The sequence below is a fragment of the Cryptomeria japonica genome, chromosome 4 (assembly GCF_030272615.1).
Source record: "Cryptomeria japonica chromosome 4, Sugi_1.0, whole genome shotgun sequence".
Classification (NCBI taxonomy): Eukaryota; Viridiplantae; Streptophyta; class Pinopsida; order Cupressales; family Cupressaceae; genus Cryptomeria; species Cryptomeria japonica.
In genome coordinates this window covers 263,278,258-263,422,436 of record NC_081408.1, presented here as the reverse complement: position 1 = coordinate 263,422,436, position 144,179 = coordinate 263,278,258, and the positions used below count along the sequence as shown (strand labels likewise).

General features: G+C 36.2%; 1 protein-coding gene across 2 annotated transcripts; it reads left to right on the top strand.

Moving 5' to 3' along the window:
- Positions 1–29,924: 29,924 nt before the first annotated feature.
- LOC131065577 (ATP-dependent zinc metalloprotease FTSH 5, mitochondrial) lies at positions 29,925–95,748 on the top strand. 2 transcript variants are annotated; one of them, XM_058000137.2, is made up of 8 exons: positions 29,925–30,180; positions 30,313–30,383; positions 54,291–54,387; positions 91,917–92,183; positions 92,673–92,909; positions 93,039–93,163; positions 93,618–94,094; positions 94,384–95,748. In XM_058000137.2, the coding sequence occupies exons 2-8, from the start codon at positions 30,357–30,359 to the stop codon at positions 95,293–95,295; spliced, it is 2,142 nt and encodes a 713-aa protein (XP_057856120.1). In that variant the 5' UTR covers positions 29,925–30,180; positions 30,313–30,356; the 3' UTR covers positions 95,296–95,748. The 2 variants fall into 2 exon arrangements, with proteins under 2 accessions (XP_057856120.1, XP_057856121.1); XM_058000138.2 differs by having other exon boundaries at positions 29,964–30,196.
- Positions 95,749–144,179: the final 48,431 nt, after the last annotated feature.

Genomic DNA, 144,179 nt, shown 5'->3' with positions numbered 1-144,179 from the left:
TATCATATTTAGTTGGTTAATGTTTATTTAATTTTATTCATGTGAATTTGGTTTAAAAAATCATGATGATGTATTTATGTTATGTTTGATGCAAATGAACTTAGTGAGTTAGAAAACCATGAACGATCTGTACCTAGATGAGGTAGACAAACCGCAATCAAACTTATTAGAAAACTGGACTAATTGTTGTGTGAAAACAATAGGAAAGAAGATTGTCTTTTCCAATCTATGCCTATGCATGTTTAATTTTTTGTATTCGCATTTGCTTAAGAAATGGCAAGTCTTTGATTTTGTTTTATTGGATAATGTCATATGATTGATTTGGGTACCTGCTTATGTCCTTGATCTCGAGTATTTACTGTTTTCATGTGATGGTTTGTATCCGGCCATGCCCTTTATGCGGGTGTTGAATGTTGGTTTGTGGTTGACAATAGCTGGTCAGGTCTCTAGTTAGAGTATCGTTAGTTAGTGCACCTTGTATGAAGTCTTGTTTGACCAAGTGGGTATTCCTATCGTTTTGAACTTTGTTTGCTAGACCTTGTGTATTCCTTGGTTTAGGAGTTTGTTTGAGTATAGCCTAGTGTCATTTGGGAAAGTGGGTTTCGATTGGGGGTCGCGCCCAAAGTGGTTGTTGGGTAACCCATCGAAAGCGTGTCTAAATAAGTGATAACCTAATAGCATATTAGAGAGTTATTTAATGAATGACTAAGGAAGATAATTGTGCCTCACGTATGAGATGATTGCTAGTACAGACTCGACATGCAGTGAGAAGGCCTGAAATGGTAAACCATCAACCTTGTCTTCACGAAATATTGTGTTGGGTCCACATGAGGCTTGGATGGGCCAGAGGTTCGGAATAGGTTGCTAGGGTAACCCAGTGGATGGGGCTGAAACCTATGAAGACCTGCCATGGTAACCATAACAGGTTATGTGATGACACTTGTCCCTTATGTTTGCTAGTGCGTTGTTGTGTTGTCTTGATAAGAGCATTGTTGTGGAGTCATCCTATTGCTTATGCCCTTGTGAGAACCTGATATTCATGTTACACCATGGGTTGCGAAGATTTAGTTTCATGAATGCTCCAGTTGATCTATGTATTTGCTTCTTATTATGTTCAGTTGGATCCTTTCCTATTGAGGGATCATTCATGTATTTATTGGACCAATGTGGTCGTATGTATTATTGGTTATGCTCGCCTTGATGGCAGGATTGTAAATGATGTAACCTTATGTATTCTTCTCTATTATTTAATTATCAAAGGGGTCTTGCAGTTGAGCCGAGTAGACCTGGAGATGTAGCCAACTAGGGGTGAACTTCGATATCATTTCGGTGTTATGTGATTCTTTTGTTTTTATGTTTCCTTTTTAGTTTAGCATGTATGGATGACATTATGTTAAAAAGTATAATGTGGATTAGATGAAGTTAATCTTAAATGCATGTATGTAGTCATCTTATTAAATGCAGTAATTTGCATCATGAAAGATTGTAGATTAGAATAATGGAATATATTCAGTTATTGATAGCGCAATTAAGTATGCATGAAAAGAACTCATTAGTTTATGATGAAATTAAAGTACGTTATGAAATTAGATGCATGACTTATGTTTTAATGAAAAGTTTGAATATAATGTATGGTTAAATTTTATTGGATGAACTTAATCATGTTATCTATACTTTTAACCTCAATGGATGAACCTTATCATGTTATCTATATTTTGAATTTACCAAAAAAATTATCCTTGTTTAAGTATTATAATGTCATTAAGTTAATCAGCTTAATTGAAATAATTAGCGTGAGTCGAGTTAAATGTGGAATTAAGTAATCACATTAGGAAACTCTTTAGGGGTTATTTGAATCTTCTGATGTATATTTTGAACTTATGATATCTCATTGTATCATTGTGTTGTGTTTAATTTCAAAAAAAATAAAAAAATTGCACTCTATTATTGTGTTTTAGCCTTATCCCTTCGGGGTTTCCTGGCAGGGCATTACATTTGGTATCAGAGCCCATGTTAAAAACACTAGGATCTCTAGTGTCGCTTGTGCCCTTAGTTGGTGTGAGGTGTATCCACCTTATGTTGTTTGCTTGTCCTCCTTTTGTATGTGTGTGATTGAGGCATAAGATCTTGAAGATCTTAAGGACTCATGTTCTGTTTGAGCAAACATTAATTGTGTGTAACGTGTGGGTTCACACCTTGTTTTCACCTTCTTGATGTTGGTGCTTTTGAGTGATTATATGTGCTTTGTTTGCTTATTGATATCTTGGTCTATGATTATTCTTATTTTGAAAGAGATTCGTATGTACCTTCCTTATTGATTGTTGTGCTCTTTAGACTAATCCATTGGGTTGACGGTGCTTGTCTTGAATCTAAAAGTATGAAATGTGCTTGTATTAAATTATGATCTAGCTTAGTGTTGTCCGCTTGAAGGACTTGTATGGTAGATATTGAATGCTTATTTTGTAGCAAATTGAATGATTATCACCTGGTGCAGGAGCACCCTTCAAAGGGATCCCACCATTTTCTTTTGACTGTGTTCTTGCTTCTTAATGAAGCCATTGTATATAAAATAAGAGCCATGTGCTCATTGGTCCTAGTTAGGGTCCTAGTTGAGGTCCTAGGGTCGTGAGTCAAAGTTGAGTTTTTCTTGGAAATAGAGGCTATGTGTGCCTTTGAGGTGTTTAGGGGTCCTTCATAGCATGGTGGTGTCCTTAGGTTAGCCCAATGTGGGCCTAGGAGTCAAGAAAAGCAACATTGAGAAAGTTGCTCAAAAGTTGCAAAAGTTGCATGACAACTTTTAAAAGTTGTCAAGCAACTTTTCCACCATGAGGTCAAAATCTTTAATGTACCATGGAAAACCCTAATATGGGCACACAAACCAAGGAAAGGGTAGTATAAGTAGTTGCAAACCCTAAGTTAATGGGTTGGATGTCAGTTATTGTACGGCCCAAGCAAAGTGACTTGACTGTGACTGCAACTTTGTTGCCAGTCGGCACAAATGGAGTAAAGAAAGATCATTAATGGATTGATTTGTGAGAAAAATTGTGTGGAGTGTCTTCTATGGTGTAAATACTTTCATTTTGAGCATATAGATTAGGTTTTTGTTTGGCAAGTGTGGTGTATTTGTAAATCTTTTGTAAATTGCTTCTCACTGTCCAGTTTTGGACTGGTTTGAATAAATGGGTTCGTAACTCCATTCCCCATTGTGGAATCACCATGAAACCATGGGGAATGAGAGTACAGACCTTGTACTATAATTCAATGCAAGAAGGGCCCTTGAAAATGCAAGGAGGCCATTTAAAGACCCACTCCTAGGCGAGACTAGACAATGCCCAACTAGGAAGGGTTAAGTTGCAGAGGTCTTGGAGAGCAAGGAAGGTCAGAGGAGGAGGCACCCTTTGGAGGAGTTGTAGAGGGGTGAGTGAAGCACCATTGGTGTGAAGGAGGATCTTCCACCAATCCAGACAAGGTGGCAAGAGCACCAAACCTACACTATGACCCTAGCAGGCCTAAAAACCCTTAAAAACCTTAAAATCCACCTAGGGCAGTGTACAGACACTTGGAGGCCTAAAACATGAAAAATCCTTGAGTCCTTGCCAAATGAATAGTAGGTATTTTAGGAAGTTTCACAAGCAAGTGCATCATTTATAAGAGGGAGCCCTAAAGGACCGGGTAGGAGGCCTAATTGGTCAAAATCCTTGTAGCCCTATTTAGTAGGAAAAACACAAAATAGTGAAATCGGTAAGGGGTTGAAAGCTTGAAACCTCTTGGGGGCACATGAATGGGTGGAAAAACTATGTATTAGACCTTACCTATCCTTGCTAAGACCTAGGAAGGTGTGGAGCAAGCCAAACCCTTATTAGCCTAAGTAAGGGTTCTTGAATCTCGTGAGTAGGTGAGACCTTAGGAGTAGTTTTTTCAACTTGTTGGTGGGTGGATTGGGCAAGGTCATGAGATCCCACAAGTAGGGGAAGTCCTAGAGACCCTAGGGTGTGGTTAGGACACCTAGTGATCCAAGGAAAGGATCCAAGAGCATAGACTAGGCTAGTCTATCGCAAACCCATCCCATCATATTGGTATTAGAGCAAGTTAAAGATTTGGTGGACTGTGTATGTCTCTGTACTCTGGTGAATCAGTAGGGGAAAGCACAATGGTCACTAATGCAAAGCTGGCTAGGGAGGTAGAAGAGCAGAAGGAGAAGAATAGACTCCTTGAAGAAGCTATGAGCGAGATAAGGGACAAACTGCAGGAAGTGGTGGATCAGAGGACACAAGGACCTTGGGGTGAAGACACCAAGGATAAAGGCAAGAAAACTATAGACATAGATGACATTATACCTGAACCAGATCCCTTGTTCAATGAAGAACCATTTGTAAAGGCTATTAAGGCTTTGAACACCAAAGCTTTTGAAGGATTGCCACATTTCAATGGAAGGATGGACATTGACACTTTCATGGAATGGATTGAGGGCATGGAAAACCACTTTGAGTGTGAGGGAGTGACAGAGGCTCAAAAGGTTAAGGTTGCCAAATCAAGACTAAGCGGAGCAACTTTGACATGGTGGAAGTACTTGCAAGAAGAGAGAGTTAGCATGGGAAAACTACCTATTGCCAATTGGAAGGCCATGGTGAGTAAGATCAAAGAGAACTACTTACCAGAAGATTATGAAGTCCAACTTCATAAGAAGAGACAGGGATTGAGGCAAAAAGACCTTGATGTGACCTCCTACACCAAAGAATTTCAAAAGCTTTGTCTTAGATCCAAAGTTCAAGAAGATGAATCTATTAAGGTGGCTAGGTATCTAAGCAGCCTAAAGTGGAACATTCAAGAGGAGATAAGCCTATGGACTCCTACTACTGTTCAAAAATGTCATCAGCTTGCTATCAAGGTAGAAGAGAGGAACAAAAGGAAAGGAGACTCTAATAATAGGGGTAGAGGCAGAGGTAAAGAACAAGTGAATCACCAAGGTGGTTACCAAAGCAAGGCAAATGAGAAAAGGAACCAAGGAGAAGACAAGTTGACTGAATATGGCAATGAAACCAATCTTAGAGGGGGCTATTCTAAATGAAGAGGTGCACAAGGTGGTCCAAGTAGGGGTAGAGGTACCGACAGGGGTAACTCCTACTTTGCAACTATGAAATGTTACAACTGTGGACAACTAGGACACCCGACCTATAGATGCCATGATAAGCCTATGTCATCAAACAGTGGAAAGAGGGTTGCTTATGCACATGAAGACTCATCAAGCAGCAAGACACCTGAGGTGGACCATATTGAATCAAAGATTGGAGAAAATCTGATGTTCAATAGGGTCTTGATAAGACAGCTAGTCAAGAGTGAGCCTAAGCATAGGAGAGCATTGTTTAGGGTGAGATGCAAGATCCTTGGTAAAGTTTGCAAGGTGATAGTTGACTCAGGGTCGACTGATAACACAATATCAGAGGAGGCAACCAAGAAGTTGAAACTCACAAGGATACCCCACACTAACCCATATAAGGTGACATGGTTGAATCATGAGCAGAGTGTGCTTGTCAATGAACAGACTTGGGTAGAGTTTTCTATTGGAGGATACAAGGATAAGATCCTTTGTGATGTGTTACCCATGGAAGCCTGTCACTTATTGCTAGGTAGACCCTGGCAATTTGATAGGAAGGTGATCTATGATGGAGAGGAGAACTCCATTTCCTTCAAGAAGGATAGCAAGACCTTTAAGATTCAATCTTTGACAGAGAATGAAGAGGGAACTTCAAGAACACCTAGTGTCTTATTGGCTACTGGTAAAGAGTTCTTACACTTGCTACATGAGGAAATGGTGAAGTGTGCCATCTTTGTGAAGCCAAAGGAGGAAGAAGACAAGTTGCAGGCAGAGGTACCCAAGGAGGTGAAGCAAATGTTGCAAGAGTATAAGGACATAGTGAGTGATGGAGCACTTGCAACACTCCCACCAAGAAGGTCTATAAGCCATCAAATAGACTTTGTTCCTAGAGCATCCCTACCTAACAAAGTTGCATATAAGCTCACACCTGACCAAAACAAGGAGGTAGCAAGGCAAGTGCAGGAGTTATTGGAACAAGGACTGATTAAGAAGAGCATCAACCCATGTGCAGTCCCGGTAGTGCTAGCATCAAAGAAGGGAGGAAAGTGGAGACTTTGCACTGACTCAAGGGCAATCAATAGGATCACCATAAGGTAAAGGTTTCCTATTCCTAGAATAGAGGATTTGATGGACTGTTTAGGAGGTGCTATGTATTTTACCAAGTTGGACCTTAAAAGTGGTTATCACCATATTAGAATTAAGGAGGGAGATGAGTGGAAGACTGCTTTCAAGACCACAGAAGGATTGTATGAATGGATTGTGATGCCATTTGGACTCACCAATGCCCCAGGCACCTTCATGAGGTTGATGAATGAAGTTTTAAAAGACTTCATAGGCAGGTTTGTGGTGGTGTACCTAGATGACATTCTCATCTATAACAGAACCAAAGAGGAGCACCTTGAGCATTTGAGGTTAGTCTTAGAGAGGTTGCATGAGGAGAAGTTATCCATCAACCTAGAGAAGTGTGACTTCATGAAGCAAGAGCTGGTCTACTTAGGATTTGTGGTGTCTAAGGGAACCTTGAAGATGGATCCAAGCAAAGTGGAGGCAATCTTGAATTGGCCTGCACCTAGAACAGGGACTGAAGTTTGGAGTTTCCATGGTTTAGCCCAATTTTATAGGAAGTTTGTGAGGAACTTTAGTGGCATATGTGCACCAGTCCTTGACACCATAAAAGGAGGCCTTAAAATTAAGTTTAAATGGACTGAGCAAGCTAACAAAGCATTTCAACTATTGAAGCAAGAAGTAGCCACAAAACCTATCCTACTCCTACCTACTTTTGACAAGCTATTCACATTGGAGTGTGATGCAAGTGGAATTGCAGTAGGGGGTGTATTGAGTCAAGAGGGAAGACCTATGGCATTTTTCAGTGAGAAGCTCAATGAAGCAAAGAAGAAGTACTCAACCTATGACATAGAGTTGTATGCATTAGTGCAGTCTCTTAAAAAATGGAGGCATTACCTACTCCCAAAGGAATTTGTGGTGTTCACAGACAACCAAGCTTTGAGTTACATTAACACTCAAGAGAAGCTTAGCAATAGACATCTGAAATGGATGGAATACCTCCAATCCTTCACCTTCACCATCAAGCATAAGAAGGGGCAACTCAATAAGGTGGCAGATGCTTTAAGTAGGAATTTGTTGACAGTTCAAGAACTACAGTTGCAGAGCATAGGAATAGAAGGTTTCAAGGACCTCTATGAAGGAGATGAAGACTTCTCATCAGCTTACAAGGTTTGCAAGGAGTTTGAGAACCATTTTCATGGTGAGTATGCATATTACACTCTCCAAAATGGTCTCTTGTTCAAAATTAATCAGTTGTGTGTGCCTAGAGGATCCATGAGGGAAAACCTCATCCAAGAGAAACATAATGGTAGTTTAAGTGGACACTTTGGAGTCAACAAAACCTTGGATCTAGTACAGAGGTACTACTATTGGCCCAAGTTGCCAAGAGATGTGAAGATGTATGTGGAGTAATGTGGTGTATGTCAAAGAGTAAAAGGAGGATCAAGCAATGCTGATCTCTATCAACCATTGCCGGTCCCAAATAGGCCTTGGGAATGTATAAGCATGGACTTTGTAGTAGGACTCCCCAAGACAAAGACAGGTATGGGCAACATCTATGTGGTAGTAGATAGATTTTCCAAGATGAGCCATTTCATTCCATGTAGAACTACACATGATGCTAGCTATGTTGCACATCTCTTCTTTAAGGAGGTTGTTAGGATTCATGGACTCCCTTTAAGCATTGTTTCAGATAGGGACAACAAGTTCATGGGCTATTTTTGGCAAACTCTATGGAGGAGACTTGGAACTAATCTCTCATTTAGCTCATCTTACCATCCACAAACTGATAGTCAAACTGAAGTCATCAATAGGGTGTTAGGCAGCTTGTTGAGGTGTCTAACTAAGGAATATGGACAGACATGGGACCTAATCATTCCTCAACCAGAGTATGCATATAATGACAGTGTAAATAGGACCACTGGTAGAAGTCCTTTTGAGGTTGTCTATGGTAGACATCCAAGAGGAGTGTGCGAACTCAGGGAACTTGGTTCCATGGAGATGAAGAGTGGGCAAGCAGAGGACTTCACTCAAACCATCAAGGAAGTCCAAGAGTAGGTTAAGAAAGCCATCCTTGAATCCACTCAAAAATTGAAGACCAAAATGGATGAGAAAAGGAGAGAGGTTCAGTTCCAAGTGGGTGACTTTGTGATGGTCCATTTGAGCAAAGCTATAATGCAAAGTGGCAAGCCTAATAAACTGCAAATGAAGAGGGTAGGACCTTGTAGAATTCTGGCAAAATATGGTGAGAACGCCTATAAGGTTGAACTTCCTTCAGACTTAGCCATTTCACCAGTCTTCAATGTTGCTGATCTGATCATGTACAAGGGTGAGATAGAAGGGTAGACTAAGAACCAAGCCAAGGTACTACAAGACTTGGATGTGAATGCCTTACCTCAAGTAAAGCAGCCTATAGCAGAGGAGATTTTGGAGTCAAGGGTGAAGAAGTCTACTAGACATCAGGTCTACATGGAGCACTTGGTGAAATGGGCAGGCCAACCTGTATCTGAAGCTACTTGGGTGGAGGAGAGCAAGTTCAAGAAGCTTGGCATTGATCTGGCTCTTCTCACTCCCCTAATTCCTTAGCTTGTTGCAGAGGGGGAGTATGGTGCAGGAGCACCCTTCAAAGGGCTCCCACCATTTGCTTTTGATTGTGTTCTTGCTTTTTAATGAAGCCATTGTATATAAAATAAGAGCCATGTGCTCATTGGTCCTAGTTAGGGTCCTAGTTGAGGTCCTAGGGTCGTGAGTCAAAGTTGAGTTTTTCTTGGAAATAGAGGCTATGTGTGCCTTTGAGGTGTTTAGGGGTCCTTCATAGCATGGTGGTGTCCTTAGGTTAGCCCAATGTGGGCCTAGGAGTCAAGAAAAGCAACATTGAGAAAGTTGCTCAAAAGTTGCAAAAGTTGCATGACAACTTTTAAAAGTTGTCAAGCAACTTTTCCACCATGAGGTCAAAATCTTTAATGTAGCATGGACAACCCTAATATGGGCACACAAACCATGGAAAGGGTAGTATAAGTAGTTTCAAACCCTAAGTTAATGGGTTGGATGTCAGTTATTATACGGCCCAAGCAAAGTGACTTGACTGTGACTGCAACTTTGTTGCCAGTTGGCACAAATGGAGTAAAGAAAGATCATTAATGGATTGATTTGCGAGAAAAACTATGTGGAGTGTCTTCAATGGTGTAAATAATTTCATTTTGAGCATATAGATTATGATTTTGTTTGGCAAGTGTGGTGTGTTTGTAAATCTTTTGTAAATTGCTTCTCACTGTCCAGTTTTGGATTGGTTTGAATAAATGGGTTCATAAATCCATTCCCCATTGTGGAATCACCATGAAACCATGGGGAATGAGAGTACAGACCTTGTACTATAATTCAATGCAAGAAGGGCCCTTGAAAATGCAAGGAGGCCATTTAAAGACCCACTCCTAGGCGAGACTGGACAATGCCCGACTAGGAAGGGTTAAGTTGCAGAGGTCTTGGAGAGAAAAGAAGGTCAGAGGAGGAGGCACCCTTTGGAGGGGTTGTAGAGGGGTGAGTGAAGCACCATTGTTGTGAAGGAGGATCTTCCACCAATCCAGACAAGGTGGCAAGAGCACCAAACCTACACTGTGACCCTGGCAGGCCTAAAAACCCTCCTAAAAACCCTTAAAAACCTTAAAATCCACCTAGGGCAGTGTACAGACACTTGGAGGCCTAAAACATGAAAAATCCTTGAGTCCTTGCCAAATGAATAGCAGGTCTTTTAGGAAGTTTCACAAGCAAGTGCATCGTTTATAAGAGGGAGCCCTAAAGGACGGGGTAGGAGGCCTAATTGGTCAAAATCCTTGTAGCCCTATTTAGTAGGAAAAACACAAAATAGTGAAATTGGTAAGGGGTTGAAAGCTTGAAACCTCTTGGGGGCACATTAATGGGTGGAAAAACTATGTATTAGACCTGGCCTATCCTTGCTAAGACCTAGGAAGGTGTGGAGCAAGCCAAACCCTTATTAGCCTAAGTAAGGGTTCTTGAATCTCATGAGTAGGTGAGACCTTAGGAGTAGTTTTTTCAACTTGTTGGTGGGTGGATTGGGCAAGGTCACGAGATCCCACAAGTAGGGGAAGTCCTAGAGACCCTAGGGTGTGGTTAGGACACCTGGTGATCCAAGGAAAGGATCCAAGAGCATAGACTAGGCTAGTCTATCCCAAACCCCATCCCATCATCACCCTTCCTCCTCTCTCTCTCTAGAACTTAAAATGTTTGTTATACATGTATTTATCTCTTATGTGAGTTATCTTCCTGCGAGAGAAAGGTTGTGACTTCTTGAACCCTTGTGTGAGCCTTATGATGCTTCTATGTTTTTAGATAATAAAAGGGCTATGTGTTTGAAAGTTCATTTTGAGTATTGGGAGAAAATTGCATGTTTACATTAAAGAATTATGCATGTGTATTGTAGGAGTAACATAATTAAATTCTATCTTAAGTAATGTGCATTAATGTGTGAACAATTGTTAAATGAAACTGCCCAGTGTGTAAAAGATGTATAAAAAAGGGAACATGTTATAGTGGCTAAGAGAGTGTGTTAATGTGTCCCATGAAATATTGTTTTATGTGTATCATTAAACCAATTTGATTGATGACCTATTTTAACAATGCTACATTGAACTTGCTTTTGGATACATATAAATGACTTAGTTTGACTAGAGAGTGCAAAATGAAAAGCTTGTTTGATGTGCATGTATTAATATATATTATTTAGTTGATAGTTCCTCGTTACCTTCTTGTCGTACCTTAGATTTTCAAAGAGAGGTTGCAGATTATGGTATGTTCTGTATTGAATTAAAAGTAGTGAGTGTTCGCAAGAGGTCTTGTATTATCGAAAGGATTGTCTGTCTTGATCTCTGATTGTTTGGAAAACTAGAACATTGTGTTGCAACCATAATAATTGGAAATGACATGATAGGCCTATTGGCATTCTTCTAAAAATGGTATTGAACTGAAAACTGTACAATTAAGATGATAGGCTTATAGTGTGAAATTTTATAGTGTTGTTTGACCTTGTTAATCTTGTGCTTACGTAATAAATGGTTTGACTATCAAACTCTCTTTCCCTTCTCTTTACCTAGATTTTAAGATTATTCGAAATGCTACTAAAGGATGCATTGATTTAAATAGAATGTTTATAAAACATGTGAAATTGTATTTTTGCATTTTGGCTTCATATTGAAAAATGAAATTCTTACGCTTTGAAAAGATAATTGCATAGTTAGTAATGTGGTTATGAATGCTTAGTGGAATTAGAGAAAGATATAGGAATGATGTTATTTCCTTATGTAATTTTGAATTGTTAAGAATTTTAGTACTTGTATCTAGAATAAACTTTATTCAGTTATTCATGTGGAAAACATAATTAAAACCTTCCTTGAGTAGATGATAGCGTACTGAAAAGTACTCCCCGTAAATGTAACTAAACTAGTACTAGTGCTTTCTTTGTGTATTGTAAGAAACTCGTGCTTGCTATATGTGCCCATGGAATGGTGAAGTAATCAACCATGGAGGATATGTTGCTTATGAGTATGGGAAACCATATTGTTTATGTGATGTTGCTTATTTGTTACCCTATTGAGTACCAAACCTTGGGTTGTTGGTAATTCAGTATGTTAAGGGGTAGTATTGGAAGTCAACATTCCTTGAATAGTATGGATTAGCGTATGAGTAATGTCGGCGTGAAGCGACTTTAGCTTCTCTATTTCAAAGAAAAATATAGTTATACAATGAAACTGTATTAAAGGTGTACTCAATACTTTCCCTTTTGATGAATCTATTTATAAGGTTTATGTGTGCCAACTTTTCCCTCCTTTATCTGAGCATTTTGATGGTAGTTCTTGAGCATAGTGTTGGTGTATCTAGGAGGATCTTTTGCCTTGTCTTCATGAAAGGTAGGTTTTGACCACATGAGCTACCAGTTGGTAGGTGTTGGTAGACATGTGGGTGGACCTTATCCATGTATACCTCTGGCTTATGGCGAGTATCCTAAGAGATACGTCGCTATGCGAGACGTGACCTACGTGTGCCTTTTTTCGTGAGGTACACTACCATGCAGGATAAGTCCATTGCGTGCCTTCTCCGCTTGGAGTATTGCCATGTCCTGTGATGATGTGATGCGGGGTGATGTCGAGGTGCACACTGCCATGCCATGTGGATGTGTGACTAGGTCGCACCACATGAAGAGCTACTGCAATAGCTAGATGATTGTTCATTCCTTCCTCGTTGGTGGCTAGATGTTAGTCACACAGTGATGTTATGTGTAGTTGTGATATTCTTATTTATTTCTTTGTGGATCAACAATTTATTCTATTTTGACTTTGAAGGTTTAGCCACGATCTTGAGATCTTTTGCTTACTTGATTTAGTGTTGCAAATTCTGGATTATTTTCTTGCCTTGCTGTTGGAATTTATGATTTATTATCCCTATTATTATGTACTTTAGTGGCTATATTCACATCTTCATGGGGATACCCACCTACCTTAAGAACAAACAAGCATTTTCTATATCCATCCACCAAGCCTAACTTGCTAATGATTGGGTTCTATCGATCGCCCTACCACATATAGTGGCATAGTTCTTAGTAGATCTCATTCATCTCTAATGATTGACATGTGGCCCTTTCTATCATTGCAACTTTCCCCTATCATAAGCAGCTTCACTCCAAGGACGTATGACACGGTCTTGGTTGAGTGTGTACAAGGAAGTAGACATAGGGAACCTTGAGGATGGGGGTATGTGAGGTTGTGATGCAGCTAGGATCCAATACCTACCTATGTGTGGTGACTATCTCTTGGAGGCTAACCACCTTACTCAACAAGGGATGTTCACGAAGGTCTTGTATGGAAGGTAGCACCGCTATGGTGTTCCCTAGCACCATCAAGCCCTTGAGTGAGATGTTGGATATTCTGATCATATTATTGTTCTGATCTTAGGCACAAAGATGCTGATCGTGCATGTTATCTTTGACCGAGCATTAGACATGCTCACATGTGGCCTTTTGAGTTGTGCATTCTAGTTATGTGGATGGTTATTATGTGTAATCATGGAGTAAATTGTGTTAACTTGTCACTATGTTATGGGACATAGTCATTGGAAAGGATTTTATATGCCTGGCAAGTGTAAACAATTGTGTACTATATGTTACTCTTATTTATTGAAAGTTAACCTGGTCGTAGAATTTGAATTTCGAAGCTAGTTCTATGCAATCAAACTTTATGATGAGGATGGATTGGTAAAAAAGATTGATCATGATGGCATGTTTTCTGGTCATATTTGGTAGATGAGTATGGTAATTGTTGTTTACCTCTTTTAATGCTTTAATTTGGTGTAATGAAAGGAAGAAAATTATTGCTTCTTTGCTATGATTGTAGATAATTTCCTAGAATATCATAAGAAATGTATGGACTAAGATGTATCTTACCGATGTATAATGCCATTCATAGAGGATTTAGCAGTAATGTTTCATTTATTGGTGAAAAAATTCCTATGTGCAATTTGATATTTGTTAAATGAGTTTCAGGGCTGATGCGTGTGACATTTTTTTCCTCTAGCCTTGCGACTTCCAAGAGTAAGTCGGAACCTAGGGGGAGAATGTAGTACCCCTGTCCTAATCAGTTTATAATCTCGGTTTGACCTTGGTTAGTTTATCATGTTATAATGTTATAGTCAGATGTTTTGATTTTTGTGCGTACCTATTAATGTGGTTTCACACCAATTCATATGCAAGTTTATTAGTTCTCCTATTTCGTGTTATTAATCTCGGGCTAACACTTTCATTATGTGTGTGTGTGTGTAAGACTCTTGGTTGCAAGAGATTTTAGGTACAGTACCGCATGGGTTCAACGTTCATCTCCACCTGGATTTGCAGGTTTGAGTGTACCTCTTTGGTCAGGTGGTCGTAAGACGCTCGTTTGACCATAATAGTGCTCAAGTGAGCGTCGTCAGTCATCCGACAGTATCCCCTTTGGTTGGGTATGCAGGTCGTCTATCTGTTTAACTTTCTTGGGTTGTGTGTTTTATGTGTGGTTAAATTGAGTACTTAATCCTTAGTATTTAATTTGATTAAATGTGTGTTTACGCATTGTAATTAAGGGACTAAATTAAATAGGTTCCCTTTTTTGCGATTAATCGTTAATTAGAATTGCTCAATGCAAGTTGGTAGCAAGTTCAATTAAATGGTTAGTTTTAAATGATAAATATTTTTCAGTTATGCTTTTTGAAAGGAAAGATTAAATTTATTTGAAATAGAATTAATTTAATCTCTTTGGCATTTTGGAATAGAAAGGTTAATTTCAATTATTTGGGAAAATCAATTTTAATTAGAAAAAGCAAGTTTTATTGATTTGTTGAAAATAATGGTTTTTGAATTTTATTTAAAAGAAAGTATTTTAAATTCAAAAATAAGAATTTTGGGATTGTATTTTAAATAAAATTATTTTAAATTCAAAAAATGGGATTTTTGGTCAAAACTTTTCCCATTTAACCTAGGTTTAAAAATATTTTTCGGGAGGATTTTTGGAGAGCAATTTTTATGGAAAAATTTGGGAAAGAATTTGGGGGCATTTTGTGGAAGGAGTTTGCGAATTTTGCAGGTGGAGCTCATCTTCAATACCTCCAGGATAGCATTCAAGGTTGGCATTTTGGTCAACCCTTTGTTTTTGTTGAAGTTTGTCTGAATCTAAGGAGCTTCTTGTGTGTGTGTGTGGCTGCCTTTTTCTTTCAGAAAACTCTTTCATTTTGGTTATGAAGTGAGAAATTAATTTAACTTTGAACCCTTTGTTCATGGATGCAAATCCATTTCTTCATTTTGGAAAAGAAATTGTGTTTTAAAATTAGGCTGAATCCATTCTCTATTTTGTCTCAGAAAATTTCTGAGTTTATTTTATTGGGGGGTTTTGGTAAAGATTATAAAAAAAAAATGCATTTATATGTGTTAATCTCTTTTTTATTTTCTGGAAAAATGTCCGAGAGGTTGTTCCCAGAATTTTTTTTTCTGAGTATTGGTTTCTTGTTTAAAATTTTAATCTGGGTCTATGAATACCCAGAGATTGGGAAATGTTTGTTTTAATTCATTTTTAAAAAAAAGAGAAAAAATTTACATATGTCTGGGTTTGAGAATGCCCAGAGACTGGGGTTATGTATTTGTTAGATTTTATAAAATAAAAATTAAAAAAAATATATATATATATATAAAAAGAGTGTAACCCCCTCCCCCCCCACGTGGTCGGAAAACCCCACCACGTGGGGTGGTAGTAGGGCTACCAAAGGTAGCGGCTGCTACCAAAGGTAGCAACGCTACCCAAGGTAGCGAACTGCTACCAAGGGTAGCGACCTGCTACCAATTGGTAGCAGCGTTACCGATGGTAGCGTCTGCTGCCAATGCCCTTGGGAAAAGGGGAGGGGGCCCACGTGGGTACCCCAGTATCATTGTTTTTTTTTTGTTTTTTTTGTTAAAAAAATATAATAATAATATTTTTTTATTTTTTTTTATTTTGTTAAGGTAAGTGCTATCATTAATGGGGATAGCTCCATATATTGCTTAAAACTATGAAAAATTACATATAGTTTAGACAAGAGAAACCTTGTCGACCATACACTCCCTACATTTTCCCATGCTAATAGACCATAATTACATATATCATCCAACACTACCCCAAAATTACAATTGCCCCCCAATGGCTTGATAGATCCCAACAACGAATTCACCAATGTTGATTGCATTGCGGGTGGAGTTCTCCGGGAGCCACCAATCATCAGACTCGGTCACTCTTCGAAAAGGTTCCATGTTTCCATTGAATACTGCACATCTAAATACCTCCCATGCATTCTCTTTGAATGTCTTCAATCTCTCACGTTCCTCCTTCCAGACTTCCCTACGGGCCATCTCTCAAATGGTGTCACTGTCGACAGATTCATCATCCCCTGCAGAATCCTCACTATCCTCACCATCCACACTAACTTCTTCTTCGTGGTCATCCTCAGTATCAGAGGGTAGGTAATTGTCAAACTAGAAGTACACTTTCAGTATGCTCACTTTGTGTAAGAACCCAACTTGGCTCTCCTCTGCTGACTGTTTCTTTTGAATGCAGTAGATTTGAATTCGTTTTGGTTTTTGAATGTTTATGGATTTTTTGTGTTTTTTTTGGTAATAATGAGCAATGATACAATACTGAAATAAAATCCTATGCTTAAAATAATACTGAAACAATAATATTACTGCTGGAATTAATTTACGAGACTATCAAGGGAATGTTGTTCTGTTTTATGGCCAATATGCCTGGAAAACAAATTCATTACAATGTAAGATAAAAAACCTGATTTTTGCTGTCCCAGTAGTTGAAAAATCTGCAAATTGCAAATTTTAATTTTTTTGAAAAAATTACTGTTCACGCGGTACTGTAGCAGTCCGTACAGTAGCACTATTCACGCGGTACTGTTCACGCGACACTGTAGCAGTCCGTACGGCGGTACTGTAGCAATCTGTACCGTACTTGTTAATCACCAAAATTTCCTCAATAAATCTGCAATAATTTCTCGTGAATTTATTCTTCAATTCTGTGCAATTAGATGCAAATAAGACATCTGAATGAAGTCTTCCTGAAACCAAATATCACTGAATATTTCATCAGCTCAGATGGTGAACATTGAAGCAACTACGTCCTCCAATGGTGGCTGAAAACCCTAGTCTCCAGAGCAAAACCCTTTCAATTTCACAATGTCAAAATAAAATAGCCATCCTCTTCTTTCCAAACTCAACGCTATATATCCTTTTTTTTGCAATTCGTACCCTAATCCTCTTAATTACAATTTTGCTTGTAATTTCATTTAATTTCACTTTGGGTGTCAAAACGATTTTAATCATTAAATGGGCATTTAATTTTAATATTTCAATAGTCTGGCTTAGATAATTTAATTAAAAACATGGCCCTGTCTAATGATGAGTTGACCCTCAAGTTAAGTGATTATAATATAAAGTCACTTTATAACTTTATTATTAAATCACTTAATAATAAATGCTAAGTCATTCAAACTTGTCTAACTCCACGAATATTTTGAATTTAGCTATGCCGTCTGAAACTAGAGCTCACTAGTTGACCACCCATATGACCATGATGTCTGCTAAAAATAGTTGGGGTCCATCTCCAACTGCTAAAAATAGCCTGGCCAAGCCAAACTCAAAGCAAAACTCATCATAAACAAACTCTGGCAACCTAGAAGTGTACTCTGCTCTGTCACCAGGAGATCTCCACGCCAAGGTGACCCTCTATCCAATCCTACTAGCCTACGAGGGTCTTTGATAGGCTAATCACAAGCTAGAGTGATGTACACTAGAAGTACACTTTCAGTATGCTCACTTTGACAGCCTCCTCCATACTTAAGATGGCGTTGGCAATGTTGTCCGTGATGAATGGTTTTATAAATCCTGCAAGCAATTCAACCACACGCTCCCTAGAGTCAATGATATCCACCAAAGGCAGGAGAACAACTTCCAGCACCAAAGCATCACACCAGTGCCTTTTAAAATTTAGAGTGATGCCCACGAGCCCTCGAACAGAGTCATACACATAGTCTTCTATGAGGAACGGGTTTCTCAATTGCATATTCAATGTGTTTTCACAGGTCATGCAACTAACCATTCCAAAATATGCCATTGCTCAAATTTGTCTCTGCAAAGCTCCCAAAATGACACTCGCTCTTTCATAGCTTGCCATCGTCAGGAGGATCGACATATAAGGCCATGATTTGAGATATCAATCAATTATGTCCTGTCCATATCCTATTAGGATCACCCATTCTGCATTATACCATTACTGATGTGGTGGCTAATTCTAGGCGTCATGATGGATTGTTTAGGGGTCATGTGATCCTACCGCCAAAGAGCCTATTTTTCTGCTCGAATTTTTGGTCTCGTACTTCACCAATTTTTATCAAGGTGCCACCACAATGTCCCGACAGGCCGGTAGGGTCAAAAAGTCATAGGCATGCTACCTGATCCCTTGTCATGGATATCTTTGGTAGTCCTTCAAGCATTTTCCTTTGATATCCTCTACAGTAGATGCCTGGCAAAAGTAAACAGGGTCATCATTTCCTCCAACTCTGAGGTTCGCAAGGTAATCAGCCACCTGATTCCCTTCTCTATAGACATGCCCAATCTCGTAGCTCTCAATTATTCTTAGATGCTCTTTTATCATGGGAACCCATTTATTAAACTTCCAGTTATGAAAACTTGACTGACTGATCCCATCTATTATAATCTGTGAGTCGCCCTCAATTATGATTCGAGAGAGTCCCTGTCTAATACAAATACGGAGTCCTGCCTCTAGTGCACGAATCTCTGCTTCATTATTCGTGGTGACTCCAATGCCCCCAAACAACCCATGAAGGATATTGCCCTGCTCATCACGGATTATGGCTCCTATACCTGATTCCCCCAGATTCCCCTTACTGGCACTATTGAAGTTCAATTTTGTCCAACCCCTTGGAGGGGCCTTCCATTTGATAGTATTTCCATCAAGATGCTTTGATGGGGGGACATATATTGGTGGTTCTTTAAAGGCACGTCTCTTCTCCATTTGTGCATCCCAATTAGTGTATATTTTAGGACTGCTTATTATTTTCTTTCCATTTATTACTTCTTCTATTGCATTTTTTATTTTTTCCAGAAGCATGACTTGTGACAACGATGCCTCCTTGAAAATTCTCCTATTCCTTTCTTTCCAGATATGCCATACTACTAAGGAAGGTCCAATTAGCCATAATAATAATATTAATTATTATTTAAAATAATTTATTATTATTATTAATTATTACTTAATATATATTTTATTAATTGAGATTTATATATATATATATATATTAATTAATATTTGATTTGTAATTTTATTATTAATTATTAATTATATATTTTATTAATCGTGGATTAATAAGTATATATTAATTAATTAATATTTAATTTTGGGTTTTTTTTAATATGTATGCAAGGAAATAATTTGTTAATTTGGGAAATGGATTATCTATATTTGGTTTCTTTAAATATATATTTCCTTGATCTAAAAAGTGTAACTTGGTTCTGGAAAAGATGAATTTGGAGAAATTGTTTTCGAACTAGTATGAGAATGATGTTTTATTTGAAGAATAAATGTCATATTTAGTTGGTTAATGTTTATTTAATTTTATTCATGTGAATTTGGTTTAAAAACTCATGATGATGTATTTATGTTATGTTTGATGCAAATGAACTTAATGAGTTAGAAAACCATGAACGATTTGTACCTAGATGAGGTAGACAAACTACAATCAAACTTATTAGAAAACTGGACTAATTGTTGTGTGAAAATAATAGGAAAGAAGATTGTCTTTTCCAATCTATGCCTATGCATGTTTAATTTTTTGTATTCGCATTTGCTTGAGAAATGGCAAGTCTTTGATTTTGTTTTATTGGATAATGTCGTATGATTGATTTGGGTACCTGCTTATGTCTTTGATCTCGAGTATTTACTGTTTTCATGTGATGGTTTATATCTGGTCATGCCCTTTATGCGGGTGTTGAATGTTGGTTTGTGGTTGACCATAGCTGATCAGGTCTCTAGTTAGAGTACAGTCAGTCAGTGCACCTCATATGAAGTCCTGTTTGACCAAGTGGGTATTCCTATCATTTTGAACTTCTTTTCTTAGACCTTGTGTATTCCTTGGTTTAGGAGTTCGTTTGAGTATAGCCTAGTGTCATTTGGGAAAATGGCTTTTGATTGGGGGTTGCGCCCAAAGTGGTTGATGGGTAACCCATCGAAAGTGTGTCTAAATAAGTGATAACCTAATAGCATATTAGAGAGTTAGTTAATGAATGACTAAGGAAGATAATTGTGCTAGTACAGACTCGACATGTGTGTGTGTGTGTGTGTGTGTTTATATATATATAACACATTTAGTCATTGCTTGTATTAGGCCTATTTATCAACAAATGAATATTCTTAAAATTTCCTAATTCTCAATATCTTAAATTATCGATTTCTAATATTATACATCAAAAATGCCATTCTTGATAGTATTATACAACAATATTTTAAAATTTATATTTTCATGTAAATTAAACAACTTAAAACAACATATAATTAATCACACGCATCTAAAACAATTCTATTTAGATGATACTAGGATAAAATTACTACTATCTTACATTTCTAAACTAGGTAAAATAAAATTGATAAACTAGGCAATAATAAAGCTCAAATAATTTTTATTATCATCAATGTTATCATTATTTAAAATGCATGAATTATGTTAGTAAGATTATTTTAATTCTCAATTATAGCTACTTTAAATATTCTCTTTCCCGTATACTCTAACTAAAAATCATACTTTGGGTGGGAAAATCAAAGTGATGAAAATGATCAAAGCTAAATAGCACGAAAAAATCAAATCAAATATATTTGGTTATTTGAAATTGAGACCATGAAAACAATTATTATTATTATTTTAACATAAAATGCTAGAGCCTATAATATGTATTAATATTTAAATAAAAATAAGAGATACAATAATATTAGACAAAATTTCATAGGATGGGAGAAAATTCCCCTGTCAAATAAAAATAAGACCTGAGAAAAATTCCACATAAGGAATTTGTACAATATTGAAGCAAACCCCAGGGAAGAGTAACAATACTTACAACAAAATATAGATAGATAGCAGAGAGGAAGCTATAATATCATAATGTCACAGAGGAGTATATGCCCTGCAAAAACCCCTCACAACAACATCAGATTATCTAGATGAAAAACTTCAGCAACTCGACAAAACACAAACCAGGCTATAATAGAGAAGTTGACCGTCTAAAATTCTGAAAGGAAGTCGATTGAAATCGACAAAAGGATGGACCAAGAGAACCAAAAATTGAATGTATGGAGCATGAATGTCACATAACTCCTAAAAGATTCTAGCCAAGGAGATCAAAAGAGATAAAAAACTGGAGGAAGACAACCCAAAAACCAATTAACCACTAGTGGAACTGCCATCTGAAGAAGCGAGATCATTAGGAACGGGAAATGAAGAGGGGAAACCATGGGGATCCATGACAACATTCTGAAACAATTCCCAAATTTTAGTCACTTTAATCCCAGCTAAAGAATACAATGGTTCTGGAATGGTGGCATGATAATAATGTAGCCAAGAGAAGAAAGGAACAAGAGATGGGAACATAAAACCATTCTAAATAGAGGTGAAAAGGGACAATGACACAAATTCAATGAGCACTTCGTCTCTATTGATGAAGCCCCTAATCCATTGAAATCCCATGTACAGATTATAACTGAAAAGCTTAGCAATTAACTCATCCCATGAATATAAAGAAGGATGAATGAACATACCAACCAAGACTTTGGTGAAATCGACGGAGCCAGTCAAGTCCATTATGGCTGTAGCAAACCATGAAGTAGCATCAATAGGTAGAAGGTTTGGATTTGCCAGAAGCCAATTTGGGCTGAGCAGAGATGACAAAACAAACTAAATAATTGCACAAGGGACAACAAATGCAGATGATAGGGAAAAAATGGGAACATTCCCTTGAAACCTCATGTCCAAATAGTTACCCCTAAGGCAAATTCTGAAGGCCATGTTTGGAAAAAAGGAGAGACACCATCTGAAAAATACTCCCAAGAAGAGGCCATGTAAACAAAATGGAGCACGTGCAAAATGAGATACAAAATCGGAAAGCACATGTCAATATGACATGAAGAGAGCTAAGCATGAGTGAGTTGCGCAAGTTTCAAATAGATTAAATTCGCCCACCCTGAGCCTTGTCCGAAAAAACCTGAGGAAGAGGAATAAAATACTTGGCATGAGCAGTATTGAAGTTGGCAATGAAGGATGAATTACAAGATTTCCAACTATCCTAGAGTGAAGGATTGGAACCTTAAGAAGGACAAAATCCAATCTTACCATATGCAACCCGATTGAGGAGACACACATGGAGTCCATAAGGTGTCAAGATGAGAGAACATAGTAGAATATTTTGAAATGAATGTGCTCCTCATAATGAGTGATGACAAAATCCAACATCATCTCAAAATTCCAGCAAGTACATGAGATGATGAGATTATTAAATAAATAATCAAAAAAAGGACAACCGCCGACATCACCATGCAATCCCAACTCATGAAGGAAATTATTTGCAAAACAACAACATGATTAGTGAAAAAAGTATATCAAGGTGTCTGATCCACCTCAACTATCTTATTGATCTCAACATGATGAAATAGGTCCTCATGAAAAATTATTATCTCCCCTTCTAGGATGACACATCCCAGATTGGCAAGGAAATCAACAACCAGATTGGCTTCTCTGTAGCAATGCATAATCTAATAATTTTGAATCTGAAGGAGAGAAAACCTAATTTCCTGAATAATATATTTAATTCTCTAATTAAGAGCATGAAAACCATTGAGCGCAAGGTTAATATTCATTGGGTCACCTTCGATTACCAAATTTTGAATGTGTTCCTTAACTATAAGTCTCAAACCAAATAAAAGATAGGGCTTCAACAATATTGTTTGATCCATCCTAAATTCTTGTCCAACCTGTAGTAATAAGACTACTAGTGTGGTCTTTAAGGATGCAACCAATACCCAACCTCCTCAGATTTCCTTTGGAAGCACCATGACAACAATTATTAATTAAATAAAATAAAAAATAAAAAATAAGTGAGAACCAAATCTGAGAAAAGAATCAAACAAAAGAAATCATTTGTAATATGTGAGATGTCTATTGGCAGTGGTCACAATGCTCCAACCATGAGTGAAGAGGTCATTTATAAGTACTTACATGTTCATACTATCTTGAATACCATTAAAGTTTAGTTTAAAGACAAAGAGTTTGAAGAGATTCTTACTAAATTATAACTAATGTATTTAATAAAATCCTTTGTTATAAATAAGAATGTGTAATTGCATCATACTTTAAAAAATAATAATGTTATCTCTATATATCAAACTAAAAAAACAAATTATTCATTTACAAATGAAATTTTTTTATCAATTGATATCAAGTAGCTTAAGACATCACATTTTAGACTATCGACAATAAAAACAAGGTACTAAAAGTCTTCTCTACATAGACAAATAAAAATATTATGTCAATTTAAAAAAAAAATGAATCGCAAATATTGACATATTTAAAGAAATCATTATAAGATAACTCACAATTACTTAACAAATTGACTTTAGTATTGTGGTTCCTTGCTCTCTACTATCATACTTTGAATTGTATATTTTTTGGTTGGTAATAATGTGATTTTTATTAATATATTAGAAATATACAAAGTACATATCCACTTCGCCACCATTAAATCAAAATTTAAAACATTGTCTTAAACATTGTTCTACCTCATTTACCAACTGATGCCCTGCAAAATGGACAAGGTTAGTCTAAGAGAAACAACACAAAACACACAAGAAACCGTTAGTGTTATTTAATCAAAAACTAATCTAAACAGGCATATCAAGAGAGACACTAAAATCATGCTAATATCTCTAATTAATGAAACAAAGATAATGAGGCATCTCCAAATGCCTCTTAGCATGCTCTTAGCTCCTTCTCCCTTGTTCCTCTCCTCTCCAAGTTCCAAAATAGTGTAGCTCTCAGCAGCTTTTTGCACTATGGATGCTTATGGAGGATTGAGATTGAAATGTTGCTCTAAATGTAAATAAAGAAGCAAATATTAAGCTATTGATACTAAAATGATTGATTTTATCCAAAATGACAATATATGAGTTAATTATGCTAAAATGCTCTCTTAAAATGCCTATAGCTTAAATGCATACAAGTTTTCAGGATCTGGATTATGAAGAAATGGGCTCTATTTATAGGAAAAATGGAGCAATGGATGGTTGAGATTGAGCAATCTCAACAAGGGTCAGGATTGAATGATTTCAAATCCATGTGAGGGCTTTCAACCCAATCCCAGGATGACAAGTGTCAATGTGAGATAGGTTGAAAGGGGAGGGAATAAGCATTAAATGCTTGATATGACCTTGGGAGCTAAAGTCAAGGTTGGTTGAATGAATAAACTATTTATTCAAAGAATAAAGTTTTTATCCAATGGATAAACTCTTGTGCAAATGTGAAATGGATAAATATGGTCAAAACAATAAATGTTTGTGGGGACAAGTTTTGAAATAACCATAAATGGTTATGTAAGAGCCATAAATGGTCATGTAAGAGCCACAAATGGTTTTTGAAGACTTTGGGGGTTAATTTGTTGAACACACAAAGCATTAAATGCTTTTCAAAGACTTTGGAGTCTTTGAGAAGTGACTCTATTTTGCTTAGGAATGTGACAATAATTAGGGGATGGATTAGGCTAATTAGGAAGGGGTTAGAAGAATCTAGAAGGGGATTAGATTTTGCAAGTGGATTTGGTGGGTGAGGGAAAATAGGATTTTATTAAAATAAAAATTCATTTATTTCAATAAATGTGTGCAAGTTGCATTTGTAGGAAAATGCAAGTGGGGGGGGATAATGATTTAAATAAATGTTTTATTTAATTTATTTAAAAGAGGAATAAGGGGATTTAATTAAATAAATAGATTTTATTTATTTAATTGATTGGAATTTGATTTAATGAATGAATTAAAATAAATTGAATAATTTATTTAATTAATAGAAGAATGTTTGGGGATGAATTAATTAAATATTAATTTAATTAACTAGCGGCTAGTGGATTTTTAATCAAATAAATAGCGAATATTTATTTAATTAAGCTGGACAGATTTGTGTGACTACACCAACCATTGCTAAAACTACTATATTCACCCAAATCTGCCCTTCCATTCCATACGTTCATCCCTCAAAATAAACTATAACTATATAATCATCGATAGTTTTAACCAAATTTTTTTTCCACCATCTACCCCTATTTTGAAAGTTTTGAAACATAAACCTATACACTTTTTCAAAGAACTACACAACTTTCACTAAAAATCTCCAAAAAACTACTATTTTTTCCCCCCGACTTTCAGCGGTCCATTGACCAAATAATCCTTGATCTCAAGCCCTATCTCAGTCTCCTTTACGACCTTTACATTCTTCTTCCTTTCATGCACTTGTGCTTGTTGTCATAGATGAATAACTTTAGAGAGTCCCACCTGATGTAAGCTTTGAGCATGCACTCGTCTTTGTTCATCCCCTTCGACCATCATATTAAAGGCAACAATTATTGTGGTGTCTCCTTTGACGACCCTTGCTCCACCTATGCGGGAAAAAACCTAGTACATGAAATGGCTTGACCAAGCACTAATTGTATCTCGTAGAGCCAGTCTTCATCCACACACCCTTTCACCACACACTCCACTTCTTCCTTCTTCCCTGTTGGTGCTTCCAACTGATTACTCCAAAGTTCCTTTATGAGAGACCAATATCAATCTCCAAGGCCTTGGATAAGTGGACCAACTGACAAAGTGATGACCAGGGACAAGGGACTGATCACACTCTCTACACTTTAGGCCATGTAAAACCAAGCCGGGTATCCCTTATAGTAGCATTATTGATAACTTCAGGTTTATGTGATGCCACAACACATATGTTCTCGTAGGATGTGACCTTCATCCTTATGCAATTCTGATCACAATGAGAACTAACTATCCCATGTACCTGAAAGTAGAAAATGAATTAAAAAAAATGGTTATTGTATTGTTTGATAAAACTTTCTCCTTGCCATAATTAGCAACACAATATTGTGTTTAGTGCCTTGTCCATTGGGCTAGATGCTATATGAAACATTATTACAATACAAAACATGCATATTTTGCACTATCCTTTGCTTGGTACGATTGATACCTTATATCACTCATAGCATGAAATGAATTTCATAACTACAACTCAGTACTTTCTCTCTACATGGAACCCCTTTGAATAAAGATTAGCAAATTTCACCCTCTACTTTAGAAGAAGCTGAAATTTATTCAAACTGAACAACACAGTGAAGACATATGAACCAAAAAACCCTTGATTTTATTGCTTCATGTAAGATTCTAGATAACAAGTAAAGAGAATTAACTTAGAAATCATTAGATTGGATTTCAAGATGTTTTATATCTACAAAATACGTGCACATTATCCTCTGCAAAATTCACTATATGTAGGACATATAGCTGAATCACAACATTGCATTGCAAAACTTATGAACAATGTTGCATACTATTCACCCTTGGTGAAAGATAAACATGCAGGCTTCTTTGAGAACTAAATGTATTATTTATTTTGTTTTGAGGATGAAGAAGCTTCAGAATAAGGCCTTGATTATCCTCTTATAGAAAATGAGGATGCAACAAACTTCTGACCTTTTACAATATCAAAATTTAGGTAACTAACTGACAAAAAAAGACAAACAACTTTTTGGGCTTCCTGACATAGATAAACATTCCTCTTTGTTTCTCTATAGGTGGTAGATATTGGAGATAGTTTGGAATCCTATTTTGCTTGCTCAAGCTCCCTTATCAGATTGAAAAATATGATAATCCTGCAGACATCTTGAATAAAAGGAAGCCCTAAATTTGGTTATTTGTTGATGCTTGGCTCTTTTAGATTGCTGAAAATTTGATTTACAAAATATACCTCTTTTGTAGTTGATAGGTGTCTCCTCTCAAAATCTGATCTACAAAATATTTGATTTCAGTTACATTTTATTACCCTGCTAGTTACGACAGAGGAATATATGATTTTACTATATCCTGACATACTGTTTATGTTGCAACAAATCACTATGTCATTTCTTAATTCCCTAAATTTGATTTCCCTGCACATTCTGAAACCCTATCACTGCGTTAGTTGATCCCCGAGCCTTCTCTTTTCCTGTTGCCTTGCGAGTCTTTCCTTGTGCTCCTTTATGGCCTGCAGAGCGGTGGGGAATACCAACATCCCTTTGTTCCATCTTACCCTGCAGTCGTTTCTTGTGTATGTCAAAGAGCATGCGTGATGGCGGGAGATAACTGTTGTATTTCATATTTGAACTTTGGGGCCCATGTGCCACACAAGCTCCAACATAGACCAACCAACGACTTTCAACTCAACATGTCAACATGGGTCAGCTATGGTCCCCACTTCATCTCATGGTCTATCAACAAGAGCTAGGAATTCGACAATTCCCTTAGAATCATCTAGTTGAACTTTGATGTTACATCGAACTCCCTTGCTTATCGCCAAGACCACCTGAAGCTACACCGAAAACAACTCATTGGTAGGAAATGTGACTTCAGTTATCTACTTGGAAAGCCTTATCAAAATATGAATTCACACCGAAACAAGTTGTTGCTAAGATTTAGAAATGTCTCATCGACATTGCAGTGTTGCATAATTAACTTGGTTGCTCATCTTCATTTAGTAGCGTAGTTGTGCGAAGATCACAACCATTGATCTTATGTAAAGTGATTGCACAATAGTGCATACGGGAGGCAAGTGCATTCAGCCCACCTTGTCCATGTATCCGCAAGTACCCATTAGGTGACCGTTCATTGGTCCACCTAGGCCATGACTTGTTCAAGTGGGCCCCTTCTTTCTCCTGTTCGACATTCATTGCTTTTAGTGTGACATCATCCTTCGTCAAGACTCAGTTCACCCCTAGCAGACCTTTAGTGTCTCACCAGAGTTCATGTTTTAGTGAGATATGGGAGATGTCACATCGATAATCCCTTTTTCGACATAACTTTGGCTTTTGGCAAGACCTCTTGTGGCCATGGCAAATTTTCAATGTCTTACCGATATTTGCATTTCGGTGAGACATGGAAGGTGTCTCTTTGATAAACTATTTTTCACCGTGACATGACCTTTCAGTAGGACATGATTTTCATTCCGTCGACTTTTATGGTTATGCCAATACGATTTTTCCTTCATGCAAAGAGTTCATTTTTAGTGTAACCATATGGAGTCTTGGCGAAATCCTGCTAGGATACAAGATTTCATTTTGTTTTTCAAACAATTCGAACATGGTCTAGGGAGAAACTCAGAGGATTCGTCATGATTTTTGTTTATTTGGTCCAGATTATCTTAGGCTAGGAAACACATTGAATTATAATACTCTCACAAGGTAGAGGTAGTCAAGGGGTAATAATCATTTTTCATGAGAAAGGGCATAAAATCATTAGCCAAATTTTGGAGGTCCCAACATTGCCCACCTCAGTCCCCAAGCCACCAACATTGATACTATGTCAATGTTAGTCTCGTACCTATGCTTTGTTGTCAAGAACTCCTCGCCAAAGGGTACTTCCAATATCTGCAAGAAAATTTTCCTCTTCAAACTTAAACAATCCCTTCAACCTCTTCTCAGAAATCCATCCCATGAAGGGTATCTATTGTCTCAGGGTGATGAGAGAGAAAGTAGCCTCCATTATTTGGGAAACCCACCACCCGTTGTTTCAACTACTCTCCACATAGTAATCTTTGCGAGATTTAAAACTCCCCAAGCCAACCCCCGTCACATTCGATGGCCACCTTGCCAAATTACAAATATTCCCCGAAGATTGCATCGTACTTTTACATGCTTAATCCAAGATTGATATCCTTGAAATGCTCTATCATACTCCTTCCCTTCATCATTTAAGGAAAGCGCCCAACTCGACAACTTGTCTACCAGCTCATCACCTGAGCATACCACATGAATAACTTCATAATCCTCAAAGGTTTCTAAAATGGATTTGGCTACATATATGAATTTATTTAATTTCCAAGCATGAGTCTCCCCTTTATTAATTGCATTGATAATTATTTGTGAATCACCTTCAAGGTGAATGTTTTGCAAACCCAAACTTTTTGCCATTTTTAGAGCCTCAATCATGCCTTATGCCTCAGCTTCATTATTTGTGCCCTCCGCTAACTTAGTCACACGAATCACAACTATATTTCCTTCCCAGTCCTAAACCACAAACCCAACACCTAAAGGATCAGGGTTACCCTTTGGAAGCCCCATCAAAGTTGATTTTGTACCACCTTGCCTTCGACTTAGACCATTCCACTTTTAAAGATTTGTTCGAAATTTAGATTAACTTGACAAGGCCCATTAATATGCCATCATACTTTGAATTGTTAATCACAACGTTAGAATAAAATATGCGTTTCTATTAAAATGTTTCAATCTTTATTATACCTAATATTTACAAATTGAAATCAATACTTTGCTTTTGTTACTCAATCTTAAAATATTATTCCTACTTTTCCAAACAACACATCACACAGCAAGCCATTGATATATTAAAAAAAATTTATATTTTTTTATTATTGCAAACTTTATAAATGTCTGTATGTGCATCCATAATTCTCAACATTTTAAAATTGATATATTATATATAAGACTTTTAAAGATCTCGTTGATGCACAAATATCCCTTAAGTAAATAAAATAAAGTATCTATCAATCTCATAAAATAAATAAAATTATTTAATATGTACAATTTATTTATGTTTTTGATTAAGGCAAAAACAAGTTTCGAAGGATCCAAAACCCTTTACAATTTATTTATGTTAAGTATCTTTCTACTCCTTAATTGTTAAGAAACCCTGATTTATTCACCAATACTATTAATATTCCTAATTATAAGAAACATATTGAAATTCAATTATCTTAATCAATAATTCTATACTAAAAAGACAAATATTTACTCCACTTAACATTTATTTTATTTAATTATTTCACCCACCTAAACTCAAAACTAAATTAAAAAATAAAATTAAAAATGGATGTACAAATTCCACCAGTACAACCAAAGATTATCCAGATTACTGCTATACGAAGTTTCCCAAATGACCCTACCGGAGAATTCCAACAAAGCAGTCTACATAACCCTTCTCCAAGTTCCATTTTTGACTATCCAAATTAACAACCCCGACAAGAAGCCCGATATACTTCAAAAAGTAATCCTTCATTAATTCCACGCACAATTTACTGCCATGGCCATGGATTCTAAGTTTTGATAAGTCGGAGAAAGCTGATTTGTTCAGAAAGTTGTCCTGGTCTCTTTCTTCTGACGTGTATTATTTACAGCCAACTTTTAGTCTCTACTGTTTTTATTTGTTTTTATACAATGTCTTTCTTTCAAATTCCCCGCCCTAAAATATTTGTACGTGTTTGTCAAATTTTGACAGATTTGTGAATCTTCAGTTGGGAAATTTTGAGGGGATTAATAGGAATGGCTTGGAGACATATCCTAACGCAGGTAATACCTAAATCTTTATTTGTTTTCTCAGCGAATCTATGTAATCAATCAGATCAATACTGCAGCCAAAATTAATTATTTTCAGACTAAAACAGGTACAAGAATTAAGTATTCTACTTATTCTGGATCATTAAACGCATATACATAACATTTTGTTCTCATGTTTTGAGAAATTTACTGTCATTAGTTTGATCCGTGTGGAGCCAGAAATGCCGAAACTAGGGTTTCCGCGTTTTTTGTGTTGCTATGGAATTGTCCAACCTGGGTGATGTATCACCGGGCTCGAAGTTTTGGTATTTTTCAAAATAATTTTTTCACACCGGGTTTGTCTATTAGGTGTTAAGATTAAAGATTAAGGTAGGGAAAAACCTCCTGCCGGGTACACAAAGGAGACTCTTGGGGTTATACTGTTCACAGAGCTGGGATGATTTCTCCAGCAGTGTGGTTTGATGGCCGGGTCATTGTGTTTGCCTGCGTTGACAGGTGCACATCTCCTGTTGGAGAACTTTGCGACAGCCACAGTAGCAACATTTGTAGGTTATAAGTACGGTACTATCTGTCATTTTTGCTGAACAATAGAGATCTTAATAACATAAATTTAAATTCAGAACGGATACAGTAATCATGAAAAATTGCTTATTCTAAACAACAAGTGCTTTGGGATTTTAATTATATACAACACATTATATTTCTTTCCTAAATGCCAGGACTAATGACATTTATTTGGCATTTTTATTAAGATAAACGTATTTTACACATGGTAAATTTCTTCATATTCATCATTTTAACTTTGGTTACATACAAGCTCGATATTGAGCTTGGATGCTGTGATAAGCACGAATTATTGCTATTTGAGCCCTGAGACTTCCAAACCAGTTTTACCTGCAAAATTATAAATATAAATACGAAGGAAATGACAACTAGCTGTGAAAGAGGGATTAATGTCTACTTGGGAGGGATGCTATTCAATTTCTGTTTAACAGTAGATTTGTGTCAAAAACGTGTATCAGATCTGAGTTATTAAAAGAATATCCAGACCTGTTCTAATAATAACACATTATTTTGATGATGATAAGACATAGCAATGACTGGGGGACAACTGATGCTGAGCATCATTTCTTCCAAATAAATGGTTGCCATCTTCAACACTAGTAGCTTCCTTTGATTGGTTAAAGCACACAAGCTATGGAAATGCGAAGAAAAATGCTAGAGTGAAGCCCAATAAAATGGTACGCTCTTTGCCTTCTTGGCCCTTCGAATGATGCACAATGCTTAATCCAAACTAGATATCTAAATTAACATAAATTATTGCCATGCCAACGTTTAGGGTTTAGGAGCAATATTTTGGTGTGAAACACACTTGCAAGTAATCGAAGTGAATGTAATCAAGCACATATAAATTGAAAATATAAGGAGTGGGATGGAAGGTGAAATGTTGATTTGTTTATGTGTATGTGTTATCATTGCAATAATTAGGAATGACAATTAAATGTCAAGGGGCAAGAAATTCTAAGTAGGAATATTGGAAAAAATGAAAATAATTGGAGCAAAGCCCAAAAAGGATCGAATACAAAGTTGTTTACGAGGCTCAATGGGTTAATCCAGGCAAAATCCCCATGAGCAAGGTAAAACTGGTTGCCTAACCTTGTGTGTTCTTTAAGAATAGCTTTGGTGACACTTCCTTAGGGATTTTTGGTTGTGTCACCAAGTTTTAGTTTATTGGTCAAAGCTGCATCTAACTTTCTAGGAAATTCATAGATGGCACAAAGGCCAAGTCTTAGGCCTTTATTCTTGGACTTTAGGTTGGCTTTCTTTTCTGGGATAAATCAGATTTGCATAAAGGGGACTCGATGATGACTATAAATGCCATCGCCAAGAGGCAATCCTTGAATTGGAAAAACCTCCTGCTAGGTACACAAAGGAGACTTTTGGGATTATACTGTTCACAGGGCTGGGATGATTTCTCCAGCAATGTGGTATGATGACCGGGTCATTGGGTTTGCCTGCAGGGACAGGTGCACATCTCCTGTCGGAGAACTTTGCGACAGACAAGGTAGCAACATTTTTAGGTTGTAAGTATGGTAGTATCTGTCGTTTTTCGCTGGGCAGTAGCAATCTGAATAAAATAAATTTAAATTTAGAATGGATATAGTAATCATAAAAAAATGCATATTCTAAACAGCAAGTGCTTTGAAACTTTAATTACATACAATACATTATATTTCTTTCCTAAATGCCAGGACTAATTATTAGAATATTTAATTATATTTTAGTCACCTATATTTAGTTCCTTGTTTAATGGTCATTTAGCTTTTTAGTTAATTAGCTTTTAAGCTTTATTTAGCATTTAGCTTTTTCTTTTTAGTTAGTTAGCTTTTAAGCTTTATTTAACATTTAGCTTTTTCTTTTTAGTTAATTAGCTTTTAAGCTTAATTTAGCTTTTAGCTCTTTAATCTTTTACTTTAATGTTATGTTCTAATTATAGAACATCGTCTTGTAACCTCTATATATATGTGTGTATATCGTTCAATGTAATCATCCGATTATTGAATCATTCATTCAATTTATTTTTCACTAATGACATTTTGGCATTTTTATCCAGTAAGATAAAAGTACCATATACATATGGTAAATTTCTTCAAATTCATCATATTAACTTTGGTCAGATACAAGCTTGATATTGAGCTCGGTTGCTTTAGTAAGCATGAATTATTGGTATATGAGCCCTGAGACTTCCATACCAGATTTACCTATAAAAATGTAAATAGAAATATGAAGGAAATGGCAACTAGCTGTGAAAGAGGGATGAATATCTACTTGGCAGGGATGCTATTCAATTTCTGTTTAACGGTAGATTTCTGTCAAAATGTGTACTAGTTTTGAGTTATTAGAAGAATATCCAAATCTGTGCTAATAATAACTTATTATTTTGATGATGAGAAGACATAGTGATGATTGGGGGACAACTGATGCCGAGCATCATATCTTCCAAATAAATGGTTACCATCTTCAACACTAGTAGCTTCCTTTGATTGCTTAAAGCACACAAGCTATGGAAATGCTAAAGTGAAACCCAATAAAATGGTACGCTGATTGCTTTCTTGGCCCCTGGAATGATGCGCAATGCTCAAATTAGGTATCTAAACTAACATAAATTATTGCCATGCCAGCGTTTAGGGTTTAGGAGCAATTGCTTGGTGTGAAACACACTTGCAAGTAATCTGAGTGAATGTAATCAAGCACATATGAATTAAAAATTTAAGGAGTAGTATTGAAGGTCAAATGCTGATTTGTGTAATGTCCCCACTTTGAAATATAATTTAATAAATAAATAATAATAATAAAATTTAAAATGCAGAAGAATAATAAATAAAAATTTAATTAAACTATAAAGGAATATAATTACATATGATTAAAATTTGATTAAAGTTAATGAATGGTCAAAAGGCATGAAATGATAAGTTGCGACTCCCCCAAATATGAGGTATAAAAGGGAGAAGAGAACTCATTTGAAGGGGGATAATTTGGGAATAAGAAGTGCAGATCTGATTGTGAAAGGTTGTGTCCCTGTCAAAGGTCAGAAATAATGAAGAGTTGCACTCTTTCAAAGGGTGCTAATGGTGAAAGGGTGTGTCTCTTGCCAAAGGGCATACATGATGAAGAGGTGTGACCTCTCCCTCACATTGAGAGATATAAAGGAAAGGAATCAAAGCATCCAATGACATCACCATTGATCAGATCAGATCAGAACTTTTGTTAAGTTACAGGCAGTAACATCTTGTTCTTGGTGGTATGCTTAATATATGAAGCCTTATAATGTCCTTATGCAGAATTTAGTAGTAATATTTATATAGACTGCAATATGTATGATAGTAATAGGAAAATCAGTTATATATATTGCTTATGTCTAATTTCATTTATGTATGAATATATATGTTGGAATCCAATAACACTGAGAGGGGGGGGTGAATCAGTGTTATAACGGAATGATCAATTTTAGCCTTATTAAAACATGCATACACCAACCGATATATCGGTACATACATAATTGAAAGAAGTAAAGCAACCAATAAGCCAATCACATAAATGAGAACCATAACACACAAAATTATACGTGGAAAACCTCAAAGAGGAAAAACCACGGTGGGATTTGTGACCCACAATATCAATCCACTGGCCATATGAAGAGATATTACAAAATATAAGGGGCCTGCACTTGCAGGAAGGCTTACAGCCTAGAGCACACTGCTCAATCACAAAAGGAGCCTCACTGACTACATATAAATCCAGACTTCAATCCGGAGAAGTGAGTGAACTGCTAGAATAGCATCTTCTATGCCATAATACAGTTCCAGTTAAGCTCTGTCTGTTTCGGTCTGAAACCCTAAACCCTTTACCGGAATAACCCTTACATAAATATCCTCACATACATGATCTCTCAAATATATTTCGTATCATATCACATCCACATATTCCATAATCTCCTATATCAAAAATGATCTAATCCAACTGACCTATATACCTGTTGTGACCATTTCACACATCGCCCCATTGCAAATGGGGACCCCTGCTTTTTGCTTTCTAGGGTTTGTTCTTTAGGTTTTTTAGGGTTTTGTCAGTTAGCCTTTGCATTTTGAGTGTCGCCAAGGGGATCACATGGATAGCAAGTCCGGCTTGAGTAATGTCCTGATCCTGAAATTTGGCTAAGTCTGAAAGTCCTGATCCTGAAAATTGGTTAAGTCTGAAAGTCTTGATCCTGAAAATTGGCTAAGTCTGGAATGTCCTGATCCTGAAATTTGACTAAGTCTGGAAACTGAAAACCTCCAAAAACTAGATTTTGCAATATAACTCTTGGAGGTCTGAAACCACTCTCAAACATCCTGAAAGTATATATGGAATATAACTTAAAGTATTCTTATACTTAAATGTTATATTCCATAAAATTATCTTGACAGAGAGTTCAAAAGGTCAAATTTCGCTCCTGACCCTTCCTGAAGGTCCAAAGCGAATTTTGCTCTTGACCCTCTCAGGAGGTCCAAAGCGAATCTCGCTCCCGACCCTTCCAGAAGGTCCAAGGCGAAAATTAACCTAGGACTCATTCCTGGCCTTATTTGACCAAATTTTGATTTGCAAAGCATTTTGTTTGGACTTTGGAATTGATTGAACACCTTGAAGAAAATGATGAATTTTGGCCAAGATTGGGAATTTCGCTCCTGACCCTTGCTGAGGGTCCAGAGCGAAATTCATTGTAGATTTCGTTTGCCAACTCGCTTGAATTTGAAACCTTGTTCCTGGCCTTGAAAATGATCTTACCTTGCCCTGTGAAGTGATTTGAAACTAAAAGATTGAGCAATTTAGCCTAGATTGTAAATTTCGCTCCTGACCCTTGCTGAAGGTCCAGGGCGAAAATGTGGTTCAAGTGTATTTCTCGCTAATTTTGGCTAACTTGTTTTGTGTAGGGTTTCCCGGAGAGAAGATTGGACGTTACTGGATGCGTTTGAAAGTTTGAAAGTTTGAAAATTGTTGAATTTTGGGCAACAAAGATAATTTCGCCCCTGACCCTTACTGAAGGCCCAGGGCGAAATTCTCCATGAAGGTCATTTTTAGCATTGTTGTGGTCAAGATGAGGTATTAAAGGCAAGAAGAGCGGTGGAATGAGCATGATGAAGCCCCAAACCCGTTTGAAGACCAAAGGATGAAGGAGTTTTGCCTAGAGAAGGCAAATTCGCTCCTGACCCTCTCTGAGGGCCCAGGGCAAATTTCTTGTGGACACACTATTTTATCCTTTTTTGGACATGAGAATTTATTTATAGCATGAAACAAGATAACATCTTCCTTAGCCAAGGAATTTCGAGATGAAAAGTGAAGCAATTTGATCATGATGGCAAAAAGCGCTCCTGACCCTCACTGAAGGTCCGGAGCTTGATTTTCAAATTTGCACTGTTCTTGCAGGATCAAAGTGATTTTATGATTGGAAGAGATCAAGGAAAGCATGTTCTATCCATTGAATATAATTTGAGTGGCCAACAAAGGAGGAAATCAACCCAAAAAACAAAAAGCGCTCCTGACCCTCTCTAAGGGTCCAGGGCAAAAAAGGAATAAATACACTTTCCTCCTAAATATCAAATGAAATCAAACTCAAAATTCCAGTTAAAAATGCCATTTAAATGTCTAGATGAGGTTTTGGGCGGAAAAAAGGAGGTATGCAAGGTCTAGATTGAAAAATCGCTCCTGGCCTTCACCAAGGGTCCAGGGCGAAATTGATGATATCCTTCATTTTTTGCATTAATTGAATGTTGACATTCCTTAAAATTCACCAAAATTTGCTAACTTTGGGGCATTTGAAAAAATTAAATTAAATTGGCATTAAATAAAGACATTTTGGCATTTAATAAATTGATTTTAGGCCTTAAAAAATCGAACTTTTATTGTGAAGGCATTTAAAATTAATTTTTATTAAATTAAAATTAAATGTGGAGCGCACAAGGCCTTATTTTCACTTATTTTGCCAAGTCGGCCCCCCTTTTTTTTGGAAATTTATTTATTTTTTAACCTCTTTTTGCCAAGTCGGCCTAGAGGAAGCAAAGGGGTGAGCGCTCTATATATTGGAGGTGTTTTTTCACAATTCAAATCATTCAATCATCCTTTCAAGTGCGAATTTGGAGAGCTAATTGAAGGTGCGAAATCTAGCTGGAGTGGAGCGAATTTCTACTAAGTGTGGAGACTAAGGAGGGCGAAATTCATCTTGAAGGCTATTGGAGAGGCGAATTTCTTGCTAGATTGGAGGATAATTTCCAGATGTTTTGAAGGTATTTGAAGGCGAATTTCCAGATTTTTGAAGAGGCTAGTGGAGTTTATTCTTTTCCAAGCTAGAGGAGGCGTAATTCATCCAAGGGAGGACTATAATCTAAGCTTGTCCATCAAAATCCAGTTTTCTTTCATCTTTTGCCAAGGTTTTGTAGTTAAGCAATCAAAGAGGAGGTATGAAGAATCATTTTTGAAGTTCTTATTCAAGACTTATTGTGATCCCATTGCAATTTTGTAAAATCTAAGTCTTGAAGATCCAAATTCCATTCATAATTAATTTGAAAATGTATAGTTCTGGATTTATCATGACTTTTTTCAAATTAATATCTTAAGTTTTACCTTTGAAAGGTCTTAAATTTTATGCTTTGAGGTTTGATGCTCAAAAGACTAACTTTAATATTTTGTGTAGGCATCAAATGGAGATCCCTAGTTGGAAAATCAAGCTAGATCAAGGGCGACCTCTTCCAGTCAAGCATCAACAAGGACGACCTTCTTCGGTCAAGCATCATTAGGAATAACTTCTTCCAATCCAGCATTCCAAGGCGAGGTACATCATCATCCTGCACATCAAGGACACAAGAAGTCAGAGCAAAGGGTTCGTTGAAGAAGCAGATAGTTTCAGAAGAGTTAATTAAAGCGAGCTTCTCAGCAACATCAAGTTGAATATCTACCAAGTTGCAAGTGTCGGACGAGGTGGCATCCCAGTCATCACTTCTCCAGTCGGATTGGTCCACCTCAGCATGTTCAGATTCAATGTACCTAACTCATGGGAGGTGGCACAAACTTCGATGTACCTACCCCAGCTATCCATTGGTTGAATTTTCCAGAGAAGACATGTGTCCAATTAATACAATTATTTCATTGGTCGAGCATTAAATGTTATGTAATGGTTGTAACAAACCCTAATTAGGGTTTTCATTATTGAATCTTGGCCATTGATCTCAAATTCATCTTAGCCATCGAATTGTATTGTGGGCACTATATAAGCCCCGACTCTTCATTTGTAAAGGCAGTTGGAAGCAGTTAATAGAATAGAGTTAGCGAATAGAGAGTAGTTAGAAGGTGATTAGCAGTTGATAGAATAGCAATTAGAGTAGAGTACAGAGAGAAGGCAAAGATTGTTGCCAAGATGTTGTTGTAAGAGACTTGTAAAACTTCATTGAAGAAATGGTGAAATTTATGGGTCGATTCGACAATTTGCATGGTCTCTATACTTCTCATACTTGATTTCATGTTATTAGATGAGTGGAAGAAATGTGCTTGATTGATGGTGAAATTCGCATATCCATACTACTAGCAGTTTGTTGATTGCAGACTTGCCTTGTGTAGTCAACTGGAATCATTCAGTTTAAGCTTAACTTCAATTGTCGCTTCTTCATTGATATGCATCAGCTTGATGGTGTCTATGCCTGCAATGATGATTTGAACATCATAAAGCTTTCCTTCGAAGATCGCACTAACCTTGTGGAGATGGTCCTGGGATGTCAAAACAAGACTTAGTTAGAATTTCATCAAAGCTCAATCATTGCTCCTACATTCCTTAGTATTAGGATTAGATTCTTTCCTCACCCTCATCTTTTTTCCTTTTTTTCAAATCTAAGGCAGTAAAATCCTGTGTTCCAGCAATATTCAAAGCAAATCAGAAGTTCAGTCATCAAGTGTAAGTCCCCTTGTGATTCCAGCAAATCACATCATACCACAGAGAGCTTATCCACACGTAGAGATCCTACATACAAAGAACCTTGAAGTCATCCCGATTGATCCTTTTCGCGACATCTTCAGCATTCGGAGACTTTATTCAAGAGAGGATAAGGTACCTTTAGGTATTTTATTCTGTGTTCGCATGTGCATAAAAAACACGTCAACAATACCCTATACAGTTTATCATTCCTTATGTCGGCATACAAAGATAATTACAATATCAATATACATGTCGGCTTACAAAGATAATTACAATATCAATATACATGTCGGCTAGATAACATAAATATCAATATCAATTGCCGATGTCGGATCCAGGAGATGTCGGCCTTCAATACCGATAACTATATTTTAAACCATGTTGGCCTGCATTGCCGGTAACCAAAGAAATCCTTCTATCCTGCCGATGTCGGTGCCGGTGCGGGTGAAGTGCCTGCTGGTGAAGTGCCTACCGATGAAGTGCCTGCTGGTACACAATTGAACCAAAACATGAAGCCGGAACAAGATACCATGTTGCCATCCATGACAACATAGTGAAACCAACCAATTGAGTGTCAATTGCCAACAATCTCCTATCAAAATCAATTGCCGATGTTGGATCCAAGAGATGTTAACCTCCAATTCCGATAACCATATCCTGAACCATGTCGGCCTGCATTGCCGGTAACCAAAGAAATCCTTCTATCCTGTCAGTGCTGGTGAAGTGCCTGTTGGTACACAACTGAACCAAAACATGAAGCCGGAACAAGATACCATGTTGCCATCAATGACAACATAGTGAAACCGACCAATTGAGTGTCAATTGCCAACAATCTCCCCCTTTGGCATTGATGGCAACACTCGTGTGAAAAATGGTCAAGGTTTCATCTGCCGGTTTCATCCTGCCTGCTCCCCTTGAGCTGAATATTCATCAATGATCATAATCAAAAGTACTCTATACTCCCCCTAATGTATACAACTCCTATTCTTTTTCACATCTATATCACTCCCCCTTTGACATCAATGCCATCAAAAATTCAAAAAGAATGTCAAAGATCCAAAACTGTACAATGAGTATCCCGAAAATATCTTATCGGAGCTTAACAAATTTGAAAATTTTCGGATATGCCTTCTCCAATAGCTCAAGATAAGTATCCCAACCAGTTTTGAAAGTGTTGGAAAGAGATACAAGTCCATTTAGCATATGAGCAAATGACTCTTTCTCACTTAACTCTGCCGGTGTGGGCTTTCCAACCATATCCATACACTCCTTATGTACACTGAGTGAATCCAACCGGGGATTCACCAAGCCTCTAAGACCTTTGGCTCTTCTTATGATTTTGTCTTTTTCTTTCTCAAGAACAAAGATTTGGGCTTTCAAAACCAAAATTTGACCATCAATGGATGTAGTCAATGAATTTAATCCATCAAAAGAATTGGCTATACCTGCAATTTTCACCTGAAATTCCTTAATCTTCTTATCCACATTAACTGTAAGTACATTTGTGTTGCAACATACCTTGTAAATATTTGTACACTGCTTCAAAGAATAATCTATTAATTTCAACTTTTCATCAATCTTCTTCCTCTCAGACTCAATTACTTGATCAAATGTAGCTCTTTTAGCCTGTGTGAACCTTTCCAGTGCTTGCCGGTTTGAAATCTGCTGCAAGGATTGAAAATCCTTCGAAATGTGCTCAGTAATTGTCTTCAGCTTGCCGGATGGGCTCACTTCTCTGTCAATCTTGCAATCCGGGACTAGTCTATGCAAAACAGTGATAGACTAATCAATAATCCCTTTATCCGTAGATCCCTCCTTCATCAATTTCTATGCAGCCATCATCATGAGTTCAATAAGACTCATCTCGGTTATGTTTTTCTTTACAACCTGCGAGGTGTCAATTGACAACAATGATGGACCTACTACCGGTTCCCTGCCAGATTCCCCTTTCTTCTCCTCTGATGATTTATCCTTAATAGCTTCCTCACTTGCACCGGTGGCTTCACCACTTGCTGCAGTCTTTGTAACTGCCAGTTCCTCTATAGGAACTGTAACCTCAACCTGTACATTTGTATCCGGAGGACTGTTATCCTCAATATTAGTATCCTGTACATCATCAACATTTTCACTCTCTGTATTTGCCGGTATCTCAACATTTGACTGTACATTTGTATCTACCGGGGGCTTGATTTCCACTATCTTAATGTTTTTCAAAATTGAGTGTGAAGTACCCATAATACCCTTTCCTTTCCCTTCAACCAGGATGTCTGCAGTGTCTGTTTTTGATTCCGGTGAAGTAAAGAAACCTATGTTCTCTTCAAAGAACTTAGCCCATGCCTTTTGGGTCTCCTTTATTATCTCATTTACCCTTCCTAGCATAAGACTGGTTATTCTATGTTTACTGTTAAAGACCTTTCTATTTGCAACCTCAAGTGTCTTATCCATTTCTTCTGGAGTAATAGAAACACAAACAGATAACAACTCTTGAATTTTAATGTGTTTGTCTTCTTGTATTGCCGATAGCCTCCTAGCATCTAACATATCATACAATTTTGTCGGTATTTGGTTTTCAATTTCTATCAAGGCTTTCTTATAAATATCCAAATATAACAAAACTGCTTCCTCTACCTCTCTTTGTTCAACATTATCTAAACGATCACAGTAAAATTGTACATTCTTTAACATGCCATCCTTAGTTATTTCATCAACTAATTCTGCACAAGTTTTTGGTGGAATGATAGTTACATTACCAGATTGAATTGCTTGATCAATGTCATTCTTCTTCTTCCTTCTTGCAGTACCGGATGGAGCTGAAGGTGCTACCTTTGGTGCTTGCTTCTGTGCTGGTAACTTGAATGTGACTCTCCTAACCGGTTGCCTTTTAGCTTCTACCTTGGTTTCCTCTGTTTTCTTCCTTATAACCCTCTTGAAAGCCAAGGGTGTGTCATTCTCAAATTCAGACTCTGCTGTAACAGGCTCAATGTGTACTTCTGGTTCCTTCCTCTTCCTGCCTTTCTCCGGGATAGCATCAATCAATGCTTTAATGTCCTGTGAAACCTTCTCAACAATCTTGCTTGCTTTTCCTTTCTGCTTCTCTCTCTTCTTCCGGTTGAACTCTATTTCAACCTCTTATGTCTTTTGCTTTGCAGTACCACAGGGCTTCTCGACCTCATCAACAGGTGCATCAATTAAAATTTTTGCATAAGCATCAAGGATCTGTGCATCAACTTCATAGCCCATTTCCTCAATCCAAATCTTTCGGGGCTTGACCGCTTCCATAAGTGTTTCATCTTTCTTCACCATGAAGCATATGTCAGTTGAGTATTTTTCAACAATATGCTTAGGAACCCTTTCCCTAGATTTCATAGACTTCTGGAATCCCTTAAAATATCCCCATACCTTATCATCTCTCTGACTGCCTAATGTAGCAATTGACTGTTTCAATTGTCTCCCTACCGAGATATCAAATGCCCATTGTCTTTTCCCAAAACCGGGGGTGTCATTCATGAAAAATAGCATTAAGCAGACAATTAAGTTGCCATACCGGAAAATTCCTTTCTTTTCACCTTTAATCTTTCCTAGGTTTATTAACAGTTCATCCAACATCCAGCCACATAGATCTAATTTCTCATTTTCTCTCATCATTTTGTAAGTTGCGAAAATGCAAGAGCTAGAAATAGAATTCAATCAGTTCGATTGAGTTACCTTATAACCGATGATCATGCTACCGAATCTGATGTCTGTGTCGGTGATAGTGCTAATTCTCATAGATCTCCTGTTTGATGTTGTGCCGGTGATTTTATTGACATAATCATTAGAAACCTTCTTGTCTAGACGTTGCCCAACCTGTGGTAAACCAGTGATTGCCCTGATGGCTTCCTTGGTGATCTTGTAAGGTCTATCCAACCAGATAAACTCTCCATGTACTCTGCTTAAAACATACCTAATGATTTCATCTTCGAATTCCGGAATGTCCAGAATGCCGGTAAACCCTAAGTCTTCAATGTGCTTGTATGCAGGTTTGATCTTTCTAGAATCTCCCATAAGCTCTCTCATGTACATGCTCTTTATATCAAATGTCCCCAAATCCTCAATGTGACAATGTATGTATGCCCTAACATCTTCGACATAAACAACTCCTTCCGGAACACGGGGAAATGCTCCAACCGAATCATCCAAGGTAGCCACATGCGGATATCACTTGAAATTTGGCTTGGGACGATCTTTGACCTCTACCACAGTCGGATTTGCAACAAAGATAGGAATAGATGATGATCCCGCTTCCATGATTAAAGAAAAATACTTGGTAATCGCTTCTGGTGAAACTCTAACAAACTCTTTCAGTCGTCAGTAAAATCGCTCAAGAAGATATCTGATTGCTTTGAAATGCCTTTGATCGCTCTTAGCCGCTCTTAATCACACTGAATCACTCTGAATGCAAGGTAATAAAAAATGAAGTGAATTCGACCTTTTATCCTCCAAGAAAAACCGTAATCTTTCATTGACATCAATGACTGCTGGTGAAAGATATTGGATCTCGAACAAAACATCTCCATGCCAGATAAGCATCTCCAATGTTTGGAACATCTTCCAGAACCTCTTCCCGGAGCATATGCAGCATCTTCATGAATTTTGCCTACCCCTAAGGCATCTGCCTCAGTTACTGGTTGAGCTTCCTGTCGGTGCAGGAGCAACCTCCTTTGCTAGATAAGTGACCGGTGCATTCCCATCTGCTGATTGTTCTTTAGTCTTCCTGACCCATCTCTGGATATGATCTTGCTGGATTTCATTGACCTTCTCTTTCCCTTTCTCATTTGATCCTCCATTACCAACCGGTGGAGTTCTGCTTCTACAAAATTTAGCAATATGTCCAACCTCATTACATGCATAACATGTAACATTGTTCCTTTGAATTGCTTTGCTAAAACCAGTATAATTGCTTGACCTGCACTTGTTAGCCATATGTCTAAATTTTTCACATGCATAGCATTTAACATTCATTCTGCAATCTTTTGTCTTATGACCATACTTATTACATTTAGAACGTTGACCGGGAGCAGAATCAGGGTTCTAATTTGCTCTGTTTCTACATTGCCTAGCCATGTGACCAAATTTATTGCAAACAAAACATCTACCATTAAATTTATAAGCATTAAATTGCCTTACCGGTGCCTTATGGTTTGATCTTCATTGGTAGTACCGAAACTCTGTCCTTGCTCAAATCCAAGTCCACTGGAATCTCCAATCTGCCTTTGTCTCTTTAATAACTCATCTAGTTGTGCTGAACTAATCTTGAATTTTTCTTTATACTCACTAGCAATAGTTAGATCATCTCTCAGAATTATCATTTGTCTCTCAAGCTCTTGTTCATTACTCTGGGATTGCACTAAATCAGTTCTCAACATATCATTCTCATGAACCAACCTACCACATTCTTCAAATTTGTTCTTCAGGGATACAACAAGATTTTCTTCCTTTTTCTTCCGGTTTTCAATCTTCTTAGACATCCTCATGGTTATAGCTTGCATTTCATTTCTCATGACCATGATCTCCTGACTTAGTTTCTGACATTGTTCCTTAAGTGCATCTTTCTCTTCATCATCCTGATTTTGCAAAAGTACCTTCCTTCTAGCCTGAACAGATGATAGCCTCTCCTGTAGGACAAGAATGAATTCCTTAGCAAAATTAAATTCATCTTGTAGCTTTAAGTTCTTCAACCTTTCAGCATCATAATCTTCAAGTGCCATCTCAAGTTGCTTCTCCAAACCCATATCCATGGATTCCGGATTCAGGATCCTCCTCAAGCTGTTAAACTAACTCTGAGGCACAAGGCTCTGATATCAATTGTTGGAATCCCATAACACTGAGAGGAGGGGGGGGGGGGTGAATCAGTGTTATATCGGAATGATCAATTTTAGCTTTATTAAAACATGCATACACCAACCGGTATACCGGTACGTACATAATTGAAAGAAGTAAAGCAACCAATAAGCCAATCACATAAATGAGAACCATAACACAGAGAATTATACATGGAAAACCTCAAAGAGGAAAAACCACGGTGGGATTTGTGACCCACAATATCAATCCACTGGCCATATGAAGAGATATTACAAAATATAAGGGGCTTGCACTTGCAGGAAGGTTTATAGCCTAGAGCACACTGCTCAATCACAAAAGGAGCCTCATTGACTACATATAAATCCAGACTTCAATCCGGAGAAGTGAGTGAACTGGTAGAATAACATCTTCTATGCCAGAATACAGTTCCGGTTAAGCTCTGTCTGTTCCGGTCTGAAACCCTAAACCCTTTACCGTAATAACCCTTACATAGATATCCTCACATGCATGATCTCTCAGATATATTTCGCATCATATCACATCCACATATTCCATAATCTCCTATATCAAAAATGATCTAATCCAACTGACCTATATACCCAATACAATTTATCATGCCTTATGTCGGCTTACAAAGGTAATTACAATATCAATATACATGTCGGCTAGATAACATAAATATCAAAATCAATTGCCTATGCTGGATCCAAGAGATGTCGGCCTCCAATACCGATAACCATATTCTAAACCATGTCGGTTTGCATTGCCGGTAACCAAAGAAATCCTTCTATCTTGCCGGTGCCGGTGAAGTGCCTGCTGGTACACAACTGAACCAAAACATGAAGCCGAAACAAGATACCATTTTGCCATCATTGACAACATAGTGAAACCAACCAATTGAGTGTCAATTGCCAACAATATATATGTTCATAGTACACTAAGATATCAATATATTCACAGTCTAAGTACACTAAGATGCGTGGTGTTGTTAGGGAAAGGCGGAGTAAATCTATCTCTAGAGCCCCGAGGGTGAATGGACTAATGTTCCCGAAGTTTGGGCTTCATAACAGAGGTGGTGTCATCGTGCTAGTCAAGTAAATCCCCATCAAGGGCTGGGAATTAGAAGGAAGTAAGGCTTAGGCCTGAGGGTGGCAAATATCAGATGTACTATTAGTTTAGGTAATTAATATAAAGGTTAAGAAATGAGTAGTGATGCATATTATTTCCTTGGGAATTGACAGCCTCCTAGTAGGGGACATTACAATTTGTTTACGTGTATGTGTTATCATTGCAACAATTAGGAATGACAATTTAATGTCAAGGGGCAAAAAATTGTAAGTAGGTTTATTGGAAAAAATAAAAATAATTGGAACAAAGTCAAAAAAAGATCAAATACAAAGTTGTTTACGAGGCTCAATGGGTTAATCTAGGCAAAATCCCCATGAGCAAGGTAAAATTGGTTACTTAACCTTGTGGGTTCTTTAAGAATAGCTTTGGTGACACTTCTTGGGGCAACTTAGGGATTTTTGGATGTGTCATCAAGGAAAGTTTTGGTTTATTGGTCAAAGCTGCATCTAACTTTCTAAGAAACTCATATATGGCACAAAGGCCAAGGCCAAGTCTTATACCTTTATTCTTGGGCTTTAGGTTGTCTTTCTTTTCTGGGATAAATCAGATTTGCATATAAGGTGACTCGATGATAATTATAAATGCCATTACCGAGAGGCAATCCTTGAATTGGAAAATAGACACAACATTTTGAGGCAAGCTTAGGGTGTTATTGATTCTTTTGATATCCTTTTGTTTAAAGCTACCACAAAGAGGCTGATTACATAGTCGAATTTTTGGAAAATTTTGACATCGATTCAAATAGGATTGATCATAGATGGGGTCATGGAGCACTGACATGGGCTTTGAAGAGTTTGGAGATTGAGATCCTTTTGGGAAACCAATCTAACTTTCCCTCAGTCCTTCCTTTTTAACCCTCTTTCGAGTGATATAAAGTAATGAGCTCCTACACCTTCCAATAATTTTGGGGCATATCTTCTTTGGGGGTGATTGAACAACTCTTACATGTTTTCTTAAGAAGGCATGCTGCTTCGTCATATTCCCTTTTTGTAATGTCTTATGTTATGGACCAAAATGCACTATTTTGTGTATTTGTTCTTCATTTTCATCACCCATGCATTTGCCTAAGGTCTGTGAAGTTTCTAACTATGGAAGCGTCTCCAATTCTCTAAGTTTGTGCGAGTCATCAAAGTTGCGGTGTTTCCCTTCCAACATACCTTTTCCTCCATTGGGATATTGGACTCCTCTTGCTCACTCTCGCTTTCACTTCTTATCTTATCGAGACTTTAAAGTTTCTCATATTGTCAGACCATTCCTCCAAACTTTACGCCCTCACAAGCCTTTTTCAAAGAGTCAAACTTTCTCTCACTAGCATGCCTCCCTTGTAAACCCCAATCATCGACTTATGGTACGATTCATGGAGTACCCTCAACACTCAAACTTTGACATTCTTGCCTCTTTTCACTCTTCACCTCACCTACCTCCTTCCATACCCGAATTACCATTAATGCTTAGTTGGATGACTTACCTTTTAGAAGATTCTATGGGCCAAAGGGGATCATTTAATGATGAGGATGTGAATCCATCTGGGTCTCTAGTGTGGTAAATGCAAATGCGACCAAGGTTGCCATTAATGTGGTGATAAGGGTTTCAAACCCTTTGGGACTTTTGCCATTATTGCAAAGTACATTGTAGGTTACTAAAGACATTTCCCATCCTTCATGTGTACACTCTTTGGCACGTGGCATGATTTCAAGTACAAGTCGAAGGAAAACATTTCTCATTGGATTTGGGTGTTCTCTATTACATACTAGTCACGAGATCTAGTATTTGATGTGGTCCTCAACATTCTTATTGGGGTTTTTAAGAAATGCAGAGATTTCATGGAGGACTATGGAAAAATATCAGAAGTCTAAATTGAAGTTGCTTTCATCCTATTAGCCCCCCCACCCATCCCGAGAAATTAGGAGAGAGAGATTTTAAGTCATTATCTATCCTTGAGCGCCTATCAACCTCTTGCATCCAACCAACCCGCACCTCATCTAATCTAAACCTAAAAGTGGATCTGGTTTACCTTGTTGACCGGGCCTAGCTAAATTAGTTCTATCATGGATGTCTGTTGATTGGGGGGAAATTGCTCGATGCCCCTACTCCTATATGAAATTGGATACTCAATACGTAATATGAAGTGAACCCTACTCCCATTTGAACCAACCAATCTCATTTAAGTGCAGTATCTCATAGATGTCTTGACCACTCCATCAGGGAACAATGATTCAAGGTGTTCATAGGGAATTATGGTTCCAGAGATAGTTGGGAGATCGAACCCTAGTGTTTGAGCACATAGGTCCAAGGATGGAAACCCTTGGATCCACAAGAGGCTAAAGGACAAAAACCTAGAGGATCTCATGCTTTAAAGGACAAAAACCTTGTTGCTCGAAGGAGCAATCCTACTAAGAGGTTGTGTTCAGTTTTGGCTAGTATTAGTGATATTGAGTTGGCATGACAATTAGAATTGTCGTGGGTATAAGTCTTGCCTATTTTGTTTGTCAGAGCTGTTGTAGTAGCACATTGTAAGGAATCTTAGACACATTTATTATAACTCTAGTGGCATGGGATTTATGTTGTTTGTTGTTTGTTGGTTTGAGTACAGTCATCATTGTTGTTGTAGTTGGTGACGTGCATTATTCTTATAATGTATTAACAGACCCATTTATTGTAAGAAGTTCTTTGCATCTTATTGTATATCTTTACGAGTTCAATTCGTAGTTTGGGTGATCTAACTAGTGCATAAAATTTGTTTTGAAAATCTTGGCTATCGCATTAGGGTAAAATATTAAACCAACTACCAATCTTAATGGTGAACTCTTCCCATGGGATTAGGGCAAATAGTTAAACTGCAGTTCAATATTGAGCTGAGAAGGTTTTGTGTAAATATTAATGTGTTTTAGGGTTTGATAAGGTCTGGTTACATATTTTTGAGTTGTTAATGTTGCTGATAAGCATTGATGCATATTTAGGGTTTATATGGTGGCGAATTAAATTTGTTTAATATTTACCTTAAATATTAAGATTGTTGTGTAAACATTAATGTATTAGAGCAGCTGATTTAAATAGTATTTTGAAGAAGGGTCTTAAAGTAATTCCATTAATATTTAATTAGGGACTTTATATTCTCCCTTTGTAGAAATGCTATGTAAGAGTGCTTGTTGGATTTCCTTTCCCCTTTCTTCGTCTTTTTCACCCTTTTTGCTATGGGAATGATCAATAGTTCTTTGGCAACTCGGTTCATTTGGAGCAGAGTTTCTTCCTTATATTAAATAAATGTGAGATGGCATTTAGGGTACCCTTAATTGAATTTAATTGGTTAAAGTGTTAATCATCCATGGTGGAGCAGTTGAGGTGGCAATAAAAGACATTTTGGGTAGAGATTATTTAGAAATGGCTGCTCATAGCACGGTGAATTCCAAAATAACATATGCATTTTTGTCCAATCTCCTCTCTCTGGTCACAAATAAGATGTCTAAGAAAGCTGGCAGCAAGTTTTGTGAGTTTAGAGTTTTGGGTTGGTTAAGACAAAATATTGGATATGTATTCAGTGCTTCCAATGGAAGAAAGCCCCTCTTACAATGAAGATATTCTTGGCCCTAATCCCTTGCAATGTCTATGGGAGTTGGAGAAGTGTTTTCTAGTCCCAATGGATTGTTTTGAAAAGTTTTAGATCCTTTTAATTTTCTTAGGGCAAGGGCCATTTCACTAATGGTTGGAGTGGCTGAGCTATTTCCTCCAGCTGAGGTTGATGGTGAAGCTGGTAGCAACCAAATTAGTGTTTTCTCACTATAGGGATTTGGGGTGGTCATATTGGACAAATAGTTCCTTTTATGCTTTTAGTATTTTCTCCCTGTTTTTTTCTAATATCAGGTGTAATGTCCCCTTCTGGGATATACCTGATTTTGCCCAAAATAACAATTCCAACAAATGCAATTTATTTACAAATAGAATTCTATAGTAAAATTACATATTTGTAATGCCAATTTTTTAAATTTTTTTTAATTTAGGTCTTATAAACAATTTAACTAACATCAAAGCATTAATATCAAGAGTTTATTATCGTATGCATATAATCTTTATTAATTAACATCAAAGCATCAATATCAAGAATTTATGATCGTATACATATAATCTTTATTAAAATCAAAGTATCCTAAAATCATTGATATCTGTTTCATAGCTTATTCCCATAGCCAACCATATTAGTAATCCAATGGAAAAGCTTGATAGGACACCGGGAGACTGTCTTCCTCAATCAAGTCCAAGGGAACGGATTGAATCTCTAATCCATTTGGTCCCTTGGCCCACAAGTATGGCAGGACCTCCAGTCCATCCATTTCAGGGTGGTGTACTTGATGAGGGAAGACCGGTATTGCTGCATGTTCTTATTTGTAAAACATTTCCCATTGATTTAAAAAATGGTTGCTGATGGAAATTAGGTAAATAATTACTTATCCTATATTTCTTGATGGATTGGCTATTTAATCATATAAGTAAGACTTAAAAGCTTCCTATCAGATTTATGTGAAATAAATAAATAAGCACAATAATACTTGCATACTAATTATTTCCCTTAATATTATAGACTGCTGTTCTTAGTTTCTAACTCAGTTTTTTTTTTTGAATTATTCTCCAATTCAAACTTCATTGATATTTATTCTTATTTCTACTAAATTCATTCATTCGTTGATTCCTGAATTCTTTTTTTTTTCTATTTCATTTTCCAATGTTTCCTCGCCTCCACCAAATGAGGCTTCCTTCCTTCCTTCAAAGGTGGGAAGGGTCACAACATTTGAAAATATACAACCATTCTGATCGCTGCCCTTCATTTGTAAAATATGCCTTTTCATGATCTCTCCCTTTTGGAGAATAATTTAATGAATTCCTTAACTTGCAGCCCTAGGTCTGCCTTAATTTATTAGCTTCTTTTTGCCCTGGTGGGCCCTAATTATTACTTATTTTGCCCCCTCGGTTTAGTTATTAATGTTGCGATCCTGTTCTGTCTTTCCTCCTTGCCCTCAGCCACAGATAAGGTAGCGACCCAAGACCCCTTTCTGCTGCAATTTCAAATCTTTCTTTTCTGCTGCTACTTCTTAGTGATGTTTTGAGTCGGGGCATGACATCAGGGTTTTGTTAGTTTGTTGGGTTTAGCAAATTCCCCTTCCATCTTACATGGGTGAATGATATTTAGTTTGTCTAAGTCCAGTGAAGCATTGGCAAGAGGATTTTTGTAAATCAATGATGTGTTATTTTTCCTTGAAAGTTAATGTAAATGCAGAGAGGCCCACTTCTGTTGCTTACTTATCAAAAAGAAAAAATCAAATGCCAAAGAAATTCCATTTTGTAGAACTCAGAAAAGCTAAAGAATGAAAATTGACAAAATTGGATTAATGTAGAAGATTTTATAAGCTATAAGAGCCACTCTGAGAAACTAATCTTTTGAAGGTTCCTATAAACATTTCACTTTGTGAAACTTATAAAATGGCCAAGGGATACTAAGTGCTCATTCATTTAGTTATATTGTTTACAAACATTGTCTTGGTATCGACGGGAATCACACTCTTTTGCATTTATTCCTAAATAATTAGCTTTTTTGTGTTTTGCATGTGCTTGGCCTCATCCAGCTAGCACCCACTCTCATTCTTGAACATCTATTAGACTATTTTTAACTCTAATGAGGAGGGTGAAACAATTTATTTAAGTGGCTTTTCTTCTTTATTCTCGTAACTGTTCGTTTATTTTCTCCTTTGAGTTTGGTGTCAATGGTTTGATGAGGTGATACCATTTGATATCAGAGCCTCAGTACTTGATCATGTCCATTTTGTTTTTCATTGGCAAAGGATTTGCTGATATCTGTTTTTAGTGTATACCCATCTTGATTACCATCACTATTGAGATCAAACTTCTTCCTATAAGTCTTCTTCCTGAAGATGCAGGTGCTCTATTCAAATATCTTGCTTGTGTTATCATTCCTCCTCTGGTTCTTCATTCGTAAGGCTTTTTATCAGATTGTTGCACATTCTCTACCCAAAAAATTGGCCTCCAAATTGATGTTTGGTCTTGTCAGTGGCTAAGATGATTGCTGTTCAAGAAGTTACTGTGCTGAAGTTGTTTTTGAGGAAATACCTTGCTCAAAGGGGCTCACATGATCTCGATTTCATTCACATGTCCTCTTATGAATGATCAACTCCTAGCATGGTGACAGTCTCACTTCAACATCTAATTGTAGCAAACCAGCCCATTATTGACTTTTGGCATGCCATCAAAGAAATTACCAGGAATCACTTTTTTACCTCTTTTGGTATAGAGTGGAGTGAGTGGCATGTTGCCTCCATCTTTGTTAGTCATATGGACATTTTATATAAAATTACATTGACGCAATCAATTCCCTTTCCATCAAGTTAGAGGCACAAGGTGTTAAGACATTCTTTGAGTCATGTTTGGCTTAGGATTGTTAAGACATTCTTGAAGGGTTGGAGCTTTTAACTGTAACCATATCTTATCGGAGTACTTTTAAAGTTGGAAGCCAAACAGCATAAGGCACTTCTGAACCTCAACCAATCATTTTTTATTTCTGACAAAAGACCTTATCTTTTGTGCTTTCCAACTAATCTTACCCTGCTAGGTCATACTTAAAAGAATGGAAATAAATTCACCAATCTGCTTCACTAAAGGTTCAGTTCCATTTTGTATCTGGAAGAAGGTTTTGTGCTTATCTCAAGTACACCGGACATTGTAATGACAAATGTTGTGTTCTCAAATTAAATAAGGCAAGCATCCTTCTTGCAGGACAAACGTAACAGCCTGAACATTCAGACTATCGCATAGTTCAATTCCAAGGATTCTAATCATCAAATTATTATTATGGCAGTCGACTCTTCCAACAACAAATTGGATGCTTTGTTCTCTCATAATTGTCAAATCAAGAATATATTGGTAGAGTTTGTCCCTAAAAATTGGTATCCAGAAGAACCCGGTTTCATAGAATGTAGTGGACCTATTTCAATTTCCAAATACAAAGTATTCACACTGAATTATGTTGGGATAGGTTGAGGGACTATGCACCTTTGTGTCTATCAAGTTTTCTATCTTATTTACCATTTGTCCTTTTTAGAAGACTGTTGATTGTGGCGTCACACCACTTGATTGCTGCAGTCTTATACTTTGAGAAACTTTTCAATACAATTGCGATGCTGCATTTGATATCTTTCACAATACCTACTGATAAAAGTGTTGGTCCCTTGCTATCTGTTAGGCAAATAATTTTTAAATAAAGCATGAAAAATGTAGTAATTATCATCAAAATTGCAGCATTGTGCAAGTCAGAAATCTGATAAATTTTGGATCTGAGAAGCAGTTTCATGTTTTAATAATCACCTGTAAGCCAACAATTAATTAGGTTTGTTTTTGCATAAGTTTCATCATCTCTTTGTGCCATTTGAGAGGCCAAAGCAGATAATGGTGCCAATCTCACACCCAAAGCAAAGAAGTCTATTGTTGATGAACATTCTGATCTTTTTGAGTAGCTGAAAAGAGTGTCCTTTTTTGAGGTCCACTTGATATTCCATTGAGCTTTGGCTAAGATCTTAGTTTCTTGATTGACTATTTTATCTCCCTAGACCTATTGAGATTGCTGAGATAGAGTGTCAAACCAAGCTGTTTTTTTTGGATGAGGTCAAGATAATGAATGGTTATTGGTCACAGATTATCATGCTTTCACTTAATGCCTGTGAAGAAATATGACCCATTTCTTTGAATTGATTCTTCTTAACCAGCTCAGGGTGCTTAGCACTTTAGTAAGACAAATATTTTGATTGCTGTTCATTGTTTTAGGATGTCTCACAGAATTCGCCTAAGGTCAATGTAAGAATTTGAAATGTGGTAAATTCCATCAGAGAATGAATAATTGTTTAAAATTGCCATTAAATGCATGTGGGCAAATTTGGGCAAATTTAATTCTAAAAACCGTAAATAATCAGTAATAACATCAAATAAAATCATTGTAATTTTCTATCCTTCTTTTTTTTGTTTCTTTCTGTTCAGTGCAAGTGGTTTGCCATATACTGTGAGCTATTTAACAAGTTTATATGTGATTTGAAACTATCACAGAACCTCATTGAGGCCTTTGTAGGGACACATATTTGAGGTGCTTTGTTTGCAGGGTCACACAGATTTAATAAAGGTTTTGCAGATGAATAATCATGTACCTCCTTGTCCCTTAATTATGTCAAAGCAGTGCCTACACCATTTACAGTTTTGCTTAGACATAAACCACATCATCAACCTCTCCCCTTAACTCCCCTACCTTAAGATATCCATAACGTGATTATAAAAATAATTATATATACCCTTTTTTTAATGCTTGAAGCTTGTCTCCTCATGCTTAAAATAATGATATATGATTTTAGATATGCTTAATTGCATTCTAATAATATTGTTACTCCTGCAACTTTATTCAGGTTGGATCAGTTGTCAGACATTCAAGGCAATCATCATCATTTCCACTTTTGGGTCACAGGCTTCAGCATGTTCTGTATAATCTCCAGAGGGATTCAGGTTTGTATTTAGAATTTGCTTTTGAAGTATCCTCTGTCTGATTTACCTTATTTGACCATGGAAGGTCATCTTGAGTTTTGTTAACTTATGATGTAGAGAATGATAGTGTCTTAATATTACTTTTTACTTTTGTTAAAACAACATAGCTGACAGTTGTACTTACAACTTTCTTTCTTTCATATTGTGGACCCTGATTCCTTTCAGTAACTGTGGCTTAGAGCGAAGCTTCTATTATATGTACCATAGTAGCTATGTTTGTAAAAAAATGAAATTTGAGAGGCGCAAAAAGCTGTTAAACACATTAAAGAAAACAATTCTGGGAAAAAAATTTGGAAAAAGGATATAGCATCCTTATAAAGCAAACACCTCAAAGTGTGTAGAATTGCATATAGAAATTTCGATTTAGAGCCAAGGTTATGAGAGTGGGTAAATGTTTGATTCTGCCCAAAAAAGGAGGGTTGTTTTACCAAGTGAACATTAAAAAATCATGGTTTTATTTCAATTTGGAGGTGCTTGTTGCTTTGATATTTACTGAAGTACCAAAATGCAGAAACTTCAAAACAGTGTTGGTAACATTTTATCTAATTGCTGAAATTTGAGAACATTGATACACAAACAACTAAGTTGCAACGAAATTGAGAAGATTTGATTTGTAAGTATCTACAGATTTGGTATCTTAATCTAGTAAATTTTCATTTCAACCTAGGAAGTGAAATTTGGACACACTAATGTTTAAGTTTCATGGATCTCTGCTTCTCTTCTTTTTATGATCACTTTTTTACAATATGGACTTAAGATACCAGTTTCACATACTTTTCCTATGTTTGTTTAATCCAAAACATTTTTTCAATTTCTTTTGTGCATTGAGGACTAATCTTGAGCTCTACAGTTGTCAGGCTGCTTTTATTTTAATTTTTTTACATGCATGTCATTATGGAGATAAAGTATTGTCAGATTATCCTCAGTTCCTGTTTATTTTCTTTCTAGAATACTAGAATATGTTACTAGTGAACTAAGGTTATAAGGTTGTAACTGCTTAAAAGCTTACCTAGTCTCAGTGTAATGATAACTTGTTTTGGCCAATGTGAATTTCAATTTTTCAATAACCAGCTAGTGATTTTCATTTGGATCCAAAATGTTCTTAGTTGTGAGAGTTTCAAGCAATAATTGCAGCATATATTTTAATCGAACTTTTCAGATGCATTTTAATGGCAATGGCAATATCTCCATATTTTTCTTTTGAGAATTCTATATAACATAGAAAGGCCACACACTATCTCTGAATTATTGGCTATGGTCTAGTGAATGGACTGTATTTGTTTCACATTGGAATTGTGCTTATGTTTGACTGTAAAATGCTTTCACATACCTCCTGATGGCTGTGACTTTCTAAATTGTTCATACCCATCCCAAATAGTAAAATATGCACATCCTATGCAATGCCCTAATCTTGAAATAATTGCTAGATCTGACCGAGATGGGAAGAATCTACAAATCAACCTTGAAACCTTGGAAATTTGAGCTGGAAATGTAACTGTCTGTTGTACGTACATATCTGCTTTTAAAGCTGTTTTTCCCCACAAACTTTATTTGTCATAGATTTATAAATTTTGGTTGGGGTGAGTAAGAGACCCATTTATACTATAGAAAATAGAAACCCTTAAAAACAATTTTAAAGTAGTCTTAAATAGAGAAAATAATCCTATTTTTTTTGGGTTTACAGGTGACATACAAATACCCTAAAATTGACATAACAAATGCATATTCATTACTTAGGAGAGACGGGGATGCCACTCTAAGCACTGTGCAGTGAACATTTAATTCATTAAATATAAAACAACATTTGTCTTCCCCTTGAACATGGGATTATTCTTTTTAATGATATTTAAAATATCATGTGAAGATATGAAATGACAGTTCTTAGCTCACTCAATATTATTTGGAATATTCATTATAACTAACCTTTTGGGAAGCTCTTGTTATTCTCTTTTTGATGGCACCAATCCCATTTAGTTGTAGCAGTTTTGGGATAGATTTAATCCACAAGAACTTCTATTTTTCTTATTTGACTATGGCAGTTTGAGAAAGCTGTTCTATCTGTCATCATTCTTGCAGTTATGCTCAAAATTTCCAGCAAGAACTGCATTTCAGAAACCTTTTATATTCTCTTTGGAATTGGAATGGTGCTAGTCTGGCTTGATTTTGGCACATACCTCTTCTGTAAGAGAATTAGAATTCTTGTCAACTATCAAAAGTTTACAAGGTCTATACTCCAGTGCAACATATCTTTTAATATTGCTCAAACTTGCTATTATAATGAATCGTCATAAAGCTCATGAATTTCTCTTTTTAATGGTGTATAGATGACTTGATTATGTTACTTTTGTCAGGAGATAATCCATGAATATAGATTTTTAGACATTTTCTTCCAAAACATAGATCAACAATCTGATGTATTTCTATCTAGGGTTGTCGGATGGATTTTCCTGTTGTTGTTTCTAGATCTTCTGTTCAAAAAATGTCCTAGAATGTGGCCTCTTTTATTATAATACTCCATGCAACCCATTCATTATACTCACTTGTGAGATGTTGTCTAAAATACTCTATCTACATTTTTTAGCATTATGGCTGTTCTATGCAAGATCATCATAGGACATCTTTGTTCTTAGATTTCCTTGCATTGTACTTACTGAGCCATTCAATTCTTTACAAATGTCTCAGATTAAATGTTAAGGACTTATACAACAACCCATCACTTAGATCAGTTCACTTAAGACCTTCTAACTGTGTTCGAACTAGACTAGCTGAGGAAAATTTCAAGCCCTATTTCTCACAAGCCTTCACTTTTCCTTATCCTTGTGAATCTTTGATACTATGTTACTGAAGAGTAAAATATCAGTTTTGGGAGTAATTTTCTAGCTTTCTTTTCTGTTCATGTGTATTTTCTTCTTTTTTTTTGTTTATTTGTAAGGTCATATTAGTTGAGATAAAGCCGGTTGTGAGGTCATACTAGTTGAAATAGAGCCGCAGGACAGTTGCTGTACAATTATTAGTCATATCCTTGTGTCCATTTGCAGATTCTGTGACTTATACTGCAAGGTTTGGGTTTACTGTTTGTACTGGTCCATTTTGTTACTTGAGCCCTTATTTTCTTCCCTCATCAATCAGTTTACTGTGGGTGTCACTAATTCAGCAACCTCTCTAGCAAGCACCTTCAGTCTTGCTACCTAATCATGGGCTTTTGGATGGGTTTCACTCAGTTTGCTACTGTTGTTTGGTATTAATTTGTGCCTGAGTATATTTTGCAGTTTTTGACAAAAGATTCATTTTCATGCGGTTTATTTCCTTTGGTTCTCTTTTTCATTGTATTCATGCATTTCCATTGCCAGTTGCCCTTGATGTTACTCTGATCTAGAGGTATCAATTTGGTTGAAACAAGTAAAACTACTCACTCAAGATCCTGAGGTTGTTGCTTATTCGATCCTTAGGTGTGCTGGAGGATTTCTACAACATGTGAAATTTAGAGTGTTCTTTCAGATTATAGCATATTATAGAATATGAGCTGCAGATAATTCCTTGTACAATATCTATTGGGAGTGCTCAGATAAAGTGCAAAATTAATCACTTTCTCGAAAAAGACAAGACAAGATACAACTCTACTTTCCTTTGTGGCTATCTTGCGCTTGTAGTGATGAAGAACATAGTGAGTGGCATTTAGTCACTAATTATTGTCTACAACAAAATTAATGTGAAGAACTGCTACCTCTTTCTCAAGATTGACAATCTCGTGGACCAGTTCTAGTGCTATATGAACTCAAATGTCTTTATTAAATGTTTGAATGTTGTTGAAATTAGTGATGTGTTGTTGTATAAGCAAGGGCACTGAACTTTGAGTAGCTACTAGCTCTCACAAACTTGTGCTGTAAGGAGTATTACTCCCCTTGTGCTGGACATTTAGCTGAACAAAAGATTTTGTACGATTTTCAGAATTGCTTTTATTTGCCTGATATGTAGAAGTAGGTTGAGCATTACATTTGCCAGTGGCAGTGCTTTCTTTGTTTCAGTTAAAGCCTTCCAATCAATTTTTTTGATGTTATCAGCTATTAAGCCTATTATCAGTAACTTCACAATCTTGGGAATCCATTTGGATTTCATTGGTGGTCTGTCAATATTCTTTTTCAATATGATTTCAAATTTATGGCATATGCCTGTTTAGTGGTCTACAGCACAGTTTCCTTGTCTTTAAACATTGAATTTATGCTGCTCCTACCTATCATTGTGGATTGTGATTCATGTTTCTTGAGCCACTTCTGGTGCTCATTTTTGGAGATGGTTGGCTGTCAATTACACTTCTCAACTTTATTTCATCTGCAGACTGATGGCCAGAGGTTGAAATTGCCTCCTAGCCCGTGCTCTGCTCCCCTGTCAAACATAGATTAAGTTGCAGATAATTACCTATGTATCATTATTTCCAGCTGCAATTGGTGTACCTGTATCTCAACAAGCTATATTCTTTTTAAGTTTAATATGACAGCAGAAGAAAGCTTCCTGGTTTGTGTAGAATTCAGGAAAACTTCACACCAAATTCAAGACATTATCCAACAGACTCCACTTGGTGATGACTTTTGGCTTCACTTCGATAAACAGTGGGTTCATAACAAACAACATAACAAGTTAAAGTGAATTAGATATGGGCTTAGATCTTACAGCCCATTTTGGCATGCATAATGCTATCTGTGGTAGCGTAATTCTTACATGGCAACAGCGCAGAAAACTGAAAGTGTAAGTGGAGTTCAATTACACAGATTTAAAATAGGAGAAACATGGAAAATTAGAAGAAACTAAAATACACGTAAAAACATGGGAAAAACTTCAATTAGAAGATTAATAAAGATTCAATGTTTTCCTAGGCTTCGTTTAAAATTTTAAATCCTAAGAGGCTTGAAGACCACAATTCACACTTATTTTAGGAACTTCTGTTTCCTCAAAGAGGAAATTTGGTGCCAAATTTGGAAAAAATGGCCCAAGGAAGCTCCAAAACCTCTGAAAATAACATCAAGGAAGCTGAACAGAAAGGAATCTGCTAGTTGTTGAGAGACTCTTAATTTTTAAATGCCATAGAAATTATGCAGCGACTCTGAATATTAAACAAAATGTTTGTTCCAAAGAAGTCGAGTTGACTGCTAACCTATGTGGAAAATTGCCAAGCTTTTGCATGTCTAAGGCATCATTAAATGGAACTAAGAATACTCCTATGTCAGAGCTGCTGAAAGCACATTAAAATTTGTTTCCTGCCAATCCTTACTGTGCTGAAGTAGCATCCTTGCTAAAGGCCATGGAAAATGGTTAGGTTCAGGAAAAAACTGCACGCTTATAGATTATTGAAATACCTATCATTTTTTTAGAGAACTGTGTTAAAACATTTTTTTTCAAAATTTTATGGTGTTTTGGTAGGTTGATCTGGTGGTTTGACCTGTTTTTGACTGGCATTGTCTGGTTTCTTGAACAAACTTGGCAGACGGGTTTGAACTGACAAGGCAAAGGGGGTGGTTACTGGGTATCCTTGGTTAACTGTGGGATTTCCTGAATACTGCTAATATGATATTATCAACATGAGGCAGCTTAAGCTGTACAAACTATTTCACTTGGAGGAAGCATTCATCAACTGTTTTAAGGCTACTAGCTTGACCTTTAACTACCACTGGCCAAGGATTCTTTGCTCAGTTGGACTCACAGCACTTGAAAGGAGTATTAGCTGCAAAGGCACTCTACTGGGACAGGCCAAGTGGTTTCTGAGTCAAAAATTTAGATGAAGTTTCCTAAGCTATTTAGAAGTCAAGGGAAGCTTGGTCTAATTGGAAGGAAATGATGTGATTTGCTCCTTGTAGTGATCTGTCATCTTGTAAATGTTAAAGTTCAGCACATGATATGCAGATTCAGATTGTGCACTCTAGGGTTGGACATAAATCTTCTCACCTAAAGTTAAATCGAACCTGCAATTCAGAGTGCTATAACCTGCATACAAAAACTTTTAAAAGTACAAGAAAACAACAAATAAAAAAACTGAAATCAGAATAACACTTGTTGTCTCAATATTTTATTATTTTGAATTTTGTTCTGTAGTTCTGATTAGAAAATAGTGAGTGTCCAAGGTCTTAAATGGATTTCCAACTTGGGTGATCCAAAAGCAAATCAAATGTCTTATTCTTAGCCGATGTCTTCATCCCAAAGAAATCCTAAAAATAAGTTTGTAGTGCTCCTAAAAACAAAAGCAGAAAACTAAAAATAAATGATTGCTGTCCAAAAAATAATTCTATTATTCTGAAAATTCTCAACAGCTCTTCTTTGCAGTTGTTTATGACAAAACATAGTGATGCCAAGGGTTAATAAATAATTCCCAAACTAGGCACACAAAGTTTGCCTTTGGACCTAAAACTATCCAACCACCCAAGAATAAAAAATAGAGAAGAAAAACAGCTTAAAATAGGTATTGTAGCCCTAAAAATACAAAAACTGTGCTCAAGATACCCTAACTTCAGTACCTAAAGATAAATTGACCCTGCACTTATATTTAAGACAAAAACAAAGACTATCAATAGGTATATCTGCGCTTAGAAAAGCTCTAAACTGCGCACCTAGAAAAGCATGCAAAAATAGTGTCTCAATTCTAAATTTTCTAATTGCTATGTTTATGTCGATAACAATTGCTGAGCAACCATTAGAAATTCTAACACTCCCTCTTCATACAGAAGGTATTTTCTATTAACCCCTACTTTGATCTCAGTAGTTCAGAAAACCTCGACAAAATCGACTTCCTCCTGCTCATAAATTTGTCTTGGTTCTCCTCAATACTTTTATCAATTTCATGCATGGAATCAATCAATGATTCTATAGTAGGTTTAGAAACTGTTTCCACGAAGATAGGACACTTATCTATCATGGCAACTTGCCATACTTGCTTGACTGGATCAAGAAGTAGCTTGTAAAGGCTACCATCTCAAGTGCTTGTATATCTGTCATGCAAGAAATTGAAATAAGACTCTTCGTCAAACAAGGAATATATAAGACATCCTCTGGCTTAATAACATCACTTGAAGGCATGTTGAAACAGATAGAATCAGTCCCAATAACAGGATATGTGGCATCATAACCAAATTTACTTTTATACCAACCTTATATTCGTGAAGTCTATTGGAAGCCTTTTTATTGAAGGTCATGTGTATTCATGCCCCTCTGTCCACATACCACCCTACACCAGAAATAGTTCTAGTGGATAGGCAGTTCAAGATGGAGAAAGTTGGCTCAAGTCTAATTGCTAATTCATCTGCATCAGCTGATGTTTTTGCACTCCCTGCAAACTCCTGTTGTTGCTGCTTGGCTTTCTTCTTCTCAAGACTTTGAGATGCATAGTGGCCCATCTTGTGGTGCTTGAAACGCTTCATGTTTTTTTCTTGTGTCGAAACAATTTAATTCTTCCTCCTTGCCCTTCTGCCCATCCTAGATCGCTAGGTTTTGACTCTCTTCTGCTCTAGATGAAATAGTCTCTACTCTGGGCTCATGTATGAAATTATCCTAAAGCTTCTCAAAATTCTGAACAAATGGTTTCACAAAGACCAAATATCTACTTCTTCCAGCAACATTTGCAACTTACACTTCCAAGGTGTAAAATTTGAAGCTCCCTCTAGGCTGTCACACTCTTGGAGACTGAGAGTAGTCATGTTTGCAGTTACTGGAATGTGCTGAAATTGAACAAATTAGTTGGAATTATATTGGATCAGCAGCCTATTGCAATTGCATATCAACACTCCAATCGCTGGAGCAAATAGTGAATTCGACACTACAACATCTCACAGGTCCAGATCTCTTCAATTACTGAAGATTTGGGCACCATGTCCATTGAAATAAATCAGCCACCTATCTCAGGTTAAAATCAACCTGTCAAACATTGGAAGATCCTAGGCATCACACCCAATAACCTATAACAGGTCCTTTTGCCTCTCACAGATATGGATAAATTTCAACCATACCTGCTAAAACCCTCTGACAACTCCCTCTCATAGGCATCAGCTGTTTCAATCATATAAACCTTGGAAGATTTTAGATTCTCTGCTCCAATACCATGTTAAAATTTAGCACATGGAATGTAGATTTTGCATTGCAGGGCTTGACTTAAATTGTTTTACTTAACTTGACCAAATCTGCACTTTGGAATACTATACCCTGCACTCAAATTTTTGGAAGTATAGGAAGATAACGGATAAAAAAAATTGAAATCAGAATAACACAGACTGTCTGAATCTTTTACTATTCTAAATGTTGGTCTGCAGTTCTGATTACAAAATAGTGAGTGCCTAGGGTCTTAAATAGACCTCCAACTTGGGAATCCAAAAGTGAAACAAAAAAATGACTTATTAGCTTCATTCTAAAGAAATCCTAAAGTCTGCAATATGCCTAGGGAAAAAAAGTAGAAATATATGTTTGCTGTCCATGTGGCAGAAAACTAAAAATATATCACTGCTGTCCAAAAGAAAAAATCTATCCATAATCTCAGCAGCACTTCTTTGTACTTTTGTATTACAAAAATTAGTGATGCCAAGGGCTAATAAATATTTAATGAATTAGGCACACAAATATGCTTGTTTTTAGATTTTTAATCGCCAGAATATGACCTAAAAATATTCAGCTGCTCCAGAATAAAATAGAAGAATGAATACAACATAAAATAGGCACTATAGCCCTAAAAATCAGTGTTCCATGGGGACCCCCCCCACCTACACCCCGCTTGAAAAAACCCGCTTCCCCTGTAGGGGGACGTTTCTAAGACTTGGGGACTTGGGGGAAACGTCCTCCCACCGCACCACCTCTGCCAGGGAGGCCACCAGGTTGCATGCTATATGGCACGTGCCATTACATACTGATGGCAACCTTTCACTTCGTGAAAACTAGTTGGCCTTTCATGGGGCACTCCCAGAGATGCTATATTGCAGATTTTGCCTTGAATATTTCGATTCACCTCTATTTTTATATCAACACTACCCCCCACACCACCGTTTTGTTGTCGTCCTCTCACTGTCTCCAAATTTAGGTCCCTGGTCCCCCGGTCTTCGAAGCCTGTCCCCACGCCCCCCTATCAGGAAACTCCATGGAACTATGCTAAAAATGGATCAGAAAACTGCATCCAAAAATGCTCTAGCTCCAGGACCCTTTGTTACTGGATTTGTGGGGTTGGGTCGGGAATTGGGTTCTACCTTGGGTTCACCCTAGGTTCGAACCCGACTGCCTAGGCTGAACCTGGGTGAACCTAGGCATTTCTAGCATTGTCCTCAAAGTTGGTCCTTAACATTTGCTTATTCACATTATCTGGAAATGCATTATTTATAATGCCAGACTTCATTTGCAGCCCTTTATTTGGAAAACAATAATATATTTTGGATGTCATAGTCTTGTGATCTTGTAAGTAGGTTGGCTTTGCTGTAGAAACTGTCATATTTTGGATCACTTTTTTTAATAAACTGAGGGGCATGTTAACTCTATATTGATGTCTTAAAGCTTGAGCATGGTTCCATTTTGAACCTACTTGAGAGCTGAACTTGGTAATTACTTATACATTTGAACACAAGCTAAGTAGATGTGATCTGTATTCCTGTGTAATTTGTTGTCTCTATTGATTTGAAGATATTTTTTAAGTTTTTTTTCTGCATCATATTTTTCACTTTTATGCAATTTTCTATAGTACTCTTTTGTAACTTCAGAAATGAAATCTTCTTTCTTTGCTTGAAGCTTCTATTTAATATCAAAATGCTCTGAAACGATCCATTCCACTGTATTGAAGATTGCAGTTATCTGATGAATAACTTTCTAACTTGCATTTTTCTTTATTCTCTATATACTGACATTCCCAAAATCACCCTGTTGTACTATGCATATATTCCATATGCCAGTTGAAAACAATTTTGCCCATTTCTTCAAAGCTATATTCTATAATTTTGATGTTTGACTTTGAACATATATATATTATATATGATATATGTATATATAATATGTATTTATATATATTTATATTTAGCTTCTATTTAATATCAAAATGCTCTGAAATGATCCAGTCCACTGTATTGAAGAATGCAGTTATCTGATGAATAGCTTTTTAACTTGCATTTTTCTTTATTCTCTACATACCGATATTCCCAAAATCACCCTCTTGTACTATGCATATATTCCATATGCCAGTTGAAAACAATTTTGCCCATTTCTTTAAAGCTATATTTTATAATTTTGATGTTTGAACATATATATATGATATATGTATATATAATATGTATTTATAGTTAGCTTTTATTTAATATCAAAATGCTCTAAAATGATCCTTTCCACTGTATTGAAGAATGCAGTTATCTGATGAATAGCTTTCTAACTTGCATTTTTCTTTGTTCTCTATATACTGACATTCCCAAAATCACCCTGTTGTACTATGCATATATTCCATATGCCAATTAAAAATGATTTTGTGCATTTCTTCAAAGTTATATTTAATAATTTTGATGTTTGATTATATATATACATATATGTGTGGGCGTACCCATACCCTTACCCAAGGGAATTTTATTTTGTCGCCGTACCCGCATACCTGATCCCTTATCCTGTATCTGCACCTGTACCCAAATCTTCTGTGCGTGCCCAAAACTGCCAAGTGACAATTGGAAATTCTAACAGTAAATATATATTCATGTATACTCGGCTTAGTTCGCTTGAGCTCTTCTACCTGCAAGTAAAGTATGATAACTGAGGGCCTTTGAATTCTCTGTTCTCGTAAACTTTGTATGTGCCATACTCTATTTAAATCAGTTCTCATGCTCATCCATCTAAATCTATTTAACCAGGTTAATTAAGGAGGCATGGTATCTGTTCTGGTGGCATAATTCCCATCTTTCTCTATTGTTTGTGCCCGTTCCTTGTATTTTCCTGTGTTTTCTTGGGTTATATGCCCCATCAAAATAGATGATATCAGGATCAATAAGCAGTCAAGCTGAATGCTGAAAAGGGCTTTGCCCTTGATTATACTTGTGCCAGTCTTGAACTAATTTTAAGTATCAAAATAGATGATATCAGGATCAATAAGCAGTCATTAAAGACCCAGTCAAGCTGAATGCTGAAGAGGGATTTGCCCTTGATTATACTTGTGCCAGTCTTGAACTAATTTTATGTTAAATAGATCATTTTAAAGTTAACAATGACAGAAGTATACCCTATGAATCAATCTCATTTGAATGCTAAAGTATTGGAAGCTTATGCTTAAATGTATAATCCTATAAACATTTCATGATTGCTTTTGACTCAAAATCTCCTTTTCTTTGTGTTAAACATGGTCACCTTAAGATGCATGTTTCGTAAAGTTGAATTTAAATTTTAATGCTTTATTGTGTGTGCTATGATATAGTTCCGTTCCTACTGAAAATATTTCAGGATTACTTCTGATTGAAACTCATTTCTTAGCGTTGTTAAAATATACAATTTTGTAAGGTTGAAATTGTAATATTTATGCTTTATCATGAATCTTATGTTACTGTTCTGTTTCTCTGAAAACATTGTGTTGCTGCAAAATCACTGTATTTTACCTGGTTTGGTTAGCGGTTAAACCTCTCTTCTCGGTTGTCTGTCTTGAATTCTTGGCAGTGTTTGGGATGCTGCTTTTTTGTAGTTAGTATTATATCCTGGTTCTATGCATTCAGTATACCATGTAGCTAATCTTGATGCAAATAACCATCACTCTCTTTCTTTGCTAGTGACATGGTGCTTCTATTTGCAAATCTAAGCTCTGGCACATAGCTGATTGATACGATTGTTTAGTTGTAATGTCCTGTTTGGAAAATTTATATATATATATCAAACCCCAAGCACACAATTATGAAAATTCCTACTCAATTTATAAATAAACAATTAATATTTATTACTTTTTGATAAAATGGATTCAGAAATTTCCATTGATATGTTTGATATTTTTTACATATTATATTTAGAGTTCTGCTCAGAGAATTCAGACTTATCTTCAGCAGTGGCTAATAAGTTAACTTTAAAGTTCTTTGAAAGGTATCCAAAACTGTACCTAGTTATTGACAGCAATTCAAACTGTTTAATACATGGAACTTCCATGCAATCTTTGGGTGAGATTGCCCCAGATCTGAATCAGAGGTTTTCAGCCTCTAATTCAATAATAGAATTCAGAGGGATTCCATATTCTAATTCAGATCTTAAGAAGTTTTGTCCTTAGGTCAGATTGAACCGCAGTTCCATGCTCCAAGGGAGTAATAATCAATTAATAAAAGGTGTAATTTCCTTCTTTCTTTTTTTCCTCTCCTTGCTTGGTCTTCCTTTTATACCTTTTTCCTTTAACGGACATAACTTTTTAAATGCCCCTTGACCTTTATTAAAATTTGAACTTTAATTTAAATTTTATTTTATATTTAATATATGCTTCTTAAAAATAATTACAGGGACTTTTAGGAGGGGGCATTACGTTGGCATCCTTGTACCTATTTTTCAACGTCAAGAGGTTTGGTTAGCAGGATATATTCCTAGGCAGTCTTGGTGCAGAATGACAAACCCACTCTGCTATGCTTGTAAATAATTTTGAGGAGAGACAAAGAAGCTGCAAAAATTTAAACACAATAATACGTGCTTCATACTTTTCAATCAAATACATCACACTTTTGTAGGATTCTTATATCCCAATTTATAGAAAACTACCAAACAACTTCCCTAAATATATTGACTTGTTTTAACAACTCATTCCAAACACATTTGTACCACCATTGTAACGACTTATTTAGCAAACTATAGCAAACCTAACAAATAATTATTTATGCATCCTATGATGCGATATTCCTATACCACCATGTCACAACATTCTCCAAATGGGGATAATTGGACCAATAATACTTGTTGACCATGTTTAGTAGTTAATCATAAGGTATGAGTAGGGACATACACATCAACTCCTAATAGGCAATAGTGGAATTAGCCTCTGTATGCTTACTGTACTTTCAATCTAGGATAGGGACAAACACATCTACCCATGGAACCAAGGATAGGGACGAACACATCTATCCAAGGTCTCACATCATGTTTGATAGGGACAAACACATCTATCCAACATTGAAGTTACGAACAAGGACACACATTTGCTCACAACAATTATGATTGGGGACAAACACATCCAACCATAATTACCAACTCTTGTGATTGGGGACAAACATTTCCAATCACTTAAACCATTTTGTGAATGGGGTCAAACATATCCATTCACAAACAAAAGAATTGTGATTGGGGATAAACACATCCAATCACAAATACAAACTTTTGATTTGATTTAGAAAATTATTCCTCCACTGTTTTCGTGTGGAGGTTCTTCAATAGCTACTTCAAAATGACATTCTTCATCATTGTCTGCAGCCAATGCTTTATTTGTATTTAGCTTACCATCAAGGAGATCCTTGGCACGTTGAATGTAATTTATAATAATGTGTCCCTTTTTCTTGCAATAGTAGCACAAAATTCTATCCTTGAAAAACTGATTTCCCTTGATGTAGAACTGGATTTGGAGGAATAGTTTGAAAAATAAATTGAATGAATGATTCAATAATCGGATGATTACATTGAACGATATACACACGTATATATAGAGGTTGCAAGACGATGTTCTATAATTAGAACATAACGTTAAAGTAAAAGATTAAAGAGCTAAAAGCTAAATTAAGCTTAAAAGCTAATTAATTAAAAAGAAAAAGCTAAATGCTAAATAAAGCTTAAAAGCTAATTAACTAAAAAGCTAAATGACCATTAAACAAGGAACTAAATATAGGTGACTAAAATATAATTAAATATTCTAATACCCTCCCTTAATGGTTATTCTATCTACTAACTACCCTACAAAAGACATTGCAGGTCTTTTGATCACAAATGAAAAGAACACTCTGCTGCAGTGGAGACCCTCCCTAGATCTGAAAAGTGTTAATGACCAAGAATACTAGAATCCATCCAACCTAACGTTGGGTAACCAAACTGAAAATTGAAACCATGATTTTGAGGAAAATGGGCAAAACCTTTTGCAGAAGAGTATCAACTCCAAAATTGACTGCAAGATACCACGGTTGCAGATGTTCGCCCTGGCAGGTGCGACCCAAACTAACTGCAACAAAGCACGATTTTGAGGAAAAAACCGTCAAACCTTGAAATAGGAACCCTTGAAAAGAGAATTTACGATTTTGAGGAGAAAATCGAAAAACCAAGAAATCTGAGGTTACAAATCATCGTTTTTGTGAAAAAAACCAGTAAAACCTAGATAACTAAAATCTTACGCGAATATCGCGGATTACAGATGAGATAATTTTTAAGGGAAAATTATAAACCCTGCGAACAATTTTTGAGGAAAAAATTGTGAAAACCCTCCCATGATTTTTTGTGGAAAAAATCAGAAAACCGACAGACAATTTTTCAGGAAAAAATCGTGAAAACCCTGGGACCTGTAAGACAAGGTTTGGCCTAAATCAATCTGATCAAGGCAACGATATTCAGATACTGTGAACATGCACTGTTTCCAGGTGTCGTGACAGTTGTTGAACTTCTGTCTGTGTTCCAACATGATGTTAGTCAAAGATGCCATCACAAAAATGGAGGTTGAACGAGGTCAACCTAGTGAAAGCATGAGACAGAAGAATCTAATTCAAAAATCAGAATAGAAGCAGCTGCACAAAAAGTCTGAAACCCTGGAGGAGAATTCTGGCACTAATTCCAAGGTGCAAATTTCAAGGTTTGGAAGAAACCCAGAAATTAAAATTTTCTGCAAACTTAAAACAGCATAAATGGTGCCAAAAAAACAGCAAAAATCCCAACGTCCACAAAAATAGCAGAAATTGTGAACTGTTTGTAAATTCCAAGGCAAATTTGTTGGCATGGAAAACGAGGCACTCAGAAAAATCTGAGTCCAACCTAGAAAAGATCTCGAAAAACCCACCAAGAATTTGAAAACAGAATGCAGATCCGACGGCTCAAAAATCAAGGCACGGAAAACGATGCACCCATAAAAATTTTCAATCTGCAAAAAAAACTCTAAGTTGCAGGCCTGAAAATCTCCAGAATGCTAAAAAAAACATGAACTGCTGCCCAACACAAAGAAATTCGCCCACGAAGGGCATGAATTTTTATTAAAAAAGGGCATGAATTTTTATTAAAAAATTCGCCAAACTTTAAAGAATCCCATCGACCCGCTCTAATACCATGAAAAATAAATTGAATGAATGATTCAATAATCGGATGATTACATTGAACGATATACACACGTATATATAGAGTTTACAAGACGATGTTCTATAATTAGAACATAACGTTAAAGTAAAAGATTAAAGAGCTAAAAGCTAAATTAAGCTTAAAAGCTAATTAATTAAAAAGAAAAAGCTAAATGCTAAATAAAGCTTAAAAGCTAATTAACTAAAAAGCTAAATGACCATTAAACAAGGAACTAAATATAGGTGACTAAAATATAATTAAATATTCTAATATATTTAGGCCTGTTTTTTCCAAACATTGCAGTTTCTTCTATAGTTTTGTCAATTTTGTTATCTCCTTAAGCAATTAAAGTAATTATTATATCTTCTAGGGTAGCATCTACTTTGTTGAATGTGAACATGATATTACCGTATCTAGGAGGCATGCTATTTAACGAAATAGCTTTTGCATCATCATCATCTATGCTAGCTTTTATATCAACTAGTTGACTCATTTGGGAATGAAACTTATTGATATATTGAACAATATTGTTGCCCTCCATATTTTCAGCCTGAACAATTTCTGCTGTAAGCCCATCTTTGCTCATGATGCTTTTGATCCAAGCAAATCATTCAAATCATCCCACACTTTCTTTGAGGTATTCGATAAGTTAATATAGTGGAGTATGCATCTGAAAGTCCCAAACCAATCAAAACTATTGCTCTTCGATCCTTTACAATCCTTTTTGTGCTTCCATAATCATCAATTGGGCTTGTTGCTCCACTTATCACATCCCATAGATCCTTTTCAATAAGGATCAACTGTAACTTGATTTGCCATATGGGACTTTGAACCTTCAAATTTCTTTATCAATGTGCTGTTCTTCTCCATTAAAGCACACACCATTTTACCCCCCTGTAATTTAAATAATATTGAAGGTGTTGGGTTCCATTGATAATGCACCTTGAGATAATCAACACTTTTACAAATTTGACATGACAATTAATGATTTTGAAAATGAACCCTATTAAAAAAATAAGAGAACTTGACTTTATTCTAGTAACTTCATTTGACTTGTCACTTTACCTACTATAGAGAATCTCTATGAAATCTCAATATATACAAGTAGGATTTGATGAAATGTAAACAACATGAAAACACACCTTAAAAGGTAAGAGATAGGCCTCACAATATGGCAAGAGATCAATATTCTGCACAACTAATGCTTCATCACTGCAGGTTAAAAATATACACTTGAACTAGCAATGGTCACCACAATCACCTTGGTTTGTAGGAGTCATAACCTGAATTTTTAATGGTTGTACCTTCATCTACCATTACGACTATTGACAATTGATTTAATGTTCGTACCTTCATGCATATTTTCTATAATCTCTCTTGCGGCGCTACACTACCTCCTTTAGGGGCTCAGCAAAGTTATTTCACACTATTTCCACTAACTTTGAAAGCAACAACATTATTATTGGACTTGATCATACGGTGTCAAGATGCTGATTTTGTAAATTTTTTTTGAGCTACACCCCATTTATCTATTACACACGATGCCAGATGATGTTCAATACGAGTGGTGGTACATTATTCCATGTCAAAAACATATCCTCTGCACAAAAGTTGGGCAGAATTGTTGTGGAGACCAATTTGATGTCTTTGCCGTGTCCACAAAAAGGCCACCTTGAAGCCAAGAAATCACACAAGCTACCTGTAAAAAGTAACTGAAAATGGCGAATTTTCCATGGTGGCAATCATAAACTCATTTAACAGCCGCCGTTGTCAAGGTGATTCAAACGAATTTGTTAAGCTACAAGAGTTGCATGATGAGAATTATGATCTTCACACGATTTCTTGGATATGCCTTCACTCTATCATTGATGGATCCAAAACCTCTATCGCCAGTGCTCTCATGCGCGTATTAATCCCTCTTCTCATTATTTATTTGGTCATTGTTGAATATAATAGGATCACTCCGTCATCTTTTCCACACAGTTGAGCAGACAGCTTGACTTGTTCTCTTCTCACCGACAAACATTTCTCTCTACGTTGCAGGTACAAAAAATTTGAGAAAAGAAAAAATAAGCTGCAAAAAATTAAAGACAAGATAATACATGTTTCATACTTTTCAGTCAAATCCATCACGCATTTATAGGATTCTCATATCCTATTTTTTAGGAAACTTCACAAATAACTTTCCTAAATATATTATGTTATTTTAACAACTCAATACAAACATATTCATACCACTATTATAATAACCTATTTAACAAACTATAACAAACCTAACAAATAATTATTTTATGCATTCTATGATGCAATCTTCCTAACAATGGTTTTCTAGTAAATGAGCAACTAATGAATTATCTGTAAGAGCCCTATTTTCTGAGTTCAGAGTTAAAGACCATATCTGGGGTGATCTTGTGGCTAGTGGATTGATTTTTCCATAGGATTTCAGAACAAAAGAGGCACCGACCTCATTAAGAGCTCCACCTCAGAACAAAAGAGGCACCGACCTCATAAAGAGCTCCAACTTTAACAAAGACACAAAGGCTCCAATCTCTTAAAAGAAGAAATAAAAATTGAACTTATAGCCTCTCAGACTTCAGACTTCAACATATATATCAGACTGTAAATTTCTTGTAAAACTGAGAGGAATGTTTCACAAACACCCTTTCTCTTCCAAAACTTTTGAAAATTACATTGAAGTCACCTATGATATCTTCAGTACAGATTGAACAAAATTTCAGAACATGAGTTTTGAATTAGTCGCCTAGCCATCTGATATTCTTGCATGTGTATATCTGTATATCATCTTCATGAAAATTAGTAACAAAAAATCTGCGTGTTATTCTTCAAGAAAAAACTCTGCGTGTTATTCTACTTTACAACCCAGAAAGAACTGTCAAAAACATTCGTCTCGTCAATATTCACAATTTAAAAAAAAAAACAGAGAATATGAAACTGCTTCTGCACACACAAAACATGATCAACCAAAAATTCTGTCTATGTCAGTAAACTGCCAAAGACAAAAAGAAACAGTTACAAAACAGAGCCAACCGATTTATGAAGACAAGTGGCAGCCTTGACATCCACTGACACATCTGCATAACATGAAAACAGCAGAGACTGCACTTCAAACCATGTGGCAGCAAGCAAGCCGCACATATGTTGACATCAATGACAAGGAGATCAACAGAGTCTACCAATTTTTTCTCTTTACAGAGGAACTGGCCATATGTTGTCTAGAGTGACTGGTCTTAGATAAAATTGTTGCTACATAACTATTAATTCTATGAATTAGTGAGTGAAAATAAATGTTTATAGCTGCTTGCTTAATACCAATTTACTTATAGACACATTATTTTTAATTTACAGGAATGTTAAACTCTCTTTATGGCACTTCCACCATAACTTATTATAAGCACTTGAGTGTCAGTGGTATTTTTGTTGTTTATGTACTTGTGTACAGGCATATTAGTTCAATGTTCAAACTCTTCTTATGTCACTTCCCCCGTAGGTTATAATAAACACTTCATTGTTGGTGGTATGTTTGTTGGTTACGTACTTGTGCTGAGGCATATTGGGTCAGCTTGTATTCGCTCTCATCATATATACATTAACGACCGTCTTATCTACTCCAAGGCTAGGATACATGTATCAATTTGAATCTTTAATGATAAATGGAAGGGAACATTATTGATTTATTATCATCCTAGTTAGAGGGATTATTTCAAGGCATATATTTTTGGGGGTTCTCCAAAAAGAAATTAAAATGTTTAAGAACTATGTTACCTCGAGTTTCCAGGATGGGGACGGCAGGATGAGTTTCTGGGACGGCAATTTTTTTTGCCAATTTTGGGGATGGCGGGGGGAAGACAAAAGGGATGGCGGGGGGACGACAAAAGGGATGGCTATATAAAATATAGAGAAAATTTAAAATATAGGAAAATTTAAATTTTCATATGAAAATTAGATAAAGCATGTATATATACATTATATTCATATGAAAACATTGATAAAGCAGCTATATGTACATTATAGAACCTTAAAATACCACATTTGTGTTCAGAATTCATTGTCAATACTCAATATGCATTCATAATTCAGAATTCATTGTCAATACTGAATATGCATTCATAATTGAAAATTCATTGTCAATATGCCAGCACTTGTTTGATTTGCTGAAAATCTGATCACTCTGCTTAAACAATTATTGCGGGAAATAATTGTTTTTATTGCCGGTATGGCATATACTTCCCTTTTAACTATATGAATATCATATGGTAAGAGATGAAATATTTATCTCGTTCCCTTTTAAACTTTTAAATATATCATATAGTCAAACATGAAATATGGTTTGATATGAAACATAAATATTTATTGTTGCGTTCAATAATTTATCAGTCTTGATCCTCAGATTATATTAAATTTTAATATAAGGCAACAATATTATGAATTATCGCATAGTCAAGACTTATATTAATAATTTAATATTGGTGCCTTCTAAATTTTTAATAATTGGAACAATTTAGGGTAAATAATTTGGGGTCCACGTTAGGAAATTTATTTATTAAAAATATGACATTTTTTTAACCTTTTTAACCAGCCCCAGCCATGGGGGACGTCTGACCATCCCCGGGATGGATTGGGGACGTCCTAGCCATCCCACTCCATCCTCTGGACGTACAGATGTCCCCCACGCCTGGGGCAAATGTCCCCCCGTTTCCGGGATGTCCCCAACAAAATCCCACATTTTGGGGACGGGGGGAAACATCCCCTGGCCATCCCCAAGTTCCTGAAACGTCCCTGGGACTGGGATGAGGGTTTTTCAGGCTGGGGACGCTTCCCCAGGTTATTTAGTTTAAGAAGCATCCAAAAAATTACATCTTTATTTAAGAAGTTTTTTGCTTTCCTGTTTTATGACATTAGATGGAAGCACACCACCAATTTCTTGATTAGACATTTTATAGAGCTATAGAGTATTTCATAGGCCAGCATGTAGTATAGAATGGTTGATGTATAATGAGATATAAGTTAGCATTTGACATCGTTCTTGACTTAAGCGAGGCATTTATTTCATCATTTATATATATGGAATTAAAAATACGAATGCAATGGCATAGTATACATTAAGAAGTCGTCTTTGTAGAGTCTGACATTTCTATGTATTTGGGCTTTATGACATAATATATTGGAATGTCCTAGAGGATGGTCACATCATTGACCCATCATCTGTATAAACTCTACATTAAAGCACTTCTGGAGCAACCATTGTACTGTTGGTGGTAGCACACTTCTTTCTGGTATAAAGAGTCATCCAGTTTTCTATGTGGTATGTTCATTGCAAGACATGTACACTTATATAGGAGGGCTTCACAATGGCACTTGCTATTTTTTATGATTGACTTTAACTCCAATCAATATTTCCTATTGTTCCCTTCTATACACGACTTTTAATTTTTTTCTTATACCACAATGAAGAATCATGCTGCTGGCATTCACACTCTTGAATCTAATCCTTGTCGTCATAGCTTGGTTGATAATTTCTTTTAGCTGAGAGGGATTAGCTCAAGACTAAGTTTTACTAAGTTTCCATGATAGAGGAATGCATTTCTGGGATGGATTTTTTGGGAGGCCATTCTTTAGGGGACAGCAAGGGATGGCTAAAAAAAGTAAGGAAAATTTCAACTATTTATATAATAACTATTAAAAATATGGGCAGAGATAACAAGCCAAAATAATCATAAACTAGATATACGTGCTACTACTTTGTTTTCATTCAAAATCATTACATACTTATAGGATTCCAAAATCCTATTTTATAGGAAACCTCCTATAACAACTCTACTAAACATATGAGTTGATTTAACAACCCAACTTCCTACAACCAAGTGCGTACAACCAATATACTAACCTATTAACAAACCATGTGACTAATAATATTAAGTTGTTTCTCAACAACTTGATATTAATTTGACACTTATTTACAACACATATCAACACCCCCGTAAACATTTTATGCTTAATTATTCATACATCCTATGATGCAATATTACTACCTATGTGAATACTAATTCCCAATACCCCCCTTAGTGTGAACATGGGGTGAGAGTACATCTCAATACTTGATGACCACACACAGTAGCTCACCAAGCACTATAAGATAAGAGTAGGGACAGACACATCTACTCATGTCGAGCAATAGTGGAACTAGCCTCACTATGCTTAGTACTTTCATCCAAGGATAGGGACAAACACATTTACCCATGGATCCAAGGATAGGGACTAACACATCTATCCAAGGTCTTACATCAATTTTGGATAGGGACAAACACATCTACCCAAAAACAAGGTCATGAACAGGGACATACACTTCTGCTCACAACAATTGTGATTGGGGACACATCCAATCATAATCACCAACTCTTGGGACTAGGGACAAACACGTCCAATCATCTAGTGAATGGGGACAAACACATCCATTCAGAAACAACCAACAATTGTGATTGGGGACAAACACATCCAACCACTTACATCATCTTATGAATGGGGACAAACATATCCATCCACAACTTACAAAGCTTGAGAACCAAGTTTTGTTGTCGCATATGCAGCCACCATTTGAGATCATTGCCACTCTAATCACAAATGACATGAGATGGTTGCCACTGCCACCTGGAAACCGATCTTGGCTTTAGTCATTTTTGCACAAATAATTTTGTCACTAATACAATTTCACGACCTCGTTGCTAGTGATTGTTGAGAGGTTGTTGAATTTCCTCCAGCCTCCGGTGCCTCCATCCTCTAGTTAATTTGATTTAGAGAACATATTCCTCCTCACTATCTTCGTGTGGAGGGTCTTCAGTAGCCATCCCATGAAGGCATTCTTCATCATCATCTGCAGCCAATGCTTATTTGTATTCATAACAATGTGTCCCTTCTTCTTGCAATAATAATACACAATTCTATTCTTGAAGGGATGATTTTCCTTTGGTGCGGAAGAACGAGATTTGGAGGAATGGTTAGACTTATTTTTACCATACATTGCAGTTTCCTCTATATCTAAGTCAGTTTTCTTGGCTCCTTCATCAATCAAAGTAGATATTATTTCCTCTGCGGTAGTATCTACTTTGTTTAATGTGAAAACAATGTTTCCATAACTAGGAGGCATGCTATTTAACAAAATAGCTTTTGAATCATCATCATCAACTTTAGCCTTTATCCTAGCTAGTTGATTCAATAGGGAACGAAACTTGCTGATATGTTGCACAATGTTGTCCCCTTCCATCATTTTCAGCCCAAACAATTTCTGCTTTAAGCCCATTTTTGCACTTGATGCTTTTGATCCAAACAAAGCATTCAAATTCTTTCACACTTCCTTTGAGGTCTTTGATAAGTCAATGTGGTGGAGGTATGCATCTGAAAGTGCAAGACCAATCAAAGATATTGCTCTTCAATCCTTTGTAGTCCACTTTGTGCTTTCATCAGGATCAGCCGGCCTTGTTACTGCACCACTTACTATATCCCACAGATCCTTTTCAATAAGGATCAATTGTAATTTAATTTGCCATGTGTGAACTTTTGAACCTTCAAACTTTTCTATCAATATACTATTTTTCTCCATTAAAACAAAGCCTTTTGACTCTCCCCAAATCTAAATAATTTTGAAGTTCTCGGGTTCCACCGAAAATGCACCTTGACATTAAGACTCATAGTACATTAAAATTCTTAAAAAATACTATGTAAACAAATAATTTTTATAAAACCAAATGACAAAGAAAACCCAATATTCTAAGATATAAAATATCTCCTATGGTACTAGGAAAACAAACTTTGAGTTCGAACCCAAGCCATCGCATTTACCAACATTACGGTGTGACAATACATTGCAAGGGACCAGCCAAACAAGGAGAGTCCGCAATAACCAGTTCACTCAAAGCTTGATCAACAACCGATCACATGCCAATGCAGATCCCTCTCAGTGCTCAGATCAGTAAGCACGAACCACGATCCGCCAACAAAGAATATGATGCAAATCATGTGAAGCAATGGAAACGTTGTCGTTCAAGCAACATATAAAAGCGCCTGCCTCCAATGAGGATCTAGAGGTAACGTGTGTTAACGCATGATAGCTTCGGTAAGATAAATGATTGAATGAGAGATAAAATGAAGTCTCTCATTCAATCATTTATCATATTGAAAACTATGATAAAACCTTCAAGCAATTAATTCCTCTTTAATAGCCATTCTACATTTGCATATAAACAACCTATTGATAATCATACTATATATTTTGGTTATGTTCATCGATCTATCAAATCTTGTATTTAGATATATATCGATTAACATAAATAATATTAAATAAATGATTAATGAAAACACCAATTAAATATCGGGTTGCATATAATATATCGGGCTGCATATATTATCGGGTTGCATATGATATATCAAGTGGCAATATAACATCACCGATAGTTATCGGTGTGTTAGTCTACACCGATAGTCATCGGTTGTTAAGGCTAACACATCGATAACTATCGGCTGTTAGCATTAAGCCAACACCGATAGACATCGGTTGTAATACTACTCACACCGATTGGCATTAACGTGGAACATACATTTGTTTAGTATAAACAAAGAGCCACGATCAAGTAATGTCTTGATCGGTCATGACCGATCAAGGCATTGCTTGACCGTGCCTCATTTGTTACATACTTATATTGAGTGGCATTCGTGAGATAGGACATAGAAAATATAAAATGCTCCTCTCACCTGCCACAAACAAGAAGATAGTCAGATATATACATTAAGGAAATAATAAAATTAGTCAATAGAATATAACTTGCATATTGAATGTAAATTGAACATCATTTACATGGTATCTGAGCTACAGTTAAATCGAACCTGAGGCTGTTCAATTTTACGTAAAATTCAAATCAAGTATATATTCAACATCACAATCCTATCAATGGCCAATGCTATCAGATTTGAAGACAGGCTTGCAGGAGGAGACGACTTCTCCGCATGGAAATTCAGAATTCAAATGATTCTAAAAGATAACAAAGTTGAATCATTTGTAAAGAATGAAACTAAAGAACCTGAGACTGAACCTGATCAAGCAATTTGGAGAGAAGGAAATGATAAGGCTATCAAAATAACAGTTGATGGGGTAAGGAACAATATTATGCCCATTATAAAGAAACACGAAACAGCCTTCAACATGTTCAAAGCACTTGAAGACGCTTTTGAGATATCCAATGCCAGTAGAACCTTGGCTCTAAAAAGAGAGATAAATCATATAACCATGATAAAAGGAGAATCAGTCGATGCCTACTTCATGCGGATATCTACCTTAAGGGATGAACTAGCAACTCTTGGATATGAGATCCAAAGCAAAGAATTAACCCTCATTGCTTTAGATGGGTTGCCTAGTATCTGGGAAACGTTCGTCCAAGGCATCAGTGCAAGGGATAACTTTCCAAAATTCGATAGGCTAAAGGCTGACTGTCTCCAAGAGGAATCAAGGCAAAATAAGAAAGGAATCAAACAAAAGAATATAGATGAAGACCTTCAAGTTCTAACTACGAACTCAGACAGAAAGGGCAAGAAGAAGCAATTCAGGAAGAGAAAAGGTCGTCACAGCACGAAATCTTTCAAGGAGGACCTCTCTCAAATTCAGTGTTATAGATGTGACAAATTTGGGCACTATGTTGCCAAATTTCCAGAAAGAGCTAAACAAGCCACATTTGCCAAAACGGGAAAATCGAAAAGGGAAGAGGACTCCGAGAAGTATGTACTTTATTCAGCACTCACAAATCACGCATCAAACAAAGTGAACTCTTGGGTGATCGACAGTGGCTCATCCAGACACATCACAGGATTTAGAGAAGTACTAGACTCCATGAAAGAGGAGAATGATGAAGAGGTAACCATCGGAGATGACTCCACACACCCTGTCAAAGGAGTTGGAAACTGCACCATCAAACTAAAGTCAGGTGTATCATTACAACTTAGAGGAGTGCTATATGTCCAGGCATTAAGAGGAATCTTGTCTCAATATCAGCACTAGAGGACAATGGATACAGAGTGACCTTCATGGACAACAAAGTGTTGGCTTGGCCAAAGAACTCATCTATCAAGAAAGCTAATACAATTGGTCAAAGACAAGGCTACTTATATGAGCTATGCACAGAGCCTAACTTAGCCCTAATTCATGAAACTACAAATGCCAATGAAATATGGCATAGAAGACTAGGCCACCTAAATTTTAGAGCTTTATCATCAATGGGAGACCTTGTCACAGGTCTACCTAAGCTAAAGCAATATCATTCAGGGGCATGCACAGGATGTGCCCTAGGTAAAAATACTAAGGGTGCTTTTCAGAATAGTAGTAGGAAAACAAGTAAAATTTTAGAGTTAGTTCATTCTGATGTATGTGGACCTATGTCTCTAAATTCATTGGGGGGATTTCTGTATTATGTAATATTTGTTGATGACTACTCTAGGAAAACTTGGATCTACTTTCTGAAATGTAAAGAATCAGAAGAGATCCTTAATAGGTTTGAAGAATTCAAATCACTAACAGAGAACTACTTGGGAAACAAAATTAAAACCCTAAGAACTGATAATGGGGGGGAATACACATTAGAATTGTTTAAAGAGTTCTGTAAAAATTCAAGGATTAAGAGGGAGTTAACAATACCTTACAACCCTCAACAAAATGGGATAGCAGAAAGGAAAAATAGGACAATCGTTGAAGCTGCCAAAGCTATGATTCTTGATCAGAATCTAAATATCAATCTTTGGGCAGAAGCAACTAGCACTGCAGTATATATTCAAAACCGATGTCCCCACTCTCATCTTGAAGACAAGATTCCTGAGGAAGTCTTTACTAAATCAAAACCAGATATAAGCCACCTTAGGATTTTTGGATGCCCTGTCTATATTCATGTACCTAAGGAGAAAAGATTAAAATTAGAGCCCTCTGGAAAAAGGGGAATCTTTGTAGGATACAGTGAAACCTCCAAAGCCTACAGGATATACATACCTGGTCAAAAGAATATTGAACTAAGTAGGGATGTGATATTTGAAGAAAACCTAGCCTTCAAAAGAGCCCAAAGCTCTCTAGATCTTGAAGTCTATATTCCCAACCCTAGCTTAGATAGAGATCCTACTCCTGAGCTTCAGAGGGAGAATCCTGAGGAAACTGTGAGTGAAACTCTATATCCACCTAGAGAAAACCTCAAGAAAAGACCACTATGGGCCACCAAAACTGTAGAAGAAGCTCAGAAGTTTGCTGCTCCCTTAGGAATCTTCAGAGAAAGTAAAAAGCCTAATAAATTTACTAGCTATGTTGCCCTTATGAATGACCTCTCTAACGTTGAGCCAAACAATGTATCAGATGCACTTGAACATCAAGTATGGAAGGATGCCATGTCTGAAGAGTATCAATCCGTTATGAAAAATGATGTTTGGGAGATTGTTCCTAGGCCAACCAAGAAATCTGTGGTTTCATCTAAATGGTTATTCAAAATCAAACATGCTGCAGACGACAGCATTGAGAAACACAAGGCCAGATTTGTAGCCAGAGGCTTCTCACAAAGGGAGGGAATAGACTATGAAGAAACCTTTGCACCTGTTGCCAGGTATACATCAGTAAGAGTTGTATTAGCCATTGCAGTAGCAAAAGGATGGAAGGTACACCAAATGGATGTTAAGACAACATTTCTAAATGGTGAGATCTCAAAAGAAGTCTACCTAGAGCAACCTGAAGGGTTTGAAATTTATGATGTAGAGTCTCATGTGTGCAGACTCAAGAAAGCTCTCTATGGGCTTAAACAGGCTCCCAGGGCCTGGTATGAAAGAATTGACACCTATCTCTCAGGACTAGGCTTCTCTAAAAATGATGCATATCCTAACCTCTACTACAAAAGAAATAAAGGTGATATGCTAATGTTGATTTTATATGTTGATGACTTAATAATCACAGGAAATGATCATCTTATAGATCAATGCAAGAATGATCTATCCAAAGAATTTGATATGAAGGACTTAGGACTCCTTCATTACTTCCTAGGATTGGAAGTATGGCAAAATTCTGACAACATTATACTAAACCAAGGAAAGTACACCTTGGATATTTTGAAGAGATTCAAAATGCTAAATTGTAGACACATGACCTCTCCTATGGAAACCAACTTACATAAACTTAAAGAAGCAGCAACAGAGTCACAACCCACTGATCCTACTCAATACAGACAGATGATTGGGTCCCTGATGTACCTGGTAAATACAAGACCAGATATCTATTATGCAGTTAATGCTCTAAGTCAGTTTATGTGTGAACCGAAGGAGATAAACCTGGTTGTAGTGAAACACATTATGAGGTACCTACAAGGTACTCTAAACCTTGGTCTCAAATACGAGAAGGTTAATATAGACCTACATGGATTCACAGATTCAGATTGGGCTGGAAGTGTGACAGATAGGAAAAGCACTTCCGGGTGTTGCTTCAGTCTAGGTTCAGCTATGATATCTTGGATCAGCAGGAAGCAGTCTTCTGTAGCTCAAAGTTCCACCGAGGCAGAATACATTACAGCTTCTATGGCTGCCCGAGAGGCAGTATGGTTTAGGAAGTTGCTTGTGGGGTTATTTTGAGAACCTATGAAACCCACTGTTATACACTGTGACAACCAGAGCTGCATAAAACTCTTAGTAAACCCAGTATTTCATGACAAATCCAAGCATATTGAGATTCCATACCACTATGTGCGAGATGTGGTAGAAAGGAATGCAATCCGACTGGAATATGTTTGTACAAGAGATCAAACTGCAGACATTCTGACCAAACCCCTTGCCAGAGTAAAGGTTGATCACCTTCAGAAAAGGCTTAGGTATGATAGAAAGGTAATTTGCTTTGTAATCTATCTTTGCATACCTATAAGATGTTTAATGTGTAAACCTCTTTGTCATGTTAGGACAATTTTTGGATTCTATCCCCTGGGTTCACATCTAAGAGGTGACGATTTCTCAAGATAGTGAACACTTGTATGGGGACATTATAAGGTGACGATCTTGTAATGTCCAAACCAGTTATCATGTTGGATTTCTGGTGTGTCATGGATGTGCCATGATTGTGTTGTGATAAAACATTTGTATAAAGTGTTAGTGCACATATCACAACTTGGATAAGGTGAGAAATTAATCCTTCTCATATGATTATCCTTAAGTATTGCGTGTGTAGGCAATACTGATATCACATGCTTAGGTGATATTCTGTAAATCACAAGATTGATGTGATGTACTTTAGTATCATGTGTTTAGGTGATACTTCATACCATATGACTAGGTGGTATGATTTCCCATGAATGTCTAAAATGATCACTATCAATTGAATTGTGATGCTTGAATATATTGTCTACATTCATCCTACCTAGCTAAGAGGGAGTGTTAATGCATGATAGCTTCGGTAAGATAAATGATTGAATGAGAGATTGATAAAATGAAGTCTCTCATTCAATCATTTATCATATCGAAAACTATGATAAAACCTTCAAGCAATTAATTCCTCTTTAAAAGCCATTCTACATTTGCATATAAACAACCTATTGATAATCATACTATATGTTTTGGTTATGTTCATCGATCTATTAAATCTTGTATTTAGATATATATCGATTAACATAAATAATATTAAATAAATGATTAATGAAAACACCGATTAAATATCGGGTTGCATATAATATATCGGGCTGCATATATTATCGGGTTGCATATGATATATCGGGTGGCAATATAACATCACCGATAGTTATTGGTGTGTTAGTCTACACCGATAGTCATCGGTTGTTAAGGCTAACACACCGATAACTATCGGCTGTTAGCATTAAGCCAACACCGATAAACATCGGTTGTAATACTACTCCCACCGATTGGCATTAACGTGGAACATACATCTGTTTAGTATAAACAAAGAGCCACGATCAAGTAATGTCTTGATCGGTCATAGGCATTGCTTGACCGTGCCTCATTTGTTACATACTTATATTGAGTGGCATTCGTGAGATAGGACATAGAAAATATAAAATGCTCCTCTCACCTGCCACAAACAAGAAGATAGTCAGATATATACATTAAGGAAATAATAAAATTAGTCAATAGAATATAACTTGCATATTGAATGTAAATTGAACATCATTTACAACGTGTGATGACAATAATTTCATGCGCTATGAAACAAATTTTTCCTTATAACAATCTTTAAGTCACCAGTTAGGATGCTGCTACAAGTCAGCAATCAAACAAAGAATGATTCATCATGATCACTGCTACAGGGCAGGCAATGGATTGGTGGAAGAGCTCAAATTGGACTGTGAAACAATACAATGCTCTTGAAACTAAAGCAAACCGCCTCCAATATTACATCACTGTCAAATATGAGACTATGAAACTGCTGTGATCCTTTGAACAGACTGGTATTGCTATGGGAAGGAGAAATACAGACTCGGTCAAAGCATGCATACCCCTTCGATTAAATGTAATGACGCTCGGCTGTTGATGAATATTTAAATATTTGATGCCAAAAATACTTTCACTCAAAAATAGATCAAAGCTGATGCCCACTCTGATACCATATTGAAAATATGGGCAGAGATAGGTAGCCAAAATAATCATAAACTGGATATACGTGCTGCTACTTTGTTTTCATTCAAAATCATTACATACGTACAGGATTCCAAAATCCTATTTTATAGGAAACCTCCTATAACAACTCTACTAAATATATGAGTTGATTTAACAACTCAACTTCCTACAACCAAGTGCGTACAACCTATGTACTAACCTATTAACAAACCATGTGACTAATAATAGTTAAGCTGTTTCACAACAACCTAATATTAATATGACACTTATTTACAACACATATATCAACACCCCCTAAACATTTTATGCTTAATTATTTATGCATCCTATGATGGAATTTTACTACCTGTGTGAATACTAATTCCCAACAATAACATTGATAAGACATTCTTCTTATACATCATAGAACCTAACACAAAGCATTAGAGTTGAGTTGGGATTTCACATGAGAGTTGACAAACAAATTAACAAAATTTAATTGCTTTCATTGTCAATGTGCATGCACATTACATAAAATTACAACAAAATGTGTAATGTCCCCTATTTGGGATCACCTTCTATTTTACCCTAAATTCACAAATCCAGAGTGAAACAAGGGCAAGCATAATTGGGAAAATAATTTTCATTTAAGAATAAGATAAGATAAACCTATTTTTCAAAACCTGCAATTAGATTAGACAATAATGCAGATATAACTCATGAAATACATCCAATTCTAGGGTTAGGATATGCATAAACCAATATCAACAATTTCATTGAAACTCAACCATAATGAGGGTTGGAAGACATGATGAGGTGCCCCAAGTATCCTCTACTCTAGGCCCAACATCAAGAGCTTATCCTCTGTGGCCTCATGTGGTCCTTAACCGATGGTACTCAACCATCATCATGAGGTGGTATACCTAGTGAGGGCTTGACACTTTTCCCCTCCATCATATCAACCTCTCATCTCTTATGATTGATCCACTTCAACAATTGATCCTTGTGGAGATAATAGGGAAGCTACAATAGGGTGCCTTTGACCCTCAACCCTAGGCCCAAGGTTAGGACCTTATCCTCCTTGGCCTCATGTGGTCCTTAACCATCATCATGGGGTGGCCCTGTGGTTCTTAACCAATGGTCCTTGACCATCTTTACGAGGCATTGTGCCTAGTGAGGAATCTCTCACCGTTCCCCCTATTGTGTCTCTTCCTTCTATCACAATTGCAAATAATGATAAAATATACAAATTATACATCATTATGTTTTATTATATTAACAATATTTAACATTCCCCTCTTATGTCATATTAATTACATTGAATTAACAATATTATATTATATTATCAGCATCATATTGTATTAACAATATTATTATATTAACAACTCATATAAAAACTAAATATATGAGTTGAGTAGGAAGTTGAGTTGTTAAATCAACTCATATATTATGTTTTTATATATCCTGCTTTGTAAAAGGTTCGGGTTCCTTTCAAAAACCTGCTTTTACTTAATCAAAACAATATTATTATATTAACAGCAGCTTATTGTATTAACAATATTATATTATATTAATAGCAGCCTATTGTATTAATAATATCATATTATATTAATAGCATCATATTATATTCCCATATTTATACTGTACGTATTTCTCAGGCAGTGACTGCTGATGTCTTTCCTTAATTAAGTAGTACATCGAGGTTTTTATATTCTTATGTCTCTTGTATGAATTTAGAATTGATTGTCAATGACTGTTGTTTCAGTTGTATTAATGATAATATCAAATTGTATCATTAGTTTTAATTGTATTTAATTGCATTAACAATATTAAATTATATCCAAACTAATGGTTGTATTAGTGAAGTTAAACTATTTTAATAGCAGCATGATATATTGTCAATATTCCCCATACCCGTAATGATTACCAGACAAGGTGCTGCTGATATCACTTAATTCTTCCCATATACTCCTCTTATTCTCTTTTTCCCTTCGTATTCTCCTTTTCCAATCCTTCCCGTATACTCCTCTTATTCTCTTTTTCCCTCCGTATTCTCTTTTCTCTTATTCTTCCGTGTGTGTCTTGTTTGGAGGAAGGTGGTCAAAGGTATTTGATTTCTTTGACTGGCTATGACCCTTCCTAAAGAATATGACTCCCACTTGAGTCGTGCCTTTTCTGATTAAAATTTGTTATTCTTAAACACAGCCTAATGCATTGGTAATTTGATCGGTGCTTTCTTAATAAACAAATTTTGATATAAGTAATGCACGTATTAATAAATTCTGAATAATTCTATTAATAATAATTTGTGATGCACATATTAATAAATAATTTGTGTATAATAATTTTTAATATTAATTTGTGAATAATAATAATGTACTGAAATGTTTAAAGTAATCCATTAATCCATAAAGTGAATATATATATAGATGGACATAATATAAGGGACATTAAAAAACGCCCAAAGGTTGCAAGTTTCACTACAAAATGACAAAAATATAGAAAATATTGCAGGTGTCCCTAATCAACGTCTGGTAACATTGCATCAAAATTGGAGTCTAGGTCTGAGTCATTCCCGCTATGAGGGGCTGCCTCATCCAATGGAACCCCAACTAATCCCTCCAATGCTTCCTCATCAACTTGTGTGGCATCTTTGGGATAAACATGTTAATGTGTGGTTGGAGTCTAACAATACTTAGGAGCTTGTCCATCTTGAAGACGCAACACTATACATGGCCGCTATCTTCTTCGATTATTAATAGGGAAGGCTATTTTTCTTGCTTGACTCGATTAAATTATATGTCGACCAATTGCAGTTGGCTTGAGCTAATGTAACTCTATCCATCCTCATTTTTGGTTTGTTGAATTTTGGACCACAAAGATTGACAAAGGCTAGTCACTATATTCTAAGCAAGGTAGACTCCTCATTGGTATACATCTTTCAAAGGGCCTTCATGAGCTCTTCTTTCACATCTTCACTATCAAATGGAGGCACTCTCCTAGGCCTTGTTGCATATCATTTGGGATTTACAGTACTACCACATTAAGTGAGGTGTTCATAGTGTTCCACCACTGTGTTACAGTAGGCCTTATATGCTCCTCATAAAATCCCAAATTAGGGTCCCTATTATGAAAGGATTGCTTCATTTGTCCAAACATGCTATCAAATGTCTCATATATCTCTCCAAGACTAGGAGAGTTTGTATCAACATATCTTATGACCAATGCAAGTGAGGAAGGAGCAAACATATGCAAAGAATGAAAATACTTTTACAAGTTAGAAACTCAGAAACAATAAAATCAGAAATTTAACCATAAAATCAACAACTTATCAAAACTCAACAATTTCTTATCTCATTGTTGACTACCAAGCATTGGCAAAGATTTTTTTTTCACATTTTTTCCTCTTATCCATTCTACACCACTTTGAATTAAGCACCATTAATTGTAGAGGCTCTTGCACCTCAAGCATCCTCTCCAACAAAATAAAGTATTCATAATACCTAGTATCCACATGCACGAGGAATTCCCTCGAAAAAAGTCCTAAATAAAGTGAGGTGTGATGTTTGCAAATGAACATTTGCATGGCTTTAGTTTCTAACACTACTACCTTCACCCAATCTATCTTCCCAATTCCTTTTTATGTGTTGTACTAGGGTTAGTGGATTTGGAAAGTCACCAAGTACTTACCAAAAAAATGTCATGATGAGTTCTTCCAGAGTCTTGTAGAGTTTTGTGGTGAGTTTTTGATGATTTTCAATAAGTACTTGTTGGGTACTTGACGAGTACAAGCCCTTGACTCATGCCATGCTTAAAAAATTGTGGATTAAATTTTTCAAAAATATGTTTTTTTGGGCTCTATAAGCATCATCATTTTGTATGTTCCTTGGATTCTTGGGACTAGGGGATGCGGGGGACAAGTTCTGAGGATGGGGGACCAAGAGCCTTGATTTGGGGATGTTGGGGGGTTGGTGGCAAGGTGATTGTCCTTACTATTTCAAAAAATTAGGAGTGATTTGGAATGAGGTTTAGATGCCTATTTATTAGTTTTTTGTGAGTGCTTAGGAAATGTGGATTAAACACTTCAAAAAAGTCATTATTTTGGATTTATAAGCATTATTTTTTGTCTTAAGATCACAAGATGGAGTGGACGGGTCTTGAGGATGGGGGATTGAAGGGCCTTGATTTGGGGATGGTGGCAAGGTGGTGGTCCTTACTATTTTTGGAAACTGGGAGTGATTTGGAATGAGATTTAGATGCTTATTTAAAAGTTTTTTGTGAGTGCTTAGGGTTCAGGTGGGGTCCATAGACCCATTAGGGTTAGGGTTTGTGGCATGTAGAATGATTTTTTTATGATTTTAAGACTTTCATTTTTTTCTTCCACGAGGGACACAAGAAATCCTAGGAGTCCTCTGGACATCTCAAAATCTTCAAACATTGGTCTTTTTCCTTTTAAAAAATTATGAAAATGTTTGAAAAATAAGTTGAATGAATGATTCAATAATCGGATAATTACATTGAACGATATACACACGTAGAGGTTACAAGACGATGTTCTATAAATAGAACTAGTCGTTAAAGTGAAATCAAATAAGCTAAACAGCTTAAAAAGCTAAATATAGCTTAAAAGGTTAAATAATAAAAAGCTAACTTAACAAGCTAAATAAGTTGACAACTAAGATGACTGCTAAAAATAGAAGATGACCATTATAGAAGATATTAATATTATTTTAACAATGTTGTGTGCCATGAGGGATTAATGCGGCTTCAAAGGTCTTTGTTTGGGCTTGGTGTAGGGGCTCAACCCAACGAACTTACACACGTTGAGTCAGTTGCTATTTGTACAACATTTGAGGGCCCAACTTTTACTATGGCAGGCACCCTTTAAAATCTGAAATTGGAAGTTTGCATCCTTCCTCTTCCCCAAACAATCAATAGCTCTAAGAAAATAAGACCCAATTGTGAGCATGTGACAATGACATTGATGAGTTGCTGATGTCTAATATCAATCCACCACTCCTTGATGATAGAGCACACATCCTTTATTCAAACTTGTCTCATTTCCTCCATCACCATACTCACCTTGGAATACTCTTTATTAAGGAGGGAGGTGCGCAGCTTATGTTTTTTGTGGGGAAAATGAAGGACCAATAACAGGTGCATCTTTGAACATTTGTTTAAAATATGGATAGTGTTCTACATGAAATGGTATAGCATTGGCATAATAGAAAAATTTGGCCACTTCTCATGGTTATCTATTAAACATGCTTGCAACACTAGTGGCCCTTTTCTTTCCTCTTTAACTTTCAACATTGCAATGACACACTAGGTTGCATAGACTCTATTTGATATTTATTTATGTCTTGCATCACGCTTAATGAGCAAGCTAGTCAAGTCACCTCGGCCTTCTTAGATAGGGTTATTTTTTCACTCTTTAATCCCTTGTTCATTTATGCCCAAAAGATGAGAGTAAACCCTTGCGTAGCTGCTCTTGTAGTCCTTTTTGCACAAATGACACAGCCATGCACTCCCCCCTAAATTTTATTTCTTGTTTTTGTTTATTGCTATTGCAAATTGTAAAAGAGGTTTTTAAGGATTCAATGGGCACTTCACATAAATTTTCAAGAGTTTAGAACAATGTTCAAATGAGTTACTTGAACTACCTGTCCCTGTAACACTCCCACTTCCAGAACAACCTCCAAAATTACTTCTACTACCATGGGCTCTTTGTTGACTTTGAATTTCTCCATCCTTGCTACCCTCAACAATGATCCTTTTTCTTTGTTGAAAATGTAAGTGACAGCTGTAAGTGCAAACATAAAATAAAAACAAACAATTAACCCTTCCAAGTGTTTGAAACTCTTAAAAAAGAAAACCACAAGAATTTGTTAAAATGAACAATAGATAGTGAACTTACCTCAAATGATGTAGATTTGGTTCTGTCTTGTACTCTTCTTGCCACTGTGCCCTTCTTTGAATTCTTTTTTCTCGGTTCTTCTCTCTTTCTTTTTCACAATTTGTAAAATGGCAAAAATGACTTCCTTTTTTGATTTTAGATATTATTGTCTCTATTTTAGGTTTAGATTTTGTCTAAATTTCTAAAGGGATGTGGGGGTAATTGTGAGCCTCACACACCTTGATTTTAAAAAATTTCCTTTTGTTCAAGGCCATAGGGGACTGCTAGCCATCCCTTGCTAGTTTTTCCAAGTCCTTAAAAATTTGGGGATGGAGGGGACGGACATTCCCATCTGTCCTATGTCCTTGAAACGTTACCTATTGGGGATGGGTCCATTTTTGTAGGGGATGCATCCCTAGGGTACATAGGCTCAAGGAGATGTTTTAGACACTCCCTCATATTTTCTTATACCTTTCGGTACCCTTGAGTACTTTTGGTCACTTGAGGACATCTATATGATTTCCATTTTCTTTTTGGCAAATTGGAGACATTTGCATGTGAGGGTTGTTTATGGAATTTTATACCCTAGGATTGTTAATCAGATTTATATCCTTTAATTATGCCCTAGATTGTAATCAAATTTGTAGCATTTTAGTAAGTCATAATTCAGTAAAATCAGAAATGAAGGAAGTAAACAAGAGACAAACACAAATACCCTGGGAAAACCTCCAAGGAGGAAAAACCCAGCATTAAAGACCCTCAGGTCAGATTATATATTCTCTTGATAGCACAAGTACAATACTTAGCTTCCTTGACAAATCTGAATCCTTCTTGAATGACAGATCTGCACTTCTAATATCTGCACCAAAATTGTCTTTGTCCTCTAGAACTAGTTCGCATAAGTCTGGTCAACTTCGCACCCTCCAAGAGTAAGTTCGCACTTTTCAGGCAGAGCTAATTCGCTGAATGAAGATGAGTGAAATTGATTTGCAAAGTGTCTTTTATTTATATGCATCTTTAACTTTTATTTTGCAAGTCGGCCTCTTTCATTTTGGCACCAATGTTTGTTATTGTGGCGTGGGGTTTTTAGGATAGGGCTGGGCTTAACCTTGGGCCACGTTACCCTTTAGGATAGGCCCAGTCCTAAGTGGGTTCGGATGTTGCCTTAAGGCAATCCGAACCCATACATTATCCTAGTTACAAACAACAGTTTATACTTCATTCTATAATATCCTCGTGTGGAATTCACTTGGAAGTTGGAATTCATGTTTTGAATTGATAACTTTGAAGAATTGAAGCACTTGATCTTGTGCAATCTTAGAGTTTTGGCCTTTTCTGGTATGACAAGGATATTATTGGTTCTCTGTCCTTATGTTAAGAGGCATCAGTTGGTAATTTGGAAGGTTATTCTTACTGTGGGTTCTGTAGAATTTTTCATTGAAAACATTTTTCATTCAGCATGTTTACAGTTTCTCTAATTTGAACTGGACATTGATTTGTCTTTATATTATTGACAGGAAAATTATTTTTTAAAACTATTTCAATAATGTCACTACTTTTTCTGCTCGAGTAGGATACATTTCTTTTTGCTGATTCATTGCTTCTGACAAGTTTTGGTGCTAAGTTTTGACTCTATTTATAATTCATTCTTGATATGCAACATAAAAGTGCTGATGATATGGCATCTATATGATCCATGTAGTCTCTAATAGAATTTATATGTTATATATTTTGGTGGCAGGGATTGCAAGTAAGCTTCAGAATCATCAAAATAGGCTCCTCTCAAGCTATGTTGGGAATTTTGCTCGGAGAGTGAGGGATTTTGATGGAGCAAATGAGGCTTCATTGTTAAAGGAACTCTATAGAAATGATGCAGAAGGTGTGATAAGAATCTTTGAGAGTCACCCGTCTTTGCAGAATAATCCATCAGCACTTGCTGAATATTTAAAAGCATTGGTGGAAGTAGACAGGCTGGATGAAAGTGCACTGTTGAAGACATTGCAGAGAGGTGAGAATTAAAATGTCATGAACTTAATGTCTGTGGGTAGTGCTTTTAATCGAGTGTTCATTTGAGAACATTTGTTTTCATATTCAAAAATGAGTTTTACTTAAATTCTAGTGGCCACAAAACGATGAATTAATATTCTTAGCTGCTAAAGTAGAATTAGATGAGCTGAATCCACCTAGCCATAGAACACTTTCCTTTTTCCTAATACATGAAATTATTCACTGATAAAAAATTGCCAGTTTTCAAGTTAAGAAAATACCACATTAGATAATGAAACTCACATTAGGAATTTTTATCTATTCATCTTTCTTTAAATGAGAAATATGTGAAATCTTGACTGAATCTTTTTGGAAGTGAAGGCTTCTGCTTCTATCATGATCTAATCTGCCCTAGGTCCTCTCCACATAAGTCACCTAGAAAATAGGATAATTGTTTAATAAATTTTTAAGGTTTTTGCGTCATATATTGACCTTTAGCAAATGTTTCCAGGCATTGCAAATTCATCAAGAGATGGGGCACGTGTTTCTACTGGTTCTTCCTTAGGAAATGTTGGTATTACAACCAAGGATGGTATTCTGGGAACAGCAAATGCTCCCATCCATATGGTGGCAGCCGAAGGGGGTCATTTTAAGGAACAACTTTGGCGCACATTTCGAACAATTGCACTTGCCTTTCTTTTGATTTCTGGTGTTGGAGCACTTATTGAGGACCGAGGCATTAGTAAAGGTATCAGTACTATGGGTTTGAAGCCTCCAGTCTCAGACTCTCAACTTATCATTTTGTGGTGTCTTCTATTTTTTTCATTGTATATGCCATATGGAATGTAATGCTTGTGGGCTTTGCTGAATTTATAAGGTCTGGGTCTAAATGAGGAGGTGCAGCCAAGTATGGAGTCAAGCACTAAATTTAGTGATGTGAAGGGTGTTGATGAGGCCAAGGCAGAACTAGAGGAAATAGTTCATTATTTACGAGATCCAAAGGTAATTTCTGAAAGCTGCATGCTACTTTTAGAGGCAATCATTTCCATTGTTAATGCATTGATACTTATCCTCTATGTTAGCAAAATCTTCTTCGATTTGCATTACCCAAGTTTCCAACAACATTTATTTATGTACCTTCAAACCCTGTTTTGAATTTACTATTTACTATTTAGTGTCCTGCCCCTACTCTCATATCTCACTTTCTCAATTTTTGAAGGAGACATGAACAGAAATAACAGCATCCAAAACTAGAATGGTTGCTTGGATTTCTCTATTATCAGATATTGGATTTCTCTATTGTCAGATTTCAACTTTGTTCTGCGTGGATTGTGTTCATTTTCACTCGTGCAGTTCCTGCTGTCAGTTGTATCATATTATCATGCAAGATGTGTTTGCCTTGTGATTATTTTATGAACATGCTTATATTGAAAAATGAGTACACTTTTGTTAACAGCGATTTACAAGACTTGGTGGCAAGTTGCCAAAAGGAGTTTTGCTTGTTGGACCCCCAGGGACAGGGAAAACTATGCTGGCTAGGGCCATTGCTGGTGAGGCTGGAGTTCCTTTCTTTTCTTGCAGTGGAAGTGAATTTGAAGAAATGTTTGTGGGTGTTGGAGCACGAAGGGTACGTGATCTGTTTGCAGCTGCAAAGAAGCGGTCGCCTTGTATCATATTTATAGATGAAATTGATGCAATTGGAGGCAGCCGTAATCCTAAAGATCAGCAATATATGAAAATGACTCTAAATCAGTTACTGGTGGAGCTTGATGGATTCAAACAAAATGAAGGAATAATAGTTATTGCTGCTACAAATTTTCCAGAATCATTGGATAAAGCATTGGTCAGACCTGGTCGATTTGATCGTCATGTTGTAGTACCCAACCCTGATGTTGAAGGTCGAAGACAAATCATGGAATCACACATGTCAAAGGTAATATAGCTATTTATCTTGTTTTTACTGGTATTTGTTCACATTTTACCCAAGGTAATATAGCTGTTGATCTTGTTCTTATTTGTGTTTGTGCTCATTTTATCCTTTTTAGCTTTTAGCACATATTAGTGGCAACTGACACCATTGTCTCATGGTTTGTCAAACACTTTGAGAAGCAACTGCAAACATTATAGTTTATCTGGATTTTCAACTGATAAAATTTATTTAGGGCTTCTATCTAACTATCCTGCATTGTTAAACTATAAGACTGTTTCAAAGAATTTTTCAGGTTTTGAAGGCGGACGATGTGGATTTAATGATTATTGCTCGAGGAACGCCAGGATTTTCTGGTGCTGATCTTGCAAATTTGGTGAATGTTGCTGCTCTTAAAGCTGCAATGGATGGTGCTAAATCTGTGACTATGGAACATCTTGAGTTTGCAAAAGATAAGATAATGATGGGAAGTGAACGTAAGTCTGCTGTAATTTCGGATGAATCAAGACAATTAACAGCCTATCATGAAGGAGGGCATGCGCTTGTGGCAATACACACGGATGGTGCACTTCCTGTACATAAAGCTACAATTGTGCCAAGAGGAATGTCTCTTGGAATGGTTTCACAGCTTCCTGAAGTAGATCAAACTAGTATTTCTCGTAAGCAGATGCTAGCACGTCTAGATGTCTGTATGGGTGGAAGAGTTGCAGAAGAGCTGATTTTTGGAGAAAGTGAGGTGACGTCAGGAGCTTCCTCAGATATCAAACAGGCGACAAAACTTGCCAGAGCGATGGTGACAAAATATGGAATGAGCAAGGCTGTAGGTGTTGTTGAACACAACTATGACGATAATGGGAAGAGCATGAGTACAGAGACGCGACAACTTATTGAGAATGAAGTAAGAGATTTTCTACAAAAAGCATATGAAAATGCAAAACACATTCTAACCACACACCAAAAAGAGTTGCATGCACTTGCAAAGGCACTCCTTGAACATGAGACACTTAGTGGGAATCAAATCAAATCTTTGCTTGTGCAAGTAAATAGTCAGTCTCAATCTCTTTCGTCAACTCCACAAACGTCTGCTGCACCTTCTCCACCTCCACCATCTGCAGCCTCAGCTGCTGCTGCTGCTGCAGCTGCGGCCGCTGCTGCCGCAGCAGCTGCAGCAAAAGGTAAAGGTGTTGCACAACCAGTAGGATCTTGACAGATTTTAATGCTAGCTTTCTTGTTGTAATTATCATTTCATGTGGGGAGTGAGTTTGTAGATTTCCAGTAGCTCATGTCACAACGAAACAGGTAGTGCATAAGTTGCTGAGTCAACTCTTGAAGCATGCTTGCGACAAGGATGTATCGCCCCATTATACCTTGATTTATTTGGGAAATGTAATTTTTGAAAGAGCACATTTATACATTACCCCCTTCTCCTGAAGTGTAATCAACACATTATGATTTGTAATTTGTAATGTTCTGATGAATTGCTGGAGAATGATATGTGTTGTTGCTCCCACTGAAAATCTTAGTCAATAGGTAATGAGATATACTAGTTTGACCATGGCGTAGTGGAAAGCACTGTAATGTGATATTATCTCACTACCCAAATCAGACTTCAAAATTATTTTTCATGAAATTAACATCATACTGGAATTTTTTAATTTTATATTTAGATTTGTTAAATGATGCAGCATTTTTAGGTTAGATGACTTAATATCAGACTAAAATTTATTGAAATCATGGAGCAATTCTTATTATAGTTCTTGGTTAAGGTGTGATCTCATTCAAAATGATCTCAATTTTAAGTTGGACTTATGTGAGATACATGAAGTTCTTTAGTGCTTTTTCATATGTTCCTCTATGTTGACTGTTAAGGAAAATCTTTGTGGTAATGTGATGAATTTCAGGACATTATGATGTTTGGTGGATAGATATTTGTCTGGTTGTCTATGAATTATCTTGGCAATGTTCATGACTTTCTTTACTCTTATTATGGACATCAAAGAGGATAACGGTGCTGATATATTCTGGATGTAAATTGTGACGATGATATGTTTTAGTTAGGAAATGTGGTTCATGTTGGGGGTGGTATACAGGAAGTGTCAAAGTCATAGCGCATGAATATGTGCTTTTTTCCTCTACTGTATTTTCATTAAGAGAACATTTTTTTGTCGTTGGAGATGGTAAATGAGTCCAACAGCTGAGGTGGCATGATTTCTGTAGGTGTGATATCTGTACTTTCTTTGGCTAAGTTATCAAGGTCTGAGGGGTAACTTTTCTGAGAAATTATTTCCATTTGCTTCCGACTTCATCATTTGTTCCTTTATTTATAGGTCTCAATGCTGCAGAGAGCAAAGCATCTTCACAAAGTAACCATAACTACTTTGACTTTCAGACATTTTGAATCTCTTGTTATTTCTTTTCTCCTTGATTGTAAGGCAAGCATAAGAACTAGGAGATGAAAATAAGTATAAAATCGTTTGTTTGATGACTGCGTTATATGATAAAATATAATGATGGAAAATTTATCATAAAACCATGCTGCCATTGTTTTCTTTGTCAGGCCACTCTTAGCAAATCTGTATATTTAATCCAATATACACATTTGGCATTTGTTATAACACTTGCTTTCTTAAATAGTAATTAGCCTTGATTTGAGATACTGGACTAGCTCTAATTTAAATGAGAAGACTTTGCCTTGAGTTGCCTCTTTAAAGGGAGGTTAAGTGCAATAGAGTTGCTCATCTGTCATCCTTGTGTTTGTATAGTGTCGTATCTTAGTTCCACTTCTTGTTACTGCATTTGATGGCCAGGATTGTTCATGTTTTAGGATAATCCATGGCATCATATACACAAAGGAATGCTTGGGATATTAGAGGCGCAGGTGAGTTATGCATATTGGAGAATCTAGTAATTGTAATATCAAAGAAAGATGAAAGTTATTAATTGGTATCATCGAGTTTCTGTAATTACATTCTGCCGTTTGCCTGTCCTTGTTATTTTGTTCATTTCAATCTCGAGCATAAATAGATTATAGTTTTAGTTTGATAATGTTTGCATAAATGGAGAGCATTTTGGTGTTGAAAATTATAACTATGGTCCCTCAAAGTAACAGTTAAATGGATTCTTTTTTAAAAGTATTGGTTATAGATAGGGTTTTAAGTATAATAAAACCGACAATTAAGAGCATGAAGTAATACGTATTTTAAATTGTTTGGTGAGCTTGAGAGAGTTTTGTTTGTTCTGGGAATAACTAAATGTGTTATTTCTATTGCAGAGATGAGTAAATTTGGTAGGAAAATGGTTGAGCTTACCTAAAAAGATTTGCTGACATAATATTGAGAATTTGGTGTTGAATCAAAAGTATTATGATAAGAAAGCATATTTCTTGAATTTTGTACTATCAAGACATTGCAAATGATTTAAGTTATAATTGCCCTGTTTGGATTTTTTCAAAAGTAAACAAATAATATTCAATTATCAAAAATCAATATCACTATTGGCTAATAAAAGGAAAACCATGACAGTAAAGGAGGCTATGTTAGTATCTTGGTTAGTTAAATGGTTTTGTGCAATGCTTGAGAAATGAATCACGTTTTTATAAGTATACGTATATGTATATGTATATGTATAGTTTGCTTTAGTCAATAGTTTAATAAAATATAAAAATACAATAATACAATAATAATAATATGGTACTAAAAGTTTTTTTTGCTTTTGTAAAGAGTGTAATGGAAATATAAAAATATAATCATGAAAATATATTAAAACATAAAAATATAATCATATTTTAATACTAATTTTATATTAATTATAACATAATAATATAATATTTTTTTAGGTGGAATGATGGATAAATATGATATCTTAGCTTTTCTCATTTTTGGTTTTGAGATGTGTGTGATATTTTTCATCATTCTGCTCTAACTATTTGCTTCATTCTGGTGATGGATCATGTAGTATGACCCCAAATGTTGATGGTGAAAAGTATCACACATAGCTCAAAACCAGAAATAAGAAAAGTTAACATTATGGATTGTGGACATCATGTGAGTTCAAATATGATATATTTCAACATATTTTACCCATATTCCTTTAAATATAGGTCTGTTAGTTACTAAAAGAAATAGAACGAAAGTTTCATTTGTTAAAAGAATATCAAATCCTATTTTATGTCTTCTCTCTAAATTTTTCTTTAATTTTATTTGATATTCTTCATTTAATTTTTTGTGTTGAGTGTATCCTTAATCTTTGACCCCTTAGCTCCTCCCTCTTTTATTGTTTGATTATTTCTATCTATTTCTTCATAATTACTTATGGAATTGGTTTGAATGGTTTAATTGGACGATGCAAAGGACTTGAGAAAACTCTTCAATTTGTAGTATACTATGGATAACTCAACTTATAACTTAAATTCATGATACATTAGCATGCATACATATGGGAGTGAATGAAATGAAAATAACTAGGAATGTGCATTGGATGTTGCAAGAAGCTGGTCATGTTTGATATTTTATGCGAAGTGTACAAGAAATAAATTATCTTAGCACTAGCTCAATTAGTGAATAGTGAGTTTGTTGGATGAGTGCAATCTCTTTTATATTGGTTTAAGGAATTGATTTAATTTTCCTTGATCTTGTTAAAGTTATAATGGATAGGATCATGCCTCAAATGAAAACTAAAGTCATCACACAGAATCATGTATGTGGTAATGGATAAAAGAGAAAGGGATGTCAATACATACATGATATACAACATGATATCAGAGGGTGTTGCCTATGTTCTATACTTATGTAGATGGTGTTTCTCAACATGTCAATCATTGGTAGTAGTTGCATTGAGATACATGCATGTTTATCGAACCAAGTTTCTTTGAAGACTTGATGTATGATTTTATAATGATGTTTCATATGATGCATGTCAGATGGTAACAAAACTCGATTATTCTTATGCTTCAATTAATATCGCGTGACATTATTTAAATGTGGATTAAATGTTATTTCAAACAAGATGGTTTTGAGGCATTAATATTTATGTTTAAATTAAACGATAACATGATTTAGGTCAATTTAATGCATTTAGATTATGATTATGATGTTCAACTTCGTTGGGTGATTCTTCTATGCTTCAACAATTATATATATGCATAGGTACCCTTAATGTGCGTTGAATAGTTACAAGTATAGGGAAATATTCCACCTGGCTTCATAGGTATGAGTATTCCCGAACGTTGGTTACGTGGGAGATGTCACATTGGTTGTAAATGCTTAGCTGTGCCCATTGTACTCAATTTAAGTATGGTTTTCTGTTATTTTATTCAATGATTATCTTGTATTGTGCTGCCCAGTAGATGAATGCTTGAAGTTTTGATGCAATTTCATTTTTTCATAGAATTAAATTGAAAAATGCTTTGTGGTTTTAAAATTGTCATTTAATGTTGAAATTGAACAGTGGCATACATGTACTTGTTAATGATGTGTTTTGAGAGATTAGGGCAAGTGAAACCAATTGGAAATTAAAAATAAATTATTTTTGTCATTTTATTTTTAAAATTATGAAAAAAGAATTTTGTGTTAAAACGGAAATAAAGTTCATTTTTACACTGGCATATTTTTTGGAGAGAAAATTAGGAGGAAAAGCCTTTTTTGAGATAATGTTTTTTTTCATTGTGGTAGCAATTGAGAATCTATTTGCATGTGATTTGTTGCATTTGGTTAGGAATTGTTATTCCCAATTTGGAAAAAAATAGGGTTATCCCACAAATTTTCTCCAATTTGTTGCTTTATGCTTTATGCACGCTTTTTGAGGTAATTTGTGTCACTTCCCATGCGTGATTTTCCATCTTAGAACCTTCATTTGAAGTATTTTGGGTGATTTGTGCATCTTGTAAATTCTAAGTGTTCAGGTGCAATTCGGGTTTACAAACTGAATTACACCGTTTAGTCTTCCCAGTGCGAATCAGGTTTGCAAACCCGAATTGCACCTCCTTACATTTGCTCAACACCTTTTGGTGTTGTTCGGGTTGGTAGACCCAAACTAAACCATGTTATTGGTGTTGTTTGGGCCTACAAACCCAAACAACACCATATCTCCCTTGCCATCCTTGTGTGGATGGTGCGTGGCGGGGCCGTAGGCCTGCCATACACCAAAAACCTTACTTGGTGCATGGCAGGTCTACAACCTCGCCCTCCACCTCACTAAACTTACATGCCATGTCTTAAGTGTATGGTGGGTTTATCAATCCACCTTACACCATATTTGGTTGCCATTGTGTATGGCGGGTTTACAAACCCGCCTTACATCGTGATTTGAGTTCTACCCTTTTCAAGTGCATGGCGGGTTTATAACCCCGCTATAAACTTTGATCCTTCCACTTAGGTGTAAATTGGACCTATAGGTCCGACTTACACTTGGTTTTACCTTAAGCACTTTTTAGGTGTATTTCAAACCTATAGGTCCGATTTACACCAATCACATGTTTCTCGCCAAGGTGCAGTTCGGGTCCATAGGTCCGAACTACACCTAGTCTTTATTCCAAGTTTAGTTCAGGTCTACGAACTCGAACTGCGCCTTTGAACCACACTTAGCCTTAGGTGTAAATCGAGCCTATGAACCCGAATTACACCAATTGCACACACATGTAAACAGGGTTTGTAGGCCCGATTTACACTTGTTCTACAATGATATAATGAGGGTTTTTGTAACCATGATGGCGCCAAATTGAACACATACATGGTCCTCTTTAGTATAAATGATCAAGATGGTCGATGATTTGTTCCTTACAATTGCTGATGCTTTCCCAATGCTACAATGCTATATAAATGTTAGAACCTTCTCCATGGAAAAGACAATGAAGTTTAAGAAGCAAGACTTCTATTTTCTCTTCCTCTCATCCTCAGTGGCGTCAAACATTGCAAACACCAGATGAATCTGAAATACAGGATACCTGGCAACAATATGAATATTTTATGAAGAAGGATGATCATAATAAAGATGTGTCTCTAGACAGTCATTTTTATGCATCTCGTGTAGTGGCATTTTATAATTTCAATCAACACTTCAAGTGTCATTTTATAATAAAATATTGACACCTCAATGTCATTCTATGTATGCTCTAGTACACATGTAGGGTTGCACGTGTCCTAAGTCAAATAGGACTCTTCCTTTGACTTGGTCATAAAGTAGTTGTAACTTTCCTAGTTTTATGCTGCACTTCTCCTCTCTCTATATATGAGGGTTATTATTGTAATAAGGACCTTTTTTCCATCATTGTTTATGCAACAAAACTTTACCAAAGTGAAGAGAAAATTGAAACTTGGCATTCTTTTTGTAAATTTGCAATTTAATCAAGAAGGAGAGAAGCTTGGCATTCAAACTTTGTTTTGAGTACAACCTCTTTATGTGGTATGAATGTTCTTATGTCATTGGTATCATATTTTCTTGAACGATTAAAGTTGGATATAATTTTTGGTGTTAGATATTGAAATTTTTTTGAGTCTTTTCAAGTAATCTTTGAGTTATTTTGAGAATTCAAGAATTTGAAACTGGCTAAGAGAAGGTTACTTTAAGTCTTTGAGCTTTTACAAGTTCTCTATAAATTATATTTGAAAGATAAAAAGTAGTGTGTTTGTGCTATATGGATTATCTTGTAAGAGTAGAAGATCTTTTAAATATATTTGTAAGTCTTTGAGATGACAATATATTTGGGTTTCAATGGTTGATTGAGTTTAGTATACAAAAATAAACTTTGAGTTCTTAGGTGTGCATAATTCTCGTCCCTAATTCATTTTAAGAAAAGGGAAGTAACAAAAGAATTTGTTCTTTCACAAACACTTTACTTCCCAAGTAGATTAGTTTTGATATTATTGCAAATTTTAAGTTGTTTAAGTTAAGGGAAATTTATTCTTAAAAGAGAATTAGATAGAACTGCATGTGAAGAAAGAGAACTATTTTGTTATTGTACCTTGGATTAGTGTAAAGTTAACAGGTAGATAAAATAAAAAGTAATTGTAGTAGAAAGGTTGAACCTTCCCTTATAATTAGGAGGGATCATATCTTGCCTTCTGAGAGATATCATCCCAAATGTTGTCGTGAAACACACATTTTGTGAAGCTTCATCAATTTACAAAATTTTCACTGAACAAGAATTAGGAGGGGAAGTATCTTTTCCATTCACGTGTGATTTCATTGCATGTATCCAAAGATCTATTAGTTGCAAATTCTTGGTAAAAGTTATGATATTTCTTGGAAACAAATGCAAAAATCAGAAATATAGCAAACCACTTCAAGGGGGTGATCTCCAATTATTAGATGATAACATATGAATTCTGTTAGAGTTATCATGTTGTGGCTAATAATTATTTATTTAATTATTAGTCTATGATACTCTACGCGTAAGCTAAACTTAGGCATTTAATAGCTATTAAATACACATTATCCCTTTAGGGTTTGTTTAGGGTTGCACACCTTTACGGTTGCTAATATCCTTTTATAAGGATTTTATTGTACTTTTTTATTGATTCCCTCTCTGAATGATAATCGTTTTCTTTAGAGCCATTATTGTTTTTTTGCCTCCATTCTTCTCTTGTGACAGGTATTTTGCTTGCACGTGTTCTTGGGATCTCTAAAGTTGTATTTCTCATCTTCTTCATGGTATCAGAGCCTTCATCTGTTGCTACTTGTTCCTAATTTTTCAGAAGATTTTCTGGAGCTTTTAGCATTTCGGATTTAAGAGGTTTTTCTTTTGGATCTGGGGGTAGAATTTTTCTTTTGGCATTTTGGGCTCAAACGGACCACACTATTGTGCTGAAAGCACCCCAAAACCACTATTTCCATATATAATTTGTCAAATTTGGACAAAGTTGACTTCCAGAGAATTTTTTTTTGCTCGGGGCCGTACAACCCCCTTCTGCACGCTGATTGAGGCGATTTTTGTAAAAAAAATAATTTTTTTTTGTTAAGCAGTTTAATAGCTTGCAGGCCGACACGACTTACAAGCCGTTACCGCTTCACCAACAGTTTACAACCGCTGTCTTAGTGGTTCCCTTAACCGCTGCAGTTAGCGGCCTCATCTGCTGCCGCCAACGGTTAGCGTAGCTGCTAGCGGCTTCCTCTACTGCCCACGGTCAGCGACCTCATCCGCTGCCACTGGTGGTCAGCGTAGCCACTAGTAGCTTCCACTACCCCCCAACGGTCAGTGACCTCATCCGCTGCCATCGACGGTCAGCATAGTCGCTAGCGGCTTCCGCTATCGCCGAGTGGTCAGCCTAACCGCCGCCTCAGGCTCCCTCCTCCACTGCCTCCGCTCAGCCGATCCGCCACCTCCGTCGGCCTGCACGCCACCTCTGCTACCGCTCCGTCTAGACACCACCGACCTGCCACCAACAGGGAGGGGTTATTTTTTTTCAAGGCCTATTTGACCAAGGGGTTGTTTTTTTGCCATAACTTGGGCAAAGAGAGTCAAATTTTGGCAAATGAATACGCGTCGGAAATCTCTTTCCGAGCTCTCTTCAGATCTGGAGGTTTGATCCTTTGTTTTTGTTGTTTTGATGTATTTTTTTGACGTCAAAGCCAGAAGTTCTTTTTTGAACTCTGGGAGGCATATCTTTTTGCCACTTTCTCTATTTTTCGTGATTCTAGCAGCATTGGGATGGTGTTTTAGAGCTCTTCACAACCATCCATGCACTTTTTCCAAATTTTACTTCAGGTACATTTTATTCATTTTTTTTGTGTTTTCACACTTTGGTGAATTACTTGGACATTTGAGCTCCTGGAAACTTCTCGTTCAGGTGGGATGACTTGTTGTTGGCTGTTCTTCATGTATTTCCACTCTTGTGTCTTTTTTTTACATTTTAAGCCTTCATTGTAAGCTTTTTCCTTTTTGCAAACACACTGAGATAAAGTGCCACTATGCCTTGCATGCTTGGGATCTTGCACATCTTGTGCCTTATTGTATTCACACTCCATTATCAAGTACCATGGGGGGTTTGATGTTTGTCTTTGTTTGCCATCTACCTTTTTCACGTGAGTGTTCCTTCCACGATATTAGCCTCATGATGCGTGTCAAGTGTGTGTTCCCTCCACGACACTAGCCTTTATATATGTTTGTACTTTCTGTTGCACTCTCAATGTTCCTTGTTCTTCGTCATGCAATTTTTTTTGGCATTTAGTTTCAGTGTATCTGTCACCTCTCCCTTGCCAGCATTATGGGGGGGTTTCACTTGTTGGTTGTTGGCTCTAATGCTTCCTTGGTTCGTTGGAGTGAGCTATGTATTCAGTATTTTATCCTATGTACTAGGCGGATGCAGTGGCTGGTTGCCTATGCATTTGAGTGAGATGGATTATTTACCATATGGACACTCTTTTATTCCTATTTTTGGAGGCAACCTTCCATCTTCGATTGATCAACTCTTGAACCTTTGGTATTTTTTGCCATCTGCATCTTCCTTTGTTCGCCATCTGATTCGAGTAGTGTTATTTGAGGGTACTCACACATATTACAGTCTTGTCTACCCGATCATCTTTTATTTTAGTGGAGGTTCTGTAGATCGACAATGTTTGCAACTTCATGCATCAGTGGTGTTCTTCATGTTCATCCTTTGTTTCTGTTTTTTGGAACATTCTCTAGTTTGGAGGCTTCTTCATTCCTTCACTAGCCTTCATCTCTTTGTGGAGTAGATTTTTTTCCCATGAGCTTTTCTCTATTTCTTCGCTTTACATAGAACTTTTGTACTTTGGTACCTCATCGGGCCTAGTTGTCGGGACCCATTGTTACTTTCATGCATTTTTTAGTCCTTATTTATTTTTAGCTACTCCCTAAGTTCATCTTAAGGGGGGGTGTTAGAGTTATCATGTTGTGGCTAATAATTATTTATTTAATTATTAGTCTATTATACTCTACGCTTAAGCTAAACTTAGGCATTTAATAATATTGTAGGTATTTAAATACACATTATCCCTTTAGGGTTGCACACCTTTAGGTTTGCTAATATCCTTTTATAAGGATTGTATTGTACTTTTTTATTGATTCCCTATCTGAATGATAATCTTTTTCTTCAGATCTATTATTGCTTTTTTTCCTCCATTCTTCTCTCGTGACAAGTATTTTGCTTGCAGGTGTTCTTGGGATCTCTGAAGTTGTATTTTTCAACTTCTTCAAATTCAATACTAGATGATATGATGCTTTGGGAGAAACATATCCACCTTTATTTATAAGCTTAACCATGTAACTATTAGACAACTCAGATAACCGAAGGACAACTGAGAGGGAGGGGGGGGTGAATTAGTTGTCAACAAATTATAGAACCTTAAGCATTAAAACATTATTATCGGAATAACATATATAACAGTCAAGCACAAATATAAACCATAGAACATTTACCAACCATCATCAAAAGATAACACCAAGATTTCTACGTGGAAAACCTGGTAAAGGGAAAAACCACGGTGGGAAGCCTACCCATAGTCAGATAATACTTCTATAGTAAGTATGTGATTACAATAAGAGGGGCTTGGACATGTAGGAAGACCAACAACCTAGAGTGTACAACTCATCACAAAAGGAGCCTCACTGACTACAAAATAAATCCAGACTACAATCAGGAAGAGGAATGAACTGCAAGAATAACATATCCTATGCTTGAGTATAGTTCTGGTTAAGCTCAGTACCAAAGATCTTAAACCTCTTTCACCAACCCAATTCGATCACCTATGATCGACCAAAAACTTATGCATATGATTACAACTTTATTCGCACACAGATAATCCCATAACCTATGACCACGATCTATAAAGAGATCTTACATCATATTTATCACAACCCGAGACCTAAACAATTAGGTCAGCCACCTAAAAATAATACAATAAATTTATAACTTAAACCCACAATCTAATGATCAACCACATCGGCCTGAGACCAAAACAACATAATCCAATCAATAAACCCAACTGGTAATGCATCGGGATCATCCACCAACACGTTACATAAACAGCTCCATAACCTAGCTGAATAAGATAGCATTAGGTCCGGACCAAATCCAACACCACCAATCAAGAGGAACACGAAGAAGATAACCAAAAACATCCCGAAAGCCATCTAGAAGATGCGCTAACACCACTTATCATGTGCATCAAAAGGTCCTCAACAAAGCTCTGTCGGTAGAACCCTTACCAGTGACCAAAAGGCTTACTAGAACAGATGATAGCTCCTTAGTGATCAAATCCCAAACCAATTGATCGCGATACCCATCTGAATAACATTAATGACATATCTAAACCAAATCCACAAGCCAAAGCATACAGGAGCATACCAGATCAATATCATAAACCAACCACTCTACATAACCTACCAAAAGTCGGTGAACAATCAAAACAACCAGTGTTGCCATCAATGACAAAACATCAATGCAACACATAATCAATTCCTCCAATTGCCAACAATCTCCCCCTTTGGTATTGATGATAATACTAGATGTGAAAAACATCCAAGTGCCAAGAAATGCCAAACATGTCTCCCCCAAAGGAAGACAATCAACAATATCCCAAAAGATGATATAACAATGAAGTAACAAACTCCCCCTGTGAATGATATCTCAATTAAGCTCTGATCTCTCCTCTTGCATGATATTATGTTAAGCTCTATTTTTCACATATATCTCCCCCCCTTTGAAATCAATGCCAAAAATATGACATGAACATCAAAATAAAATCATAAATCCACTAAATCACACAACTGACTACTCCCCCTGGGTAGTATCACCAACACATCAATCTGAAATGAATAGTAGCTTTGTAAGTGCATGCCAGACTGATTCCATTCAGTATCATTCAGGTCTCTACCAGAGGGGCAAAAACCACCAAACTATCTCTGAAGTACTCAAATGATTCCTTAGGCATAGGTTTAGTGAAGATATCTACAATCTGCTCTTTAGTGTTCACATAAACCAACCTGACTTCATTTGCTTCTACCTTCTCCTTCAAAAATTTATACTTGATAGATATGTGCTTTGTCTTAGAATGAAATAACGAATTCTTTGATATATCAATAGCAACAGAGTTATCACAGTGAATAACTACTGATTCATTACAATCCACCCTTATATCCTTCAACATTTGCTTCATCCATAGAACTTGTGTACAATTAGTAGCAACAACAACAAACTCAACTTCAACAATAGATAAAGATGTACATGACTGCTTCTTGCTGATTCGAGAAACAAGTTTCTTTCCAAGAAAGAAAGCTCCACCGGATATGCTCTTCTGATCATCAACATCTCTAGTCCAATCAACATTTGTATATGCACATAGTGTAAAGTCATCATTTTTAGGATACCACAAACCAAATTCAGTTGTTCCCTGCAAATACCTAAAAATCCTTTTCACCGCACTCTCATGATTTTCTATAGGATCACTCTAATATCTTGATAGAATACAAATTGCATTCATTATATCCGGTCTAGTATGAGTCAGATATAACAAACCTCCAATCATAGACTTATACCATAGGTGTACCAACCGGTTTAGAAACTTCCATACCAAATTTATTCAACAACTCTCTAGCATACTTAGTTTGACAGATGGAAATACCTTTATCAGTCTGAGTAATCTGTAAACCTAAGAAAAATTTCATTTCCCCAATCATAGTCATCTCAAATTCATTCTTCATATTTTTCAGAGAATTTCATACATAACTTATCTTCACCTCCAAAAATGATATCATCAACAAAGACTTCAACAATCAATATGTTATCATCAATGATCTTATAGTATAAATTACTATCATCATTACCTTTAGTGAAACCAAGATTCAAAAGATATTTATTCAATCTTGCATACCAAGCTCTGGGGCCTTGTTTCAATCCATATAAAGCTTTCCTTAACCTACAAACCATGTTTTTGTCATCTGAAAGTGAAACTCCATCAGGTTGCTCAATGTAAACTTCTTCTTCAAGATCTTCATTCAGAAATGCACACTTAACATCCATCTGATAAACCTTGTAGTTCTTATGGGCAACATAAGCAAGAAATAATCTCACAGCTTCAATCCTAGCTACCAGAGCAAAAGTTCATCATAATCAATTGCTTCCTTCTGAGAATATCCTTTACAAACCAATCTAGCTTTATTCCTCACAATTTGTCCATCTTCATTCAATTTATTCCTAAAACCCCATTTAGTTCCAATAACATTCTTATTTTTAGGTCGGGGAACTAAAGTCCATGTGTTATTCTTTTCTATTTGATCCAATTCCTCTTCCATAGCTTTCATCCAACTTTCGTCTTTACATGCTTCAATTATTGATGTCAGTTCAATTTGAGAAATTAAACATACCTGATCAACTGCCAACCTTCTTCTTGTCATCACTCCTTTGTTCTTGTCTCCAATGATCTGATCTTCTGAATGATTTAACCTTACATACCGAGGAGTCTTCTGACTTTTTGTTCCTATGCTCTGATCTTCAGTTACTGTTGAATTTTCTGATACTGTTGGAGTAACTAGTTCAACATTATATTCCGGTGCAGGTGCTACCGGTTCAATTATGATCATCTCCACTGTCGGTTCTCTGTCATAAGTTCTGATTTGATTTCTAATTTGCTCATCCACCATGACATTAGTGCTCTCTACATTTATCTGCAATCTTTTGTTATAACATCTATATGCTTTTCTTTCATTAGAATAACCAAGAAATATCCCTTCATCACATCTAGGATCAAACTTTCCAATGGAATCATCTCTTTTGATATAGCATTTATTATCAAAGATTCTAAAATACTTAATTGTAGGTGTATGACCAAACCATAACTCATAAGGTGTATTACTGGTGTCACCCTTGATATGAACTCTGTTGAATGTGTATACCGTCATGCTCACAGCTTCTCTCCAGTAGATGAGGCAGATTAGCTTCCATCATCATAGTTCTAGCCGCATCCGAGATAGTTCTGTTCTTCCTTTCCACAACTCCATTCCTTCTGAGGTGTCTGAGGTGTAGATAATTTTTTCCTTATCCCATTCTTTTCACAATAACTGTTAAATTCACTGAATGTGAATTCTCCACTCTGATTTGACCTTAAGCATTTAATCTTCAATCTTGTCTTTGTATCAACTTTAGGTTTAAAGATTTTAAACTTTTCAAATGCTTCAGATTTCTCCCTTAGAAAAGTAATTCACATCATTCTAGAATAGTCATCAATGATTAGCATAAAATATCTATCACCCTGAAAACTTTTGATTCTAGCAGGACCACACAAATTAGTACGAATAAGATCAAGACCATCATTAGATTTGTCTTGTATACTCTTAAAAGAAGTTCTGGCTTACTTTCCCATTTGACATTCCTTACATACCGGATTATAGGGCTTCACAATCTTAGGTATATCTCTAACTGCCTTAGAAGAACTGATCTTTACAATGCAATCAAAATTCACATGACACAACCTCTTATGCCATAACCAACTATCATCAATTTGTGCAATCAAACATGTCTTCTCACGGGAGTTCAAATGAAAGATGTTACCTTTAGTCTAAGTACCGGTTGCAATCTCCAATCCAGATTGGTTGATAATCTTGCATTTTCCATCCTTGAACTATAACTAAAATCCCTTATCCACCAATTGTCCTACACTCAAAATATTATGCCTTAAACTTTCAACATAATAAATGTTATCAATATCATGCTTACGATCTAGTGATATAGTTCCTCTTCCCTTGATCATGCATGCTTTGTCATCTCCAAATCTAACTAGACCGCCATCAAATTGTTGCAAAGATAGAAACTTCCTTTTATCTCCAGTCATATGATGTGAACATCCACTGTCTATCACCCATTCATCATTGTCTTTAATTTTAGCAGCAAGGGCCTTTTCTTCAAGTACCCGATCATCTTCCTTGATAGTCAAAAATACCCATTCCTTTCCATTGCCGGATCGATTAGTTGAATCTTGTGTCGGTTCATCATAAGAATCAGTCACACCTTCCTCATCAACATAGTAGAATGATTTGTCTTTGTTTCTCCTGTACTTATGCTTGTTCTGGTAATCATGGTTAGGTCTAAAAGCGTTACAAGCTAGAGTTGTCATTGCACCAAAAGATCGACTTGTCAATGCCCGATACAACCACTAGACTTATAGAATCCACAAGAGGCTGTTAAACCATATCGTGAATCCCCATGAGGGATGCTGGCCCACTGCCAACAATCCCCCTCCCAGCGTCACTCGTTGTGGCCTGCATGATTCAAACCTGTGACCAAGCTCTGATATCACTTGTTACAAGCTAGGGTTGTCGTTGCATCAAAAGATCGACCTGTCAATGCCAGATATAACCACTAGACTTATAGAATCCACATGAGACTGTTAAACCATGTCACGAATCCCCATGAGGGATGCTGTCCCACTACCAACAAAAAGATCTTCTAACTTTCCTCAAATCTTGAAATCCTTAAAGGACATCTAGATGCAAAATGACCTATCTTATTACATGAAAAATATTTAAAAGGTGATTTTCCTTCATACTTACTTTTTGTAGGACCTTAAGGTACTTTTCTAGCAAATAGGGCTTCAAGTTGCTCAAACTCTTCATCTTCTTTCTTCATTTCCTCGAGTTCCTTAGCATATAAGGCTTTCCAATCACTCTTGTCGGTAGATGATGTAGATGCATGAAAGACAGGTTCAAATTTTGCAACTCCAGAAGGACCGAATTCCTCAAGCGCAAAAGCAGATAACTTCCCAACTAAGGTATCCCTATTAACATAGGTGTTTTCCATAGTTCTCAACTCATTAATTGAAGTAGTCTTCATCTTATAAGCCGGTGGAAAATCTCTCAATACTTTAAAAACTATTTCATCTTCGCTCAGAGATCCACCACAACACTGAAATCCCATGACAATCTCATTAAATCTCTCCATAAAAGCGGTAATCCTTTAATCTTCTTCCATCTTCAGGTTCTCATATCTCACCTGGTAACCATCAAGTTTAGGAATTTTAATAGTAGGGTCACCTTCATTCAGAATCTCCAATTTATTCCATATAGCCTTCACAATTGATTTGTCAGATAGTCCCATAATTTGCTGATCAGAAAGTGCACACAAAAGGGATTCTCTAGCTCTACAGTCATTTTCAATGTCCTTATCCAATCTTGCCGAAGGAGGATTGCTAGGTGTCGGATTATGAGGTGTATAGCCATTCTCAGTGAATTCCCAAATCTCCTTGCCAAGACATCTCATATGAGTCTCCATCCGAATCTTCCATACTTTGTAATTTGTTCCATCAAGCCTAGGAATTTCTCTCCAAAAAACAACAACAGATGAACTTGATGAACTTGCACTATTAGACGCCATAGGATCTTCCTCAAGCAGTTAAGCTTCTGCAAAGAGGACCAAGCTCTAATACAAATTGTTAGACAACTCAGATAACTGGAGGACAACTGAGAGGGGGGGTGAATCAGTTGTCAACATATTATAGAACTTTAAGCATTAAAACCTTATTACTTGAATAGTAGATGTAATACTTAAGCACAAATATAAACCATAAAACATTTACCAACCATCCAAAAAAGATAACACCAATATTTATACATGGAAAACCCGGTAAAGGGAAAAACCACGGTGGGAAGCCTACCCATAGTCAAATAATACTTTTGCAGTAAGTATGTGATTACAATAAGAGGGGCCTGCACATGCAGGAAGACCAACAACCTAGAGTGCATTGCTCATCACAAAAGGAACCTCACTGGCTATAAAATAAATCCAGACTACAATCCGAAAGAAGAATGAATTGCAAGAATAACATCTCCTATGCCTGAGTATAGTTCCGGTTAAGCTCAGTACTAGAGCTATTAAACCTCTTTCACCAACCCAATTCGATCATCTATGATCGACCAAAAACCTCTGCATGTGATTATAACTTTATTCGCACATAGATAATCCCATAACCTATGAACACGATTTACAAAGAGATCTTACATCATATTTATACCAACCCGAGACCTAAACAATTAGGTCGACCACCTGAAAGATAATACAATACATTTATAATGATCAACCAAGTCGGTCTGAGACTGAAACAACACAATCCAATCAATAAACCCAACTGGTAATGCATCGGGATCATCCACCAACACGTTACATAAACTGGTCCATAACCTAGCCGAATAAGATAGCATTATGTCCGGACCCAAATCCAACACCACCAATCAACAGGAACATGCACATGATAACCAACAACATCTCGAAATCCATTTAGAAGCTATGGCAACACCACTTATCACGTGCATCAAAAGGTCTTCAACAAATCTTTGTTGACAAAATCCTTATCGGAGACCAAAAGGCTTATTAGAATAGATGATAGCTCCCGAGTCATCAAATCCTAAACCAATTGATCGTGACACCCATCTAAATAGCATGAATGACATATCCAAACCAAATCCACAAGCCCAAGCATACTGGAGCATACTGGATCAATATCATAAACCAACCACTCTACCAGAAGCTAGTAAACAATAAAAAGAGCCGGTGTTGCCATCAATGCAACACATAATCAATTCCTCCAATTGCCAACAGTAACGACATACCCCTTCATGCTAATTAAGAGTATTTAAGGTACTAAAAAATTAATGTTAATATTAACATGCCACAAATGCGCAACATGTTATACTTAGGAATATACAAAATATACTTAGTAATATATCATACTAGGATTATAACTCCCTTTCCCTTAAAAAACAATTGCCCTAAATACTTAGCAATTATAAAATATATTGTATGAATTGTTCATCATTTCATGTTGTATCCTCAATAGGCAAATTCTTCCTCTTCATTAAGAGTTTTGAGGTGGCCCTTCTTGGCAGGTGTTGTCATTGATGTCAACCCTCACTTGTGTGTGGATGATATACCTAGTATTTAGATGTGATTGTTAGTTTGTATTGGAGATTGTTATCAACTCTTTGATGGTGAAAGCATATTTTGAGCTATGTCTACTGGAGATTGTTGGTAGCCATTGTCATGATTATTGGCTAGAAGTGTATGCAAAAGATTGTTGGAGATTCAAGATGAATAAGCAAAGAGGTTCTTTATTGTGGATGTCCACCTTCTGGGTGTTGATGTCTACATTAAGTATGTTATGACGATGTTGATGATACTATCATGATAATGGAAAAAGATTAAATGAATTGAGATGAGAATAGAACAATGATGAAGCGATTATTTTTAGATGATCCTGTACATAATACAGGCTGATGTAGTATTTTATTTGTTGCTCCAAAGTGAGCAAGTGGTTGCTGGAGATTGTTGGTCATTTTTTCTGCTAGGATATGTTGTTGTCATTGATATCAACATACTCCTGTGCATTGCTCCGGTGATTGCAGATTGGGAAGATCTTATGATGCAGTTTGTAGTTTTGGTTTGCTGATCACTGTTTTGCAGAGTTCAGTATTTCCTCCGTTATATTACAGTGTGATCAGATCTTGTGCTGAGATTTTGGGATATTGCTTGGGATGGTCTTCTGTATCTTCATTTCAGATGGATCATGATTTGGTGTTCTTCAAGTTATCTTTTTTTTGTGATAGTTGATTGATTGATTGTGTTCTTGAGCTTTCAGTCGTTGACAGATGGAGATTTGATAAGTGGTGTTGGTGTAGTTGTTCCTGATAATTCTAATGTGCTTGTTGTTGTTTCCTAGTTGTGTCCTATTTATTTTGATGTTCCACATTCATCGTTGTGCGAATTTTTGATGGTTTCTATGAACCAGGGATGATTTTCGTGTTATGTGTTTTCTTGGTGGTGTAGCATGTTGCGGTTGATCTTGGTGCGATTTCTGGTGAAGTTGAGCATTTGGGGATTTAATTCAGATCCATGTTATGTCATGTAAATCATTATATTGGTCACGTGGTCGATCTTTGTATCGTGTGATGTCGTTTTGTAATTGAGAGTTGAGGGTTTAGCCGACCTTGTTGTCAAGGTTGATGATTTGTATATATAGGTGATATATTCATGTAATTTAGGTGTTGATGTTATGTCTGCATTATTAGAGGGAGAGTTATGTGCGACCAAGAGATTCATCCTTCGGTGTTGAGATTGAGGTGAGATTGGTGTTGCAGAGCAGACATCTGTGCTTAACCGGAACTGTAATGAGGCATTTGGAGATGATATTCTTCTAGTTCATTTCTTCCAGATTGTAGTTCGAATCTTATTGTAAGTCAGTGAGACTTCCTTGAGGGTTGTATCCTTCTAGGCCATTATCTTTTGAGCAATGAGCTCTAGGCAGTGTGTTTGAATGCATGTGCATTCCCCATTGTAATATTTTGTACATACTACTGTAGACTATCATCTTACTGTGGGTAGGTCCCCATCATGGTTTTTTCCTTAACCAAGTTTTTCATGTCAAAATCTTGGTGTTGTGTGTTGTGCTCTCAATTTGATTATCTTTGTTGTTACTGCAGTTTATCAGATCTATGTTTTGTGATTAAGTTTTATATTTTGGTGAAGACTGATTCACCCCCCTCTCAGTCTTCCTTCTTGGCTACTGCTAACAATTGGTATCAGAGCTAGATCCTCTGGTAGAATCTTAATCGCTTGAGGAGATCCGAGATGGTAGCTGAAGGTGTTATCTTTAAGAGGGACAGTTCGAGATTTGATGGGAGTAACTATGATATATGGAAGGACCAAATGGAAGTGCACTTGAAATATCTTGGTGAAGATTAATGGAAGATTATAAAGAATGCCTATACTGTTCCTTTGAATGGACTGACTTTTACTGATGAGATGAAGGAAGATGAACATAATATTAGAGAAAAGGAAGCATTGCTCAGTGCCCTGACTGATTCTGAGATGACAAATGTAATGGGACTTCAGACCGCACATGAGATTTGGGTGAAGCTTGAGATTCTATATGAAGGTGATAAACAGGTGAAGGTTGCTAAGTTGGAGAGTTTAAAAGGAAAGCATGAGATGTTGAAGATGGGAGATGATGAGAACATACACTCTTTCATGGCTAAGGTGAATGATCTTGTCCTAGGTATCAGATGTGCCGGTGGAACCATTGAGGAAGATGAAATTGTTGCTAAGGTGTTGATATATTTTCCTCCTGCTTATAAACATAAGGTTGCTGCTATTGATGAGATTTCGAGTGTGACTACAATGACAAGAGATATGCTGGTTGGAAAGATTGTTGCATTTGAGCAAAGTGAGTTTGGAGAATCACATGGAAAGTCTGAGACTGCATTCAGAGCATCTGTATCTGTATTCGGTAAGCAAAAATATGATCTCGATGAATGCAAAATATATAGATATGAAAGAGAGAGAAGAGAGATGGAAGAGCAAGAAAGAGAGTTGGATGAACTTGAAGCACTGATTTCCCAGAGATTTCCTAAAGGAGCTAATAAGTATGATGGAAAGTTGCCTTTGAAATGTTTCTCTTGTAATAAGATAGGACATTTTGCTTATAGATGCCTGGAGAGAATGGCTAAGTATGATAGGCATGATAAGTTTGATAAGCATGATAGGAATGATAGATATGAAAAGCGTGAGAAGTATGATAAGCCTTACAAGCCTAACCAGAAGTATAGGAATCATAAGAACTGTTATTATACTGCTGATGAAGGTATTACAGATGAAGAATCTGAAGGAGATGAAGTTGTATTCCTTGTCGTTAAGGAAGATGAACCTGTACCTGTTGATTCCACTAGCTGTACTATTAAGGAGAAAGCCTTAGCTGCTAAAGTTGAAGAGAAAGATGAATGGGTAATTAATAGTAGTTGTTCACATCATATGACTGGTGATAAAAGCAAATCTGTGAGTATGGAAAGATATGATGGTGGAATAGTTATTTTTGGAGATGACAAAGCTTGTGTGATCTGTGGGAGAGGTTCTATTTCTTTTGATGGTAAGGATAACACTGATGATGTCTTGTATGTTAAAGGTTTGAAGAATAATATTCTGAGTGTTGGACATATGGTTGATAAAGGTTATGATCTACAATTCAAGGATGGAGAATGCAAGATCTTAAATGCCTCCGGTATAGAGATTGCATCTGAAACTAAGACTGAAGGTAACATTTTTGATTTGAATGCTAATGAGAGAATTTGTTTGATTGCTCAAATTGATGAGAGTTGGTTGTGGCATAGGAGAATGTGTCATGTAAATTTGGATTTAATGATTAAGATCAATTCTACACACGTTGTTAGAGATCTGCCTGAGATTGTTAAGCCTGCTAATCCGATATGTAAGGAATGTCAGTTGGGTAAGAAAACAAGGATTTCTTTCAAGAGAAAACAATATACATATGATGGATTGCGAGATCTTGTGCATATTGACCTATGTGGACCTACAAATGTTAGAAGTGTGCAGGGTGATAGATATTTTATGTGACTAATTGATGCTTATACTAGGATGATGTGGGTTGTCTTTTTGAAGGAGAAATCATAAGCATTGGATAAATTCAAGATATTCAAAGAAAAGGTTGAGACTGAGTTTGAATTGAAGGTGAAGTGTCTGAGATCTGATAGAGGTGGAGAATTTTGTTCTGGTGAGTTCAATTTGTTCTGTGAGAAGTATGGGATTAGAAGACAATTATCTGCTCCTAGAACCCCTTAGCAGAATGGAGTTTTTGAAAGGTATAACATAACTGTCTTGGATGCTGCAAGGACTATGTTGATTGAAGGGAATGTTCTAAAGATCTACTGGAGAGAAGCCATTAGCACTTCTATTTACACATTCAACAGAGTTCACACCAAAGGTGATACCGATAAGACCCCTTATGAGCTATGGTTTGGTCATGTTCCTACTGTGAGATATTTCAGAGTATTTGGTAGCAAATGTTGTATCAAGAGAGATGAGGATACATGAAAGAGCAAAGCCTACCGGTGCTACAACAAGAGACTGAGAAAGGTAGTGGAGAGTGCAAATGTGAAGGTGGATGAAAACCTTGGAAAAGAGATCAGAGCATGTGGTTATGATGTTGGAAAACATATTGTTTTAGCTCTTATTCATACTGGAGATCCTAAGTAGAATGATCCGATAGAGAATGTTAATCTGGATGTTGTTACTGTTGGTGAAAAGGTGCAGGAACCTGATAATCAGAACAATCAGAAGACTCCAATATATGTAAGACTAAATCATTATGAAAATCAGATTATTGGTGATAAGAATAAAGGTGTAATGACTAGAAGAAGGTTAGCTGCTAAAGAAGTATGCTTGATTTCTAAAGTTGAACCTAAGGATGTTGTTGGAGCTTGCAAAGATGAAAATTCGATGAGAGCTATGGAAGAAGAACTAGATCATATTGAAAAGAATAATACTTGGGAACTTGTGCCTAGACCTAAGGATAAGAATGTTATTGGTACTAAATGGGTACTCAGAAACAAATTGAATGAAGCAGGTGAAGTTGTCAGAAATAAAGCTAGAATGGTTTGCAAAGGATATTCTCAGAAAGAAGGAATTGATTATGAGGAGACTTTTGCTTCGGTGGTTAGACTGTTGCTTGCATATGTTATAAAGATTTTAAGGTATATCAGATGGATGCCAAATCTACCTTTTTGAATGGCGATCTTGAAGAAGAAGTCTACATTGAGAAACTTGATGGGTTTCCATTGTCGGATGATGGAGACATGGCATGTAAACCAAAGAAAGCTCTTTATGGACTGAAGTAAGCCCCTAAAGCTTGGTATGCTAGGATAGATAAATATTTGTTGAAATTGGGATTTAGTAAAGGTGTTGCTGACAATAATCTGTACTTTAAGATAGAAAATGATAACATCCTGATTGTTGATGTCTTTGTTGATGATATTATCTTTGGAGGTGATGATGACTTGAGCATGAAGTTTGTCGGTGATATGCAAAAATAATTTGAGATGTCTATGATAGGTGAGATGAAATTCTTCTTAGGTTTGTAGATTTCACAGACTGGGAAAGGTATATTCATATCTCAAACTGAGTATGTGAAGGAATTGCTGAAGAAGTTTGGGTTAGATGACTCCAAACCAGTTGGATCTCCTATGGTGACTGGTTGTAAATTGTCTAAGAATTATGAATCTCTGAAAGCTAATCAGAGTTTGTATAGATCTATGGTTGGTGGACTGCTATATCTTACTTAGACTAAGCAAAACATTAGGCATGTTGTGTGCATGGTTGCTAGATATCAAGTTGATCCGAAAGAGAGTCATGTTGTTGTTGTGAAGAGGATATTCAGATACTTGAAAGGAATTATGAATTATGGTTTATGGTATCCGATGAATGATGATTTCATGATATGTGCCTACACTAATGCAAATTGGGTTGGTGATGATGACCGAAAGAGCACTACCGGTGGAACATTATTTTTGGGTAAGAAGTTGGTTTCATGGGCTAGTAAGAAATAAGATTCAGTGTCCTTATCTACTGCTAAAGATGAGTACATTGTTGCTGCTAGTCATTGTACTCAAGTAGTCTGGATGAAGCAAATGTTGAAGGATACCAGAGTTATTTATGATGAGCCTATTGTTATATACTGTGATAATTCCAGTTTTATTAACATATTAAATAATCTGATGCAACATTGAAAGACTAAGCATGTGTCGATCAAATATCATTACTTGAGAGAGCAAGTCAGTGAAGAGAAGGCAAAGCTTGAGTATGTATCTACAAAAGAACAAATAATTGATATTTTCACTAAGCCTTTGCCTGCAGATACATTTGTCCATTTGACAGACAAGTTAGGGGTATCCACCCCTCTTGGTGAGAACTAGATGCATTAAGCTACATCAATATGATGGACTTCACAGTCTTATCCTTTTATCTGGATTGGTGAGTTGGTGCTTCTCCTCTGCTAGAGTAGTCCGTGTTTTGGGGAGATAGATTCATGTTTCATATTCTAAGAGGGAGAGTACGTTTGGTTTTATATTTTGAGATCTTTGGCATTGCTATCAAAGGGGGAGAGAGATCATGTGAAAACTGCTTTATATGTGCTGATCTTAGGGGGAGTTTGTTGGAGATATCTTCTTTCTTTGCATTGTATGTTTTTCACATTCATATGTTGCCATCGACGCCAAAGGGGGAGATTGTTGGAGATTGTTGGTCATTGTTGCTACTAGGATATGTTATTGTCATTGATGTCAACATACTCCTTTGCATTGCTTCGGTGATTACAGATTGGGAAGATCTTATGATCCAGTTTGTAGTTTTGGTTTGTTGATCATTGTTTTGCAGAGTTCATTATTTCCTCCGGTATATTCCGGTGTGATAAGATCTTGTTCTGATATTTTGGGATATTTCTTGGGATGGTCTTGTGTATCTTTATTTTATATGGATCATGATTTGGTGCTCCGCAAGTTATCTTTCTTTGTGACAGTTGCTGATTGGTTGTGTTCTTGAGCTTTCAGTCGTTGATAGATGGAGATTTGATAAGTGGAGTTGGTGCAACTGTTTCTGATGATTCTAATATGGTTGCTAGTATTTCCTAGTTGTTTCCTATTTGTTTTGATGTTCCGTATTGATTGTTTTGCGAGTTTTTGATGGTCTCTATGAATCGGTGATGATTTTCGTGTTATGCGGTTTTCCTGGTGGTGTAGCGTGTTGCGGTTGATCTTGGCATGATTTCCGGTGGAGTTGAGTGTTTGGGAATTTGATTTAGGTCCATGGTATGTTATATAAATCATTATATTGGTCTGGTGGTTGATCTTTGTATCGTGTGATATACTTTTGTAATTGAGGGTTGAGGGTTTAGCCGACCTTGTTGTCAAGGTTGATGATTTGTATATATAGGTGATATATTCATGTAATTTAGGTGTTGATGTTATGTCTGCATTAATAGAGAGAGGTTTATATGTGAACAAGAGATTCATCCTTTGGTGTTGAGATTGGGGTAAGATTGGTGTTGCAGAGTAGACATCTGTGCTTAACCGAAACTGTAATCAGGCATTTGGAGATGCAATTCTTCCAGTTCATTTCTTCCAGATTGTAGTCCGAATCTTATTGTAAGTCAGTGAGACTTCCCTAAGGGTTGTAGCGTTCAGGGCCATTATCTTTTGAGCAGTAAGCTCTAGGTAGTGTGCTTGAATGCATGTGCATTCCCCCATTGTAATATTTTCACATACAACTGCAAAGTATCATCTTACCATGGGTAGGTTCCCACCGTGGTTTTTTCCTTAATCGAGTTTTCCACGTCAAAATATTGGTGTTGTGTGTTGTTCTCTCAATTTGCTTATCTTTGTTGTTACTGCAGTTTATCATATCTATGTTTTGTGATTAAGTTTAATATTCTGGTGAAGACTTATTCACCCCCCCCCTCTCAGTCTCCCTTCTTGGCTGTTGCTAACAGTGGTGTCCTTGTATCGGTAAGTTGATGAAGAGTGAGATTTACAAGAAGGTGTGTTGAATGCAGTCTGGAAGGATGTTGCACCTGATGTCTCTGGTAATGACAGTATGTTGGCAATGTGTTGATTGGCAAGAACTGGTCCAAAGTATTCACCGCATTGAAGTTGCTATTGTTGTAGCTTGGAGGGTATGATTATAATGTCTATGTAGTATCTCAGTCCATATTTTAAGTGATGAAGCTTTCTAGAAGTATGTCCGTTGATGTCATATCTCATGATTGTGTTTCCTATAGTTCTAGTAATGAATAATTTTATGTCAATTTGGTTTTGGTAGCTGATTTTGGATTGACAATGTGAAAAAAATATATGAGGATGTCGTTGAGGGTTCATGGAATGCGTGTATGTGATCCCCATGATGCTGGATAGTTTGTTTGGTGTCGCATTTGGTCTGGCCGACATGGCTTGTTCTCTTGCTCATGATGCATCTTTGGAGGATCTTTGCCAATATTAGAAAACGTGTTGAGTTGAGTTTGGGTCTTACTATGGCTTGTGAGGATTCACATAATGGGAACTCATTTGGAGAAAGTGTTATTGGGCTGATTGGTTATGTGCTACACATTTTTCCTATACGTTACTCTATTGTTGACCTTGAAGGATGTGTTGTAGCATGTGTGGTGTTTGGGACTATATTAGATGATGTATGAAGATGATTATAGGTCCTCTCTATCTCCTAGATAAGATTGCTTTCATCACAATTATGTTTTGTGGTTGACCTTTTGGGGTTATTTCTTGTTCCCTATTTTGGTTGTTTTAAGATGGTATGATGGTATATAAAGAAGATCAAGTCAATTGCACAATGTGTGTATGAGATTGGAATACGGAAGATGTGAATGTGAGGGTGTAAGAGTGTGCGGTGGAAGTGTTGGAGCTGAATTGCATAATGGTTGTTTGAAATAGTGAGTCAAGGGACATTACATCTATAGGAGATCGCTGGATGTAGTGTTGTTGAACGCTTATTCATTGTAACTCAAATATTCATGCACCTTTCTTGGTGATAGTGAATCTTCCTAGCAAGTCCTTTGTATATTTATCTGGGGAAGTAATCCTCATTCTACAAGTCCTTTTAGAGCGATGAGCCTCATTAGTAAGCTATCCCTTCAACAATTCATAATAGCGTTTATATAGCGTGAGTTAACTCTCATAGTGGTTGACCCCCTTCTTGGGTTTTCCATGTAAATCTAGTGTTCTCCTGTGTATGTGTTTTCATTGCTTATCTTTTGCTTTTGATCAGATTAAAAATTGAATTTCAAAATAAATGAATTATATATTATTAAGATTTGTTAAAGATTGATTCAACCCTCCCTCTCAGTATTGGGGTGTGTTTAATAGCTCTTTTTTGCAATTTCATTTTGGAAATTTCATGAAGTTTTTATATATTTTATATGAATACTTTTTCTATAATATTGATAGGGGATGGATGAGAGAATCCACAAAATTATACATTCTTAATGAGATTATCCACAACAAGAGAGATTACATCAATATTATTTGACTTTGGAAACCCCATAATGAATTATTTTAATATTTCTACCCATTGTTGTATTGGAATGCCTAATATTTTAAAAGGATCAAAGTCTTTGTTGTTTCCCTTTTATTTTTTTGGCATATTGAACATTCCACCACAAAATTCTGGACATTCACTTTCATACCTTCCCAAAACAAATGTTTCTTTATAGGATGTACACACACACAAACACATTTAAGTGACACAAAGTCTATTCAATTTCTTTCACCCTAAAGAAACATTTGTATTGTTTGACATATATTTTATCATCTTCTAATTCATTAACAATAGGAATATGAAACTTGTCTTTATGAGTGATTTTGTTTATCGTTTTATAATATGGATAGTCCTTTTTCTTAAGCATGAGTATAGGGGATAAATAAGAAATCTCATTGGGATGAATAATACTTCTTGGTATTAATTCAATGTCATTATTATGGTCTCTAAATAGAGGTACAAGATTGGATTATTTAAATAATTATTGATGGTATTGAACAATTTTATTAATTTTGGGTTGATCTCGAGTTTTCATATCTCGTGCTTCTATAAAATGTAATTGTGCCCCTATATTATGAGAACCTTTCTTGAGAAATTATCCATCTCGTGGGGGCTAATTAGTACACACGGTGGTGATTGTATCATAAAGAGTTCATACTTTTTACCATGTGTACATGGACAAGTCTTGAAAAATGAAAGACATTGCACCTAATTGTTTAAGCCACTGCACACCCAAAACCATATCCACACCTCTAATAGGGATAGTAAACATTTTTGAATCTAATTGATACTTTCCCTTTGAGATTTTAATATGATGGTATTTACCACCATAAGAGAGTTGTTTTCCATCAGCTATCATGACTTGAAAATTAGAGATTGGATATATAAAACAATTGAGAGCACAATCTAAACTTATATCAATAAAGTTGTGTGTGCTACCACTATCAACCAACACTTCTACATTTTGATTTTTAATGTTACCAATTATTTTTAGTATGTGTGGTGTATTTATTCCATTCAATGCATGCAAGGAGATATCAGTGCTATCTTTTTCTTTGGAATTCTCTTTCTTGAGTTTTATATTTGGTTCTTTTACGTTTACTTCTCACTCTTCTTCAACCTCATTTATTTTATTACTACTAGAACATTTATGATTCCTTGAGCCTTTTCTATCACAATTCGAAATTATGCTATTTTTTTTTTCTTTTTCTCTTCTTGAGAAGATAATTTACTACTTTGTTTTAGGTTAAAGTATTTGTCAATGTTTTCACTAGTAGCATTAGTCACATTTTTGTAAAGCACTCTCATTGTTTTACCTTTGGTAGTGTTTTGTTTCTCAATATGTAATGCTTTTTGCATAGCTTTATTAACTATATGATGTTCCAACAAACAAATGACATGTTTAGTTTGATCCTTAAGTCCGTTATTCTACAATCGTAGCCTTTGGTAAGGTGTCACTTTGGGAGCTTGAAGTGTCAATCTCAAATGATCAAGATTATTTTCAGTTGAAGATTCAAATTGTTTTAAAAATTTTGTTGGGTAAAATATCTTACAATACATGGTTGTTCATAAAAGGCTGTTAATTCTCTACTAAATTTTTGCCAACTAAATATTTGTCCTTGTTTATCTCTCATCTTCCATCGGTATAATTGGAAAGGTCCTAATTCAATTCAAAATATTGTAAGTCTATGTAAATCATGTAATTATTTGGTATATTATGAAACTTAAATTATTGTTCTATGAGTCTTATCCATAAAATTACATTTCTACTGTCAAATTTATGAATGTTTATTCTTGGTAGGTATGCTTCTTGACCTCAAAAATGTTCTCCTATCCCTTGATTTGGTTTATTATGGTTGTACACACCTGGGTGGTTTCTTTGAGACTTTAATTTTGATAATAATTCCTTTGTAAAATTTTCTAAAGTCTCATTTAAATATTTTACAAATGGGTCAAAATTTATATCTTTAATGAAATGTATCATTCTTTCATGTCCTCGTGGAATTATTTCATCAATTTTAGGTGGTAAAAAATAAAATGGGTCATTGTATTTTGTATGTACAGAAAAGGTTCTCTAGTCCTCAAGCTGACATGGCTTCAATTATGTTTTTATTTTAAGATTTATTAAGGTAGCAAAATATTTGTTATGAGATAATTTGATATTTAAGTTTGAACCAAACATTGACCATTAAATTAAGGAACATACTTTATTTCTAATATTAAATTACAAAGAGCTAACCGTACTTTATTTTTAACAAGTTTTTCAAAAATATATATAAAAGAAAATCCGAAAATTGCAGCCTATAGGACATATTTATGAAAATTTTGTTTACTAAATTAAGGGACATATTCTATTTCTAGCGGCAAATTACAAAGAACTACCCTATTTATTTTTTGATAAGCTTTCCAAATATATATTCTTACATTGGTACCAACTTGATTATGCAATAGCGATCTCATTTGCGACTTCATTAATTCCATGCTTGTGACACTTGTGTGAATGTGACATGTTGTTGTATCTTCGGTGTGGTAGTTATTTAAAAAACATTGTTTTGTTGGATTTTATTTTATTCCTTCAAATAGGCATTACAATTGTCATATTTAATTAATTGATTTTGCTAAAAGAAAATGTATTGTAAGAATACCAATTAAATGATGTCTTTGAAATTGTCACATTTAATTGTTTGGTTTTTCTAAAAGAAAATTTATAGGAAGATGAACAATTGAATGATGTCTCTAAAATTGTCATGTTGAATTGAACTAATTGGTTTTGCTCAAAGAAATTGTCAAGGAAGAGTAACAATTTGATGACGTCTGTTTAGTTTAAGGACATTTTAGATTCTTTTAGTGCACAAATAGATACTTTGACATATGATAAATAATATGCAAGGTGTCAAATAGAGGAAATGCAAGTGCAAGAGTGGAGGAGAAATTCTTGGAATGTGTAGCAATGAGTAGCCATCTACTTGTATAGTTGGAGCTACTTTATTCTTTTTAATTTTTTTCATAGAAACTTTAGAAAGATGAGATACACAAGAAATTGTGAGGTTATTCTCCTTAGAACTCTTTGAATTGGTTTAAATTAATAATGGAAAGAAGAGGAATATGTGTAGTTGCCAATTTTTGATGGCTTCTCCAACTTGGGATTTCTAGGGTAGTTTTTGTGTGTTGTAGTTTGTTTTACTTATCTTTATGTTGTTCATGGTTATGGAAGTAATGCAACCATTCTTTACGAAAGTTTCTATAATATATTCTTAAAATAACTAGCATTTGAGTACTTTATGTAGTTACACCATGGGTTCTAAAATTTACATTTAGTTTAGATTGCAACACAATTGTAGATGAGAAATTAAGTTAATACATATTAAAGAAATGAGATAAATCATCTCATGAATAGCAAATATTTTGTTAACAAAAGGAGATTGTATATACAAGAAGAATTGGCTACTACTATTCTACCATGAGTGGTTTGCATTGAAGGAAGAATGACGGTAAGCCCACAAAACTAACTTGATTATGGTAAGGGAAGAGATTGGACCAACTGATTCTATAGGAGATGAATCAATCCACTCTTCCATTTTGTACAAGGAGGAAGTATTGACCACCACCATTTTATAGGAGAAATTATAGGTTCAAGCATGTTTCCTTGAGGATCTACATAATTTTAAAATTCTTCCATATTTTACGAGGAAGAAGACTGCAATACTACCTCTATATAGTGGAAATATTTTATTTGGGTGATCAAGAAAAGTGTGAAATTTATCAGCTTATGGTATTATATAAGAAAAAACCATGAAGGAAAGATAATGGAAAAATAATAAGTTAGGTTAAATCAATAGACATAGAAGGAGATTTGGACTTCCTTATAAATAATTTTTTTGGGAACACGAAACAACCAAAAGAGAAGGTTTGATCTAAGAAAGTCATACAAATATCCATTAACTCTAAGGACATGTTTATGATTATATGGGTAAAAATGGTTTTGAAGGACCCTTGTAACCCTTTGCAACAATTGTCAACCAACACAAAAGCTAGACACTAATGAAATAGTAACTAAGCTACCCCACAACAACCAAAAACCTACAAAAATAAAGTGGGATCTATTTCAAGGAAGATAAATAGCTTTTATTAGGACCTCAAAACCAATTGCATAAAAGCATTAGCATAACATCGACTGACCCTATACAAGACATAAAACTGAACAAAAATTGTATTAATGCATTGGAAAGGGAAATGCCAAGAAACAAAAAACCTACACAATGCTTGAAAAATCTTCATTGAAATCCTCACACATATTAGGAATTAGGTGTTGTACACCTTGCATAATGTTTATAATGTTTAATATATTATTATGTGTGTAGTTCAAATAAGGAATCTAGGAGTTAACATTCATGGGGCCACTTTATGTACTATATGTAACATTGAGAAATATATTTAAGGTGGGGTCTCACATTGGGAAAATGTAATTAATTTAATATTGGAAAAATATCAATAAAATAAAAACTTAGCACCCAATATTAAATGAGGGGTTCATGGTTTTGTAATCTCATGGTATTAGTCACATGGTATTATGTAATACCACTTGGTGGTTTTGTGTGAGCTTGTTCCTATAAAAGAAAACACAAGGGAAATTTTCTAAGGTTGGCTAGTTGGAGTTTTGAGTCTTCTTCTAAAGAGTTCATATGTGAAGCATGGCATGAGATTTGTAAATTCATTCTTTGACACATCGAGGATGCATTGGAGAGGCTTGATATTTCAGAGGTGTTCATCGAGGCTTTAAAGATGTTTTGCAATGTTTTTATTGCTAAATAATACATGAGTCGTGGATGCTTTTAGAGGTTAGGGTTTTCCCTCTTGAGGATCTTCCCAGGGTATATCTTGTGTCATCTTTGATGATATGTTGTCTTTTCTTTTGCATATGGATTTTGAATATTTGTTTGCATAGATTTCTCTTTCAAAAGTTATGTAAAAATTGTCATCATATGGTTGCAAGTTTCCTTTATTTTGTAGTAGAGCTAGGGCTGTGGTTACATAACCCTCGTTGGAGTAAACATGTTGTTAAATTGAATCTTGTTCTTGCATGGAAATAATGAAGACATGTCAAGATATGATGGTTTTATGTCGGTTTTTCTTTGCAAATTTGGGGTTTTAGGTTTGCAGATTCATGGTCATTTTTTCAGATTTGGGTTTATGAATCTTTGTTAAAAAATGACCATAAGAGTTTTGGTGGGGAGACTTCTCAAATGATCCCCCTGGACCAAAACAAACCTCACCATTGGATCTAAGAAGCTTGAGCGACAAAGATTGAAGTAAAATTTTCCCTATTTGGCCAAAGTTGAAAAAAGGCAATTTTTTTAGATCCTATGACTGTATGACTTGCCATTATAATAGAGAAGAAACAAAAAATATTTTAAAATAATAAATTGTGCGATAATTTTTTTTTTATTTTGTGCAATTTTTGGTAAAGTTTATTGATTTTTTTAAAGAAATATTTTATGTGGTGGGGGGTGGGGGTTTGTAGACACGATACCTATGTATAGTAGGTATTGATAGTCCTACCACAATAGGGCTATTGACCCCTCTTGCCACGACGGGCCTCGATCCATGGGGAAACCCTAGCTGGTGGCTTTAGAACCACTAATAAAATAATAAAAAAAGAAATGTTTCTACCAAGAATTTTAAAGCTTCATAATTTTGTTATATCAAAATTAAATCGATTTGAAATATCAAATTGGGTTTTCCCCTTAAGCCATAACATCATTGCTATGCCGCCCAGAGCGACACCACCATCAATTAGTCTTCTTTGACTTGCATATAGAGCCAAATCATATCTTTTTCAAATAGGCATAACTTTCACCTAGGTTGTCCATTTTTTGACACCACTAGTCTAAATCTACAAAAGCCTATCAAACAACACCAATGAAGTACATTATCATGCATGCAAATTACATAAAATAAACCAAAGATACCTTCACACAAACAATAGGTTTTCCTCCATTGTTCTCCTATCCTCCAAGATCTTGTAAAAACAATGTGATTGCTTTCAGCTTTAAGCACTAGCACAAGAGGTCATGAAAGAATGAGTGTGGTTTATTGATTATGTAAGGCTATGATGTAATGGATGTGATGATGCAATCTCTAGAGAGAATTTAGCATTATGCAAGTATTCTAATTATTGTGGATGTCCCAAATGGAAGGAAAAAACCTTTTTTATAGAAATGACCAAGAGAATCAAGGGTTTAGATTAAGAGGTTAAAAGATGAAGGGTCGTGATCACATAGTTAGAAGAGAATCAATAGGATTGGAGGGTAGGCAAAGATGAAGGGAGGTGATTGAGTGGTAGATAAGAGTATAAGATTAAGATGTTAATTTGAAATGGAGGGATACAATTAAGAGGTGGGTTGACTTTTTGGTTCAATGAATGTGGACATTAGAGAAAGGATAAAGTGAATGAATGGGAATATGACACTTGTCACATGCCTATGAATTTAGATTATCATCCATCTAAACAAGTTGGAGGGCTAGGATTAGAAAGACAAGTATAATGTGTAATGCCCGCCAAAATACCCTAGAGAAATATAGCTAAATACACACTAATAATTTTTTTTTCTTTTTTAAATACCAACACATAACATCACTTAAGCAATGCAATGATCACACATCAATATTTAAGTGTTACAAACATAGAATAATTCACCCAAACTATTAATCAATTACGCAAGCGGAATATAATAAATCATTACTACCAACTCCCTAGTGTATCTCAACACCGTTACTTAATCTACCTACATAAGAATTAAACATTTACTTTCTTCCAGTTCAATACCTAATAATTTTAATCATTATTCAAACATTGGTGCAACATAGCAATGCCTAACACTCATAATATGCAACCTACTTAATCATTCGTTTAATATGAGATTCTATCTTTCAATGCATAGCCATTACCCTTTTTCCCTTAGGTTCATTTTATACACCAAGTCCAAATGTTCCTATTACCATTAACTAACCTTTGACTATTATGATCACCATTCACATACCAAGATTAACCCTTACATTGCATTAACATAATTTCCATTTATAATTAACTTCTACATAATCATTTATGATTCTATGCTCCTAGCATATCTATCTCTTCATCATGATTCCTAAAGTACATAATGCAACAATCACAAAGTCTTCCTAAACATTTAATCCATAACTCATCTAATACTCATAAAATCTCTTACACTATAATAATCAACTAACAACATCTTATTACAAATTAAGTAGCTACACGAATTCAACTCGACACAACTTAAAATATGATAATCCTATTATCCATAACAACTAATTGAATCCACCAAATGGAGTTATAATCTTAAAACATAACATATAATACATTCTAATCCTTTGGTAGACGAGCATTCATTTTACTTTCTACCCATACACTTACTAGTAATTTCCATTAATAAGATTAGTAATTCGTTCATTAAGAACATCCATACAATATTTTCATAAGGAACATTAAATTACAACATGATCATTACAAGGTTTCAATCCTACCATTGGATCACTGACTACGAGGTATGATACTATAAGTTCAAATTCTTCAATCACAAATCATAAACATGTCCTAAGATAACTTCCATTATTACTCATACTTATACATCCTACCAAGGCATAACATTTCTTCTACTTAAAGCATTAGTTAAAGACATCATGATAGACTTATAAAGCACTGAGAGGGGGGGTGAATTAGTGACACCAAAAGCAATACTACTTTAAACACTGACTGGTAGATATACTTAACAAGTTTACTAAACACTATGCATGCAATCCAAAATGATATTAAATCATCCACACTAAGTAAAACATCCACCATAACACAATTGTTTATACGTGGAAAACCCAAATGGGAAAAACCACAGTGAGATGAGACTCACAAGTTAACTATCTGCAGTTATAGGTAACTGACCGGTTAAGGTCTACAAAAGTGCTCTGCTAGGAGCGAATCTTGTTAAAGATCCCAAAGCTCTATTTGGAGCTATACCCTGTTAAAGGTAGTACACTGTTAGGAGTAACCTTGATAGAGGATTTCTGAATCCAAACTAATGGATCACCTTGTTAGAGGATTTGTACAATGAAGCGTGTTAGAGCTTACCCAGTTAGGGGATTTGACTGTTGTAGTGATTAGAAAACAACAGGTGATATGATCTAGAAGTAACACAACTTGCTTGAATAGATCCTCTTCTGTGCACTCAAAACTACATTACCAACATATTCTACAACTTAACACTTCTATCTTTGCATCAAATCATCTCATACCATATCTCAAAAATAGTTCATCATAATGTCATTATATAGACATTTAGATTTCATTTCGGCCTTAGAAATCATATCACAATTTCCTAGGTGCAGTGTATCTGGACAATCAAACATAACTCATCACAAATTACCACCAAAATTTGTCGATTAGGATAACTCATCACAACTGGTGATAACTCATCACACAATCAAGGAATGCCGGTTGGAACATCAATACTGGTTATAGTTAACCTCTATCAACATGTAAACCGATTGTCCTCCATTGCTTCTTTGAGGATCTCCACTAGATCTTCAGGTTGATGTCAAGTCATTCCTGTATATACCGATTGTGATATAATACAAGTAACTTTAGAAGTAATACCGATAGACAATGTGAACATATGTGTGTGTGTACATATTCCATCAATGACAACATATGAAGTCATTCGTTACAATCATCATCAATCCAACAATCTCCCCCTTTGGCATTGATGGCAACACTTAGAAAATTTTACAACTGTACAGCTAAGTGTGCTTACAAAAAAAATATACCACACATATCACAATACATACTCCCCCTTAATATGTACAAAATTTTCACAACACACATACATATTACTACTCCCCCTTTGACAACAATGCCAAATTGAAAAGTAAAATATATACATATATAGCAAAATTTGCATCAAAAGTTTACATATACAAAAACTTGAAAATCTAAATCAAGGAGTATTCATTGCAATTCTCAAAAAAATGTCACTAAAAGTATGCTTCAATTGAGAAAAATTATTTTCCCATGTCTCCAGCAAGGTTTCTATGATCTTTATTGTAGTCATGACCTGTGTACAAAATTCTTTCATTGTATCAAGTGTACACGTCTCTAGAGTGACCAAAATTTCTTCTGCATTGTTGTATGCTCTTTGTAGCATGTCTACTTTTGGTCAGAGTAAATTCTTCAACTTATTCAGGGATCAAAGTCTTTTTGCCTGTTCACAATCATAGACATCTAACCGGTTTTGCAAAATTATCAACCATTCTACCAAAATTTAAGGCAAAATCCTGTAAAGGTATGTAGGCACTACATATCTTTTCCAGTTCTTGCTCGGTCTCTGTTCGTCTTTGATTGATATCAGTGTAAAAGAATGAAACATTGGATGTAAATGCAATAATTTTCCCTCCTGTTTTAATAGCTTTTCTTAATAGATCTTTATTTAGGGATAGAGAAATTCTCCCTGTATCAATATCCTTCATGATCAGTTCTCCCCTCTTCTTCCTATAGCTCTTCTCTGCATAGGTCTGCGTTGCTTCCTCAAGGGACTTAAGTTGGTCAGAGGCATCAACAATCAATTGGCCAAGCTTGCCAATGGGAGTTGACAAGTTTGCTGTATCAGTTTCCGGTAGAAGGCTTGACATAATATCTACAACATTTTGAATGGTTTCAGCTTCCTTCCTCTATTCCTTAAGCCTCTTCTTTTGTGCTCTGGATTGCATCACATTTGCAAACTCCAACAATCCTGATGCACTCATATTATCAACATTTATAGTCCCTTTGATGCCAAATGAGTCATCATCATCATCATTTTGCTGCTTGACTAATGCTTTTTCAGGTTCAACAGGTTTCTCCTTCTTCTCTTCCTCTTATTCTTTCTCTTTTTCCTGTTCAGAGGATTTCTCAGTAAATTTGTCAGCAGGTTCCTCTTGAGTAGCCTGTGAAACCGGTGGGAGTTGGGGTTTCACTAGTTGATCATTTACTGGTGGGGGTGGAATATCCACATTTGGTTGAGTTGCTGGTATCTCTACTATATTGACCTATAAATCAATAATTTCTGGTGGTTGCATATCTGGTTCAATAATGTTCCCAGATAGATCTATTGTATCCTGTATATCATCAATAAAAACTACTAGTTGGGAAGTAGTGTCATCCTTCTTCTTGATAGGATAGATAATACCAGTTTGCACTATATCTTCCTCATCCATTTCCGGTCCTTTCAGAGTATCTTGCTCAATAGCATGTTGAGATTCTATCAGTTTACGCATATTTTGAATGTCCCTTGCTATCTGATGAGTATCAACTTCAACAAATTGCATCTTTCCACTTAATAGCTTTAATCCACTTAACTTAAAAGGAAATTGAGTTTTGTGTTTATCAAGCAATGCAATTAACTCATCTTTTGACAAATCAGGAAAATATTGCATAAACACATTATCAATAATTTCTTTTTCTTTCTTCACAACTTCTTCCCATTTATTCGAAAGAATAGTACATAAAGAATAAAAAATATCCTTCTTAAGATCATGAGGTAATCGATTGTAATGACATAAATAGTTGATTACCTATTGAACTATTTGTTCCTTCTGATCTTCATCAAATGAATCAAAACATTGTTTAACATTATCAAATCTATTCCTTCCCAATCTCGTTACCGTTATTTCAAAATCAGTCATAGGCTTGTAAGACAAAGCATTAATGGGAATAGTCTGCTGAGTGGTGGATCCAACTGGTTTGGACTTCTTACTAGTTGCCTTTACCTTCTTTGGTTCTTTGTCAATATCAGTGTCATCAAATTTGATCTGCTTGAAGAATAAGTTGTCGACCTCTTTTGTTTGTTGCGGTCTACTTCTTTATGTATACCTTAGGTGCTTGTTCCTTTTTAGCTTGGACACTCCATGTCACTCTAGTACTTGTTGACACCGGAGGCACTTTCTCAGCCTTCTTCTTCTTTCTTTTAACACTACTGGTTGGAGCACTACTAGTTTCAGCTTTTGCAATTTGCTCCTCAACAGTATCCAGTCTTTTCTTCTTCTTGTCCACTGGAGATACCAAATAGGTTATTGGCATAACCAATCAATAAGTCATAATTAACTTCATATCTCATGTCTTCCATTTCATCTTATCTAGGTTTAATAGCTTCCTTTAGAAATAAATCAATGGTGACTGTGAAAATGATGTTCTTAGCAAAGTTTTTCACCACATCCTCAAGTAGCCTTACCCTCATACTCATTTTCTTCTAAAATTCATTAAAATATTTATTCATTGTAGCTGAGAAAGTGTTCTTAATAGCCTTAATGTTGTTCTTGATCTGAGTAGTTACCGGTAGGTCTTTAGACCATTCAAGATCACCAATTCCCGGTAGGAAATTCTAAAAGTAAAAGAATAAACCAATCAATAATTGACCAAATTTGAACTTTTGATTGTTGTCCTTATTGACTGATTGTAGATTCAACATTAATTGACTCCTTATGACCTCACAAAGGTCATAATCTACATTTTTAACAATCATTTTGTAAGTTGTATGCACTATTGTAGATGGTACACTATTCATTCTACTGGAATAGAATATCTGGTAGCCTATAACCATAGTAGCCAGTTTAACCGCTGGGTCCTTAATGTTATTAATAGAAAAAGCTCGCCCATCAGAGGTAGACGAGGTTAAAATGGTTATTGTTTCTTTAGAAATTCGCCTCAGCTTGGGAACTTCACCAGTTGACCAAAAACTAGTCACAGCTTGAATAGCCTCCTTGGTTATAGTGTGTGTCCTTTCCAAATACATACCATGAACATGACTAAGAATAATTCTAATGTGTTCCTCTTCAAAATCCTCAAGAAAATAAGCTGCATTATGAAAACCTTTCTCATAAACCCTAATATACTCGGGTTGAATCTTTCGCTCTTATTGCAAAGGGATTTCAACTGAGAATAAATTGAAAATGATCCTAAATCTTCAATTTTACAATCAATGTAGGTAGAAAAATCACCTTTTACAATAACACCGTCAGGAACTTGAGATAAAGCATTATAAGACACTATCGTTTCGATTCCACAACCTCCATAGGTTCTGATGTGATCATTAGTCTCTCTATTTTCTTAGATGATGAAGTCATTCAGATAATTTGATTCAAAACGAGATTTAAAAAGAAATACCTCAATTCATACATGTTGCCTCGGTTACCGATTGATTTCTCAAGTACTCACCAGTTCAACCTCCACTAATCTTCGAATCAACTTCAATCATGCAAATCAAAACACAAATTTGACTAAAACCAACTAGGAATATTTCTTTGCTCTGCAAGTACTCAAGAATTCTCTTTCAAATGCATTTAGGGTAAAAATATCATAGTAAAACTAGCTTTTATCATTTTTACCTACTGCATTAAATGCTCGACCACTAGGGTTAAAAACCCTAATACATCACTTAACGATGCATACAATATTAACAGGTGTAAAACTGGTTGATAAACTTTTGAAAAACCAATTAACAAAAGATATCAAGATTGCACACATAACAACTCAAAATTCAAACTCTCTTACCACTCATCTTTCAAGGGGTCTGAAAGTAGATTTATCTCTATGCTCCCCTTAGCTCTGTTGAAAGTCTCAATTCACCGGTGCAGGATTCTCCACACTAGGTGAAGAATTTGGTTCTTCTGCAGGTATATCATCACTCTTCTTTTCCATATTCGGTTCATCTCCTCTCTGGTTTCCTCAACATTTACCTTCTACTTACCTTTCTGATCTTCAGAATGATTAACTGGTTTGTTCTTTCTAGATCTACAGAACTTCGCCATGTGTCCTAGTTTATGACAATGATAGCAGGCCATTCCAGATGATCTCCAAGGTCTTGCATTGCCTCTTCCAATTCTCCTTTTGTAATTCATAGCCACATGACCATAATTGTTACAAATGGTGCAAATGACATTAGTTACCTTTTCCATCTCAAATGGACTAAACCGGTTGACATAGGATCTCTACCAATTCATATTACCCCGGTTATCATAGGTTCTCATCCAATTGCTATTAGGTCTTGGATTCATGTGAGGTAGTGGATTATTTTCTCCATATCTGCACTCAATTGATATGTGTCCATACATTTTGCATGTGAAACAATGACCTTCAAATCTCTTAGATACATACCTAGTATTTACATTGTAGCTGGTATTTCCATTGGGTTTGTTTCTACACACATTTTCAGTATGTCCAAGCTTATGATAGACAAAGCAAACATATTTAAAAACTTTATTACTGGTAGGCTTGTTAGCCTTAGGAGCAGTTTTGTCTTTGTGAATGTTGCTCTTTGTTCCAAAAGACTCTCCTTTCTCAAATGTGTTAAAGCCTAGTCCAGATGTATCACCTTTCATCCTTTGTGATTGAATCTGCTCATCCAGCATGGTAGAACTTCTATTGAACTTTTCCAGCTTTCCATTAGCCTCAATGAGTTCTCTGGTAAGATTTTCATTGTGTTTTGAAAGAGTCTCTCTTAGGGATGATGCCATAGCTGCAAAGCCTCTTTTTCTTCTTTTTCAGCATGCCAATGCTCATGCAAGGTTGCATTTTCTCGTTTGATCTTAGCAATTTCATGATGTTTCTCTTTGACAATGTCTTCAGCTACCCTCCTAGCTTCCAACTCTTGACTCATGCGGATACTTAGGGCTTCTAACTCTCTTCTCAGATTTAGCTTTTCACTATTCAGTTTTTCAACTTCTTCAACCAATGCATCAATGTTAGCTTCATCTAAAGAATTGTTATCAGATATTTCCAATAGTTGTTCAGTCAATTCTCTCCTTTTGACTTGTGAAGCTTTAAATCTGACCCTTAGGGTTTCAAGCTCATCCTTAGTAGATTCAAGCACTCTAGCCATTTCAAAGTAGCTCATATCCCCCATGGTGGCTTTGGGGTTTCCTTTCAAGCTATTAAGCTTTAAAGAAGTTAGGCTCTAATACCAATTGATAGACTTATAAAGCACTGAGAGGGGGGGGGGTGAATCAATGACACCAAAAACAATACTACTTCAAACACTAATCAGTAGATATACTTAACAAGTTTACTAAACACTATACATGCAATCCAAAATGATATTAAAGCATCCACACTAAGTAAAACATACACCATAGCGCAAGTGTTTATACGTGGAAAATCCAAATGGGAAACACCACGGTGAGATGAGACTCACAAGTTAACTATCTGCAGTAATAGGTAACTGACTGATTAATGTCTACAAAAGTGCTTTGCTAGGAGCAAATCCTGTTAAAGATCCCAAAGCTCTATTTGGAGCTATACCCTGTTAAAGGTAGTACCCTGTTAGGAGTAACCTCGATAGAGGATTTATGAATCCAAACTAATGGATCACCTTGTTAGAGGATTTGTACAATGAATCTTGTTAGAGCTTACCCGGTTAGGGGATTTGATTGTTGTAGTTCTTAGAAAACAACAGGTGGTGTGATCTAGAAGTAGCACAACTTGCTTGAATAGATCCTCTTCTGCGCACTCAATACTGCATTACGAACATATTCTACAACTTAACACTTCTATCTTCCCATCAAATAATCTCATACCATATCTCAAAAATAGTTCATCATAATATCATTATATAGACATTTAGATTTCATGTCGGCCTTAGAAATCATATCACAATTTCCTAGGTGCAATGTATCTAGACAATCAAACATAACTCATCACAAATGACCGCCAAAATTTGTTAGTTAGTATAACTCATCACATAATCAATGAATACCACTTGGAACACCAATACTGGTTAGAGTTAACCTCTATCAACATGTAAACAGATTGTCCTCCATTGCTTCTTTGATGATCTTCGCTGGATCTTCAAGTTGATGTCAAGTCATTCCTGTATATACCGATTGTGATATAATACAAGTAGCTTTAGAAGTAATATTGGTAGACAATGTGAACATATGTGTGTGTGTGTGCATGTTCCATCAATGACTGATTAATAATAAGAGGGGGGGGGTGAATTAGTATACCAAAAATTACTAAACTCAAACACTTAAACAAATTAGTAGTAAACCGGTAAAACAGATTTGCTAACAAACCGGTTAACACAAATGCAAACCAAACAGAAAATAAGGCATTCAGCCACAGAAGCACAATCACCATAACACAAGAGATTTTGACGTGGAAACCCAAATGGGAAAAACCACGGTGAGATGAAACTCACAAGTAACTATCTATAGAATAGTAACCAAACCGGTTAAGGTCACATCGGTTAAGGTCATACAATGTTCTTCACCAGAATAGATCCTGTTAGGGATCTCAATCTCTGTTAAGAGATAAGCTCGATTAAAGACTACCTTGTGAGAGGATTTCAGATCCACAGCTGTGAACCACCTTGTTAGAGGATTTACAAAGGCTTTTCTGGGCCTACCCGGTTAAGGGTTTTAGACTTGTCGAAGATGTGAGTAATCAACAAGTGAGTGATCTAGCAAATAGCACAATCTACTTGGTTAGATCCATGATAGCTCATTGCTAATGCATTTTAGCATCACTTCAGTCTTCAGTAAATCCACACTATGTTACTACGCATAGATTCAATCTTCTCTTCTGAGATCACACAAACAAAAACTCATCAACCACCCAAAACCCTAACCTCTTCTATATTCTAAAACCCTAGACATGATGTCCTTAAAAAGGAATTTTATTTCATGTCGGTCCAATAGGATTACATTGCAAGTTCCTAGGTTCATTGCATCTAGACACATTTGGTAACATGACACAAAATCACCGTCAAATTGTCGGTGGATGGTAACTCATCACAAAAATACCGGTTGGTAACTCATCACAAATTATTACCGGTTCATACAACTTTACCAATTACCGGTTGGCAAAAATGAAGACTGGGAAGATGATAATTGCCACTTTAGTTCCTTCATTTCGCTTGAGATCCTCAAACCACTTGAGGTCTTCATACCGCTTGGGTCTTCATACCGCTTGAGATCGGTAAACACTTTCGGCAAAACATCGATAGTCTAAAGACTACAATACATAATACCAGTTGGAATAAATACTGGTTGAGCATAACTCATACATACAAAAAGTGATCTCAAAGCAAGTGTGTGTCCATCAATGACAATCACTCCATAATCATAAAAAATGCCAACAATCTCCCCCTTTGGCATTGATGGCAACGCTTAGGAAAATTTTGACATCTAAGTGTTTTACAAAAAAAATATGTCATAATCAAAATTACTCCCCCTAAGCATATACACTATCCCTTTTGTAGAAAATACAATATATGCAATTCCCTTACAGAGATAAACATGAAAGTATACATAACATGCATCAAAATTTTAAATACAGAATACTACTCCCCCTTTGCCAACAATGACAAAGTATAGCTGAATAACCCCTATTCATATCATCATTAAAATAATAAGTGTTTATGACGATAAAGAGTGAAACTTGTCAAAAACTGATTTAAAGTCCTACATAAAGGTCTTCATGGAGACAGACCATGACTCAAGCAATGAGGTAGCAACCTCACTTTCCGTTTGCATCTGGGATACCTGTTCCTCCATGGCGTCCAAGGTACTCATCTCTTGAGTGACCGTTAAGGCATCCATATTGATATAGCACTTATGAAGTAATTGCAGTCGAGGTAGTAGAACCAATTGAAGTTCGTGCAAATCTCTGGTCCGGTTGCTGATCTCTAACTCTATTCTGGCAGTCTGGAGTTGAAACCAGTGAACGATTTGCCCATATGTGGTGAAGGAATCATAGGGCATCTTGAAGGTGCTTATATATGTCTGCAAATCAGATTGCAGTTTGTCTTTCTAAGCAAGCACATCATCACAGAATAGATGGGGTTGACATATCTTACTGAGCAGTAGATTCCCCTCAGCTAGAGCATCTCTTATGTCCTTTTGTGCCTTCTGATGTTCAGACCGGAGCTCATTTAATTTCTTCTCTAAGGTAGTGTTCAGTGCCTTTTGATGCTTCTTTTGTGCATTGGCTTCAACAACATCTTCCAGGAATTGCACCTGGTCCTCTACAACCGTGCATAAGAGTTTCATTTGGGCTAGAGAGGAATCGGTACTGGGGAGGTTGGTATCGGGAATCAAACTAGTAAGAGTTTCCACCACAGTTTGAATAACATCTTCCTCCTTCTTCCTCCTTAGTGCTTCCAGTCGCTCTTGGGCAAGCTTAATGCTTTGGAGCAGCTCCGTTTCATTTGTAGATTGGAGGTCAATGGGACTGGTGATGTCAGCCGGTTTAGGTTGACCACCGGTTGGCTTTGGGGTCTCCACTTGTGTGCTCTTTGCCGCTTCCTCCTTCTCCTTGGCTTGTTGCTTTTCTTCTTCTTCCTTCTTTTTCTCCTCTGCTTCTTTCTTTCTTTTCTCTTCTTTCTTCTTTCTCTCTTCTTCTTTTCGCTTCTCTTTTTCTTTCTTCTTCTCCTCTTCTTCTTTCTTCTTCTCCTCTTCCTTTTTCTTCTTCTCCTCTTCCTGCTTCCTCTTCTCCTCTTCTTTTCTCTTTTCCTCTTCCTTTCTCTTTTCCTCTTCCTATTTCTTTTCATCTTCTTTTCTCTTCTCCTCTTCCTCTTTTCTCTTTTTCTCCTCTTCTGCTTGTTTCCTCTTCTCTTCCTCTTTCCTCTTTTCCTCCTCTTGTTTCTTTTTCTCATTCTCTGCTTGCTCTCTGTCAGCCTTTTCTTTGTCCTATTTCTCCTTGTCCATTCTCTCTTTATCAGCTTTTTCCTTTGGTGCATCCGGAGTGACATTTTCACCATCCAAGGCATCAACATCAATAGGGTCCATTTGTTTAGTGACCTATTCTCCTTCACTGTTATACACCTCATCCAGTTTTCCAATTTTTGGTTCTTGTTCAGCCTTCTTGTTGACTTCTGATACTTGGTGTAATCTTAGAGCTGATTTGGCATGAGAGTGGGTATCTTTTACCACTTCAGGGACTTTCCCTTCTAGCAACAAGAGTCTCCTTCTTCTCATGAAGAAGAGGCCTTTATATTTTTCCATAACTTCATAAAGTTCTGAATTAGACACATTAGGAAAATATTGTGCAAATATTTCCTCTCTTATTTCCTGTTCCTTTTCTATGGCAATGCACCATTTGTTGTATAAAGAATTGTATAAGGAATCCGGTGTCATAGATTTAATTTCTGATGGTGACCGGTCATTAATACATAAATATTGAATGATTTTCTATTTGACTTCCTCTTTCTCATTGTATTTGAAATCATCAAAATAATCTACTAAATCACTCGACACTTTTCTCCTAATATTCTTAATAGTTCTTTGACAATGTGTCAAAGGTTTATAAGAGGAAATGTCAATATTTATCGATGCTGATGATGTCGGTTCATTGCTGGTTGCGTTTGTCTAGTCTTCTTAGGTTGTTCTTCAGATTCTATGTCCTCTGAGTCTGGTGTGTTGCCTTTTGTCTTTTGCTTCCTCTTAAATACCTTGGCGGGTGCAACTTCCGGTTTCTTTTTTGCCAATGACCACTTGGTCACTTTAGGACTTGCTGAAATAACTGGTGTCGATACAGATGGCACTACCTTTCCCTTCTTTACTGAAGGTTCTTCAATCGGTGTAACCCTTTCCAGATAGGTGTCGGTTCTCTTCTTCTTAGGATCAAGCGGTGAGGTAAGTAGGGTAGAAGCATACCTGTCTAGCATATCATACATTACTTCATATCCCATGGGTTCCACTTTTTCTTTTCTAGGCTCAACCGCCTCCATTATGCACTCATCTACTCTGATGGTGAACCAGATGTCCTCTTCATACTTCTTGACAATATCACCAGATATTCTCACCCTTTGTCTCATCTTGCGTCTGAACTCATCAAAGTATTTGTTCAGGACTTCAGGATAACCAGTTCCTACCGCTTGAAGACTTTCTCTGATTTGCTTGGTAACCAATTGGTTGGCTGACCATTGTATATCACCGACTCCTGGGAAATAGCCTTGAAAGTAGAAAAAAATCCTACCAACAGTTGTCCAAATTTAAATCTTAAGGCATTGTCCTGTTTAATTGACTTCAGGTTCACCAGAAGTTGCCTTTGCATATAGGTGCATAAATCAAATGAGGCATCTTCCATGATCATCCTGTAGGCAACATTTACCATTGTAATAGAGATAGAGTTGATCCTGCTAGCATAGAATGTCCGGTATCCAATCACCATACATGCATACTTGACCAGATCGTCCTTGATGGTATTGACGGTCATTCCCCATTGGTCGCTCATAGAACCGGTGAGCTTGGTCATTTTGGTCTTGATGACCTTCCTTAGGGCTGGCACCTCTCCAATGTTACAGAAATCGGTGATGACATGAATCGCTTTCGATGTGATGTCATGTGTCCGCTCTAAATACATTTTGTCACCGTGCACTCTGCTTAGAATGATGCGGATGTGATCATCTGTAAATTCTTCAAGGAAATAGACCGCATTGTGAAGCTTCTTCTTTTCCAAGATGTTGTATTCTAGTTTGATCTTCTTGTCCTTCCCGCAGAATAAACTTAACTGAGAATGGATCACTACAGATCCTAGGTCTTCAATTTTGCAATCAATATAATTTGAAATACCTTCCTCAACTATAACACCAGCGGGTATTTGGGATAGGACATTATATTTTGCCTTCCATTGGATAAAATCTACTAAATCAACGGGTGCACTAGAACTAGAGTGTGATGCAAAAGCCATGATAAACAGAGAAACTCGAAAAATACCTTCACAAGTCGAGATTTAGGGCTTGCAAATTCCGCTTCTCCACACACTACTTCGGTTGTTGGATTACCACTTTGTGTTCTTCACTTGGCCGATTGATATTATCTTCTGATTCTTCTTCAAAGTTTTGAAATCTCTCTAAATCGCAAGACAAATCGCCTTTTGTCACTCTACACTTGAAAACTTCTTTGCTCGCAAACTGATAAGTGAAAAAGACTTGAAAATCCCTTTTAAACGCATTCTTCACCTACCATAATAAATGCTCCACCATTAGGGTGTAAACCCTAATTTTCCTTTTACCATTTCCGGTCTTCTGCCAATTGACAGGTATCACATATCGGTTAAGGTCTTTAACCAGTGTAAATCGGGGGTTCGAAACATTTCACCGATTTGTTCCCCCTAAGATTTTTTGTCGCTTAAATTGTCGGTTCAGAGATTTCCACACTAGGTCCAGAAACCGGTTCTTCTTGTGACACTTCTTCAAGTTTCTTCTTCCAGGTTTTCTTCATATCCGCTTGAACAGTCTCAACATCAATATTTCCTTCCAGAGTGACTAGTATATCATCCGATATATTCTTTCTCATCCTGCAGAATCTTGTTGTATGACCCAGTTTGTTGCAAATATAGCAAACCATTCCAGGTGCTCTCCAAGGTCCATTATTTATGTTTCCATTCTTCTTTCTGCATGTTGCAGAAGTGTGACCACTATCATGACAAATCAAACAGGTTGCTCTCCATCTGGTTGCCGCTTGATAGCCACCGCTACCTGATTGATGATTATAGGTATTAAACCGGTTTGGATTCCGGTTCCCAGAGGGTTTAGGAAAAACTCCTTGACTCCTTTGAGGATACCTTCCGATGTTGTGCATGACAAACCTGCATTCAAATTCTCTATGCCCAAACTTGTTGCATGCATAACAATTTCCATTGAATCTATTGGATCTAGGCTTATTGTTTAGAAAGTAAGGAAAGTTATGGTAAGCCTTATTTCTACATATATTAGCAGTATGTCCTTCCTTGAGACAATTGAAGCAAACAGGTTTGAAATTTTTCTTACCTTTATCCTTTGATGTCGGTTGCTTCTTTGATGCTACATCTTTTGCTCCAGAGGTCTCACCTTCCTCATAACTAGAAAAACCAAGTCCAGTGGTATTCTTTACCGGTTTTGCTGATTCAAGCTTTTGTTCCAACTTAGTAGCACTCTAATTGAATTTGGCAAGTATCTCCTTTGATTCAGTGAGTTCCTTGGTAATAGCAGCATTGGATTCCTTCAGAGTTGCATTCTCAGAAATAACCAAGTTTAGTTCACCCTGAATTTCTTCTTTTTCCACTTTACTCTCTTGGAGATGAGCAGTAAGTGCACTAATTTCTTGCTTCATCTTGGAGATCTCATGATATTTGTCTTTTACCAGATCTTCAGCTTTTCTCCGGTTCTCAAGCTCTTGACACATCCTGATAGTCGGTCCTTCAAGTTCCCTTCTTAGATTGGCATTAGACTCATTCAGTTTTTCCACTTCTTCAACTAGGGCTTCCATATTCATCAGAGGAGCTATTTTCAGTTAGCTCCATCAATTTCTCAGCATGCTCTCTTCTTTTTGCCAGAGAGGCCTTATATTTGACTTTGAGTTCATCATAGGCTTTCTCGGTTTAAGTGAGCTGATGAGTAAGTTCCCTCATAGTGTATTCCCCCATATCTCTTTCCAAGTGGTTAAACTTATAGAAAGGTTGGCTCTGATACCAATTGATGAATACTAAGAGGGGGGGGTGAATTAGTATACCAAAAATTACTGAACTCAAACACTTAAACAGATTAGCAGTAAACCGGTAAAATAGATTTGCTAACAAACCGGTTAACACAAATGCTAACCAAACAACAAATAAGGCATTCACCCACAGAAGCACAATCACCATAACACAAGAGATTTTGACGTGGAAACCCAAATGGGAAAAACCACGGTGAGATGAAACTCACAATTAACTATCTGCAGAATAGTGACCAGACCGGTTAAGGTCATACAATGTTCTTCACCAAAACAGATCCTGTTAGGAATCTCAATCTCTGTTAGGAGATAAGTCCGATTAAAGACTACCTTGTGAGAAGATTTCAGATCCACAGTTGTGAACCACCTTGTTAGAGGATTTACAAAGGCTAATCTGGGCCTACCTAGTTAAGGGTTTCAGACTTGTCGAAGATGTGAGTAATCAACAAGTGAGTGATCTAGCAAATAGCACAGTTTGCTTGGTTAGATCCATGATAGCTCATTACTAATGCATTTCAGCATTACTTCAGTCTTCAGTAAATCCACACACTATTACTATGCACAGATTCGATCTTCTCTTCTGAGATCACACAAACAAAAACTCATCAACCACCCAAAACCCTAACCTCTTCTATATTCTAAAACCCTAGACATGATGTCCTTAAAAAGGAATCTAATTTCATGTCGGTCCAATAGGATTACATTGCAAGTTCCTAGGTTCATTGCATCTAGACACATTTGGTAACAT

Excerpts from the sequence above, each read along its gene's own strand:
- LOC131065577 (XM_058000137.2), top strand. The coding sequence starts at position 30,357 with ATGGCTTGGAGACATATCCTAACGCAG. Across the intron at positions 92,184-92,672 it reads GTTGAAGACATTGCAGAGAG|GCATTGCAAATTCATCAAGA; the intron begins GTGAGAATTAAA and ends AAATGTTTCCAG. Across the intron at positions 92,910-93,038 it reads GGACCGAGGCATTAGTAAAG|GTCTGGGTCTAAATGAGGAG; the intron begins GTATCAGTACTA and ends TGAATTTATAAG.